The 144,179-nt window shown below is 39.2% G+C and overlaps 2 protein-coding genes across 2 annotated transcripts; one reads left to right on the forward strand and one right to left on the reverse strand.

The window, feature by feature from the left end:
* Positions 1–12,297: 12,297 nt before the first annotated feature.
* LOC124274606 (dynein axonemal assembly factor 9-like) lies at positions 12,298–115,575 on the reverse strand. Its single transcript, XM_046709972.1, has 17 exons — positions 115,504–115,575; positions 47,206–47,245; positions 28,855–28,939; positions 26,598–26,680; positions 25,835–25,879; positions 23,581–23,735; positions 22,204–22,274; positions 21,727–21,871; positions 19,090–19,193; positions 18,748–18,894; positions 16,944–17,023; positions 16,551–16,655; positions 16,121–16,233; positions 15,853–15,941; positions 13,079–13,227; positions 12,745–12,821; positions 12,298–12,346 (listed from the first exon to the last, which is right to left on the reverse strand). Exons 3-13 carry the CDS (start codon positions 28,930–28,932, stop codon positions 16,176–16,178), a joined length of 1,071 nt encoding a protein of 356 aa, XP_046565928.1. The 5' UTR covers positions 28,933–28,939; positions 47,206–47,245; positions 115,504–115,575; the 3' UTR covers positions 12,298–12,346; positions 12,745–12,821; positions 13,079–13,227; positions 15,853–15,941; positions 16,121–16,175.
* LOC124274607 lies at positions 78,081–79,828 on the forward strand. The gene has a single exon (XM_046709973.1). It carries the CDS (start codon positions 78,081–78,083, stop codon positions 79,146–79,148), a length of 1,068 nt encoding a protein of 355 aa, XP_046565929.1. The 3' UTR covers positions 79,149–79,828.
* Positions 115,576–144,179: the final 28,604 nt, after the last annotated feature.

Consider the following 144,179-nt stretch of genomic DNA (forward strand, 5'->3'; position numbering starts at 1 on the left):
ATGTTTGGGTACAATACATCATTGTGAACTAAGGCTGTGATGTTTGGGTACGATACATCATTGTGAACTAAGGCTGTGATGTTTAGGTGCGATACACCATTGTGAACTAAGGCTGTGATGTTTGGGTGCGATACAGCATTGTGAACTAAGGCTGTGATGTTTGGGTGCAATACATCAGTGTGAACTAAGGCTGTGATGTTTGGATACAATACATCATTGTGAACTAAGGCTGTGATGTTTGGGTACAATACATCATTGTGAACTAAGGCTGTGATGTTTGGCTGTAATACATCAGTGTGAACTAAGGCTGTGATGTTTGGCTGTAATACATCATTGTGAACTAAGGCTGTGATGTTTGGGTACAATACATCATTGTGAACTAAGGCTGTGATGTTTGGGTGAGATACATCATTGTGAACTAAGGCTGTGATGTTTGGGTGCGAAACAACATTGTGAACTAAATAAGGATGTAGTGTTTGGGTGCGAAACAACATTGTGAACTAAGGCTGTGATGTTTGGGTGAGATACATCATTGTGAACTAAGGCTGTGATGTTTGGTTGCGATACATCATTGTGAACTAAGGCTGTGATGTTTGGGTGCGATACATCATTGTAAACTAAGGCTGTGATGTTTAAAGTGCGATACATCATTGTGAACTAAGGCTGTGATGTTTGGGTACAATACATCATTGTCAACTAAGGCTGTGATGTTTGGGTGAGATACATCATTGTGAACCAAGGCTGTGATGTTTGGCTGTATTACATCATTGTGAACTAAGGCTGTGATGTTTGGGTACAATACATCATTGTGAACTAAGGCTGTGATGTTTGGGTGCGATACATCATTGTGAACTAAGGCTGTGATGTTTGGGTGCGATACATCATTGTGAACTAAGGCTGTGATGTTTGGGTGCTGTACATCATTGTGAACCAAGGCTGTGATGATTGGGTGCGATACATCATTGTGAACCAAGGCTGTGATGTTTGGGTGCTGTACATCATTGTGAACTAAGGCTGTGATGTTTGGGTGCGATACATCATTGTGAACTAAGGCTGTGATGTTTGGGTGCGATACATCATTGTGAACTAAGGCTGTGATGTTTGGGTGTGATACATCATTGTGAACTAAGGCTGTGATGTTTGGGTGCGATACATCATTGTGAACTAAGGCTGTGATGTTTGGGTGCGATACATCATTGTGAACTAAGGCTGTGATGTTTGGGTGCTACTATACATCATTGTGAACTAAGGCTGTGATGTTTGGTTGCATACATCATTGTGAACTAAGGCTGTGATGTTTGGATGCCATACATCATTGTGAACTAAGGCTGTGATGTTTGGCTGTAATACATCATTGTGAACTAAGGCTGTGATGTTTGGGTGAGATGCATCATTGTGAACTAAGGCTGTGATGTTTGGGTACAATACATCATTGTGAACTAAGGCTGTGATGTTTGGGTACGATACATCATTGTGAACTAAGGCTGTGATGTTTGGGTGCGATACATCATTGTGAACTAAGGCTGTGATGTTTGGGTGTGATACATCATTGTGAACTAAGGCTGTGATGTTTGGGTACAATACATCATTGTGAACTAAGGCTGTGATGTTTGGGTACAATACATCATTGTGAACTAAGGCTGTGATGTTTGGGTACGATACATCATTGTGAACTAAGGCTGTGGTGTTTGGGTACAATACATCATTGTGAACTAAGGCTGTGATGTTTGGGTACGATACATCATTGTGAACTAAGGCTGTGATGTTTGGGTCCGATACATCATTGTGAACTAAGGCTGTGATGTTTGGGTGAGATACATTATTGTGAACTAAGGCTGTGATGTTTGGGTGCGATACATCATTGTGAACTAAGGCTGTGATGTTTGGGTGAGATACATCATTGTGAACTAAGGCTGTGATGTTTAGGTGCGATACACCATTGTGAACTAAGGCTGTGATGTTTGGGTGCGATACAGCATTGTGAACTAAGGCTGTGATGTTTGGGTGCGATACATCATTGTGAACTAAGGCTGTGATGTTTTGCTGCGGTACATCATTGTGAACTAAGGCTGTGATGTTTGGCTGTAATACATCATTGTGAACTAAGGCTGTGATGTTTGGTGTGCGATACATCATTGTGAACTAAGGCTGTGATGTTTGGGTGTGATACATCATTATGAACTAAGGCTGTGATGTTTGGATGCAATACATCATTGTGAACTAAGGCTGTGATGTTTGGGTGCGATACATCATTGTGAACTAAGGCTGTGATGTTTGGCTGTAATACATCATTGTGAACTAAGGCTGTGATGTTTGGGTGAGATGCATCATTGTGAAATAAGGCTGTGATGTTTGGGTACAATACATCATTGTGAACTAAGGCTGTGATGTTTGGGTGCGATACATCATTGTGAACTAAGGCTGTGATGTTTGGGTGAGATACATCATTGTGAACTAAGGCTGTGATGTTTGGGTGCTGTACATCATTGTGAACTAAGGCTGTGATGTTTGGGTGCGATACATCATTGTGAACTATGGCTGTGATGTTTGGGTGAGATACATCATTGTGAACTAAGGCTGTGATGTTTGGGTGCGATACATCATTGTGAACTAAGGCTGTGATGTTTGGGTGCGATACATCATTGTGAACTAAGGCTGTGATGTTTGGGTGCGATACATCATTGTGAACTAAATAAGGATGTGATGTTTGGGTGTGATACATCATTGTGAACTAAGGATGTGGTGTTTGGGTGAGATACATTGTGAAATAAGGATGTAATATTTGGGTGCAATACAAAATCTTTATAACGAAATAAAGATACAAACGCCAGTTTCACACAGTCTTTTATTTCAAACAAGCAATCGTTGCTCAACACAAATATAATTCATCAAGGCAACATACATAACAATTCAACATTTGCATAACATATTTCAAACAAATTCATAATTCTGAAAATGTAAATCAACAAATCTCTCAGTGGAATGCTCTATCAGTAACAAATTTTAATACTTTGGCTGGACGGAATGTGTTACTGAAAAATGATCCAGTTTATTTTGATGGAATCATAATGGATGGATGGATGGATTGAGTTACTACATCACTACAGATTACATGCAATCAGCAACAGTTATGTATGATTTAAACACACAATTCACATCATTATCCAGTGTATCGATCTCCATTTTGTGATAAGATATACCCTGAGTACCCCCACTACCATGGCTTTGTTTGTGAAGTGCTGTCACTACTTTAATCTCTTTTACCATAAACTAAGCAGCTTTGTCTCTTAATTGTAATCTGATTGGATAGCTATTGGATGTGCCGTGTCAGCAGAATCAAGCTCCAGATGGAGGTGGCACATAGATTATTTCAGGGGAAATATGTAGCGACTAAATGTGGCTCAACACCGTATTATGTTTTCTACTGCAGGGAATTATCTACACATGCTGAACGAAGATATTCCACCTCAAGTCTGCAGCAAATGTCAGCAAGTATTCACAAACTGAAATTAGATATTTCCCAATTTGTGGTTTTATGGATGTAATCAATGGACTAAATGCAGTGCCAAGATAAATCTGATTTCAGGAAAATAAGAACATATTTCGAACAACATTTTTCGCCATTTGCCTTTAAAGGGCACAAAATAAATCACTGTACCTTGATAACAGAAACATACATATTTCCTGACAGCAGATAATATATAAGAGACCAGCGTGATAACAAAAATATAGCCGAGAGGATAAAGTCAAACCCTCCAAGACAATGTATCAAGTTTGGGAAGTTTAATGAGGTCTCAAAGAAAACCAGCAACACAAACCAACTACAGTAGAACACGGATATAACGAACTCCAAGGGACCAAGAAATTTAGTTCGCTATATCCGTTGTTCGTTATTCACATTTGACCGCCATCTTGGATTGTAGAGATGTAGAGAAATGTATATGCTGAGGCTACAAATCTTTATTCTTGTACATGTACATTGACATAACACTTAGTGTTCGGTGGAAGGAAGACCAGTTTGACGTGTGTCCGGTGTTTCACAACAGGATGGGCAGGACAGGACTGGCAAACGCGCACATTTTTGAAGCATCTAAGCTTTGCTGACTTCCCTGTGACTAACAACTTAAGTGTTCACTTCCGGACGTGTTTGCCGCTTGATGTATACCGCTAAGTGGCTGAGCTGACACTGAGCTGACACTGAGTGAGTTCGCTAGTCACGTTGTTAATTGGGTCTTGGGGGTAGTAAATCAATTCGCTATAGCCGTGAATTCGCTACTCACGAGTTCGTTATTCGCGTATGATTTTAATGATATTATAAAGGACTATTGACGGGACTTTTAAATTTGTTCGCTATATCCGTTTATACGCTATATCCGTGTTCGCTATATCCATGTTTTACTGTATAAAAGAACTGCAACATTTCAGTCTGTCATTTACCAGGATCTGGTTCAGCTGGCTGGCTATATGAGTTTCCCTGCATGTTATATACACTGTATCACATTATATACACTGTATCATCTGAGCAGTCTGCTTTTATATCAACATTTGTGAGCACCATCAAACAAAATCTCACACACAGGATTCATTTGTAACTACTCCTGTCATTCCGGCAAGCTGGACGGCGACTCATACCCCTCTCGTGGCCATGTTTATGACTGGGCCCTGTCTAAGCGCAAACGGGCATGGAGATGAAAATAGTCTAGTACTATTACCAAGGAAGGATAACTCTGAAGTTCCAAACATGGCTCCTAGAATATCCCGTGGGCAAAACAGCAATACAGTCATTCCCTTTGTAAATATATTTCAGTGTTTAAAGCGTCTGATCCTTTAGCTCAAAGTTTATGTTTAAATTGTAATTTGCATAGTTTAGCGAAGTTTAAAAGTTCAACGGCACCGCCATTTTCATGCTTCGAAATGTGTTTTACTAATCGCGATTTGATTGGTTTGCCATGATTCTTGGCAATAATGGCGTACGATAGGGGTACGAGTCTTCTTGTAGGTCACGGAAAGAGGCGAGTAATTACGAATGACACAGGATTAAGATTCTGTAAACAAACAACAGCATAGAAGCAGTGGTGAAGAAAGTGAGCAAGTGGTGAACATTTGGCACAACATCTACAGTCAGTCTGAACATCAGTACAGTCAGTCAACATAACATACATGGGGGGGTTCAGTCTTTGAAAATATAATTCAGATACATACATGACAGACCTGTTATTTTCAATCTTGTGGAATATATAGGCTGATAACTCATAAAGATTATTTCTAGTTGGTTTATATATTATTATTAAAGGCAAAACTTGAGTTACTATCCCTTACTGTGAGTGAGTGAGTATGGTTTTACGTTGCCTTTATCTCTTTGTGTCATCTTTATATAATTCTCATGAATGATTGCAGAAGTGATTAATTCTGAAAAGAATCATGTTTTGATGTCAAAGTCATCTAGAAAAAAACACTAATCCAAAAGTTTCTTTAGCTGACAGTAACAAAAATATTTTTCAAAACGACATTTTAAAAATATTTTTCTGCAATTTTCTCAGTATTTTGGGTTGAAAAGAATGAAAAAATACCGTCCCTAAGAAATACATAATACTGAAAAATCCATTGAATATAATAAGATACGAGTATGTTCAATGTCATACATTGAAGTGTAATGTTTGAGATGGGTAAACTGCAGGCAAGAGGCCAAAAGAATTCCAGAACATTATGAGACCCTTGTTATATTTCAAGCTTAAAGAAATAGTGACCTTTCTGAGAGACATTGGTGACCTCTTGCTTATGAAATCTATAACATTCTGAGAGACACTGGTTGTCTCAAGCTTACTGCAATACAGAATGTTATGGTAGAAACTGGTTGACTTGACCTTGAAAGAATTTAATTTTCAGAGAATCTGTTGATTTCAAGTCTACAGAAACAGTCTATAACAAACATTTAAAGCCTTATGTCCTTGACAAAATTGGTTCCTACCAGAGATAGATGGAGACAGTAGATAACTGTCAGCTTCTTGTCTAAGGAAAACATTTCCTTGTTTGATTGGTTAGTATAAAGGTATTGCATCACCATGGAAGTGCATCCTGAACTAATGGAGTGATACTTGTCAGAGCCTGTTATGATGAAGCATTTCAACCTGGTTACAACAGGTGAGTGATGGAGGGTAGTGACTGCTATGTCTGTCTTCCATCAGTCAAACAGATCTGTGAAAGCTTCAGCCTCTATCTGCGTGTTGTAGGTAGAGATTTCATTATTCTTGGACTTGACCCAGTTGGTGACGAATTCTTCCAGATCTTTTAAGGTTAAGGAAAATTATATTGTGTTTATCATCCAAAAATATTCTGGCCACTCATTATAAAAATGTGATAATCTGAATATTATACCCGTTAAGATATTCCCTTCAATGTCCATGTGTGTACTGTCAGGAACCGAAATGAAACATTTTAAACCTGAAATCTAAACAACTGATAAAGTAAGGAGACATGTTGCCTGTTTCCTTCCTACTGACAGACACAAGGATACTAGGATGTGTGTTGGACTTGTCCCCACCCATGCTGATGAACTGATTGCCGTTGTAGAACCAGCCGGGGGGCAGGGGCTCAAGATGGTACTGCTTCTGTTGACAGCAATTTCATGATATGAAGTCACATAAATGATTAAATACAACTTTCCTGACTCCAGGCATGTCATGTAGACATTGTCGCCATGACAGATTCCAATGTGACATCTATGCTACATCTACATCATCTACAGGCTTACTTGACAGTAGGATTGTGAGGTCAGGGACCCGTTTCACAAAGCTATCGTAGCTACGACTGTCGTAAGTCTAAGTTACAGTATAGGAGGTATGACAGTCGTAGCCCTACGATAGTTTTGTGAAATGGGGCCCAGGTCAGGTAATCTGGGTTTAAAGTTACACAGCATTTAGCCACACAATATTTGTGCGGACCAGTATCTTTTTTTGCACCTGGCTTAAAACTTTGCCTTTGTGCTCTGCATTAAGCGGAGAAAACCATCTTTTAACATAATATGATGCTGTCAGATATCCTACCACTGGCCTTCATATATATCAGCAGGCAGTAGACCAAACCAAAAGGGACATGCACAAAAATCGAAACACAGTAAGAATATTATGATTACCTGATAACAAATCCATTTATCTGGCAGACTTGTGATCGTCTTGTACAAACACATCCTAACCATGCCCTGCTGTCTGACTCATATTGAAGTGTCTACACTTGGAAAAATTTCCACATACAATTATTATCGTGAAGAAGGCCTTTCTCTTGGTGAAATTGGTATCCACCATGCACAAATACTGGTACAGGCAAGGGACATAACTCATATGGTGACCAGAGGACAGAAAGAGCTTGTACAACAACACCAAAACAGCTTACGTGTATCCTGGAGATTTCTTCCTTGGTGAGATCTCCTCTGGACACTGGCTTCTTCTTCTCCGGTTTCTGTAGAGGACAGTATATCAGTTAATACTCAATACAAAACAGCAGTTGTCGACAAACAAATCATTCACAGTTGTTTCATCATCATGAATAGATCTGTGACATATCTTATTTTCTAGGTAAAAGAGACATAACATGTGGGAATATATTTCTAATTGTACTTGTATTTCTGTTTGGACAGTGTACATTACGTGCATGAACAGATGTATTATGTTGTGAAACCCCTACCCTACCTGTTGAATAGATGTATCATGTTGTGAAACCCCTACCCTACCTGATGAACAGATGTATCATGTTGTGAAACCCTACCCTACCTGTTGAACAGATGTATCATGTTGTGAAACCCCTGCCCTACCTGTTGAACAGATGTATCATGTTGTGAAACCCCTGCCCTACCTGTTGAACAGATGTATCATGTTGTGAAACCCCTACCCTACCTGTTGAACAGATGTATCATGTTGTGAAACCCCTGCCCTACCTGTTGAACAGATGTATCATGTTGTGAAACCCCTACCCTACCTGTTGAACAGATGTATCATGTTGTGAAACCCCTGCCCTACCTGTTGAACAGATGTATCATGTTGTGAAACCCCTACCCTACCTGATGAACAGATGTATCATGTTGTGAAACCTACCTGTTGAACAGATGTATCATGTTGTGAAACCCCTACCCTACCTGTTGAACAGATGTATCATGTTGTGAAACTCTCGCCCTACCTGTTGAGCACAGAGACAGTAGCCAGTCCTTGAGCTTGCTCTCCTGCAGACCACACCCACTAAAGGTGAGGAAACAGTCATGAAGAGGCTGGCCATTCATCTGACGTGACGGAGGAATGGCCTGGTCATCTGATAGAGATGAGGTCAGGAAGCCACTCAGTGTCACGAACTGTAGATCCACTATCTGGCGGGAATCTGGGACCAAGTAGACGAATATTACATGAAACAGAACATGTAATAAGTGTATGTAACTCCCAGAAATAGTTGTTGAAACCCTGTCAACTAACACAGGGTATCCAGTCTATCAATAACAGCATCAATTTACTTCAAGTACCTGACTCTAGTACAGAAACTGATGTCAGTCAGTGAGAAGTGCAGCTTATGTCAGACAGGTTCACTGGCGTTATTTCTACACTGATTATTGTGTACTACTATTGATGCTGTCTGCCATCAATGTGGATGATGTTGCAACTTAACTGTGAGTCTTATTCTGTGTCAGTCTGGTAGATGTTGTTGTAACCTATCTGTAAGTCTGCAGTCAATGGCGTTGATGTTGTAACATATCTGTGAGTCTGCAGTCAATGGTGTTGATGTTGTAACATATCTGTGAGTCTGCAGTCAATGGTGTTGATGTTGTAACGTATCTGTGAGTCTGAAGTCAATGGTGTTGATGTTGTAACCTATCTGTAAGTCTGCAGTCAATGTTGTAGATATTGCAACCTATCTGTAAGTCTGCAGTCAATGTCATAGATATTGTAACCTATCTGTGAGTCTGCAGTCAATGGCATTGATGTTGTAACGTATCTGTGAGTCTTCAGTTAATGTTGTAGATATGGCAACCTATCTGTGAGTCTGCAGTCAGTGTAGTAGATACCATGACCAACCTGTAAATCTCAGTCTGCCCTCCACATGGTATATATTGTCCTCCAGCCTGTGTTTCTTCAGCTTCCCATGAAGACCTACAAGCACATACCACAGCATCATATAACATCTCCTCATAACAGATTGTGTATGATAACATTTTGGGTATAGTAATTGGACATGATGTTGGCCTGTCACATACAGTTGGAGATGAAAGAATGTTAAATAAGCATTTTGAAGGATTGTGCTTAGAATATGTTCCATCGACACCAGGTATCTACAATATATTTCAGTTCTATATATAACCTTGATAAATAACAAATGTATTTTAGACCAGGAAAGTATCTTTATGCAAGTAGTGAATTAAAGCTTGAAACATGTAGTGAAATGTAGAGGGGACTATTATGGTTGAGAAATAATGAAGGTACATGAAGAAAAATCATTTACATGATCAAGGTAAAAATAGTCATAGTAAAGGCCATTTTAAAGAGCGTGGTATCTCTGACCTCTGAGACTGCTGTGTAGTTTGTTCTTGTCCAGGGGTTTGGAGAAGTGGAGGACCACTTGGTTCATGAATGGCGAGGTCGCAGCTCGGAGGTAGATGCCCTGGCGCCTGTAGGTAAACACATAATCTCACCACTGCTACAGCGTCAGTAGGGAATCAGCCTCAATAAACTCATCAAATTCATGAACTAATAGGTATTGATGTCATTTCATCATATTATTTTTCTCAAAAGCAAGTTTTGGACACCAATTTTAGCAAAAAATGCATGACCCAAATAAATTACCCTAAACTGAGTAGTGAAAGAAAATGATTGAAAAATGAAAGAATTACTTTTAAAATTGGCTATGGCTATTACCATCACCCATTATTGCAACAGTTTATAAAAAGTCAACTGGGTAATTTGGGTTAAAAATATACTGGTTCCACGAAGACTGGGGTTCAAAATGAATTTGCATCCACATGACCTCTACCATAAATAATTGATTTTCAAAGATAAGATATCAAAGATATTCACCAGCAGTTGTGTACTGCATGAAAGTTAACTGAAGATTTTTTTAAAATATGAGAGAGTGTGTAATCAGAGCCAGTACAACATATTTTTTAGATATAATATGCTAACTTAATATGTTCTCATTTGAAAAAATCATACAATAAAATTTACTGATGTATGGTTCTTTTGGCTCCTCAGTTTAAAATGTCTTCAAGTATAAAAACAAATTTGAAACAAAATGAAGCACTAGTAAAATATCCCCTTCCCATGGGAGACTGCACACAATGAGTATAGTCATGTCAGACGTACCAGCCAGGGTTGAGACACTGTCGTGCAGCCACCATCTGGGGGAGGTGGAAGCTGGACTCCGACATGATCAGTTCCAGGTCAGGGCTCCTGCAATACAATAACTCATATATATGGGCTAGGTTCAGATATTACATCATTTTTCAAAGAAAACATACAGGTGGTCTACCTGAGGAAATCATATGATCTATAAAAGCACACACTTACCAGTCACAGAATTAGTCACTAGCAAACACAAATGTGTGGAGATATAAACTGTTACATAGTATTTGACAGACACACATATAGCCCACTATGTACGGAGAACTAAACACACCAGTTTGAAAGGAAGAAGCACATACCTCCTCACAACGCCCCTCTCTGCCAGTAGCAGAGCCACATCATTGTTGATACTCCGGATAAGATTCTGAACCTCCTCCAGCATCTCATTCTGTCACACAAGGGATGACAGAGAAGGAAGAATCAAAATAAGTTTCTACATTGTTTAAACCAGACACAGTACAAGAGAGTCACCATTGGCACCTTTTGATAATATGTAAAAAACAGTACGTAAAACATTGCAAATTATATGTGTGGAAGATTCATTCATAAATTGTTCATTCACTACACATGATTTACATTAATGATAAATACTGAATATCATACCCATAACATAACTTATGAATAGCAAATATTGTTGGAAATCTGTAGCATCTGAAACGACATCATGTAATGAAACACTGCAATGGGAATACTTCTATTTCAGCCATACATTTACAAGCCTTGTATAACAGAAGACACAATGTTGAAACACTGCTGGCTTGGTACATTGCCTACCTTGGTGGACTACCATGAAGATCCAGGTTAAAATTGATTTCCATAATCCATGAAACTAACAAGATTGGAAGATCAGGCACGCTGACTTGGTTGACACATGCTCATGATGCTAATCACTGGATTGCCTGGTTCACATTCAATTTTATACAGACTGCCGTCATACAGCTGGAATATTGCTGAGTGAGACATTAAACAAACAAACAAACAAACAAACAAACCAACCTTGGTGGATGTGAAGACAATGCAGTTAACCCAGCCCTGGCTGCAGTGGTTCAACAGAGTGGGAATCGTCAACCTGGTCAAGGAAGAGTTAATGTGAGCTTCAGTACCTCAGTGTGTCATCCTAACAATGAATAGATGACTGAAAGGTGACATAACTGTCAATTATTGTTCCTGTGTTCAAATCTGACAATGTGAGAAATTATTGGTGCAATCTTAAACACACAAAAAGAACAAGCATTGTCACTAAGGTGACATAATCCCCCACCGCAAATTATCAAATCAAACTTAAAAAGTAATGAAAGTGAAGGTCGTAATTTAAGATGAAGGTAAATGTCAACAAAAACATGACCAGTCAACCTCTCTTGATATCTTGCTCTGTAGTTGTTCAAACGCACAAATATTTTCAAGATTCACTTTGACCTTGACATGAATGTCTTAGAGTATGAAATATGCAAAAATAGTAATAAAGAAATTGTTTATTGAAAAACATTCAAGGGAAGTCTTGAAAGTCTATGAAGAAAATCCAGTGAACTGTTCCTGAGATGTCTCGCTGACAATCTTAACATGCAGTTTAACATGCTGAAATCTTCAAAGTGTCGCTGTGACCTTGAAAATTAGGTGAAGGTCACAAAAATCTGCGCCATCCCTAGATAAAGCTTGGTGTTGAATATGAAGAAAATCCAGTCAACGGTTCTTGAGATATCTTGCTGACAAGGGTAAAACGTTAAAGTCCCCTTGTGACCTTGATATGAAGGTCAAGGTCACCAGACCTGACTGGGACCTTTATTTTACTGTGATGAACCTAGGTACCAAATATGAAAAGAATCCAGTCAACGGTTCTTAAGATATGTTTAGCGCGAAGCGGGGGATAAAAAGTCTGGCTAGTTTGTAGTAATGGTTACTAATGTGAGATTTAGTAGTTTTGTACCTTTGTTCCATGAACGTGTTGAGTGGGTCCACACAGGCTGTCACTGCACCTGCAACAAGGTATAGGCAATGATGGATCACTATGGATCATCACAGAATACATGCAAGAGAATATACAACACAATATAAGTGATATACAACACGATATACAACACAATAAAAGTGATATACAAGTGATATACAACACAATATAAGTGAGATATACAACACAATATAAGTGATATACAACACATCAAAGGTAAATACTGACAGACACATCATCAGGAATCATCAAGCAACACAAAATGGGGAATATGTACCATATCAAAGGGAAGGAACAACACAACAGAGTCTATACAATACAACAGGGAGGAATTGAAAACACATTGCTTTCAAACACAACTCCCACAAGGCTCAATTTCTCCAAATCAATTTCCGATCTCCCCATGTACAACGGAAAAACTCTCACCTATCCTGACCTGTGAAGCTACCTCTGTGTTAGGGTGAGAGACTATGGCATGGACTACATCGATGATGTCAGTGTATCTGAAATAAATAAAACAATGTCATAAATCAAGAAACTATGTGTCCATATTATCAACACTGATTAAATATTCCATTCAAATATTCCATTCTGATGTAACTATGGAGACAAGTTACAACACTGTGATAACATGGTCAGAAAATCATCCAAACCAAAGTGACTCACTTCTGGCGGCTCATGAGGCCTCACCAACATGGGTTCCTGTACTATTTTAGGGTAGGGAAACATGCTACATATAACCCGCAGAGAATCTACCCACCCTGGCGTGAGGATGACCACCCTGGTTCTCTTGTAGTTGCCGGACGTATGACGGCGGCGGTTGGCAGAGTAGGCGGAGGTGAGGGAGTTCTGGAGACTCACGGGTCAAACACGGAACTGTTGTCATGGGGCTGACAGATTGTTGTCCATCTGTTCACACAGAGTTTAACAAATCAACATTTACATTACCAAGGGCTGCATGTTCCCAGTTTTCATTAATGCAAAACATCAGAAGCATGATTCTTGCACTCAAGTTGTAATAAAGCATAAATTAACATCAACAGTAATGACAATGCAACAGGCATTGCTTGGTTGCAGCCCATGGATATCAACTGTCCTTCCCTTATGTTACATAGGTCTGTGTACTGGATATCAGGCAAAGGAGGGGTCCCATTTTCACCCGAGTTTCAATGGTCATTTAAGCTTTCAGCACAGTGACACCCCTGAGGTCTTGATACCTAAATTCTGAGTACTGATATCAAATCCCAGTTTGTGTCCCAGTTTAGTGATTGACGTCTTGATACTAAATTCTGAGCTGATACAAACATTAATGTTTTATGGTGGACCATCATCACTCACCAACATCGCTTTGCAGAACATGGTCCCGATCCCAAATTCTGGTCAGAGGTATTGCCCACTGGTCCAAGGAATACAAAGGAGTCAAAGCTGAGGAGTTATTTGCTCTATGAAGAGACACTCTTACATATACCCAAGGCTTACTCAGGGAAAATAAACAACCTGGCTCTTCCCTGAGAAGACAAACCATCAAGTACCAAAGGCTTACTAAGATGAGGACAACTGTATGAAGACACAGCTCCTCTTGAGAAGACAAACCATCATCATGTACCCAAGACTTACTAAGATGAGGACAACTGTATGAAGACACAGCTCTTCTGTGAGACATGCCATCATCATGTAACCAAGGCTACCTAAGATGAGGACAACTGTATGAAGACACAGCTCCTCTCGAGAAGACAAACCGTCATCATGTACCAAAGGCTTACTAAGATGAGGACAACTGTATGAAGACACAGCTCCTCTCGAGAAGACAAACCGTCATCATGTACCCAAGACTTACTAAGATGAGGACAACTGTATGAAGACACAGCTCCTCTCGAGAAGACAAACCGTCATCATGTAGATGAGGACAACTGTATGAAGACACAGCTCTTCTGTAAGACAAACAACATCATCATGTAGACAAGCCATCATCATGACTTACCTAAGATGAGGACAACTGTATGAAGACACAGCTCTTGTGAGAGACAAACCATCATCATGTAACCAAGACTTACTAAGATGAGGACAACTGTATGAAGACACAGGTCCAAGCCATCATCATGAAACCAAGGCTACCTAAGATGAGGACAACTGTATGAAGACACAGCTCTGTGAGAAGACAAACCATCATCATGTACCCAAGACTTACTAAGATGAGGACAACTGTATGAAGACACAGCTCTTCTGTGAGACAAGCCATCATCATGTAACCAAGGCTACCTAAGATGAGGACAACTGTATGAAGACACAGCTCTTCTGTGAGACAAACCATCATCATGTAACCAAGGCTACCTAAGATGAGGACAACTGTATGAAGACACAGCTCTTCTGTGAGACAATGTAACCATCATCATGTATGAAGACACAGCTCTTCTGAGAGACAAGCCATACCAAGAGGACAACTGTATGAAGACACAGCTCTGAGAGAGAAGACAAGCCATCATCATGTACCCAAGACTTACTAAGATGAGGACAACTGTATGAAGACACAGCTCTTCTGTGAGACAAGCCATCATCATGTAACCAAGGCTACCTAAATGAGGACAACTGTATGAAGACACAGCTCTGTGAGAAGACAAACCATCATCATGTACCCAAGACTTACTAAGATGAGGACAACTGTATGAAGACACAGCTCTTCTGTGACAAGCCATCAAGATGAGGACAACTGTATGAAGACACAGCTCAGGTCATCATGTACCCAAGACTGAGTATGAGACAAGACAAGCCATCATCATGTAACCAAGGCTACCTAAGATGAGGACAACTGTATGAAGACACAGCTCTGTGAGAGACAATCATCATGTAACCATCATCATGTACACCAAGATCTTGTAACTAAGATGAGGACAACTGTATGAAGACACAGCTCCTCTGTGAGAAAACCACAATGCCATCATCATGTACCCAAGGCTACCTAAGATGAGGACAACTGTATGAAGACACAGCTCCTCTGTGAGAAGACAAACCATCATCATGTACCCAAGGCTACCTAAGATGAGGACAACTGTATGAAGACACAGCTCTTCTGAGAGGACAAGCTCATCTGTGGCTACCTGAGAGGACAAACCATCATCATGTACCCAAGGCTACCTAAGATGAGGACAACTGTATGAAGACACAGCTCTTCTGTGAGAAGACAAACCATCATCATGTACCCAAGACTTACTAAGATGAGGACAACTGTATGAAGACACAGCTCTTCTGTGAAGACAAACCATCATCATGTAACCAAGGCTACCTGAAGACTTACAGCTGTATGAGGACAACTGTAAGAAAACACAGCTCCTTACTGATGAGGACAACTGTATGAAGACAAAGACAAACCATCATCCATCATCAACTGTACCCAAGGCTACCTAAGATGAGGACAACTGTATGAAGACACAGCTCCTCTGTGAAGCAGATGCCCAAGACTCCAACTGTATGAAGACACAGCTCCTCTGTGGGCAGAGCCTCCAGCTTGCAACGCAAGGTTTCATTGTCCCCACTTACCGTGTGTTGTCCTTGTCAAAGCTGGTGATGGTTCTTGCCAGGTTCTCCTTGTGACAGCCTGGAACTCCAGTCAGGATAGTTACTGGAATCTGGGGGAGAATATGTACTCAAGTTGATACACTGGTGCAGAAAATGCTACTTCAGCTGACACTTTCACTATCCAACCATTACAGAACCTTTGATATGTTTGATGTTTAAAGTCATGCTTGATTTGGATGACTGTTCCCCAATTTGATAATAACACAACTGCATTCGAAGTAAAGCATACCCATTCTGTCTCTGCTGATGGAGGTGGGATGTCTTGCTTGAGAAGACAGTGGAGGTCATGTTGCTGGACTGGATGCCAGCCAACACTGCTGGCCACAAGTGAGAGGCAAGAACCTGCACCACACATCATACAAAACAATTACTGTATATACTACATTGTGGGAAACACCTTTATACATTGTACAAATATAGAATCAAGCTGATTTCATGACTGACAAATCTGAAGACATATATTTGTCGAAATTGAAAGATAAATCTCAGTTTTATTGTTAAACACTTATGTTTACCATATGTGTCTCTTGGTTAGGGTTATGAGGCAGAGATAATGATACAGACATGTCATGTGATACAATCTGTCTGGAAGCATTCATCCAGCACTTGATGACAACCTCTATTTGCAATTGTTGCAAAGGAACTGATGTCTGGTGTACCTGTTGATGTGTGGGAGGAAACTGGGGACCCGCTTGAAGGTGATGGTATTGATGGGGGCAATGATGTTCTCAGATGCTGTGTGCTGGATCTGCAGCAGCTTGTGGCTATGTTACCACAAAAAATATATGTAGTAACTACCTCATTCTAAGAGAGATGATAATATCATCATTTTCCCATATCACTGTAACTTAAGTGACAGGTGTTAAAAAGTGTACTTAATTCAGACAACAAACACATAATGTCTTTCAATTTAATCAAGGTGAGCAATACTGAATATCCATGTTTTAGAGATTAAGATGTCAAAATACTTTAAGTCAGAAGGTAAATAACCATGGAATCCTACCTATATGGAAGCTAGTGTAATGACTGAATCATGTATGATAGACACTCACAGTGGAGCGAGATCCTCAGGAAGTGTTTCCTGTCTCTTTACCTCCGGCATGTCACTGTCCCCCTTCCACACAGGCAGCACCTGCAACAGTCACACAATGATGGTAGATGCTGCAGTCAACTAGAGCAATACAGGTGCCCTGTAAATAGTGGATTGGGAATAGTGGAGTCTGTAGATAGTGGTGTGGGAATAGCGGAGTATGTCAATAGTGGAGTGGGAATAGTGGAGTCTGTAAATAGTGGTGTGGAAATAGTGGAGTCTGTAAATAGTGGAGTGGGAATAGTGGAGTCTGTAAATAGTGGAGTGGGAATAGTGGAATAGTGGGAATGTGGAGTCTGTAGATAGTGGAATTTGGAATAGTGGAGTCTGTAGATAGTGGAATGGGAATAGTGGAGTCTGTAAATAGTGGAGTGGGAATAGTGGAGTCTGTAAATAGTGGAATGGGAATAGTGGAGTCTGTAAATAGTGGAGTGGGAATAGTGGAGTCTGTAAATAGTGGAGTGGGAATAGTGGAGTCTGTAAATAGTGGAGTGGGAATAGTGGAGTCTGTAAATAGTGGAGTGGGAATAGTGGTGTCTGTAAATAGTGGAGTGGGAATAGTGGAGTCTGTAAATAGTGGAGTGGGAATAGTGGTGTCTGGAAATAGTGGAGCGGGAATAGTGGTGTCTGTAAATAGTGGAGTGGGAATAGTGGAGTCTGTAGATAGTGGAGCGGGAATGGTGGAGTCTGTAAATAGTGGAGTGGGAATAATGGAGTCTGTAGATAGTGGGGTGGGAATAGTGGAGTCTGTAGATAGTGGAGTGGGAATAGCGGAGTCTGTAGATAGTGGAGTGGGTATAGTGGAGTCTGTAGATAGTGGAGCGGGAATAGTGGTGTCTGTAAATAGTGGAATGGGAATAGTGGAGTCTGTAGATAGTGGAGTGGGAATAGCGGAGTCAGTAGATAGTGGAGTGGAAAAAGTGGAGTCTGTAGATAGTGGAGTGGGAATAGCGGAGTCAGTAGATAGTGGAGTGGAAAAAGTGGAGTCTGTAGATAGTGGAGTGGGAATAGTGGAGTCTGTAGATAGTGGAGTGGGAATAGTGGAGTCTGTAAATAGTGGAGTGGGAATAGTGGAGTCTGTAAATAGTGGAGTGGGAATAGTGGAGTCTGTAGATAGTGGAGTGGGAATAGTGGAGTCTGTAAATAGTGGAGTGGGAATAGTGGAGTCTGTAGATAGTGGAGTCTGTATATAGTGGAGTGGGAATAGTGGAGTCTGTAAATAGTGGAGTGGGAATAGTGGAGTCTGTAGATAGTGGAGTGGAATAGTGGAGTCTGTAGATAGTGGAGTGGGAATAGTGGAGTCTGTAAATAGTGGAGTGGGAATAGTGGAGTCTGTAAATAGTGGAGCGGGAATAGTGGAGTCTGTAAATAGTGGAGTGGGAATAGTGGAGTCTGTAGATAGTGGAGCGGGAATAGTGGAGTCTGTAAATAATGGAGTGGGAATAGTGGAGTCTGTAGATAGTGGAGTGGGAATAGTGGTGACTGTAAATGGTGGAGTGGGAATAGTGGAGTCTCTAAATAGTGGAATGGGAATAGTGGAGTCTGTAGATAGTGGAATGGAAAAAGTGGAGTCTGTAAATAGTGGAGTGGGAATAGTCGAGTCTGTAGATAGTGGAGTGGGAATAGTGGACATTGTAATTGTGATACTTATTACCTGCTGGAAGACAGCTGTCCTGGCATTTCTCCCCAGAGGAATTATAATGACTCATCTACCCAGACACTCACTCAAGTCATAATGGACACTGCAATTGTGACACCAATATTACCTGCTGGAAGAGAGCTTTCCTGGCTTTACTCCGGGGATGAATTACAAGGACCAGTCTGTTGCTGGAGCTGAGAAGATGAGGAGGAATTCGATCCCTGGAGGTCACATCAAGGTCAGCTATCAGGAACGCAACGTTAGATATGGAGTCCTGTCACACACATAAACATATTGTTTACCAGACGCTTCCCTCCAGGTGGTGCATTTATATCTAGCAGTTCTACTTACAGAAGGAATGAACCAGAACCACTCTCACACAGTGATTGCAAGTACTTATGATATCATTATCAATAGAATATCATGTCAATTAATGCAGTAAGTGTGAAATCAACTCCAGATAACCTACCCCATCATACAAGGAGAATCCCTTTATGTGTCTGGCCATGAGAGAGAATGCCCCATACTGCAAGGCCTGGATGATCATGCCATTCTCATACAAGTACAGACAGTCTGCAAACACATTCAACAATGAGACTGAAACCACTTGGTCCAAAGCTGAAGAATTACCATTAGTGTTAAATGTCAAAAGTTCTACCAACTAGTATCAACTTTATAAGTCTTGTCTGAAATATCTAATGCTTTCCAGTCAAGAAGAGACAAATATTTGTCATGATTTACACAAGAGAAATGAGTTAATGGGTTTGACACCCTTGACAGCACAATCACAGCTACATGATGGCGACTCTCTGAGTGTACTCATGCTGTAGATTGCCTGATGTCTGTCTACAAGGTCAAGCAACACCACGAGTTTGTGTTTATTGTTTAACATCATGATCAGCAATATTCCAGCTGTTTCATGGCAACCTGTATATAATCAAGTCTGGTCCAGACAATCCAGTAACTGATATCGTGGGCAATGATCCATGTTGTTGGGGCACAGTGACCCCAAATTTATCAAGTCCCTGATGCTGGCCAATAGATCTATAAGTCAGCTCATGCGATAAGCATATGTTGCTGGGGACCAGATTTAACCCATAACCCCACTGCATCATGAGTGTGGTATTACAAATGTCTCAGCAACCCCAGCCAGCAACAACAACAACCCTGTTTCAGTGTACATTTGTGTATTTCCAGTGTATTGGCTGATCCCCACAATGACATGGGTACAATGTGTAGAGCCCATTTCAGGCTAATCCGACAGTGATACGGGTACAATGTGTAGAGCCCATTTTGGCTGATCCCCACAACACAATGAATGTGTAGAGCCCATTCTGGCTGATCCCCACAATGATATGGGTACAATGTGTAGAGCCCATTCTGGCTGATCCCCACAATGATATGGGTACAATGTGTAGAGCCCATTCTGGCTGATCCCCACAATGATATGGGTACAATGTGTAGAGCCCATTCTGGCTGATCCCCACAATGATATGGGGCTGATCCCTACAATGATATGGGTACAATGAGTCCATTTTGGCTGATCCCCACAATGATATGGGTATGTGTAGAGCCCATTCTGGCTGATCCCCACAATGATATGGCCATTTATGGCAATCACATGTGTACAATGTGCATTTGATATGGGTACAATGTGTAGAGCCTCAATGGCTGATCCCCACAATGATATGGGTACAATGTGTAGAGCCCATTTTGGCTGATCCCCACAATGATATGGGTACAATGGGTAGAGCCCATTCTGGCTGATCCCCACAATGATATGGGTATTTGATGGCTGATCCCCACAATGATATGGGTACAATGTGTAGAGCCCATTTTGGCTGATCCCCACAATGATATGGGTACAATGTGTAGAGCCCATTCCGACAATGATATGGGTACAATGTGTAGAGCCCATTTTGGCTGATCCCCACAATGATATGGGTATGTGTGTAGAGCCCATTCTGGCTGATCCCCACAATGATATGGGTGCAATGTGTAGAGCCCATTCTGGCTGATCCCCACAATGACAATGATATGGCACAATGATGATATGGGTACAATGTGTAGAGCCCATTCTGGCTGATCCCCACAATGATATGGGTACAATGTGTAGAGCCCATTCTGGCTGATCCCCACAATGATATGGGTACAATGTGTAGAGCCCATTTTGGCTGATCCCCACAATGATATGGGTACAATGTGTAGAGCCCATTCTGGCTGATCCCCACAATGATATGGGTGATATGGGTTCTGGCAATGTGTAGAGCCCATTCTGGCTGATCCCCACAATGATATGGGTACAATGTGTAGAGCCCATTCTGGCTGATCCCCACAATGATATGGGTACAATGTGTAAAGCCCATTCTGGTTGATCCCCACAATGATATGGGTACAATGTGTAGAGCCCATTTTGGCTGATCCCCACAATGATATGGGTACAATGTGTAGAGCCCATTTTGGCTGATCCCCACAATGATATGGGGGCAATGTGTAGAGCCCATTCTGGCTGATCCCCAATGTGTAGGAATGACATGGGTATCCCCAATGTATGGGTACAATGTGTAGAGCCCATTTTGGCTGATCCCTAGAGCCCATTTAGCTGATCCCCACAATGATATGGGTGCAATGTGTAGAGCCCATTTTGGCTGATCCCCACAATGATATGGGTACAATGTGTAGAGTCCATTTTGGCTGATCCCCACAGTGATATGGGTACAATGTGTAGAGCCCATTCTGGCTGATCCCCACAATGATATGGGTACAATGTGTAGAGCCCATTTTGGCTGATCCCCACAATGATATGGGTACAATGTGTAGAGCCCATTTTGGCTGATCCCCACAATGATATGGGTACAATGTGTAGAGCCATTTCTGGCTGATCCCTGCAATGATATGGGTACAATGTGTAGAGCCCATTCTGGCTGATCCCCACAATGATATGGGTACAATGTGTAGAGCCCATTCTGGCTGATCCCCACAATGATATGGGTACAATGTGTAGAGCCCATTAGAGCTGATCCCCACAATGATATGGGTACAATGTGTAGAGCCCATTTGGGCTGATCCGACAGTGATGTGCCTGGAACCCCACTGACCAACTGACCTTGACAGGGTGTGGAGGTGAGCACATCGCCAGTTGTCAGCAGGACTGCTTCTCCATTCATCAACACATCACCGAAGCCTGGCAGCCTCTTACACTTGAGTCTCTCCTGGATATCTTTATTAGCCAATGTGTCTGCCTTGCCACTCTGGAACAACAAAATACCACACGGCGTACATTTTAGAAATTACCAAGGAAATGTGAGCAAAAGAATGATTATTAGTTCTGCTTATTAGATATCCTGTAAAACTTGTAGACATGAATTAATCACATAAGAGGTCTGGGATATACAATCTTGAGATTAATGGAAGATAAACAATATGCTTAATTCATTTTGTAACACAACAGAAGGCGGGAATGCATTTTGTTTCTAGTGGATTGACAGTTTATTGGGACAAAGCTTGAGTCTAGGACAGAGAGTTTCTGGACTACCGTGGACCAGACCGACACAGTTTCACTGCATGGAAATTGGCCACTTACTGCCCACATCTGGAACCTTGGCAGGTGACTGGTGAGAACGAGAACATCACTGCTGATTGTCTCTGGCTGGCCTGCAACACCACACATGAATAATGACGTTGCAGACAGGTTCAGAAAAACATTGACTTTGGCCAAAATAAATTCTGACTGCATTAGTTTGTGACCAATAGAAATGTTAATTAATTAAACTCTAATTAAATAATCAAATAATACTTCGACAAATATGTTAGAACAGTGAATAACAACGACTGAGTCCTATTCTAAATTTGCAGAAACTGGAGAAATTATATTTTTTTTAATCATGCTGGTAACCACACCTGAGTGACTCTAGTTGGAAAGAAGCCACCTCAGAGTTTCACATACAATGTCCATAGTCATGATACTCAAAGTCTCCTTCAGCTCATTTAACAGTACCTCAAGTGCACCAACCAGCTCTGGGACACTAACTGCAGCACTGCTTACACTGTGAAACCTTCCACCACTGGGTATCCCCGAGCACCAATTACTATCACTCAAGATAAGCCACTTTATGTCCACTTATTGTTAAGTATGTCACCAATCTGTTAATTGTCTTCTCTTCAAGATTAAATCTATCAGGTAATAGAAATTAAATATCCATTTTTCCTGAACAGTGAAAAAACGGAACATTCCCATTAGTGTTAAGAATGTTTTGATCCCAGGGGATATACTTCCCAGACTAATTCATTGGGCTAGAGGACTATTTGGCTACCAGGATAGTGGAATATTGAGTTATGGGGCTATCGGGCTATCAGGCTAGGTAACCACATCGCTTTTGGGCTGAAATCAAGTGAGCTGAGAGGCTATTGGCCCAGTGGGTCATTTGGACATCAGGTGATCAGACTAGCAGACCTATCAGCTATCAGGTTATCAGACAAGTGGACCATTTGGCTGTCAGGCTACTGGACCAGTCAGCTATCAGGTTATCAGACCAGTGGACCATTTGGCTGTCAGGCTACTGGACCAGTCAGCTATCAGGTTATCAGACTAGTGGACCATTTGGCTGTCAGGCTACGGGACTATTCAGCTATCAGACTAGTGGACCAATCAGCTATCAGGTTATCAGACTAGTTGACCATTTGGCTGTCAGGCTACTGGACCATTCAGCTATCAAGTTATCAGACTAGTAGACCTATCAGATGTCGGGTAATCAGGCTACTGGACCATTCAGCTATCAGGCTAGTGGACCATTCAGCTATCAGGCTAGTGGACCATTCAGCTGTCTGGTTATCAGACCAGTGGATCATTCAACGGGCTGGTTATCAGACTAGTAGACCATTTAGCTATCAAGTTGGTGGACCATTCGGCTATCAGACCCCTAGTTATTAGATACTATGTAACTGGATACGATAATCCCACCTGGCTCAGTGACTGGAATAGCAGAGTCAAGGAAGGATTCTGCAAACACCAAGGAGTTGAGATGGCCCTTGCCATGGCAACTAGGAATGTCATATAGGGTCATAGTGGCAACCTTCACCAGAAGACTGTGGCAGCCATCTCGCAGGGAACTGGGCCTAGTGGAATAAATTGGCTTTGATATGACAACCAAAATTTATTTCCCACACTTTTATTACCAAGATTTGGTTGAGTTATTGAATCATTGCAATAACGATGGGACATTAATGCATGAATGTAGAAATTAAATTGCAGCCATGTCGAGGTAGGTACACCCGGATGCTGTTTCTCTCTCTATCTCTCTCTCTCTCTCTCTCTCTCTCTCTCTCTCTCTCTCTCTCTCACACACACACACACACACACACACACACACACACACACACACAAAAGTTATATGAAATAGCAATGGAGCCAAATTATTGGAAGAATTGAAAATTATATGGTGGCATATTTTCACATTTCTGCTATTGATAATTTATCATCAACTTAATTGATCACATGTTCAAACCAGCTGGGCAATACAAAGTGCAGCCTCAATTAGAAGCTGGAAGATTAATAAAATGTGTAAACTGAACTTTGGAGCATGGACATTCTCTAGTTCAATAGGCATACAAACATTATGATACAAAATGTACGAGCAAGCATTGCTACTTTACAAAAACGTAAACTTGTATCTTTCAAACTTACTGAATCTACATTCTCAATCATACACACAGCTAAGCTGTTTCAAAAGTGATATTAACTCACTTTATGAATAGCTAACAAACCAATTACAGTACCTGACAAGTCTTGGCAACATATATTCACAAGTGACAGATAATCAATTCTGAATTATGAGTAGTTTATTCTGAATGTTACCCACAATCAAGAAATTGTGGAAGAATGTGGGTCAAACAGAGAGCAGGGAGCAGAGGACAGAACACTGGCATAAGGAAGTTTTTTCCACTGTATTTCAAGTTTTGATGACATTCTTCTATAGCTGAACCAAATTTGTATCTTAAGTATCTAAAGGACATTTTGGATAATAACGAGTCAGTGTCCCAGAAAATAAAACTGATCTGAAACCTGAAACCTGTCATAAGTCAGACCAGTTAATTGTCATCCTCAATAATCTCCAGGGTATCTCCACTACTACCCTGCAGCTCGGCCCGATAATTGTATTACCTCCCTTTGCTGACTTTTATCCAATCAGGTGTCTACGCTGGGAACTTGAGCGTACCAATCACAAAACTTCTATCATAACTCACTTCCGCTTCTTTTATCTAATGGATTAAACTTGGCAACACAGTTGTTGCAGAGGCATCCTGAAAGAGGTAGAAGGAGTTCTTGCATATATTTGTTGAAGGTTTCAGATCTGTCAGTTTGTCTGCATGATTTTTTCGCACAGCAAACCTCACGGCTGTGGCTGCCATCTTCGTTGATACTGGCAAGCTCGGTTGTAACAGCTTATCTGATTGGCTACTGTGAGAAGGCAAAGCCAGCAAAGGGAGGTAATACAGTTATCAGATCGAGTCGTAGATGCATCAACAGTACTAGTGGAGATTTATCGAAATGTATACCTAAGAGATTATCGAGGATGGTTAATAGTTGGAACAACATCTGTCCCAAACAAGCAACAAACAAGGCATATCAATGAAGGAACTAGTCAATCAGCATGAGGCAGCAGTTATATCACTTGGTGTACTGGATAGAAATCAAATAGGCGGATCCAGAGGGGCACCCCCAACCCCCACCCCCCCTTTGTCCTGAAAGTTTATCAAATGACCATTGAAACTTTAGTGAAATTGAAGTGTGCACCCCCACTTTCTCAAGAGTGTGCACCTCCCCCCTTCCTCAAAAAGCTGCATCCGCCCCTGCTCACGCCTTCCTTTGACAATGAGATTGTTGAAATCTGCCATTGATCTGATTACATGTACACTAGACAGATAGATGAGCATACCTCCTTGCCATAGTCAGCAGTGTTTGAAACTAAGGGGTCATGGGGTCTGTGCAGTTGACTGCAATAGTGTCTATAGCCAGGACCTTAAACTCTGAACAGTGGACAGCAATTACAAGGATGATGACATGGACCCTGTGACTTGAAGGATCAATCTTGACCACTCACTGGTAATCTAGTTTTGTAGTCTACAGTACATTCTTTATGTAGATTGATAGGAGTATGTTGTAAAACAAGAAGAGACCGAAGGTGATAATGTAACAAATGTGAATTCCCTCCCACCTGCCACAGTTGGCCACAGCCTCTATAGTAAACTTGACACTCGATCTGAAACACCAAGAGAACATAGATAAAATACATTCAAATCCTCAAGAATGCTCCTTTAAACAATTGTTTCAAATTTCATATAAAGCCAATGATGTCACTTCCTAAGAGTCCAAAGACACTGTTTCAGAACTTTTGAATTCCCGACTAGTGAAACAACAGCATTTATTTAGTGTAACTGCATCTAGCTAGGTTGCAGTGTGACAAAATCCTCTCTTCAATATTGAATGACTACAGGGATGATTTCAACAATCCATTCATTAACTTTCCCTTCATGTTGAGCAATATTATAATAGCTGCAGCCTTTGGTGGCTAATTTTCACAACCATTGAGATCCATCAAGTTTACTCTGTCTACAAAGATTTAAAACAGTCTCATATGACTCTTGCTTAAAAGGTTGTTTAATCACTGATGCAATGAGTTAATGTCATGACTTTCGATGATAACATGGCGTCAACATAGCGAGTATGGTTTTACAATGCCTTCAGAAAAACATAGTGATCTTGTAATATCACAGCAAGAGATACCAGAAAGGAACTTCTGTACCAAGTGGGGTTTTGAATTTGGGTGAGCATGCAAACTTATGCTGTAACAATTCAGTGCCAAACCATACCACAATCCCACAGTGGAAATGACATTGTATCGCATCTCTGGCATAACACCTCAATCCATGGAAATAGCCGCATTCTGCCCTGAGATTGATCTTAGTCCTTCTACATACCTATCAGACAGATAGTTGAGGAGGGTAGAAGTCTTCAGGTCACCACAGTCGTCATGGAGAGTCTGGACAGCCTTCAGCCTTGCCTGCAACAGCATTGCATCATCGCTAACATAAATATCGAGAAAGTGGCTATTTCATGAAGCATTGGATCTCCTTCACTATAGGAAACAAGTTACTCATACAATATGATGAGTGAGTTTGGTGTCCCAGTGTTGTCGGTATTATCACAAGTATTCCACAGTTGCCTAGATAGGCGAGGAGTGAGGGCTAGTGTTACTAGTTTCGGCAATGATCCAGGCTTCGGATGTAGGATAGGTCACAAATGAGACTATATCAATGGTAGCAGTAACCACAGCTGTATGGTAGTTGTCTGTAAATAATCGAGTCTGAACCAGAGAATCCAGAGATCCACAGCATGAGCATCAATCTATGCAACTGTGATACAATGACATGTGGTCAACCAAGTTAGTGAGTCTGACCATCCGAGAATACACTATGCACATATTTTTGTTTTATCTTCCAACAAGCAAGGTGACCTGGTGACCTTTTCTCCCAGGAATTCCCTGGGTGTATCTTGTCATGGCAACCCAAAGAGGAAAAGCATCTTATGTACATATAAACCTAAGCTATATTATTGTTGAAAAAAATATACATTGAAATTTACAATCAGATTGCTATCTATGCAAACCAAGACACTAAGTCTAGTTTGTCAAAATGTTGCTGGTTCTGTACCATGACACATACAACAATCACATTTTTGAAACCCAAAGTCACACTTTCAAACAAAGTCACACTTACAAACAAGGTCACACTTACAAACCCAAGGTCACACTTACAAACCCAAAATCACACTTACAAACAAGGTCACACTTACAAACCCAAAGTCACACTTACAAACAAGGTCACACTTACAAACCCAAAGTCACGCTTACAAACAAGGTCACACATGCAAACCTAAAGTCACGCTTACAAACAAGGTCACACTTACAAACCCAAAGTCACACTTACAAACAAGGTCACACTTACAAACCCAAAGTCATGCTTACAAACAAGGTCACACTTACAAACCAAGAGTCACACTTACAAACAAGGTCACACTTACAAACCCACAGTCACACTTACAAACAAGGTCACACTTACAAACCCAAAGTCACGCTTACAAACAAGGTCACACTTACAAACCCAAAGTCACACTTACAAACCCACAGTCAGGCTTACAAACCCAAAGTCACGCATACAAACAAGGTCACGCTTACAAACAAGGTCACGCTTACAAACAAGGTCACACTTACAAACCCAAAGTCACACTTACCAACAAGGTCACACTTACAAACCCAAAGTCATGCTTACAAACAAGGTCACACTTACAAACCCAAAGTCACGCTTACAAACAAGGTCCTACTTACAAACCCAAAGTCACGCTTACAAACAAGGTCCCACTTACAAACCCAAAGTCACACTTACAAACAAGGTCACACTTACAAACCCAAAGTCACGCTTACAAACAAGGTCACACTTACAAACCCAAAGTCACACTTACAAACAAGGTCACAATTACAAACCCAAAGTCCCACTTACAAACAAGGTCCAACTTACAAACCCAAAGTCACGCTTACAAACAAGGTCACAATTACAAACCCAAAGTCACACTTACAAACCCAAAGTCACACTTACAAACCCAAAGTCACACTTACAAAACCAAAGTGAGCACTTTCGAACCTATTCTTGCAAGAGACAACTTGGTTCAGTCAGACTTTATTAGGACATTTAGATAAGTAAGTACACTTTAGGAGACAACATTTAGATAAGTAAGTACACTTTAGGAGACAACATTTAGATAAGTAAGTACACTTTAGGAGACAACATTTAGATAAGTAAGTACACTTTAGGAGACACGCTAAACTAGGGGGCAATGAGTCTGCATTTCGCAAATGGATAAGTAAAACAGTGGCTACATGTGAAGAAAGGAATGACTTTTAAATTTCAACTTGTTTTATTCTTTCATTTTAAAGTTTTATTGCTGGTATGATTATGTTAATCAAGTGAACAACAATTTGGTAGGCTTCCCAATTCTTCATACATTTTCACAATTCTTTTTTTTTTAATCTGTGTTTTTATATTACCTCATCTATCCATATCAGATAAAGGTACCCATATTGAAACATTCAATAGAGAAAAGCAATGAAGTTGAAACTCAGCAAATCCTGCTTCCAGAGATACTATAGTCTCTACTTGACATAAATGATCTTGTTCTTACCTGAGTAACACTGAGAGTGTTGGCATATGTCTGGATTCCCTTCATGACTGCCTCCACCATAGCCTTGTAAACCAGCATGAGGTACCTGAAATACATTGATGCTGAGTACATGGATGTTCTACCTCTCTACAACATGGCTACCATTGACCAGAATGTTACAATTCAGTACATTACTGACACTCTTGGGATCAGTTGTACAATCTCATCTAGCACACTCCACATGAGCAAGATTGATATAAAGAATGGTGACATCAGAAGCTATCCTAAATGAATTTACCTGGGACTTCTGCCCAGATATCAACAGAATTCATGAATTTGTATATATTCAAACTGTTACTGAGGAAGAGACCTGGCTCCCTTACGTTGAATTAGAAACTAAAAGTTCGGGAGCACACACTTAAGTTAATGACATCAGTTGGCAAATTATATTTTGTTGTACAGTTAATTTTCTTTTATCAATAAATAGTCTTTATTTCTGTGTCCCTGTTGCAGAAACTGGACAGGCATAACCTTGAGCAGAAAATACATGTACAGGTGAACTCAGGCATCTGTGTATACATCAGTTGTGACAGAAACTGTAGCTACAGACTGTGGCTACTTCTCCATGACCCTCAGTCTCCTGACCTCACAACCTCACACTTTTATGTGTTCCCTAAACTCAAATAATTTCTACGTGTGGTTGAGATTTTTCCAGTAATGACAAGAATGATTGTCAGTGACACAAAACAGTTAGCCAGCCTAGACCAAACAAAGAGTGCCACAACACAGTTGAGGCAGTCAAAGTGATAGAAAGCAGGTCTACTCTAACTTTATATAAATGACTGACAAGTGTCACAATAGAAGAAAACAGACATCACTTATACCTAGTTGTTCCATACTCCCTGGGGTTGTATGATGTAAACATAATATCAGTGTTACCCTGTGACCAGGCAGAGGACGCCCCTCAGCACAAACTAACCAAGTAACCTATTGGACCTAACCCTGCCCTCCAATACAGGTAAGGCTGATACAAAGGAACAGCTGAAAATGTCTATAATTATAACATGGTGGGATGGTTTATAATAATTTTTTGACATAATTGACTCCAAGGTCCAACCCTATTGCCGATGCTGGAGTCTTGCATCCCACTGGAGTAGCAGGCTTCCGATTTGTAAAAAAGTCCCCAACAGCTGAAATGACATCATCATTTGCATACAGCCTGACAGTTCTCTTCCAAAGATAGATATGTCAGCCTGACATTGCCCATTCAGGTGAACACAGATTGTCCAATGAGTTCAAAGCCAGTCATGTACTGCAGCCGTGATGACAATATACTTGTCCACCGGCATACTGTCCAGTTGAACACCACACCTTTAGTGTTCCATGACATTTAACCTCAGTAGTTTAGCATAATCATGTCCAGTCATGGTCTAATCTTGGAGCATATAGGCCACCAGTAGAATCCAAGAAAACCAAAGCCACCTTGCCAGCTGACGGTTCAGACACATTCTCTTCTAAGAAAGAGATGTAAGATGTTTCCTCTTCTTTGACTGTTGTTTAGCCTTTGCCAGATTGTGGGGCAGGGGTGATAAGCCATCATCTTATATGGAGATCGTCACAAATCACTCATCAAAATCAGCTTGATATTCTTCTGAGGATATTAATTGTGTTTCTAATTAAGAGTCTAGGATGAGAAGTCAGAAAACTTGAAACCCAGCAAACAGAAACCTTGTCATACCACTTTATTCCCCAGAAGGTTCTCAACTCCCTCATGAAAGATGCCCACTGAACTGACTATGTGACTTGTGGTGAGGCATTGACGTACATAAATATATTTTATCAATATTTCCTTAGTAACTGAAGTCACAGGTATTATTTACAAATCTCCCTTCACAAGCAAAAGAACAGTATCACCATGACTGGCTGGAATAAGCCCTTTCACTTGAAGATTCTTGACTGACTGACTGACTGAGTTTAGTTTTACGCCACTTTTAGCAATATTCCAGCAATATCACGGCGGGGGACACCAGAAATGGGGATTGTGGGGATTCGAAAACCTGGGTCTTCGGCGTGAGAAGATTCTTGATGATCATGCAGTAGAATATCTGTCCTTTTACATCAACAGAGAATACCTTGGAACTTTGATGCATACAAAAATATGCCTCTGGATGTGTACATGGCATATATGCATCCTGTTAGCATTAAATGTATTTGTACTTCATACAATCAGACTTTCAAGCGGTCACTTATGGTGTTCCTTCTAGTTGGGCTCAGAACATTTCAGCCATCCCTTGTAAAAATTAAACTTTTCACATCCAATATTTGATATCATTTGACAAATATCCTAAGACATATGACTTTCTATTTAATTAATAATATTTGACAGGGGATAGAAAAACAGTGTTGTCATTATTAAATCAATTCCTGCACAAAACTAGCTTTGATCCTTTTGCCAGTATTAACATTATTCTGCAACAATAAATTATCATTTCCTCATGCAGTGGCTTGATTGATGACACAGAAATTTCTTCATCAAAGATTATTTTTCCTTCACTTAATCTCCAATATGAAACAGGTGACTTTCAGCGGGAGCCATTGAGCAGTGGGCGTATTGGGTTACTTTGCAGGATGTGAACAATACAATAACCATCAACTTGTGGAAGCCTGAAGCCCAAACTACAGGAGACCAAATTCAGAATGAGATGATTAGCGTTTACATGCAACAGACAGTATCAGAATCCTTGTTCCAATCGATTCAACAGAGAATCATTCACTTCACAGAGTAAAACATGTAAACTGCTGGGCAGACAACAGGTAATTGATTGAAATTTTTAGTTTCCTTGCATGAAGCAACCCTGAGCTAGTGACAGATAACTATAATGAAGTATTTAACTAAGACCTCTGATGAACTAAGATCATGTCTATACAGGTGGTCGTATATCAACATCAGCCCTGTCCAGGCCCTTGTTGCTCCTTGTACAGGAAGAGGGAAACAACCATTACTTAATGGAAAGTGGCTTGTCACTGAAACATTGATTGAATGGGTCATCTAAGTAATTTGAAAACTTTTTCCCTCTTTATGAGGAAAATTAAAGTACAAAGACATTTCTCAAAAAAAGGAAGGACAAAGTGTATGCGGTTCATACATAACCATAGTTATAATTAGCATATAAATGGAGGACACAAAAAGTTCAATAATGGAGGCCATTACTGGTTGGCTGTGTTCAGCTGTGGTTCTTCTCAGTGCCGCTATAGTTGGTGAAAAATGGCTTCAGTTAAAAAAGCCATAATGAAACGTAATCTTCACCAGAGTTCCAGCACGAATACCTCTTAAGATCTATGTTCAGTACATGCTATATTTGTCCCCAGCCCTTACATACAAAGTTTTGTCATGTTAACTTTTACCGAGTGAGTATACTGGCTGACAGACAACGAAACTGTTACCTAAGGGAAATAAAACTAATAAAACAAATAAAAATAAGAAAAATGTTTACCGCTAAAAGGGTTTTGATATTTTGTACTTATCCTGTATGATACAAAAAGGGTTTTGTAAAATGAGGGGTGTAATTTTGTTTACAACGGTCACATTATATTTCACAATATGTGTTCATCTACTACTTGCTACCATCTGGAGAAACATTGTGTTCTTTTCAGTAAGTTTTGGTCATATATTTGATGCTTATCAAACTCAGATCTGTGTTATTTTTAAGTATTTCCAATGATACTTGGAAGTATGGGAAAAGGTGACAATATCAACATCAAGGAGATTATATTAAAGTATGACAACAGTCAACTGGCATCCTCAAGTTATCTCCAGTCCAAGCCCCAGTAGATGGAAAGAAACCATCTGTTTTCATAAAAAGGGTCTTCATTGTAAAGTTACCTACCGAAACTGCTGATGCAACCTTAAATTTTTAACATTTTTCAAGTTGACAGATACTTTTAGTAAGAATGTGACTCTGAACAATGGACACTACTTATATCATCTATATTGTACAAGAAAGGACCTGTGAAGATCAAGGTTAGAATTGGTCTTCAGCAACCCATGTTATCGTAAGAGGCGACTAACGGGATCGGGTGGTCAGGCTCGCTGACTTGGTTGACACATGTCCTCGTATCCCAGTTGTGAATATTGATGCTCATGCTTTTGATCACTGGACTTTCTGGTCCAGACTCAATTATTTACAGTTAATGTGAGTGAGTGAGTTTACTTTTACGCTGCTTTGAGCAATAATCCAGCAATATCATAGCGGGGGGACACCAGAAATGAGCTTCCCACATTGTACCCAAAATTATTTACATACCGCTGCCATACGACAGGAATATTGCTGTGTGCTGCATTAAACACCAACCAACCACTCACAAGAAGAGGAATGATATGTTAAAAAAAAGTGAATGATTTGAACTGTGTCCGTTTTTCCCTCATATGAGAAGAACACTGATGAACTGCATTGCTAGCATGATTAATGAATCTAAAGAATCAGAAATGTGCTGTAAGCAAAATCCAACAGACAATATAATCACATGGTGTTTCACGGAGCTGTTTAATGAAGCTTTCACGGTGTGTCATGTTTTAGGGCGATGGTAAACAGCCCCTTGGGATTTTAGCTCTCCTTGCCTGGCATGTTTTAGGGCAATGGGAAGTCCTCATAGGATGCAATATGCTAAATCATTCAGAGATTACTATCCACACGGGAGAAAGTTGCGGCAGAAATTCTGCGACGAACAGATTAATTTTATTTCTTTTTGATGAAAAAGTTGATTAATCTCCAACATTTTTTACTGACTTCCATGATCAAGTCATGGCGGTGTAAACACTCACAGTTAGCAAGTTTCAAAATCCTAGGCTGCAGCCATGGTAACTGATGTAAGCATAAGTATGCTAGAGAGAAAAAGTCAGATCTATCACAAGAAACGAAAGTGAAGGAGGAATATTGAAGGTGACATACTCCAACGGACATTATCCCTAATGCAACTTTCACCATATTTGCCCATAAAGAAACGCAACAGCTTCTGTCAGGATACTAAATTTCCAGCCAAATGTAAGCAGGAGTGGTGTCTCCAGGAACCTACTCTGTAGCACTCAGCACATGGAAGCTGTTCATCTATCATGTGGCTTTCAGGATGGAGGTGTTACATCACCATTGATCCCTTTAACAGGCTGTATAGTGGAGGCCTCACCACAAGCTACTACGCCCTGCTCTACAAAGCGATCCTATAGCTAAATCTGTTGTCAGAAAATGTTACAGAATGGTAGAGATGATGGTCTTAGCGCCGTATCGCTTTGTGGAAAGGGTCTCGGACTGTTAGGCCCATAACCTGTCACAATGCTATCATCCATAATTCACTACTTGGTCATATTATCCTACATAAACACTGTATCTAGCTCAGTGTGTGGACGTCCAGGCTGTTTATTGGTAGTCAGCAGTTAACTTTGTCTACTGTGTGATGTATGCAGTTTGATTCACAAAGCAAATAGTGTACATCTTTTCTGTAACTCACTATGTGTGTGAGCCATGAGGGAATTCATATTGAAAATTGATGAATTCTGTCAGCTGTTTGTCTAGATCAAGAGACTGTTGGGAATTCTAATTATACAGATCATGTAATAAGATTGTTGGAATTCTCTTGTTTTCAATATTCTTCTCTCTAGAGATTTGTGAGGGATCTAACTCTGTTTATCATTATCAAACCTGAATACCAAATGTGAGAAATCACTTCATAATGCAATAAAACCTGAATCATTTCTGGAATATCACATAATTCTTAGCTTTTTTATTATATTTTTTTTGTCTGGTTTTCAATCACAAGAACACAGCACTCTTACAATATAACCTTTAACATCTACTTGTCTGGTGTCTGGCTTCCTACAAGAATAAAATCTGGAAATGACATTTTCAATAAAACACAGCGAATTGCCATCTTACTTCTTTTGAAAAGTGTGACTGAACAAGCTTATTATGAAAACAGTTATTTATTTTTCCCCACAGATCAGCATACAACCAAAACACTTTTTCTCAACACTAGGGCTGGGACGGGTAACCTGGATACCCGGGATGGGTGGGTAATGAGTTTGACCCGGTACCCATCTCAATACCCGGACCCATTATGATCATGTGACTTATAGATTAAACAATGTAATTATGTTATTCTTTCATGATTAACAGGTTGTATTGTCTTTGAAGACTTAGACATAATTGTGCCACGCTGAGTCACCTGTTTTGAATATAATACATGGTTAAGATATTGAAAAACTCAAAATTGTAGCCTTCGAGCTGAAGAATATATCATTTCTTACAAATTTGATGTCAGGAATTAACATAATGGGTATCCGGGTAGGGTAGGGTAATAGGGGGTGGGGTACCCAGGTAGAACATTTGGACTTGTCTTAGTCCTACTGAACACATTTCCTCACATCTGCAATATGTCTGTATGTGTATGTTTACAGGAGTGAGTTCACCAAATTCAGTCCTTGATAATGTGAACAATGATTCAGCCGTCAACAAACGGCAAACATGTCTGTATGTGTATGTTCACAGGATTGAGTTCACCAAATTCAGTCCTTGATAATGTGAACAATGATTCAGCCGTCAACAAACGACAAACATGTCTGTATGTGTATGTTCACAGGATTGAGATCACCAAATTCAGTCCTTGATAATGTGAACAATGATTCAGCCGTCAACAAACCACAAACATGTCTGTACGTGTATGTTTACAGGAGTGAGTTCACCAAATTCAGTCCTTGATAATGTGAACAATGATTCAGCCGTCAACAAACGACAAACATGTCTGTATGTGTATGTTCACAGGATTGAGTTCACCAAATTCAGTCCTTGATAATGTGAACAGCGATTCAGCCGTCAACAAACGGCAAACCTGTCTGTATGTGTATATTTACAGGATTGAGTTCACCAAATTCAGTCCTTGATAATGTGAACAGCGATTCAGCCGTCAACAAACGGCAAACATGTCTGTATGTGTATGTTTACAGGAGTGAGTTCACCAAATTCAGTCCCTGATAATGTGAACAATGATTCAGCCGTCAACAAACGACAAACATGTCTGTTTGTGTATGTTTACAGGAGTGAGTTCACCAAATTCAGTCCTTGATAATGTGAACAATGATTCAGACGTCAACAAACGACAAACATGTTGTCAACCAAATCATTTAGCCTGATCACCCAATCCATCAAGTCACTTACGACCAGTATAAATTGCTGGAGACTTAAATTTAACCTTGGTGACCGTAGCTGACAACATATCTACTACAGAATACAAGGACATTATAGATACAGACAGTGTCTTAAATATTATTTATGCAAACAGATTCGCTACAAAAACAAAGCAAGATTGCTTTCATTATTTCAGGTGCACAAATACGGCTTGTCTACAAGTCTGGAGTAGACATTATCAGACATATGTCAGTATGCACATAGCAAATGTCCCAATATGTTATCACTTTTTATTTCTGAATGTCCATAGAAATATGAATAATTTTCACTGAAATGTTTTTACAAAGGCAGTGTGTCTTGCTAAACAATAGAGATAATATTACTGAAACAATGTTAAACATTTGTTATGCAAATGTAAACTGAATTCTTTAGAATTTCTTTCACTTAAATATTCATTGATTATTTGATATGTAAAATGTAACATACTTCAAATCAAGAGTATTCATAGGAGAAGGTACATGGAGTGTAACTTGAGGTAGATGTGGACGTGGATGTGGATGTGGATGTGGATGTGGGATGTGGACGTGAATGTGGAAGTTTAAGATCTTGTGTGATCTATTCTAGTAAAATACTCAGCAGTTCAGTACAACAGATTAGTTAATTATCCCATAAAAGTTTAGGACTTCCATAGTTCTTTATTTAGATGAATTCACAGGCATTATTGTCTTATCATCAAAACTAAAAGCCAATTTCATTTTATTTGCTTGTACATCAATGCTTGGAAGTGATTTCCCCTGATTACTTGTCTTTGTGTTACTCATGACGTGTAAGATGGAGAAGTAATGAAAACTGACACAGAATGTAATTCAAAGTTTACGATAAGTTTGGTAACTGACATTGACATCGATTTTGTGAACATAAGTTTGTTGTAGACTGTTTAATCAAGTTCACTGTACCAGACACTGTACTATAGCTGCATGCAGTGGGGTAATAAACCTGAGCTGTCTCTCGGTACAGATCGTTGCTGCACAGTGCTACTATGTCAATCATCCTCCATTAGATTTTCATTAATGGCAGGGGGCAGGGTGTACAAATTGTCTGATGTTAAAAGGTTGCTCACTTCACAGTGATCAGTAGTTTCTCTTAACACAGACAGGATCTGCTGTTCATGTACAGCACAGATTATGATACTAGGTTTTGCAAGAAAATGACCAGGTTTCAGCAAAGCAGAAAACATCCATGCCACAAGTCCCTAGAGGTGATTCCTCAAAATTCAGCCAAGAGGCATAATAAGTTATAGACTATTGGTACTACTCAATTAAATTTGCTAATATTAAAGAATTAAAAAATAGTGCACAGTTTTCACTTGTATAGACCTATTTTCTAACTTCATAACCTATCATGAGGTTGAACTTAAACTGAGTGCAGGAAGGTGGTATGAAGGAAAAGGTAGAACCTACGCTGGGATTCAGAAGGTTGTAACAAGGATAACGTAGACCAAGGGTGTGTGGGTGTGCGGGTGTGTACATGTGTGTGCATGTATGAGTGAGGCCCTGCCTTTATTAGTTTGAAACTATGCTGTTTTCATACTTCCAGCCACACAACCCTATAAACACTGACTGACTGACTGAGTTTGGTTTGACGCCGCTTTTAGCAATATTCCAGCAACATCACGGCGGGGGACACCAGAAATGGGCTTCACACATAGTACCCATGTGGGGATTCGAACCCGGGTCTTCGGCGTGACGAGCCAACGCTTTAACCATTACGCTACCCCACCGCCCCACCCTATAAACAGTTTAACATGACACATTATAATGTCTCTGAGCAGGGCAGCCCTTGTGTTATGCAGGTTAACAGGAATGGCCGTCTTTTAAAGTCTTTTGGCATGACAAGTCAAGGGGACAAACCACCGACCTTCAGCTCTCCAGGCAAACGCTGTATTCAATGCACAAGCTGAGCACATGATGAGGGGAGTGTTTACAGGATAATGAAGACATCAAGTTCCTCCACAGATATTTGTTTCCAGAGGTTTAGTTACAACTCAAACAAAATACAAGCCTAAATCTAAAATCAATAATCTGTTATGGAATGTTGAGTTCTTTTTGATGAGATGATCAGCTAATCTGCTGTTAATATGAAATATCATTTTCTTCTCAATTGCAGTGTCAAAATCAGTGAATCTCAGACAAAAATCACCAAAAGAAATGAGTCAGCAATGATGAGGAAAAAGCATGATTGATCGTTGCTAAGTCGAGGTTTAAAGGCAAGTTCTCTAGAACTAGATATTTGCGGAAATGAACTATATGCCACATGATCCTGAACAGAACTAGATCTCAGATAACCTACATCTAATGCTGCAGAACCAGTTTCAGGCAATCTCTACAGCCTCCAAAATTCTAAAATGCTAAACTGAGACAAGTGAAAATCCAAATATGTTAGTCACTGACACAAGGATGATAATCCTGGGCCAATTCTTATTGCCTCAGTTTTGCTACAAATGGGAACTTGATGAAACACTGACAGAAAACAAACATCTGCATATATTTCTCCTGATTATGGCAGTATTTATTTGGCTATCATAATATACATGTCCTCAAATGGCTGTAGTGCTTTAACAGCTGTAACCATACACTAATCCAGAAGCATACATGTACCCAAAGCCTTAGTCATTGATCAGTTTTCAGGAATAGGTCATCGGACTAAAACCTTATTTCATTAGTCCACAGAGTTTGTCCTACTTTAAACAAAGTAAAAATGTTTTCTTGGGTAACATTTTTTGGTATTCTTAATCAGTATCGGTTTGCAGCTATTTTATTCCATGTTAAAGTGTGATAATAAAACCACACATACAGAATCATCTGCCATGGTGTTGAATTTCTAGCATTTTGTGTTTGTGTGTATAAAAGGGGCTGGCTATTGCCTCCCATCTCATGTTACATCTCAAGGGCCGAGTTGCAAGCTGGATTGCTGTGACTGAAAGGTGAATCTTACTATCACTGTCTTTATATCTTATGTTATATTACATTTAACTTTCTACTGCCGTTCTATTTTGTAATGTCTTAGTGATATCTGTGTATTGATTTGTATTGATTTGTGAATTACATCACATCTGTTTGTTGGTTTCACACCTAGTTGTTTTATGGACTGATTCCTGGTTAACTTATTAGTTTCAACTTGGGAAAAGTGTATGTGGTTCATACATAACCATAGTTATAATTAGCATATAAATGGAGGAAACAAAAAGTTCAATAATGGAGGCCATTACTGGTTGGCTGTGTTCAGCTGTGGTTCTTCTCAGTGCCGCTATAGTTGGTGAAAAATGGCTTCAGTTAAAAAAGCCATAATGAAACGTAATCTTCACCAGAGTTCCAGCACGAATACCTCTTAAGATCTATGTTCAGTACATGCTATATTTGTCCCCAGCCCTTACACACAAAGTTGTGTCATTTTAACTTTTACCGAGTGAGTATACTGGCTGACAGACAACTAAACTGTTACTTAAGGGAAATAAAACTAATAAAACAAATAGAAACAAGAAAAATGTTTTCCGCTTAAAAAGGGTTTTGTAAAATGAAGGGTGCAATTTTGTATGAGACAATTAGCTTTTAGTAATTGTGTAATTTTGTTTACAACGGTCACATTATATTTCACAATATGTGTACATCTACTACTTGCTACCATCTGGAGAAACATTGTGTTCTTTTCAGTAAGTTTTGGTCATATATTTGATGCTTATCAAACTCAGATCTGTGTTATTTTTAAGTATTTCCAATGATACTTGGAAGTATGGGAAAAGGTGACAATATCAACATCAAGGAGATTATATTAAAGTATGACAACGTACGGCATCCTCAAGTTATCTCCAGTCCAAGCCCCAGTAGATGGAAAGAAACCATCTGTTTTCATAAAAAGGGTCTTCATTGTAAAGTTACCTACCGTAACTGCTGATGCAACCTTAAATTCTAAACATTTTTAAAGTTGACAGATACTTTTAGTAAGAATGTGACTCTGAACAATGGACACTACTTTTATCATCTATATTGTACAAGAAAGGACCTGTGAAGATCAAGGTTAGAATTGGTCTTCAGCAACCCATGTTATCGTAAGAGGCGACTAACGGGATTGGGTGGTCAGGCTCTCTGACTTGATTGACACATGTCCTTGTATCCCAGTTGTGAAGATTGATGCTCATGCTTTTGATCACTGGACCTCCTGGTCCAGACTCAATTATTTACAGTTAATGTGAGTGAGTGAGTTTACTTTTACGCTGCTTTGAGCAATAATCCAGCAATATCATGGCGGGGGACACCAGAAATGAGCTTCCCACATTGTACCCAAAATTATTTACATACCGCTGCCATACGACAGGAATATTGCTGTGTGCTGCATTAAACACCAACCAACCACTCACAAGAAGAGGAATGATATGTTTAAAAAAAAGTGAATGATTTGAACTGTGTCCGTTTTTCCCTCATATGAGAAGAACACTGATGAACTGCATTGCTAGCATGATTAATGAATCTAAAGAATCAGAAATGTGCTGTAAGCAAAATCCAACAGACAATATAATCACATGGTGTTTCACGGAGCTGTTTAATGAAGCTTTCACGGTGTGTCATGTTTTAGGGCGATTGTAAACAGCCCCTTGGGATTTTAGCTCTCCTTGCCTGGCATGTTTTAGGGCAATGGGAAGTCCTCATAGGATGCAATATGCTAAATCATTCAGAGATTACTATCCACACGGGAGAAAGTTGCGGCAGAAATTCTGCGACGAACAGATTAATTTTATTTCTTTTTGATGAAAACGTTGATTAATCTCCAACATTTTTTACAGACTTCCATGATCAAATCATGGCGGTGTAAACACTCACAGTTAGCAAGTTTCAAAATCCTAGGCTGCAGCCATGGTAACTGATGTAAGCATAAGTATGCTAGAGAGAAAAAGTCAGATCTATCACAAGAAACGAAAGTGAAGGAGGAATATTGAAGGTGACATACTCCAATGGACATTATCCCTAATGCAACTTTCACCATATTCGCCCATAAAGAAAAGCAACAGCTTCTGTCAGGATACTAAATTTCCAGCCAAATGTAAGCAGGAGTGGTGTCTCCAGGACCCTACTCTGTAGCACTCAGCACATGGAAGCTGTTCATCTATCATGTGGCTTGCAGGATGGAGGTGTTACATCACCATTGATCCCTTTAACAGGCTGTATAGTGGAGGCCTCACCACAAGCTACTACGCCCTGCTCTACAAAGCGATCCTATAGCTAAATCTGTTGTCAGAAAATGTTACAGAATGGTAGAGATGATGGTCTTAGCGCCGTATCGCTTTGTGGAAAGGGTCTCGGACTGTTAGGCCCATAACCTGTCACAATGCTATCATCCATAATTCACTACTTGGTCATATTATCCTACATAAACACTGTATCTAAATAAGTGTGTGGATGTCCAGGCTGTTTATTGGTAGTCAGCAGTTAACTCTGTCTACTGTGTGATGTATGCAGTTTGATTCACAAAGCAAATAGTGTACATCTTTTCTGTAACTCACTATGTGTGTGAGCCATGAGGGAATTCATATTGAAAATTGATGAATTCTGTCAGCTGTTTGTCTAGATCAAGAGACTGTTGGGAATTCTAATTATACAGATCATGTAATAATATTGTTGGAATTCTCTTGTTTTCAATATTCTTCTCTCTAGAGATTTGTGAGGGATCTAACTCTGTTTATCATTTTCAAACCTGAATACCAAATGTGAGAAATCACTTCATAATGCAATAAAACCTGAATCATTTCTGGAATATCACATAATTCTTAGCTTTTTTATTATATTTTTTTTGTCTGGTTTTCAATCACAAGAACACAGCACTCTTACAATATAACCTTTAACATCTACTTGTCTGGTGTCTGGCTTCCTACAAGAATAAAATCTGGAAATGACATTTTCAATAAAACACAGCGAATTGCCATCTTACTTCTTTTGAAAAGTGTGACTGAACAAGCTTATTATGAAAACAGTTATTTATTTTTCTCCACAGATCAGCATACAACCAAAACACTTTTTCTCAACACTAGGGCTGGGACGGGTATCCTGGGTACCCGGGATGGGTGGGTAATGAGGTTTGACCCTGGTACCCGTCTCAATACCCGGACCCGTTATGATCATGTGACTTATAGATTAAACAATGTAATTATGTTATTCTTTCATGATTAACAGGTTGTATTGTCTTTGAAGACTTAGACATAATTGTGCAGTCCCCTTTTTTGAATATAATACATGGTTAAGATATTGAAAAACTCAAAATTGTAGCCTTCGAGCTGAAGAATATATCATTTCTTACAAATTTGATGTCAGGAATTAACATAATGGGTATCCGGGTAGGGTAGGGTAATAGGGGGTGGGGTACCCAGGTAGAACATTTGGACTTGTCTTAGTCCGACTGAACACATTTCCTCACATCTGCAATATGTCTGTATGTGTATGTCTACAGGAGTGAGTTCACCAAATTCAGTCCTTGATAATGTGAACAATGATTCAGCCCTTGATAATGTGAACAATGATTCAGCCGTCAACAAACCACAAACATGTCGTCAACCAAATCATTTAGCCTGATCACCCAATCCATCAAGTCACTTACGACCAGTATAAATTGCTGGAGACTTAATTTTAACCTTGGTGACCTTAGCTGACAACATATCTACTACAGAATACAAGGACATAATAGATACAGAGAGTGTCTTAAATATTATATATGCAAACAGATTTGCAAGATTGCTTTCATTATTTCCGGTGCACAGATACGGCTTGTATACAAGTCTGGAGTAGACATTATCAGACATATGTCAGTATGTACATAGCAAATGTCCCAATATGTTATCACTTTTTTATTTCTGAATGTCCATAGAAATATGAATAATTTTCACTGAAATGTTTTTACAAAGGCAGTGTGTCTTGCTACTGTAAACAATAGAGATAATATTACTGAAACAATGTTAAACATTTGTTATGCAAATGTAAACTGAATTCTTTAGAATTTCTTTCACTTAAATATTCATTGATTATTTGATATGTAAAATGTAACATACTTCAAATCAAGAGTATACATAGGAGAAGGTACATGGAGTGTAACTGGAGGTAGAGGTGGACGTGGATGTGGAAGTTTAAGATCTTGTGTGATCTATTCTAGTAAAATACTCAGCAGTTCAGTACAACAGATTAGTTAATTATCCCATAAAAGTTTAGGACTTCCATAGTTCTTTATTTAGATGAATTCACAGGCATTATTGTCTTATCATCAAAACTAAAAGCCAATTTCATTTTATTTGCTTGTACATCAATGCTTGGAAGTGATTTCCCCTGATTACTTGTCTTTGTGTTACTCATGACGTGTAAGATGGAGAAGTAATGAAAACTGACACAGAATGTAATTCAAAGTTTTCGATAAGTTTGGTAACTGACATTGACATCGATTTTGTGAACATAAGTTTGTTGTAGACTGTTTAATCAAGTTCACTGTACCAGACACTGTACTATAGCTGCATGCAGTGGGGTAATAAACCTGAGCTGTCTCTCGGTACAGATCGTTGCTGCACAGTGCTACTATGTCAATCATCCTCCATTAGATTTTCATTAATGGCAGGGGGCAGGGTGTACAAATTGTCTGATGTTAAAAGGTTGCTCACTTCACAGTGATCAGTAGTTTCTCTTAACACAGACAGGATCTGCTGTTCATGTACAGCACAGATTATGATACTAGGTTTTGCAAGAAAATGACCAGGTTTCAGCAAAGCAGAAAACATCCATGCCACAAGTCCCTAGAGGTGATTCCTCAAAATTCAGCCAAGAGGCATAATAAGTTATAGACTATTGGTACTACTCAATTAAATTTGCTGATATTAAAGAATTAGAAAATAGTGCACAGTTTTCACTTGTATAGACCTATTTTCTAACTTCATAACCTATCATGAGGTTGAACTTAAACTGAGTGCAGGAAGGTGGTATGAAGGAAAAGGTAGAACCCTCAGCTGGGATTCAGAAGGTTGTAACAAGGATAGCGTGAACCAAGGGTGTGTGGGTGTCTTGGTGTGTACATGTGTGTGCATGTATGAAGCGAGGCCCTGCTTTTATTAGTTTGAAACTATGCTGTTTCATACTTCCAGCCACACAACCCTATAAACACTGACTGACTGACTGAGTTTGGTTTGGCGCCACTTTTAGCAATATTCCAGCAACATCACGCGGGGACACCAGAAATGGGCTTCACACATAGTACCCATGTGGGGATTCGAACCGGTCTTGAGCCAACAGCGCTTTAACCATTACGCTACCCCACCGCCCCACCCTATAAACAGTTTAACATGACACATTATAATGTCTCTGAGCAGGGCAGCCCTTGTGTTATGCAGGTTAACAGGAATGGCCGTCTTTTAAAGTCTTTTGGCATGACAAGTCAAGGGGACAAACCACCGACCTTCAGCTCTCCAGGCAAACGCTGTATTCAATGCACAAGCTGAGCACATGATGAGGGGAGTGTTTACAGGATAATGAAGACATCAAGTTCCTCCACAGATATTTGTTTCCAGAGGTTTAGTTACAACTCAAACAAAATACAAGCCTAAATCTAAAATCAATAATCTGTTATGGAATGTTGAGTTCTTTTTGATGAGATGATCAGCTAATCTGCTGTTAATATGAAATATCATTTTCTTCTCAATTGCAGTGTCAAAATCAGTGAATCTCAGACAAAAATCACCAAAAGAAATGAGTCAGCAATGATGAGGAAAAAGCATGATTGATCGTTGCTAAGTCGAGGTTTAAAGGCAAGTTCTCTAGAACTAGATATTTGCGGAAATGAACTATATGCCACATGATCCTGAACAGAACTAGATCTGAGATAACCTACATCTAATGCTGCAGAACCAGTTTCAGGCAATCTCTACAGCCTCCAAAATTCTAAAATGCTAAACTGAGACAAGTGAAAATCCAAACATATTAGTCACTGACACAAGGATAATAATTCTGGGCCAATTCTCATTGCCTCAGTTTTGCTACAAATGGGAACTTGATGAAAAACTGACAGAAAAAGAACATCTGCATATATTTCTCCTGATTATGGCAGTATTTATTTGGCTATCATAATATACATGTCCTCAAATGGCTGTAGTGCTTTAACAGCTGTAACCATACACTACTCCAGAATCATACATGTACCCAAAGCCTTAGTCATTGATCAGTTTTCAGGAATAGGCCATTGGACTAAAACCTTATTTCATTAGTCCACAGAGTTTGTCCTACTTTAAACAAAGTAAACATGTTTTCTTGGGTAACATTTTTTGGTATTCTTAATCAGTATCGGTTTGCAGCTATTTTATTCCATGTTAAAGTGTGATAATAAAACCACATATACAGAATCATCTGCCATTGTGTTGAAATTCTAGCATTTTGTGTTTTTGTGTGTATAAAAGGGGCTGGCTATTGCCTCCCATCTCATGTTACATCTCAAGATAGAAGAAAACCTCCATTGTGTGTGATGATGCCCTGCCAGGCCGAGTTGCAAGCTGGATTGCTGTGACTGAAAGGTGAATCTTACTATCACTGTCTATATATCTTATGTTATATTACATTTAACTTTCTACTGCCATTCTCAGTGTTCACAAATTGTGTTTCAAAGTAACAGGACATTGGGTCCTGTAAGTTTCAGATGTCTGTCTGACCCATTGAAAATTCACAGGACCCATAGAATAAAATTAAACACACATTTCAGATTTAACATTTCTTATAATTGGCATTGAAATTATAAACAAACATAAGATTTATAAACAGCAAACAAGTGACACATGTCACATATAACAACTTCAGTCAAAATTCATTGTGATATAAACAGTCAGACACTGGGGCTGGCGGTTTGTAGACTACTGTCAGACCGTTCGCAAATCTGCCAGATTTGTCAGAGGGTCAGATGCTATTCGTGAACACTGATTCTATTTTGTACTGTCTTAGTGATATCTGTGTATTGATTTGTATTGATTTGTGAATTCAGTTAATTTTAGAAAACAGCTGTCAATTACATTACATCTGTTTGTTGGTTTCACACCTAGTTGTTTTATGGATTGATTCCTGGTTAACTTATTAGTTTCAACTTGGGAATCCCCATGTATCAAATAGTGATATAAATACTTATAAGAAATGACTTTCACTGTGTATTGCCTGACCCAACATTCAGTTTGACCCTTACTCTACGAAAGTTCATATTCCAGTCAACTCACAGAAAGTGAAGGTCAGTTGTTAAATGCAGATCATTTTGTATTGTATACATCATCATAGGCATAACGTTGTATACTGTAAATCATTAAACTAATGTGTCACCACAAAACAGTATAATACAGGCTTCCACCATAAATTTCAAAAAATGTTCCAATCCGGAAAATGTATACTGTAAATACACGTGAAATGCTTTTTCTGTTATATTTCACTAATTAAAAAAAAAAAAAAAAAAAAATAAAATGTGTCACCACAAATTTATTGTGTGCATCAACCCAAAGCCTGAGATATGTCATGAAATTAAAGCGAGTGGCCCTTTCTTAAAAGCTAAACATTAAATGATAGCATAAAAGACTGAAGACTGTCAAGGACTGAGCGATATCATTTTGATTCAATGATACCATTTGCTATCTTCATAGAAAAACTTAAGTCGCTTGACATGTCATTTAAACTCCATGAAATCAAAAGCAGGAAATTAAAAAATTCATGAAAATGGTACCTTACTTCTCATTAACACTAAACAAATTAATACTAATAAGGCCACGTGTATGACACTGAACTCTACGCCCCACGGACATGCTCTAAGTGCACACAACATAATGGCCATTGTTACCCTGGTTAACCCAAGCAGCCGGTGCAAAAAGGTTATTAGTCATATGACTTATCCCACCAGGTACCCATTCACTGCTGGGTGAACAGAAGCAATTTTGAACAAACTGACTTGCCAAAGGTGAGACCACATGTATATATCCATCATGTGTAGGTACACACATCCAGTCTAGGCCTAGATTTTCGAAGCTCTCTTAGATAGTCGTAAGGTAATGTTAAAGTATGGCACTTACGGCTATCTTAGCACTAAGAGGGCTTCGAAATTCTAGGCCCTGGTTGTTATCACTGTGTATGTAGCAGGTGATTTAAAAAACACTTCTTACCTAACATCAGTGTTTTTCAGATCTGTTGATGCGTCCTCATCTGGAAAAACAAAGAAAATGCTTTACTTTAAACTGCATTAGACAATATTACAGCTGTATAGTGTATCTAATTTATCTTATGTCTTCCTTTGTATTTGCATAACCAAACTGATGAATTCTATGTGAAAAATTGACTCCAAATGTGCATTTGCCAAGATTCCAGTGCCCTGCATGATATCTGATGCTCACATGGCCGGAGCAGTGGTTTTCAGACAGATTAAAATCTCACAAACAGACTATTTTTGTCTCCAGCTCCACATCACACAGCTATCTAATGACATGGACTTCTCGGTCAGGCACCATCCAGATCCTATCCCAAGATTACCCATGTTTGGTGAAGGACCTCACTTTCAAGTTAGATACTTCCCGCCTTAGGTGAGCGTAATCTACATAGTCCCTGACCAATTCACGATTGGCTATTTCAGATCACGGTCTTGGACCCCATCAAAAGCTATCAGTGATCGTAATCATGTTTGACACTGACAAAGACATCTGTCACGTGTAAATATTTAAGGGAGGATGATGTGGGGAGGGGAATCTCCAGAGTGGAGGTCTGATAATGAGTTGTGCCAACCATGGAACACCCTGCAGCAGTCACAGGGGGTGTGAGTTATTGATCCTCACTAACCACATCTCATGTACGACCACTGTGAGACATGAAGGTTATTCCTCATTATCAACTTTGAAATACTGATGGTTGATGTTCCTTTTACATTTTTTCCATCTTGATATGCTTGTACCATTTTTTGCACCTATGATTTGTGTTTGATTGCCATGTCTGTTCATCTTGTTTGAGCTACAAGTGTGCATGGCTACATCTTGTATATATATCATCTTCAAAGTGATGGGAAGCCATCATGAAATTTCCCATGTGTAGAAGCTGTCATTAGCTGTTAACTATTCTGGTCATCAAGATAATAAGCAATCCCAAATTTTTAATTTTTTTTAAAGATATGAATATTTCAAACATTGCATGTCAGTTGTTTGAGACATCATTTCAAAGAAAACATTTAGTATATATTTCTGAAACTTACTGGTATTTCCAATAGAAGCGACAAAATGCTTTCCACATTCATAAGAAATCTCTGAAAAAGCAGAGTCGATTGTACAATTGTGACTATATCAAGAGCAGATATTTGTTTCTGCAGTATATGTACAGCTGTATGATGTTGTTTGTAAACAAATCGGGTCTAAGCCGGACAATTCAGTGATTGTCATCATGTGATACGATGACAGAGCATGTGTTTATGAATCACTATGAAGTAGTGATCAAACCAGGTGTTCCTGAAGAGGTGAGGGTGTCCTGCCTCACCGGTGGCATCCGTCATAAACATAATAATTATGCTAAGTCTAGCACCTTTTTGGGCTGCAAAATTGCTGATTCAGAAACAAGTACAACTGCCCGATATTATGTTGAAATTGTTTTTGTGTATCTGACATCAAGTCAACCATGACCCATGTTACCAAGATCTTGTATTCAGGCATAATTGTCAAAGAATATATTAAAATCTTGCAAAGACTAAAAAGAAATTATTGAAAGAGGTTAAATGTTAGGACTTTGTCATCAATATCTCTGAATAGCATGTAAATATTGAACAGTAACCAGGGTGCCGTTCCACTAACCGATCTTTTTTACAATCATCTTAGCTAAAAGTTATACTCGTTCCACTAACCGATCTTAGGCCGATCGTAGCCGGTCCCGATCTTACGATCCGATCCAAGCTTAGGTCGAAACTCGTGCGAGAGATAGAGGAATGCGAGGCACGAGTTATCTCCCTTTGCATAGTCTAGCAAATGATGGAAGTAGTTTACGAACCAACTGAGTGAGTGAGTGAGTGTAGATTTACGCCGCACTCAACAATAGTCAAGCTATATCGCAGCAGTCTGTAAATAATCTAGCTAAGATGCATAGCGTTCACTAACATGAGCGTTCATGTTAGTGAACACTATGTATCTTAGCTATAAATAATCGAGTCTGGACCAGACAATTCAGTGATCAACAGCATGAGCATCGATCTGCGCAGTTGGGAACCGATGACATGTGTCAACCAAGTCAGCAAGCCTGACCACCCGAATCCCGTTGGTGGCCTCTTACGACAAGCATGGGTTATTGAAGTTCAATATTCTAATCCGGGCCTTCATGGGTATTTTTCCAACCAAGTGTAAACGTGGAGAAAAAACCTAGAGCAAAATATTAGGGTAGTGAGCACCTTGGTTTCAGGTGCAAGTGTGTGTGAACGCTGGGTATCAGGCATAATATAATAATAATAAATGCATATTTATAGTGCGCCTATTCCACATCCTGGGGCATGCTCAAAGCTCTATGTACAGATAATTTACACGAGAGTATTTACAGCCGAGATTATAAGTTATATACTGAGAACAGGTTTTAAGTCTGGACTTAAAAAATGACAATTGTGTCAGAGCTTTTAATATGTGCCTGAACCTTGTCAATCAGAATAAACAAGGCGTGAGGAGGCATCCTCTATAACGTATGTAGAATCTGTCAGTGGTCTTGAATAACGCGCGGCCTGCCTTTAGAATCCCCCACCAAATAAGCCCACCTGAAATCAAACATATTTGTATCTTTTTGTTTCAGAACATGGTTCACTTCACATCTGTCCCTATTCTTAACCATGATGTTGCAATATTGTTGTACAAATGTGTTACACAGACTCACTCGGTTGTGTTCCCATGACGACAGTGGTCAGACTGGCCTGACATTTGTAAGGCTTCAGTGCACTGTTTGTTTACATCACAGAAATATACAAATTCATTTGATGGGGGATTTTAGGGGACGCTCACGGTGAAATGCTCGCTCTTATTTTTCAAATAGAATAGGAAAGCCACCATTTTGGTTTTTTCTACGATTGATTTTAGCTATCCTAAGTTGGTCATGAGCAACTTAGACTTTGAATCTTAACTTTACGATTGACTTGGGTAAGATTGGTTAGTGGAACGGTATGCCGATCGTAACGTCACGTTAAGATTGGGATTTTAGGGGTTTACGATTGACGTAGGGCTAAGATCGGTTAGTGGAACGGCACCCAGAACTTTATTTCCATTTATAACATAAGACAGAGTGAGTGAGATAAGAATGCACATCATTTCCATGACTTCTTAAGTTGAAAATACCAGAGTGAACAAGTTGTGAACATTTCAAGTACTATTTCAAAACTTTCAGACTGGTACCAATCAAATCAAGTGTATAACAGGAAACACTGGACCTGGAACATTCCCCAAGACTGCTTTAAACACAATTTCACAAGTAACCAAAAGGCCATTTAAGGGTGAAGTGGTTAAAAATTCATCGCCACATGAAAAGACGATTTGGGGGTATTCTGTAGGAAACCTGTTACATTCTCCAGCATTAGTCACCTGTGACTACAAAGTCCCTTCCCTTTGTAGAACTTTGATGTCAGTGATCTCATCCTGCCAGTAATCTCGTCACACATACAATAAAGGCATTGATGGTACTTAGGACGGTTCTCAGTCAGCACTGTACAAGATAATGAGACAAAGACTATGAATAAATACATAGCTAGACAAGACTTGTACCAGGGCCATGTTTGTCCACCTCTCCACAATGATGAAGGAATGGAACCGATGGAGCTTCGGTGAAGACATATGCAGATTGCTTTGGTGGGCTCACTGCGATAGTGACGAACCCTTTTATGTACATCTCTTTGTTATTCCAAGGACCAGTTTTAGGAAGTAATGAAATACAGGGGGACCTTAAGTGGCCAATTACAGTGTGACTCAGACATGTAAACTGGATAACCTCCCTATCAATTAGGTGTTACTGGAGGTCATAGCATCAAGCATTATCTAATTAAGCATCGCCAAAATGACTGCAATGTCTGTTTCTATTCAATTAGTACAACAGGCTAGTTCATAACATTCTGTCTAAAGTCGAATTCAGCTAAACCAATTCACATCATTTGAAAGATGTTGTCTTGTGAAGTTATAAAAACGCTGGCTGAAACTTCATTTCAACACCTAATGCGACTGAGCTCCCCAAAATACTTGTCTCCAGAGAGAAAATCAAGAAAAATGGCTTGATGACTGGAGGGTGTTTTTGAAAGGATACCATTGCTGAACACTGTTGATGGGGAATGGAGTCTTTCTATCATGAACCTTTCAAGGGTACTGAGTGACTAATGACTAATGATACTGATTTGAAGAAAACTACATGCCACTTTTAACCCATTAACTCCTATTCTGAAATAAATTGGAAACATTGAGTTGGAATAAAATGCTAATATGGAATTAGGAGTTTCATAGCACTAAGAAGAATTCTTATTAGGCTTTTGTGAAATGATATCCAATAAAGACACAAACACATTAATTTCCATAGATTTCTTCTACAGATTAATCTCATTGTAGCAAGATAGCCAACTGCCTTGATCTGAACAGCATGGGCCACTGAGCAATATTGTAATATGGCTGTCGGTGGCTGGCTCATTGGGACACAAGGTGTGCTCTGACATGGCACACAATCAGCCTTTAATCATCCTGCTTGGACGGATCAGCAGCTACCGTGATGTTCTGGGGCTAATTCACACATGTTGAACAAGCGTCAGATTTGTATTTTTTTTTCATTTCTTTAAATTGCTAACTGGAAGGACTAAAAGAACGAGTGCATATAGATTTAATTGACTTTTAGCAACATTTCATCAGTATCATGGCAGGGGACACCCAAAACGGGCTTTACACATTGTAGGACCAAAGTGAAATATCAGTGAGTGAAGAAACTATAAACATGATGTTGGATTAATCAAGATTAAAAACTTTTGACAGTGAGTGAAAGTTTCTTAAAACACTTCAGTCAGCTATATATTAACTATAACATGGTAACCTTAGGATAATTGAAGTCATTTAAAGCATGAACAATGTTACATGTTATGTGGGTATAGTGACACAGCCAAGTCACAGAATGTTACCGTCCGAGCCTATGTTAGTCCAAGAGACAAACGGTAGTGATTTTAGAACTAACATCTATGCTAAGATAGGCTGAGGAGGTGGCTGGAATGTTTTGAGCTAACTATGACTGACTGTGTTGATGGAGTTGATTTAAAAATATTTTTCAAAATATTAAACTGTGTGGTCCTCACACTTCTGAAATCTGGTTCGATGCTACTTTCGTGCATTACATTACATGGTGACAAGAGGTGACAAGAGACTTGTGCATGGTGGTGATGGTGCATTGGTTGTGATGGTGGTGATGGTTGTGATGGTGGTGATGGTAGATGGTGATGGTTTGTGATGGTTGTGATGTGGTGATGGTGTGTGGTTCTGGTGATGGTGAACCTTGGTGGTCTGGTGGTGGTGGTGGTGATGGTCGTGATGGTGGTGATGGTGGTGATGAGGTGGCGATGGTGGTAATGATTGGGTGGTGGTGATGGTGGTGATGATGATGGTGATGGTGGTGGGGTGGTGGTGATGGTGGTGGTGCCATCATCCGGTGATGGTGGTGGTGGTGGTGATGGTGGTGATGCTGGTGGTGGTGGGGTGATGGTGGTGGTGGTGATGTGTGTGGTGATGATGGTGATGGTGGTGATGGTGGTGGTGATGGTGGTGGTGATGGTGATGGTGGTGATGGTGGTGGTGATGGTGGTGGTGGTGATGGTGGTGGTGGTGATGGTTGTGATGATTGGTGGTGGTGGGTGGTGATGGTGGTGATGGTTGTGATGGTGGTGTGATGGATGGTGATGGTGGTGATGGTGGTGATGGTTGTGATGGTGGTGATGGTGGTGGGTGATGGTGGTAGGTGGTGGTGGTGGATGGTGGTGATGGTGATGGTGATGGTGGTGATGGTGGTGATGGTGGTGATGATGTGGTGATGGTGGTGATGATGGTGATGGTTGTGGTGGTGGTGATGGTGGTGATGGTTGTGATGGTTGTGATGGTGGTGATGGTGGTGATGGTTGTGATGGTTGTGATGGTGGTGATGGTGGTGATGGTTGTGATGGTGGTGATGGTGGTGATGATGGTGATGGTGGTGATGGTTGTGATGGTGATGGTGGTGATGGTGATGGTGGTGATGGTGGTGATGGTGGTGATGGTTGTGATGGTGGTGATGGTGGTGATGGTGGTGATATAGGTTATCTACTCTGAAACTTTGCTTCTCACAAGAGTTGATGAACCTGGAGCATTTCTGATCATCAGTCAGAAGCCTTGGAACTCAGTGTGCTGAAATCTTTTCCATGCCCACTTCATTCCTCAGATTGCCTTTAACTTTGTCAATAGAGATCCCTACTGTGTTGGTTCCATGATTTGTAGCCAGTTGTGCTTCATCCATAATCATATGTATTCTGTCAATATTTTCATTCACAACATGTTTGCAATTAAAGGTCTTCTTGATCTTGGATCAACCTCAAGACTCTCTCTTCCCATCTTGAACTTCACTACCCATTTCTCAACAGGGACAAAGGAAGGAGTATCACCTTCCTAAAGTTGACACCACCAGTGTTTGCTCTTGGCATAACATTTTTAGGAATCATCATGACTCCCTGGTGTCATGAGAGGGAGTCATGGACATGGTTTTGTGAGTCAACTTCAGTTTGGAACTGTGATTGTTTAATAACGACAAAAAACAAGGTAAGGCAGGTCAGGTATTACATCAGCACTGAGCGGTTAACTGGCAAACATTTAGTTTTAGAAGTTTAGATTTTCTGAACTAAGGGCCCAACAGCATTGCGTCAACAATGACACAAGCTTCTAAATTCACTGCGTATTTGAGATAATTTCTGCGTCATGCATTTCTGCATCATGGCAAACACTGCACCACCGATGGCTGTTAGGAGTTACCTGTTACAGCTGGAGATAAGTATGACAGTGAGGCAGCCAAGATTGAACGAAAAACAGGCAAATTGTAATTACTGTCAAATATTTCAGCGATCCCTTTTAAAAAGTACAATCACTAATTCATTATCATTGTGTTGCTCTGGAGATATGACAGACACTGAAATTAGTTACATTACAAACTGTCTGTTTATGTTCTTCATATTCTTGATATGTTCCATGCAGCATGTAGTACCGACACCCCATTAGTGTTCTGGGTCAGAACTTGTGCCTAGGGACCTGTGCTGATCTTGAGAGGGGACTTACAATATGGTTGTGTGATTGCATGTCTTAAAACCCAGAAGATGTGGACTGTTGTTCACACTATCAAGTCCTAGATTTGCTGGCCCAGACCAGCTTATTTACAAGTGGCTGCCATCATATACAAGGAATATTGGAGAATGGTGTTAAATAATGACAAACTAGCAGAACCATTACAATCTGTCCAGCTTTCAGTTCATTACAAGTACACTTGGCCAATTATAAAAACACACTGGTAAACATACATTGAATACACAGAATCATTTACAAACACACAACGGACAATAACAAATATACACAGGTCAATTACATATACACAAAAGTCTGCTAACATCACACTGCAGTCTATTTAAAATCTGCATGAGTCCATTACAAATACTAACAGGCCCATTATACATACACTGTCCATTTCAAATGATGCATTAGCTAATTAGACATTCACATTTTTCAAATAGATACTTTCAATACTTCAAAGCATCTGAATCAATAGCTACCAGATGACAGAAAAACAACAGCACAGCCATTGCACTTGATATTCTTCAGCTAGAATTCACAAGAGAACAAATAATGTCTGCATCTTCAAATATCACATGGTCTTTTTCTTTACCCTGGAAATATTCGGAAATCGTACCATTGTGATGAAATTTTAACTCTCAAATTCCTTCGACAAAAAGATGATGTTAAGATTAGTGTGTATTGTTGCAGTGGCTGTGCTCGGCATACAAACTGCGGGTTTTTTGTTTCTGTGATGGGGTTCATCCCTGTGATCAGGCTGATGAGCGGCCCCATCATGCAGGACGTTGACAGCTTCCATCACAGAGTAATGTGACTGTTTTAAAAACCTCTTCATTTTGCCATCATCTGGATATTTCACACACCCTAGAACTCATTACTCTTGGCAAAGCCTCTTCAGAAAGAAGAAATCATTATAAATTTTATCAGAAAATTATGTAAATTTGAACTGACAGGTTGCTTCAAATTCCTATCTGGAATCAACAAAATGCTTGTCAGAATACTTTTGGAAGAGATCAATGAAATGATAAACATTAACCTTAAACTGATTTTCTTTTTCAGTCACAAAAGAAAGTAATGAACTTTGAAATTAAAGTGAAATTTTCTGGTAAATTCAAAAGAAGCTCACTTTGTCATAAATCTTAATTTTTTTATCAAAATGTTTCTACCATGGATACAAAGCAACAGCAAGGGTGTCTATAAAGCCAATTATATATGTCAAATCCATCATGATATGTACAAATACACCAACTCCTTCACAACACCTGGGGTCCTGATTATAGTGAGAGAGTTAAGCCACGATGATGTAAAGCAAAAACTACCTAAAATAAACTGAGATGATAACTGTTCTTATATGTCTACCAAACTGTACCGCAAATGATCACAGTGAATATAAATGGCAAACAATACTACAAGCTGATAGGGCTACTATGACACGTAGTGTTTATGGACTAGTTGCTTTGTTATGTGATGTGTAGTACAAGTACCATGGACTCCAATACAGAGACTATATTGATCTCCCCTGGAAAATAGGAAGTCTAAGTGACAAACTTGTAGGGAGGACAGGGTCATTGCAGGGGTGTGTGTCTGGTGTTGCAAGTTAAGAGGAAGGTGTCCCTGAAGCGAGTATATATACATCCTTCAAGAACCAAGGATGTGTCAGTGGTCACTGAATGAGTATATATACATCCTTCTGGAACCAAGGATGAGTGCAGTGGTTAAGAGGAAGGTGTCCCTGAAGCTAGTATATATACATCCTTCTGGAACCAAGGATGTGTCAGGGGTCACTTAAGCGAGTATATATACATCCTTCTGGAACCAAGGATGTGTCAGTGGTCACTGAATGAGTATATACATCCTTCTGGAACCAAGGATGTGTCAGTGGTCACTGAATGAGTATATACATCCTTCTGGAACCAAGGATGTGTCAGGTGCAGGAAGTTAAAAGGAAGGTGTCCCTGAAGCGAGTATATATACATCCTTTTGGAACCAAGGATGTGGTGCAGGGTTAAGAGGAAGGTCACTGAATGAGTTTATACACATCCTCTGGACCCAAGGATGTGTCAGGTGTACCAGTGTTAGAGGAAGGTCACTGAAGGAGTTTATATACATCCTTCTGGACCAAGGATGTGGCATGTGCACCATGTTAGAAGGAAGGTCACTGTAGGAGTTTATACACATCCTTCTGGACCCAAGGATGTGTCATGTGTACCATGTCAGGAGGGAGGTCACTGTAGGAGTTTATACACATCCTTCTGGACCCAAGGATGTGGCATGTGTACCATGTTAGGAGGAAGGTCACTGTAGGGAGTTTATACATCCTTCTGGACCCAAGGATGTGGCATGTGTACCATGTGAGGAGGAGTCACTGTAGGGAGTTTATACACATCCTCTGGACCCAAGGATATGGCATGTGTACCATGTCAGGAGGGAGGTCACTGTAGGGAGTTTATACACATCCTTCTGGACCCAAGGATATGGCATGTGTACCATGTCAGGAGGGAGGTCACTGTAGGGAGTTTATACACATCCTTCTGGACCCAAGGATATGGCATGTGTACCATGTCAGGAGGGAGGTCACTGTAGGGAGTTTATACACATCCCTCTGGACCCAAGGATATGGCATGTGTACCAGTCAGGAGGGAGGTCACTGTAAGGAGTTTATACACATCCCTCTGGACCCAAGGATATGGCATGTGTACCAGTCAGGAGGGAGGTCACTGTAGGGAGTTTATACACATCCCTCTGGACCCAAGGATATGGCATGTGTACCAGTCAGGAGGGAGGTCACTGTAGGGAGTTTATACACATCCCTCTGGACCCAAGGATATGGCATGTGTACCAGTCAGGAGGGAGGTCACTGCAAGGAGTTTATACACATCCCTCTGGAAGTGTCGGGGTGCAGCTAAAGACTATGTTCAGACAAAGAGGCGAGGACTGCAACATTAAAGGCAAGAAGATACTGTACATGAAACTGATCAATGGGAATAAATATGGTATCCCCATGAGCTGGAGGCCTCTGATCACCTACACTGCCCAGTGCATTAATGCAGCACCAAGCGACATCACAGCGCTAGATGGACCACTTTTTCTAAAAATGTACCCCCATAAGAAAGCCAGTCGAGCCTCTATAAAGAAAATTAGATTGCTTCAGTCCCAATAAAATGAAGCAAACACTTTTGATCTGGACAGACGGAACAACTAGACACAGACCCTCTTACACCCACTATCAGTTTAACGCCAAAGTTTGCAGCAAAAGCATTCTTTTTTTATGAAGGAAAGCTATAAAATTCTAAAAAAAACATCAGAGAGAATTGAAAGCAAAACCCGACACAGCTTCATTCATTGCATTTATAATCATTTCTCATGATAACAGTAGGTTTGATGCTTGTGATAAATGCCAGTCGTGAATCAAACATTACAGCTGATGCATGGTGCTTTGTGGGGAGACAGCTGCACTGGATCTCCATCAATGATAAACATGAGATTTGCTGTTTGTTCATTCCACCCAAATGGTATGTTCCTAAGGAGGATAGTATTCAACAGTATTAATACCATCAATAAATTAAATGCTAAGAAATGCAACAGAGATGATATCAATGTTTATAGTTCTTGTGTGAGTGAGTCATATCATGGCAGGAAATCCCTAAATGGTGCCATGGGCATCATGTTTTCCTACCAAATCCTACCAGTGTCAACTACTGGTCTACTGGTGTAAATTGCATCCTGAAACTAATGCTGGTAGCCTTACCTTTAACCTTGAAGGATTTAATCATCAAATGATAACCCAAAGACTGTAGCCTTAGAATATATTCCATGACATAGTATGATTTTGTTGCAGTTCGACTGAATAATATCTTCGCAAACTTCAACTGCTTGCCATGTGATTTAACTTCCATGAAATCAAAGGCAGGAAATTCAAAGTGAGATATTAATTACCAGATCAGTTGGGGAGAGTTCAAACACTTTATACCCAATCCTGGCAGCTGTTACTGGACATGTTCACTATGTGGATGAGCTGGGGTTTGCTTGCAATTAGAAGACCATGTGATAGGGTACCAAGATCGAAGAACTGCTTGATCAACTTGTGTCAACAAATTGTCCACACATGACACAGAGTGTGTGAGTGAATGAGTTTAGTTTTATGCCGCTTTTAGCAATATTCCAGCAATATCATAGCGGGGGACACCAGAAATGGGCTTCACACATTGTGCCCATGTGGGGAATAGAACCCAGGACTTCAGCATGATGAGCCAACACTTTAACCTCTAGACTATCCCACCACCCCTGCTGGGGACGAATATTGTTACCAGGATCTCCAAGAGTTCCAACTATATCACTTAACCACTGTTTAAATTTAGCCCTCAAGTGCATTGTTTATGGCTCTTTGTTCTGTATGCCAATGTTTCCACCCATATGCAGAGAACCTGATATGACAGAAACATCCAATATGTCAAGATAACAATGTGTCACTTTACTCATAATTTTCATTTTATTCTCACATCAGTTTCTTGATTTACATTGTTATTGAACAGCACTGATGATTTGAAATAGCAGAAATTATCTGAGCTCCATCTGAACATAAATCATATTAATGAAGTCATTAAACTTCTCAGGTGATCGCAGGTGGCCTTGTCACCACAGGTGCTACAATTCGCTGTGTAGAGTTGCATGTTTTGTACTCAACAGAACTTTGATCGTGGACTTGCATCCTAGTCACCCCAATTATGTTTCTAGGTTTGTCCATATCATACCTGGAGGGCCTAGCGGTAACTGTCTGAGACCTGCATCACCTCAGACTTTCCTGACACTAAGCTGATAGACTGTGATATAACTGGAATACTGTTATAAACACCAACTCAATCACAGGTACTTAAGTCGCTTACTGTGGAGCTACCCAGAACATGATGGACAAAGAGTACCCTTGAGGGAAGCAGAGCCCACCTGGACACCAAGGTGCAGCTGCTGCACCCACTAGTCAAGTTCAAGACAATGGTATATTGAAAATCCTTCTGATAAATGTCACTTGTTCTGGCAAATGAAGTTTGGCACAGACAAGAATGAAGCTGATATTTGATTCAGAAGAGTTGGTTCATCCATGATAAATTAATATCTATGGAAACCAAGATCTTAGTAATGTAATATCCTGACTGCACAAGTGACATCTTTGAATATGACTCCTCAGACTTGCTGGACTGAGTGTAATTGATGGTTGATGCCTGAACACATGCAATTGTCTAAGCTAAATGGTCAATATATAATTCTTAAATGTCTTTTCACTGAAACATAACAGAAAATGACACCATCTGTTTTTCAGTAATTACAGAAAACATAAAATAAAAACACAAAAATCATTGTCCTACACTGTCTATTTTAATATGCTTGTTAATTTGCACAGCACTAAGCAATATTCCAGCCCAATTAAGTTGGCCTGAAAATAAAAAACCAGAGAATTCCATGATCGACATTATCAGCAATGTCTTCTAATGACAGGCAGTGATGTTCCACAATCAACCAGGTCACCAAGGCTAAACACTGAAAGCAGCAAAGGCGAAGACTTGTCACTTCACTTGTCTCCAGGATGCATGCTATCAGTCTCTTACCTGCTATAATCAAATTCATCTTACACCACAACTACTGTATTGTTTAAGGTATTGCAATGATTTGGGTATGTTTTTTCCATAAATTGAAGCTATCCTGCCCAGTTTGGGTTGAAAACGAAAAGCCACAAACTTGGAAAAACGCTTGGGGTTCTATCTCACTCAAGGTTTCCCATTTTGAAAACAATCTCAAAGTCATGTTTTAACAGAGCTGGGAATCCCCACAAGGTTATATGATATAATTATGAGGCATGATTTGAATAGGAAGTTACATCAAGACATACAAGGAGTGACAGCAAGGCACAAAGTTTTGAGCATTTCTCTGCTCATGCTCATAATAGATATCAAAAGACGCTTAGATGGGAATGACATCTCATAGTGATGTTTTATCTGCAACTACACCCAAAGATTAAATATATGAAGCACAATACTTCACACATTTAGGCTGCAAATACAAAACTGGCTACCTTGCTGTCATCGAGTATGAATATTTAGTATCAACTAAAACCTCTATATCCAACAGCCATCCATACAGACATGGTGTCAAGTGGAAGGGACAATGCTCCTCCCTTTGTCTCTACTAAAAGGTTCAAGATGGGTAGCAAGAGCCTTGAGGATGATCCAAGGTGATTAACTATAACTGCCACCACAAAGAAAAAACAAAACAAACACAAGTGGGATCTAGGCACTTCAGCATCATTGGAAGATGTGTGCTGACCTCAGAGAGTGAGTGAGTGAGTTAAAATTTAACGTCACCCCGGCAATATTTCAGCCATATAGTGACGAGACCTCAGAGAGCATCATACTGACAAATAAGTAGCATCCACAACCACAACCTGCACTCTCAGAGAGAGGCATCTAGTCACCAGCACACAAAGTCAGAGATCTATTCCACTCCATCCTAAAAATGGAAGAGGAACAACTGGTAGAGTCAATCACATACTTGTATACCCTTCTGATAAATGTTCATTGGCAAGGCTCCAAGCCATCACATGTATCAAATGTTATATTTGAGATAATGTTTTCCCAGTAAAGTAAACATCACATGCTGTCAATTAGCTGTCTCATGCTGAAGGTATGGCTTCTAAACCACACTTCAGTTTGTAACATGCCACCATATAGCTGGAATATTGCTGAGTGCAGCGTAAAACTAAACTCACTCGATTTGTAACATTTGTTACTTTTGACCACTTTTTAAAAGTGATTGGGTATCAGGTTTATGAGTTATACTCTGGAAATATATACAGTTTCCACAAAGAAATACTGAACTGTTTTTAAGTTCTGCACCAGAAACCAAACGCCAGGTGCAGTTTTGAAACATGAAATTTAAAAGATTAGAAGTGAGCATGAGAAAGACTTCACATACAACTGTAAGTGACAAGAACTGATAAAATATCGATGTTTTTTAATTTGTGCAATTCCCCTGACTCTGGTCATCTTATAGCTTCAATAGTTACAACTGTAACTAAAGCACTGCTACAAACACAGAAAATCACTTAACTCAACCAATATTAAACATCACTTTGGAAATAAATACAATACATTTACAACTGCATTCTTATTACTTCCATGAAAGGAAAGTTTGATGAATAGTAAGATTTCTTGAAAGAGAGGCACCAGGTCAGTGCTTACTTATACCAGTACAAAGCACGTCTGAATCAGCCTGCCCGTCTGCCCGTCTAGGCCTGTATAGCTCAACCCATTTTCCACAGTACAGTTGGCTCCATAAGCAGACTAATTTCCTAATTACACTCTGGAGAGACAATGACAGGAAGGAGGCAGGAAGTATTTGTCTGCCAAATGCTAACATTAATCCTGATATCAGGTAATCAAACATCAGCACGCATTCCATCACAAGCAGCCATTCCACATGCCTACATTCACTAAAACCCCCTACATTTAATTCTGTCTTACAAAGACCTGATGCACCGTGCTTTTATTCTGATTTTCAAAAGACAAAGGCTTTGAAATTTCATCTGAAGTCATCCCTTAGGTAATAAATGATCCCATTCTTGGTGTTTAATGAGAAGAGGGAACAAATAATGGCTGATCGCTGCCAAACTGTATTGATCCTCCACAGAATTATTTAATATAAAGGATGTGCCTTGCAGTAACTATAGTAGTGGGAGTGATGAATTCTTGTTACACATAGGACATATGAGCATTGTAATGTAGTAAGCAACAAGGGACGTGGTGAATATCATCAGCCCATTACAAAGAGTAACCATCATCACCAGGTTCTCATTGGCTGCGGGGGAGCAATATCACCAAATTGAAGGTAATGACAAATACTAAAGATCAAACCCATTTTCATTTGATCGATGGAGTATGGGAGAGAAGCGAGAGAAGAGTTCACACAGAAACAGACGCCGACTGTGGTGTGTTCACGTACAAACCCGTAGGACATTTGCTGATATTTCTCACTTCACTGTACACTGAATGATTCCCAATTGATGCAGCTTTCAGAATGTGCCCAATTGCTCCTCTCTTTCATCTGTACCATTAGATGAACTGCAACAGTAGCTGAAATCGTTTTTAATGTGGACCTTCAGCCTGGTTAATACCTCCATCTACTAGCTATAGAGAGTAAGAGATGAGTTTTGTCAGTGTCGTGGATGTTCTGCCATGCATGGGTATTGATCCGATCCGTCACTTGGGGTGATACAACTTGAAAGGGACATCAGTAGGAGAGGTGACCTCAGGCTGCTGGTGACCCCTCACTCCTGGCAATCAGAACTGCTCAGAGCGCTTCACTGCATGGCTGGCAATAGGCAAGGCGGGAAATCTGGTGTCAGCTAACGACAAACAGAGGACGTCTGCCAACCTTTACTCACTTGACTGAGGCTGTCATTCACACAACGGGAAACCAACACCTTTGATCGCAATTAATGACTTCATATTGTGTGAGTTGAGTTTCCAGCACCGTGACGTGTATGTAACCCACGCTTGTGGAACTGTGTCCTGGCAACAGATTACTCCTCATGTGATGTAACAACTCTTGAGATAACCAAGCGGCTCAAAGGGTCATGGACTAAAACATCAGACAGAATCTGGAAAGCAGTTTCCTCAGAAGAACTCTTCAAAATTAAACATTTCCTTGATGAAAGAGACAAAAGAAAGGCGTCAGACATTTTTGACACATAAACCTGTGGAGGCCCATTAATGCAAGGTACTTGCTGAAGAACCCTAAACTGCACTTCAACATTCTGGCAAGTTCTGAAGTTGACAAATTAGGATAGTAATTGCGACACTTTATTCAAAAACCTTGGAAGCAGGATTCTGAGTCATATTCCGACTGTGACAAGTGGACCTAATCTGACCTCCTCTATTGCCCTGCACACTGAGATTGGGGGAATTAAGGACTGGTATTGATTGTCTGACCACTGTCCAACATGATTTGAGCCAGTGCTGAAACATGAAATAGTGAGGAATCTTCTTGCTATAAAACGTGTCTGAATGCGATGCTATGACAGATTTACAGCCTGCCTACAAAGCACCTTCACAGGTAAGAATTATGACAAAAAGCTCTCTGGGAAATTTCAAGTACTCAATTACATCAACTTTATCTAATTGTAGCACTATTTCTAATTGCCACTGCCACATCAATTATTCAGCCATATGTCATTAACCTTATATGCACTGATTATCCCAGCACATGGGATACGGAGATGGGATAAGTGGTCTAAGATGTCCACCATGTTTGAGAACAAGACATATGAGAACATGTAAAATGATCATCTATAAAGTTGTCTTCAAGGTAAGATGAGGCTGACATTACAACTAACATACTAGTGGTCCACCACAATCATAGATAAACTTTATACATGTCAAATATTAATATAGATCATTATATACCTCAGACTACTATTTTAAAAATAGTATTAAATATTAGAAAAGTATCCATATTTTTAACTTTCCTGAGAAATTCTTGAAACTAAATGTAGATAGTTATAACAGATTTAACATAATGATAATAAAATGATGCTATTAAATCATGTCTAATTTGCTATAAGGTTTGAATAAAAAAAAAGAGATTATACCTTAAAACAGTATAAACCTCATATTCACAGTTTTGTTCAACTTGTAGACATATGTCAAGCAGAGTGACAATAGCATTAAACTTTCCTGCTGAATTCCAAGAACTATGTCCATCTTTAAAATATACATTAGTTGCAGGCTGGAGTCGTTTCAATTATTGATTGCTTCCATGAAAGCAAGGAAAAAATACCACCAAACCTCCATTAATCAGTGATGATTTAGCTGGCTCTATCCAATTACCACAGTCGTACACATGCCATGCCTCTCTCCGTCTCAACTTGTCATCTGACAGACACAGTCTACATAGTTAGTGTTGAACAAGCATTGTTCACAGCTGTTTCGTAATGGAGGAATCACTAGATTCAAAAACAACACGCAAAATCTTGTCACCAGTCTATTTGATTAAGTATTCCATAGTGCAACTTTTTCATTGGATTGCACGACACACTCACTTAAACTTCATATGGCTTGAACTGTTACATAGTGGAGGCAAGAGACTATCTTCACCAGAGCTGACATTCTCCATCACTGACAGCTGTATCAGATGTATGGAGGGCAAGGCTAACTGAGACACTTGCAACAACTTCTTACCACTTCATCCAGTATTATAATGCTATATATAACATATACCAAATCCTGGCAAGCATGTTTCTAGGTTTGCAGACACTATTTTACATTAGCTTGGGTTGTTTGGAATAAGATTTTTAAGGCATTTGCAAAGCTTATTATTTTGTATTTTATTTGCCATGAACTTGATTAGATTGGCCAGATGAGGTAAAAATAATTGCCAATACTGTATAATTTGCAGGAAGTAAAATATTTTGATGGTAAAATGGACACAAGTACTGGTGGTGTCCTTGTGTTCAGCATGAGAGGCTGCTCCTTCTATCAAGTAGTACCCATGAAGATCCAGGTTACAATTGGGGACTAACGGGGTCAGGTGGTCAGGCTTGCTGATGGGGTTGACATGCCATCATATCCTAACTAGATCGATGCTCATGATGTTAATCACTGGATTGTCTGGTCCCTACTCAATTATTTACAGACCAAAACCATATAGCTGGAATATTGCTGTGTGCAACAAACATAAACCATTCTTAGCTTCATTTGTCTCATTCGTGTAGTTGCATTAATTTAATCCCAATTAGAGTGATGTGGCCAACAATAATGTAATTAAATTTATCAAATGTTAACATGGCTGAGACTTCTAGCTCCTGTTTCTTGAATTCATTAACTGAAAAATACACCGTTTCATCGTACTTACATACCAATGTCTTATGATAACGTGTACGTAATCATGTGACATTTCTAATCAGTGTTTGAAGTTGAGGATGAAGTCAAAAGGTTCTAGTCATAGCCCAAATGTTAGGGGTCCCAACACTAATTGTGACAACACAAAGTCTTAATCAGAATCTTCATACCCCTTAATTTTCTAACACAGCTAATAATATTAGATGTCTAACGAGACTGGTCTGTGTGTAATTTCAGACTGGCTTGACTTAGACTATTATTGACTATGGCATCAAATAAAGATACTAGATTGCATAGTCTTTAGCATCACAGCCAGACTTATCATATATCAGGAAGCCATACACTATCATCATGAACTCAATCTACGGCCAAAAATGAAATAATGCCCAACTTTTTACAACAAATATAGAACTTTTGGGGGCAGAAGTAAATCTTCATAAGGCGGCAAATCTTGATTCAGATGGAAATGCGTATTTACCTTTCCCCTGTTTACAGACATCAATCCTGTCAATGGTATGACTGTAACAGACTCACCATTAGTATGAGTGAGTGAGTGAGTTTAGTTTTACGCCACACTCAGCAATATTCCAGCTATATGGCAGCGGTCTGTAAATAATCGAGTCTGGACCAGACAATACACTGATCAACAGCATGAGCATTGATCTGCGCAATCGGGAACCGATGACATGTGTCAACCAAGTCAGCGAGCCAGCGATCCCGTTAGTCGCCTGTTACGAGAAGCATGGGTTACTGAAGGCTCATTCTAACCCGGACCTTCACCGGTCCACCATTAGTATGATTTAAACACATACCATTTGTTAATACCATAAGTATGTCTATGTTTTCAGTTTGACCTGTATATCACATCCTTTTAGAGAATGTTTCCAAAAGAAATTGTTGGCTATTAACATGAAAATATTTCAAAACCATCTTTCCTATGTCTTGTGAGGAGCAGCGGTGTAGCCTAGTGGTTAAAGCGTTCGCTCGTCACGCTGAAGACCCAGGTTTGATCCCTCACATGGGTACAATGTGTGAAGCCCATTTCTGGTGTCCCCCGCCATGATATTGCTGGAATGTTGCTAAAAGCAGTGTAAAACCATATTCATTCACTCACTCGCTCGCTCACTCCTAAGTCTTGTAACTGTCACTGAAACATCTAAAGTCATCACGGTTCAGACACAATTAACAGAGAATCTGACAAACTCTAGTCATATTATGGTATAAGGATGAAGTTACTGATGACCCATCTACATCTCTGAATACCACACACACATGTATCACTGACTGACTGAGTTTGGTTTTACGCAGCTTTTAGCAATATTCCAGCAACATCACGGCGGGGGTCACCAGAAATGGGCTTCACACATTGTACCCATGTGGGGATTCGAACCCGGGTCTTCAGCGTGATGAGCCAACGCTTTGACCACTAGGCTACCCCACCGCCCCCCTCACATATATCAGATCTGTCATAATGCCACATGGACCTGAATGACAAAGAATTACTGATTGATAAAGAATTTCTAGTTTATATTGTGGACTGGACAACACTGTCCCACCCACTGAAGGTGGACAGTCGACAAATGGGGACCACCATTTCAAAATATAGTTCAAAAGCACTTACTGCTGCTTTAGCTCACCTGGATAACAGAACACAATTGTTAGCTACTAGTTTGGTACTAGTACTGATCCAAAGAAGTTTCTGCTTTCAGTGTGTTTGAACCTCAAAGGTCAAATCAAGTTTCAAATTTCAAATACAGAAATATTGCCAAAGTGGACATATATCAATGTTCAGCCCAACAACTAACTACACATGTACAAAATTATACATTTGGTGAATATATTGCCCTAAATGCACACTTACAGTTGTTGCAATATGGCTGCCATGGCGGCCATACTTTAATTGTGCTCAAAATTAGGGTGTCATCATTGGTTGGAACAAGTATGTGATCTTGTTTTCTGAGGAGAAGACTCTCTTTCAGGCATGTGAACTAAGGAAATCTTGATCTGCCTCTGCACAGGTAAATAATTACAAAGTGTGTGTGTTATCCTAATTGACTAACATGGAATCAAAATTGAATGCTACTTTTCAAAGGTGGTGTTTCCCTGTTGACCTTTACCTTGGTCAGAGTATGTTTATAATTAAATAGTGTCTAAAAATGGAACTTTGTATGGGATCACCTTGCCAATACTGTTGATATTTATCACATATCGTACATCTATTTTGGCTACTTTTTCAACACATTTCACTGACTAATGCATAAAATAAACTATTTTGGGGATAACACATTTGTGTTTCTTGGATTATTTCCCATTTACAAAAGTCAAAATTCTACTAGGCTGAATCAGACATACTGAAATCCTTATTGCACAAAATGTGGTTCTGCTTGGCTGTTCATTTTGTAAGCAGGGACTGTGAATTTTGCTATCAACTGCGTTTAATTTTGTTCAGTTGAAGCCGGGTAGGAATATGCACACTTAACCTGTGATAAACACCAAAAAAACCCAAAGATATATAGTAAGGCTGTAACGATTCACTTGCATATTCGTTGAATCGAACCGTAGCCCTTCATGAATTCAATTCGTTATTCGTGGTAACCAGAACCGAATATTAACAAATATTTACGATTTTTTATAAGGGAACACGTGTTACTTGAACCCTTGTGTACTTTTGGAAAGTGAGATATGCAAGAATGGAATATGTACTAGCCTTGCAGTAGCGCAAGTCATGTGAGTTTGCCAAGGCCGCACATGGTACTGTTGATTAACTATTACATACCAAATTTTTAGTGTCAGGAGATCACTGGTTATTGCTGTGACAAATTAACACTGTCAACATGGGCGTCCATATTGTGCATAAATAACTTAACTACAATATTGTATTCGTGAATAATTATTCGTATTCATTACCCAATATTCATGATATGTATCATATTCGCCACATGGTGTATTCATTGCAGCCCTAATATATAGGGTGGCTAATATGACTGTATCAAAAAAAAGAATGTATGCCACAGTAGGAAAACATTGTTTGGCTGAATCGATTAAAATTGCTGCAATATCAATATCCTGATTTAAATACATTTTTAAGCAGGCCAAGAAAATACATCTCAGGTGATGTCTGGTACACATGTCCATCAACAAACACATGTTCTTGATTCTATGAAAGTCAGGGTGCAGTATTTCCTACTACTAGATTTATACTGTTATCCTGCAAAATATGCACAAAAAATGTAAAACAATCCTTACATGATACTTATTCATTGCAAGTGAAGAGATTTTCACAGGCTATTTACAGTTGTTGCAAGAATACAACTTACTTCATTACAAAAAATAATATATATGTATATTTTTTGTGAACATACATGAATAATAAATGTAAGGCATTCTGAAAAGTGGATGAAATTGGAAGCTGCTAGTGAGTTACCATAGTAACGTGATCTGAGAGAGTGAGGGTTATTACTAAAGGGGAGACCTTGGGCAAGCACTTGATGGTTAGATGCACTGCTAGGGAGACAGTCCCAATCACATTAATCACTTGACCATCAGATCAAATATTCAAGCACGCATACGGTCTAGATCACAAGTTATGTGTACATAGTACAATGTAAGATTGCATTAGAAGATGAGACGAGGTAGACATTGTTTCTGTTTAGTTTTTGGATTGTTGGACACCTTCTTGTTCCATTTGACAAGATACTTGAGATCAATTTCAAAGAAAAAGCCTGAATAAACTATGAATATGAAAATTCAAAACTGTTGACATCAAGACTTCATTTTTTCTTCCACTCAAATCCTCTTCAATAAAAGACATTAAATTTTTCATCAACAAGTAAAAGTTAATTTGTAAAATAAAATCTTTTTGCATTTTTTTGTTGCTACTGAAGACAGCCTCATCCTAACAACTGCAAACACAACCAGGTCCAGTATAAGTAATAGTAATGACAGAACTCCAGGGGCCCTTTAAAGGATTAGTCTTCAGCAACCTATGCCCTCTGACTTGGTTGATGATGTTAATCAAAAGTTGATTGTGTTGAGACATACGTACAACTCATACAGCTAGGATACAGAGTGTTATACAACAAACAAACAGCACCAGAAAGTTTTCTAAGCGACTGTGACTTTATCACACCACTGATCTATAATCATTCACATTGGTGTGTGATAGTTTTCTCTGGGTATTCAATATATTTTTACCCCCTTGGGTCCAGTCTAGTGGCTATTTTTAAATCAATTTGTTGATGCTTTAAACATATTTCTGCTTGAAATGCTGCATAAAGTATCACAAAATCAATACACATCTCTGTTATAATAGCAGCATGTAGCCTTTTCGTGCACGATTTGCTGCAGTGGAGTTTGTACGTGATGCCTGCACTTGATCAGTATAGAAAGATATGTAAAGATGTTCAGGTACTGTTTGAAAAGGATACAATGAGTAATATGAAAACAGAGTTGCTTAGCTATTGTTTCATGTATATTTCATGGGTATTTGTAAGTAAATGACTCAAAACTATAAGCTTCTGCTTCTTCTTTTTCTGTCTAGAGCTCTGTAAATGCTGAAGTACAGTTACATACAAAAAGTGAGTCAGGAGATAATAAAGACTGAGCCAATTACACATCGTTAGCGCCTCTGTCATGGTTGGATCTAATGATTGACAGTATCATGTCAGCCATTGAAAATATCCTGGAGATGTGACAAAAAAGAGAGATATATGATACATGATTCTGTCAGTGAACAAAAAAATGAAATGTACACTGAGCTGCCCAGTATACTTGCTGAGTCTGTTATGAGACAATCCTATTAAAATCGGATCTTAGTATATGCTGCAGCTATACTAAGACCTCAGTACATTTCAAGGAAATGAAATACCTTATTATATACCAGTACTTAAGTGTGAAAGACTCCGGCAAAGTGAAAATTTCACCACAGTGACAGAAATTTGATATGTCCACTGAAGTGAAAATATCACTTTTCCGGCACTACTTCAAAGCTCAAAACAGTTTTCTTTCAAGTATCTTGTCACACGGAAAAAGGCATTGTAAGCATCAGCAAGCCTGAGCATCATCAGATGATCAGCCTCCAGTGAAGTCATTTCAGTGCAATGGCACTCAGCGAGTGAGACAGAGTGACTGTCCCTCACTGTGTTGCATCGAGTCCATGCCTTGCTTCATGCGAGTTGACCTTTCTCCAGCATTCAAAACTGACATTGACTTTATGTCACTTGATTGGAAACAGTCATTATGTGTATTTATGATCATTGACACTGTTGACTTTTTTCTCATTCATGTTCTTCCCCCACTCTCGTCATGCCATGTTTGTTTGAGGTCCTTATGCATATGTGCACCAACATTTAGTTTTACAGTAGCGTTAAGACCAAAAGGATTGTTAGATGGATATTATTGTAAGTGCTGATCTTATTCATACAAGGACAATAGGATAAAAACAGCAACTTATATAGTTTTGTGTTATTCCGATTTTTATTTTCGAATATGGAACTATGTCTTATCTATTTGCCTGAACAAAGAAGTGAAGAATTTTTGATTTCATTAAACATATTTTTTCAGATCAATACTGTATAAATTTTATTAAACAAAAATTGGAAGTATAAAATAAATAGAATATTTCATGTGTCCAGTGAGATATGATGCATCCGTCATCAAGTGAAATGAAAAAGGTTTATTAGGTATGTGTGTGAAAATAACAGTTTTTTCAGATACATAATATTTCACTAGACCCATGAAATACCCTCTATATATGTGTTTTCTTACCTTGAAACTCAAATAGGCTTAAGCATTGGGCAAAAATAAAATCATTATCTATTTCTTCAATGAGATTAACATTTGAAATGGAAGACGCTTTTCAAAGTCCTCCAGTACTGCCATGCATTCTCGGCCAACAATTTCATTCCTCCATTCCAGCATTTTCTTTTGTCCAGATTTAAAATTTTGAATTGAGAGCTGTGTCAAATTGATTTTCCCCATAGTCTGGAATGGATGTCCCTATGTCTAAATAGTGCTGTAAGGCACCCATGTGTGAAAAGTTGTTTTGACATGACCTATAATAGGATGTTTGTGTAGGAAAACTACAACAGTTCAACAACAAAATACATACAATGCTTTTAAAAACATAATTTAAATCATCCCAAATTTCACTTAGCAAATGACAGATGAAGAAAATCAATATATATTTCAGTAATTATACACTGTAACATCGAAGCACTCCACCACAGCTGCTGATACAGCCAGGATGATACTGAAAGCTATCATCCTCGTCTCACTAAGCATCAGCAACTTCCTGAACTGCACTCTGTGACACAGGAATCATTACAAATAACAGACAAGCTGCAACAGCAGCAAATACCCCATATTCCTGCATGATAATAGGAGTCATATATAATTCTGATAAATAATCTGGAAAGTCTGTCAACTTTCAATCAATAGAAACACTTTATAGCCCATTAGTATATGATCAATATCACCCCATTACATAGTTTACCCATCACTAGTTATAATATTTATAGGACACACTTATTGACAAGGGACTATGCAGTAAAGGTGATGGAATGGCAATAAATCATTATTCCACTTCTTGCACCAGAACATTCAAACATGGAGAGTATTTATAGAAAGTAATCCAACCAAAACTGGACAGACATTCGAGCTGAGCTTGCAACACCAAAGGCCATCCACGGTCATTTCAAGTGGCCATTTTTCCATCTGATTGGTGATTATCTGCACATCATCTTGTAATGAGATCTTCCCTTGAATTAGCTACCATTAGTCTGACGCCATTCGTTCTTTATCACCCCACAAATGTTTCTTCCAACATCAGATGAAGAAATTACTGTGTAATTCTGATTGGTTGGCCCTGACAGATTCATTGAATACATTGAGATGTAGAAAGATTGGTGCTTCCAAAAGATAACAGTGTTATCAATGCTGGCCTGTCTTGGGAGCATCTCTATGTCAGGGCAGCTTACCAAGTAACAAAGTCTCACAACAACCGGCTTACTGCAAGCCAACTGATAGCAGAAATACAATTACATCATATTAAAGGATAAAGGGTCTTCCCAATACAATTATGTAACTTCAAGGGATCTGATCAGACCATTGATGAAAAGGAGAATCCTCTTGTAATCTGTCTGTCAATAGTATTTGCAGTCCAGCCAGACACCGCTGAGAACCAGGTCACCGACATGTACAAATGTCTCCCGGTGTAACCACATGTTCAATTATCACATTCACACAACAATAACAGCCAGTAACACGAAAAATACACATTTTGAAATTAAACCTAGCGTGTGACTTAATTTGGTATCTGCAAGTTTTTTTCAGTGTCTCAATTCTTTATTTGTAATACGCTAAAAATGGATCCTGACATTTGGGGAAGTCACTGAACATTGCAATGTTCATGTATCGATAAATTGTTGACATCAGTATTGTAATGAAGTAAATTCATGAATATCCAAAACTAACCTAATAATCTACTGTGACAGAACCATTTACATTTCTTAAAATAACCATGGTTACGCTGCACAGAAAACTAATTTTTAAACATTTAATGGGTCAACTTAGTGAACATTTAGCACAAAGTTGATTACTTGGCAGGTCTAGATAGAAAGTTTTCTATTCATGCATACAGAATAACTTACTTTGTTTTAAATCGACATATTGTTGATCTAACACTATTATACAATCAATGACATCCAAGCTGTAATTGCCATAAAGAAGGTACCAGGGGTTTAACCTAGTCAGCATGTGTTATATGGGCATCATTGAGGTGAACTGTAGGATCAGGGGCAAAGTTGATAATGGCTTAGGAAACAGGTGCTTGCACTGTTAACCTCTACATCATTCCAGGCCAACTCATATACTGGACTTTACATCCATAACCACTTCAACAACACACCTCTGAACATCTTGTATGATGATGTTACAAGGGCAAGACATACCTCTTTGCAAACACCTGGTGTCAATACCAGTGACCAGTACTGTTGAACATCATGTGCCATAAATTTAGTAATGAGTGAGTGAGTATGGTTTTACACTGCTTTTAGCAATATTCCAGCAATATCATGGCGGGGGACACCAGAAATAGGCTCCACACATTGTACCCATGTGGGGAATCGAACCCGGGTCCTCAGTGTGATATGTGGACACTTTAGCCATTAGGCTACCCCACAGCCCCCATAACTTTAGTAAGTGTAGAAATCAGTGTAGGAATAACTGTAAGCTTAGCTGTGACAAGTCAGTACAGATGACCACCTGGTGTCATGTAACCTTACTCTGACCAGAGAGTTGGTGTCACTGTAACAGTACACTGGCCATGCAGTAGGTGTGGGGGACACCTGGTGTTATATCTGTAACCTTACAGTGACCAGTGAATGCAGGAGACTATATGGTATAACCACCTTATTCTGACCAAAGAGATACATAACTTTACAGGGACTAGTGAGACGATCACCTGGTATCATGTAACCTTACTCTGACCAGAGAGTTGGTGTCATGTAACCTTACTCTGACCAGTGAGTGCAGGAGACTATATGGTATAACCACCTTTACCAAAGACAGTATCATGTAACCTTACTGGCCATGCAGTAGGTGTGGGGGACACCTGGTGTTATATCTGTAACCTTACAGTGACCAGTGAATGCAGGAGACTATATGGTATAACCACCTTATTCTGACCAAAGAGATACGTAACTTTACAGGGACTATAGTACTGTTGGAAATAGAAAAAAACTGTATTTTCTCATTTATCACTACAATTCATGTAGTTGATATGTGCAAGTGTGAAATATCTGTTAAACTAAGTTTGGACTAACTGCAGTCTTAGTGGTAGGGACACAGGAAATGTAGAAAAAGGACTTTACTGAGGGGAGATTAGTGCAGAAATCAGCAATGCAGGATTTTTCTAAGTCCAAAACGATTTATTTGGAACAGACCATGGCTTTATGCAAATTAGTGTGCGACGATATTGTATTACAAAGGATACTTTTTAAATGCCCAATTTGGAATTGGACGTAGGTTCATTATCAATGATAGCTGGCGTAAAAAATAATAACTTTCATGCTGAAACCATTAAGGATGTAGCTACCATGGAGTCTCACTGACACTATAAAAAGAAACAGATATGAGGGTTCGTCTCAAAAGCAAAACCTGGACGGGTGTCGCAGACGATCGTTGGGGTCGGGCTGGGGGATAGAGATATTAGCTAAGATGAGATAATCCTTTACGGCAATTATACTGGGGAAGTACACGGCATCTCATAGCAATTTACAAATATGCAGTCCTGTCGATATTCGTGATCGGGTGGTCATGCCATCTATATATTGAGACATTTATTGAGACATTTTATACGATGCGTTTCTATGGTTATCAGGTATCATACTCTTTTACATATCTCAACATAAACTTTATGAAAGAAAGACACGTAAGATGTCAATCAATAGATGAGGCGTAGTCAACACACATGAAAAAGCACAAAATATCTTTGAGATGACCCCTTGTGCCTGTAGGCAGCACATGCACTACTGTCCGTTGTCATACCTGGCTGAGCGACCTAATTGCCATCTATAGTCTGATCTATTGTTTTCAGCAGCTAATCGTACTTTTTCTAAGTTTTGCCCGATTTTACGAGTAAACATGCTTTTCTGGATATCCTATTACGCATCCCACTGAATGCCATGTTAGGCTGAAGTGGGTTATTTTGACATATGCCATTTGCATTTGTGTAAATTTTAGGGGTACAGAGTAACAGCCTAAAAACAGTTTTTTTCTATTTCCGACAGTACTATAGTGAAACGATCACCTGGTATCATGTAACCTTACTCTGACCAGGAGTTGGTGTCACTGTAACAGTACACTGGCCATGCAGTAGGTGTGGGGGACACCTGGTGTTATGTGTGTAACCTTACAGTGACCAGTGAATGCAGGAGACTATATGGTATAACCACCTTATTCTGACCAAAGAGAAAGATAACTTTACAGGGACTAGTGAGACGAAGGGACGATCACCTGGTATCAAGTAACCTTACTCTGACCAGAGAGTTGGTGTCATGTAACCTTATTCTGACCAAAGAGATACATAACTGTATAGGGACTAGTGAGACGATCACCTGGTATCATGTAACCTTACTCTGACCAAAGAGATAGATAACTTTACAGGGACTAGTGAGACACTCACCTGGTATCAAGTAACCTTACTCTGACCAGAGAGTTGGTGTCATGTAACCTTATTCTTACCAAAGAGATACATAACTGTATAGGGACTAGTGAGACGATCACCTTATTCTGACCAAAGAGATATAACTTTACAGGGACTAGTGAGACGATCACCTGGTATCATGTAACCTTACTCTGACCAGAGAGTTGGTGTCATGTAACCTATTCTCTGATAACTGTGAGTAGGGACAGGGAGACGATCACCTGGTATCATGTAACCTTACTCTGACCAAAGAGATAGATAACTTTACAGGGACTAGTGAGACGATCACCTGGTATCATGACCATGAGGTCACTTTAAGATGACAGTGACATCATTATGGAATACACTCAGGGTATTCACTTGTTAATCTTATAAATCAGACACTACCTGAGAAACTGAAGCAAGCTGAATGGACATCATGACAAGGTTTCTTCTTACAGTTATCAGACTAAAGATGTTAATTACAAACATTACTGAAGGCAAGAATTTTATGGATGTCAACTTCTTTATTGTGATGGACCTGACGTTTTGGAGTATATTCCTACTCTTTGATCAGGTGAATGAAGGAGTAAGAATATATCCGAAACTTCGTGTCCATCACAATAGAGAAGTTAACATCCATAAAATTCTTGCTTTTATGTGTACCACTTCTAAATGCCATTCAAAGACTCAACATTTCAGAACATCTACACATTTGAAATATTATATATGCTTGTGACTGAATTTTCCTAACAATATTTATCCTAAGAAAATGTGCTTGATTGCTCTTCCACAAATGTACCAGTCTAATTTCAAATAAGTAGGGATAGAACAAAAAAACCAGTCTGATTTCAGATTCAAAGATGAATAAACTGAATAAAATATATAAAAAATAACACTTTTTTAGCTAGCTGTGGTATGATGTTGTATGGTAGATAGTATATCTCATGGTAGTGCAGTAGATCATTACCCAGAAGAATCATTACTCTTGGTGGAAAGCCATTTGCTACAAGTAAAACCCATCCTTTCCCAAACATGACAGGCCCAACCATTACAATGAGGAGTGGAGTACACACTGCAGCAGGAATGAACCTGTTTGACTACTTGGCTGTGACAGAATGAAAGTTATTGGAATGGTAGAAAAACACTTGCAATCATCACATTTATCATCCGCAATCCACAGATCATTTTGCCCTTGCCAAATGTTTTTCAACCCGACAGCTTAGGGTTTGATGAAATAGGTTTTGTAACAATCGATATAGACGGAGTGAATAAGCACCACAACTGGGACTCAAGAGACCACTTTTTGAAACAATATTTTCAAATAATACTGTTCGTGCATGTCATTCTCAATCTTACAACCAGTCAACACTGACTTTACAACTTAGTTTTAAGCCTGATTTTCGAAACATGTTCTTGTCAACGGGGTAATATTTCTATCTAAAAAGAGATGTGTTTTTGTTGCATGCTTCACTCTATGCCATGCATTGCTGCATCATGTGTCAAGATGAGGAACAAAATAGCAGATCAAAGTTAGGTTCATTCGCATATGACTGTCACATAACTATGGTAAAAAAGTTCATAAAAAGTTTGAAAGCTCATAAAAGTTTGAACAGCTCTCGAGGATTTACTCCTCTCATTGCAAATATGTTAACTTTTTTGCTCCTGTTAACCTAATCTATTGACACTTTCCAAAGTTCGATCAAAATGGAAATGTTGCTGGAGTTGGTGGAAATAAAAACAAGAGTAAAAGCACTCACGCTAGGAATTCCCCATCACCATTAGATAACTATCAGGTGATTGACTTGTCCCCATGTAAATTATCCATTTCTTCTGCCATGATTAATTCATGAACCGATAACACTATCATTAGCAGCACCAAAGCAGAAAACTAGCAAATTCCGACACTGAAAGCAGTGGCAGTGTTCCTTGTACCTGATTTAAGCTTATATCTTCATGCTTGTGTGAAGCAAGTGAAATCGGGGGCACAACTCTGTGCCAAATTGGATTCATTTCTCTTAATTTTCTTTGCAGTATACACGCACGATGCTGGGAATCTATTAGCCCTACAGGTTTTCCTGAACTGATGCTGAACGAGACACACATTGACACAATTGGACTCACACATGTGACAACTTAAGGAGAGCTACATCCCAATCAGATTCCCTGAAAATCAATATTCTTCAGAAAAATTCCCCGTTGTATGATTGCCATTGGAAAAGATAGAGACCACTGCTTCCATTCTTCATTCAGGAACACAGTGAGAGACACTGAAGAAAGTTTAAACCTGGACGAGGGTTCCGTGCTCCACGGGGAAGAAGAAGGTGCCAACCAATCAGTGAGCCTGTCCAACTACTTGTGTGTCATAATTCTGTGATGGACTACTAACTTGGAGACTTTTATCAGGATTGGATTCCATAACTACTTATTCAGGTTTGTTCACATAAATCAAACATCTCAGCAATAACATTTAATAATAACTGAATTCCTGACATACAATTGGAATATATACTTGTATTCATTTGTTGGAGAGTCTGAAAAAGTCATCTGTTGACAGATTTGAAGTAACTTTATGCTCTACTTGTGATTTTATCAAACTACAACAATATTTCAAATTGACAGTCATATGTGAAGAAAGACACATCCATATGACAATGAAGATGCCCTATTTCGTTTTGTACCCGAAGAATGACTTTCCATTCCTGATTCCACCACTCAAGCATTGCCTGACCACCCATGCATTGTGTACAAATGGCCTCCAGCCAGCCAACACCACGCTGTACTGGATGGAGATTAGTGACTATTTCTGCTTCCTGGCGCTGCCGGTCATCATCTCCTTCGCCTTCGTCACTGAGATCATCAGCATCATCGTCTTGTCCAAGCAGATCAGGATGTCCCTTGACACGTACCTGCTGGGCCTGTCTATAGCAACAATACTCCTCATCTGTTGTACAGTGGTTTTAGTGCTGCAACACTACATAGGCTACCATCCAGTGCTTACCTACATTCAGGGCTACGCCATCAGCTGCCGGGACTGGTTTTGGTACACTACGATATGGCTTATTGTGATGATGAGCTTCGAGCGGGCTCTCACTGTGTCTGCAACCCGCTCAAACACCCTGTGTACTTCTGCTCAAGCAGGTGTTGTGGTTGTGATGGTGTTTTGTGTAGGTCTTGTAAGCGCCTTACCAAGATTCTGGGAATATGCAGCTACAGGTGTTTTTGATTCCTCACGTAATGTCACAGTTCTCATTTCAGAAAAGACGGAGTCAACAACAACGCCAGAGTACAACACAATGTATTTCTGGTATGTTAAAACTATAACGCTATTTCTCCCTTACTTCATGATGCTTTCAATATCAGTAACCCTCAGTTGTAGGACCAGACGTTCCACCATGACGCGGCGCTACATGTCCGTCAAACACTCCAGCGGACTAACCCTAAACCGTAAGATTAAGGAGGAAATAGCTTTGTCGAAACTTTTAATTCTGATAATCAGTGTGTATGTGATATTCACCACACCATTCTGTCTGTTGGACCTGCTAGCGTATGCCCTACCGGGCTGGATTAGTTCAGACAGTCGTATGTTTGCCAGTCTGTACAACCTGTTTAGTGTCAGCTTCTTCCTCCACTATGCCCTCCATCTCATTCTTTACTTCTGCTACAACAAACAGTTCCGTCTGACGCTCCTGGCCCTATGCTGCTGCTGTTGTTGATGATGCAGCAGCAAGGGTCAGACAGTCAAGCGAGGGCATGAACAGACCATCCCATACACCTCAATACCAAGACACAAACAAGTTAGAGAAGTAAAAACAAAGAATTTGCTTCAAGGCAAACTTCTCATTGTCCTGAACTTATTAATTACATTAGACAAGCACTCGCTTTTCTAACATGCCAAATTAATAGCTTGGCATGGTTACATGAAAGATATTTATTTGACCAATTTGTTTGGAAGCGATAAAAGTGAAATAAAATTGAAAATTTGACACATTAAAATCTGAAGAACTTAAACTTTGTGACTTTCTTTTCGTTTAACTGAGAAATGTGTCATTTTCTAATATAACCATTGCCATAAATACTTTCCTTTGTGTGACTTTGTTTGAAAGAGCCTAGTACAGCCTAGCTAGCAGAGTATGAATGGGGTCGATACACAAAAACAAAGCAATTGTTTTGATACTGCAATGGTTTAGATTTGTGTAGTTTAGAGATTTAGATTAATGCTTTTAAATTGTTTTGTTACAGCTGCCCTGATCACAAGCAATGGCTACAAATGCTGACACATACTCCAAAATGTTTTTGATATATTTTTTAAATTCTTCATGCCTTTTGTTTTAGACAATCATATTTTTTCCAAAGATTGTTACGACAAGTTTCACTTCATGTCTTTATAATGTACAATAAACAATTGAACTATATACAACCTGTGTCTCCTAACTGATTACTCTCAAGCTTAGCTCTCTCTTGCATCCTGAGTTCTTGAGAACCTTGAGTTCACTCAATGTAATTCAATTAAACCTAACATTTGGGAAGCTAGTGCCAAAGATCAATCTCTGATGTTCTGTAGTATTACCTCCAGTGATGGAAACTTGAACCATCCATCAGTTTAAAATTAGTTACATTTGAACAGATTTAGTCAAATGTTTTTAAAATCAAGCTTTTCCCAAGCAGTTATCAAATGTTTTCGTACTGTCTGGCTTTAAATTCAAATAAGTTTCCAATTTTCCTATCTCAACATAACAAGGACAGCAATCATCAAAACCGTTTATCATGTCTGTGGCTTGTCTGTATGTTGACACACATCATGTCAATTGCCTCTAAAATCATGAGCTTCCAGTACAGGAAGGGTGAACACAAATAACAGCAATTATTTATAAATAAATGACCAAGATAAGAAAAAATATGTCACAGCACACAGACACAGAGTGACGGTGACTTGGTCAGAGCAACATTGAGTGAGACTGACATTGCCTGTTGCTGCCTCCCTCAAGGGACCATTACCAGAGCGTAGCAGGGCAGCTGACAGTACTTAATCAACATCAGTGCTGTCACACACACTGTTCATGTCACTTGGCTTCACCGGCTGCTGTGTGGAGCTTTCACTGCCTCACTAACACACTGATGTATTACTCCATACACATCACCTAGTTGGGGGAAGTAGAGATTGACAAAACTGCAGGAACTTTCATGAAAAAGTTTGAAATTCAATTGAGAGATGGAAAAGAACTAAAGCTCCAATGCTAAAAGACTTGGATGACGCATCTAATGCATTCGTTGGTGTTTTTCTTCCTGTAAATGATTGCATCTAAAAGTGGTCGGCAATGAGCAAAACTTGAGCGAGTAAAAGTAGACCTAGGGTAGACAGTCAAAAGTGCAACAAAGGAAATCTTCCTGTGATGCCAGAAAAAGATGCTGATATTTTTTGTTTCCAACATTTAACGATTTTAATACAATTAAATTGCAGCAGAGATCAAACAGTAAGATGATGGTAATGCCAAGAGGTTATGTGATAGTATCAATTCTAAGCCTATCAGTGGAATAAACCACGCACAAATAACATAGATACTGAGCTGTTTCCTGTGATATATCCTACCATATTAAATATCAGGCTGAAACTTCAAACGATTGTACAGCTTCTTAAAATAAGCATGAAAGTCTACAGATCCTCACCACAACCCTAGTTTAATAGTTATTTAATTTTTCAAGCACTTCACTATCTTACTATGTGGTTTTGGACTGAAATTCAATATAGGTGGTTAAAAATAAGATTACTGGTATAAAAAATTTCAACTTCCAGCTTAGAACTGCTAATAATGAATCTAACACAAACAAGTTGTAACATGGCAATATACCAAAAGATAAAAAACTATCTTGATGGAAATAAAGATTTTTACATGTTCTCTTCATCATTCTTCTGAAAATCCTGTGTTTTTTTATTTCACCTACATGCAAAAAAATCACCCAAATTATTTAGGTTTAAGGTTATTTTAGTCTTTTTCAGATTTTATTTGATTTTTTTCTCTTGTTCTCCCAACCTATAAAGGAATATGTCTAAATTCAAATATTACAGAAACATGTGAAACCCTTTAATTTCAAACATTGCTGAGAGTTATAACTTTATAATAACAGCAGGTTTCCTTATGTGATGTTCAGTTGCCATAATACAGTATCATACTGTTTGTAAAGTACAACTCGAGGATACATGATGACCTTAGTTAAACTGCCTTTGTATGGACAAGATTCCATTAATACACAAATCGTGGAACTATAGACTTTCTTACATGAGTGGAATTGGCCCCTGATGAATAAACGATGTAAGGTCCAATACCATGACTCTCTGTACCTCCATCAGTCTTTCACTTGTGACACTGACAAGCTGTAATTCTTCCTCTTTGACATTCTCTATATAATTCCCTACATTCACAAGCTCATAACTGGGTTTTGAGAACAATTCAAATAGAACCAATGAGCTCTGAGCAATTTGGTATCTGTCCCAAGTGAATGATGATATAAGTCCCAGGCCAAAATTAAATTGTCGAGAAACGTCCAACTTTCATTCAAAAGTGACAGATAACCCATAAGTGTGTAATTTGAGAAGGTTAGTCCATATATTTCTCATAATCATATCAAAAAACAAAATTGTAAAAACAAATGAAATGTCTAGGCTAAAGAAATGACGCTGAACGAAGGTTGACAAGATTTTGCATTTGTCAGACCACATTTACTGAATAATCACTATTAAGAATCACTAAAATGATCACATGAAAAGTTATTACACTCTATGGTTAAAGTTACAGCATTTGAATGACAACAAATAGTTTCTCCTCATGTTTCAAAGGACATGATGGACTTCAGTTTCACGTTTGTACAACAATATTGCTTATTATCAACCAGAGTAAGACACTACCGGCATTGTATCCATGGGAGACGTCTGCTCTCCCAGGTGACCACGGGTCTGCTGTCTGGCGACAGACTACAGTCCTTGATACTGCTGCGTAAGAACTAGGCTGCTATACACCAAGATATCACACAGAAAGGTCAATACAGTTAATATAGGTTGGATATGTTCCAGGAATGGTTAGTGTCATCCAGCAGAATGCCAGTAAAATTATCCCACTTCATCTAGCTCCCAGCAACATATGTAATGCTGATGTAAATCCTGTAACTGACCAATTTATCAGAGTTCTTACAGCACATTGTTACAAACTTTTGTAATAAACAACATCCCCAACATGATGAATATTCTCTCCCTTACAAGTTGGAATCAAGTAACGTGATGTTATCAATCATATTTTGTGTAAGCCTCATCAATATTCATTGCACTTACAGTATATTGATTCGACTTATAGAGCATCCTCCCCTCCAGAAGCTGAGATAGGAGTGAGAGAGTACGCACTATGGTCTACCTACTCAGTGGTAATACACAGGCTCAGACTTCCTGGCTTACAGGCACCCAACAAGGAGAAGGAAATTAACAAACAAAACTTGAACCCTGAACAGATCAATATTTTTGGTTATGATAAGAACATTTGCTTAACTTAATCCTCAGAACTTGGATAATCACATGCAAATATAGAAATCAGAAATTAGAAATCAAAACACATGTTGAAATTGATACTGAAATAATATACTTGTTATGCTGTAAAAACATAAAACTAAATCTTAGCCTAGATTTCCTACAGTTCTGACTATATATATTCATAACTTTGAAGTCATACAGATTGGGGATAGAATTAAAATAGTATTAGCAAAGTCAAGTCTCAGTTTCGCCAGCTCTGGATCAGTGCTGAAAATACATGAACGCTGTAAAGATCATCTGCTGATAAATATCAGTTTACACTTTTTCATGATCATCATAATGACATTTATTACTTCTGGGGCATGACAGCCAAATGTCATGATGTCCACACCCTGTAATAGCCCAATCACAATATCACACCTCCTATTGGCCAGTTTGTATGATGAATAAGACACATGGATTGATCCCAAACACTCTGTTCTGGAAATATCCCCTACACAGTTATAATATCATAATGCTTCCGCCAGAAATAGGTCAAGCTGTCTGGATCTAGCTCAATGGACCAACTGAAGTTAACATGTCTTCCTTTACTGCACAGCAATCCACTAGGAACTGAACAGTGACATCAGCAGCAGAGATTCATGTACATCTCCAGCCAACATCAGGACAATTGGGTTTGTTCCAACACACCATCCTCGTTTTGACTACCCTAAGTCTGTGGTAAGCAGCAGAGTAAAGGCTAAGAACACTTGTGTAAAACAGGCCTTAGGTTGCCATGAATCACAAAGCTGTAGTTATTGAAAGCATTACGATGTAATATCTACCACATTATCATCTTACATGTGTGCAGTGAATGATGGATCCTTGTGGGACGTCATGATGATCAAGTAAACTTGGAGAAGGAATCATAGATAAAGAGTCTATGAAACTCTTCAAGTCCAGTCAAAGGTAACTGCCAACTGGTGGTGTTCTATAGACACTATGTATGGGAGTGTTTCAACTTCATAATATAAGTCAGTTAATGAAGCTGAGAATCACAGGCAAAAAGTAAAATCTTCAAAGATACTGCATCAAACAAAAAGAGGTTTAATTCCCATTTTACAACATATTGCATATTGCTTTCGGCGAAGACAGATGAGAGCAGTGTCACAAGGATCCTTGAACTCTGACATCGCTGCAATCTCATCTTTCAGTGGAAAGAAAATTGATGGAAGTTCATAAATATTCATAAAGTTTTGACTGACCTCAAAAATAACTGGCACACATTCATATACATTTTGTTTTCTTATGGACAAATATTGTTGAAGGACATTTTGAGTAAAATTAATAAACATGATTACAATTGCCTCCCTAGTATAGTTCAATTTGGAACAAGTGTAAATAGAGAAATAAAATGCACACTAACAACATAACTTTTTGACAATTAGATTAATTACTTTGTTTCAACGTAATAAAGACCAGCAGACAGACTTTAAACATACTGTTCCAGTGTTGGGCCAGACTCCCTTGTGTCTGTAACAGTCGGAGAGTGGTCAGGGCTGTATACATTACAATCAAGGACATCTCTCAGTCTAGCGTTCAGCACGATATTGTCGACATGGCATTGATTACCAAATGTACATAGGCCAGCTCTGTTTGGAGTGAAGATGTCTGTTTATTTACAGAGTATTATGCCATCCCCACAGAAGTCACTCCTAAGTGAAAGCTTCATCGATACTATCAATAACACCGTTCTTTGTCCTACGGAGATGAAACATGTGGCCTAATCTTTTAATCACACAATAATGTATTTTCAGTTACTTAAACAAATATCTGATATCTGCTTGTTGAAATGTTTCCATATTGTATTTATTTTTATTTGTATCACTTGAATAATTAAACAGCAACGTTTCAGTTAACTGTGATAGAAAGAGGTAATTACACTTCTCTGTTCAAACGATACGAGATGACTCACAAACAGGCCCTGTGATGAATGATACAATAGTCTTGCTTTTAATGTTATAATGGGAAAAAACCTAGTCAACCCGTTTGGGTATGCTCTTTGAGCCAGCTGCTGTTAGTCTGATTGGCTGAGTGAACTATTCACTATTAGGCTGAGTGTACTTTCCACTTTTCACAGTGGACATATGACCATGTCACTGTTGGGCTCACTGAACTTGTCACCATTCACTATCAGACTGTGTGAGTCAGTCACCAATAGATTCAGTGAACCATTTACAATTAGACTGCGTGAACCATTCACTGATATTAGCTGTGAGTCAGTCACCAATAGGATTCAGTAGCCATTCACTATTAGACTGTATGGTCAGTCACCAATAGGTTCAGTAAATAGACTGTGTGAGCCATTCACCATATTAGACTGTGTGAGTCAGTCACCAATAGATTCAGTGAACCATTCACTATTAGACTGTGTGAGTCAGTCACCAATATGTTCAGTGAATCAGTGAGCCATTCACAATTAGACTGTGTGAGTCAGTCACCAATATGTTCAGTGAATCAGTGAGCCATTCACTATTAGATTGTGTGAGTCAGTCACCAATATGTTCAGTCAATCAGTGAGCCATTCACTATTAGATTGTGTGAGTCAGTCACCAATAGGTTCAGTGAATCAGTGAGCCATTCACTATTAGACTGTGTGTGTCAGTCACCAATAGGTTCAGTGAACCATTCACTATTAGACTGTGTGAGTCAGTCACCAATAGATTCAGTGAATCAGTGAGCCATTCACTATTAGACTGTGTGAGTCAGTCACCAATAGGTTCAGTGAATCAGTGAGCCATTCACTATTAGACTGTGTGAGTCAGTCACCAATAGATTCAGTGAACCATTCACTATTAGACTGTGTGAGTCAGTCACCAATAGGTTCAGTGAATCAGTGAGCCATTCACTATTAGACTGTGTGAGTCAGTCACCAATAGATTCAGTGAGCCATTCACTATTAGACTGTGTGAGTCAGTCACCAATCAGGTTCAGTGAATCAGTGAGTCAGTCACCATTCACTATTAGACTGTGTGAGTCAGTCACCAATAGATTCAGTGAATCAGTGAGCCATTCACTATTAGACTGTGTGAGTCAGTCACCAATAGATTCAGTGAATCACCAATAGATTCATTCAACCATTCACACTTAGACTGTGTGAGTCAGTCACCAATAGATTCAGTGAATCAGTGAACCATTCACTATTAGACTGTGTGAGTCAGTCACCAATAGGTTCAGTGAATCAGTGAGCCATTCACTATTAGACTGTGTGAGTCAGTCACCAATAGATTCAGTGAACCATTCACTATTAGACTGTGTGAGTCAGTCACCAATAGATTCAGTGAATCAGTGAGCCATTCACTATTAGATTGTGTGAGTCAGTCACCAATAGGTTCAGTGAATCAGTGAGCCATTCACTATTAGACTGTGTGAGTCAGTCACCAATAGGTTCAGTGAATCAGTGAGCCATTCACTATTAGACTGTGTGAGTCAGTCACCAATAGGTTCAGTGAATCAGTGAGCCATTCACTATTAGACTGTGTGAGTCAGTCACCAATAGATTCAGTGAACCATTCACTATGAGACTGTGTGAGTCAGTCACCAATAGATTCAGTGAGCCATTCACTATTAGACTGTATGAGTCAGTCACCAATAGATTCAGTGAACCATTCACTATTAGACTGTGTGAGTCAGTCACCAATAGATTCAGTGAACCATTCACTATTAGACTGTGTGAGTCAGTCACCAATAGGTTCAGTGAATCAGTGAGCCATTCACTATTAGACTGTGTGAGTCAGTCACCAATAGATTCAGTGAACCATTCACTATCAGACTGTGTGAGTCAGTCACCAATAGGTTCAGTGAACTAGTCATTGTTAGGCTCAAAAGACCAGTTCCTATCAGGTGCAGCGAACCAGTTTGGGTTGGTTTAAACTGTGTCTATTCATTGATGTGTTCCTAGTTGTTGGTATTTGGAAAATCATTCCAAGAATGTGACCATTTCTTTCTTTTTATAAGACCAGAAGGGCATTTTAAATGCGACTGAAGGAGAAACGGGAATGCTATGTAACTGAACTATGTGTAGATATTCAGAGTGTGAACAGCAGATTACATCTATACATCACATTACAGCACATGGATCTCCCGAACAAATACTATCAGAACACAAGGCTGGCAAGTGTTAAAACCTTTACCACCTCACTCAGTCCTTCAAAGTCTATACCAATCACATACAAGATCAGTGAATGTGGAATGTTTGGTCAACGTCAGCTCCATGTTCGATGCCAAGAGTGACCTTGACTAGTATTTTCCTATACCTCAGGTCAGACCAAACCTGTTTCAATAGTGTCAGTTTCCTCCTGAACTACTGGACACATGAGATGAATGTAATCTCACCGTGACCAAGTAAATGTGGACCAGGTTTTGGGGATGGGAGATCCATACTGCTTAGAATGAGGGTTATTTGTTTTCAGAGGTCAATAGCATCTATCCCTTGGCAGTTCTAGACACTGCTTGTACTTGATCACCTCGCCAGACTCTCTGTCTTCATTCCCTTGCCGGTAGGAGCCATCTTCCTGTCCCCTAACTCTCATTATAATCTGAATGGTTAAAACATCTATCATTTCCTGTCCCATCTATAACATTCTATTCCCAAGCTGTATCTATCAATCTTCAGCCCATTATTGCTGCAACTATGTATATATTTCTGACAGTGAATGATCCCGACATACTACCCTTCCTAAACACTGCTTTACCCTTATTGTAACATGCTTGTAAATATATTCCTCCTTCTCCACGTGTACTGGTTTCCTCCGCCATCTCATCCTGCCAAGGGAGCATATAGTACACATTATGTGTATGTTCAGCACATCTACTCCCACTGTCCTTTATGTTTTTGAGAAGGGATACACCTACTACAACTTCACATAAACGGTCTATCATCCTGTCCTGTCATAACCTTAAAAATTATATGGTCTCTTAAAATGACTAAAGAGGCACTAAAATGTTCCTTAAGATAAAAATGTGGTAGCATCCCATCTAAGTTGTTTGCCACTTTAATGTCTAACAATATCCATATTATGACCAACAAATGAACCCAATCATCAGTAAATATGATGACACTGGCCATGATCCATGCTCTGTGAGTGTTGCTGGTTACGACACTTGTTGTCACATGTCCTGAAGGAAGTCATCAGCTGCAGTGACATGACAAGACAACATCAACCTGCCCTCCAAAGCCAGCTGTCTATATTTATCTATGCCTATGTTCTGGGATGTGACACCAGACACCAGGTGTTTCAAGAGCAATCTGCACTCTTAGGCCATGAAGTACTTGCCCTTCTATTCCCACCCAGCTCCAACTGTGTGTCCTGGGACACGGCACCAGACAGCAGGTGTTTAATGATCAATCTGCCCTCTTCAGGCAGCCACTCAGCACCTTCTGACAAGCTTCTGTTTATTCCTCCCTGGATCTCCCTGATCTCCACCTAATCTGCCGCTGACCCTGTCCCACCCCTGCACCATTAGCCGATCCTGAGACTGGCCCCAGAGACTGACTCCTCCACTCCCTATCCAGGAATCCAACCCACTCTGGCCGATATGTGTTACAAGAAGAGTCTACAAGACAGTAAGAGGCCTTGTTATCACCAAGTTGGTATTGATTTCTGGAGTTTGAAAGCTCTTCAGATCTACTTCTTTCACTACTGCTCACATTAAAAATAAATTGAATACTGTCATACATCAGCCTCACTGGATGGAAGTTCTGGTTCTCTGAGAGCCAACAATGAAACTATCAGACAGCCACTGTGAGACAATGTCATGAGTTTAGGGTCTATGTTAATAGACCTGACTAAAGTGGGCGAGGTCAAGAGGGTCAACTGTCTAACAGAGATGTCCTCAGTGAAACATTTTCATGTCTAGAACGCCTGATAAATCAGCCATTTTGTTTCAGGACATAATCAGAAGGTCTACAATATGTAACTATGAACAATATGCTAAGGCAGGGTAGTCACTGATGTGCAACATGATAACTGAGGTCATCCTGCCAGACATCTGTAATCCACTATTTTCCCCATAATCTTCTTACAAAGTTCAACCACAAATGAAACTAATTAGACAAAAAAGATCCCAACACAAAAAACTGACATCCAACTGCACAAATTTGTGAACATGTGAAGTTTGCAAAAAATCTAACAGAATTTACAATTTTCATGTCAATCAAAATGGGATTCACAGACTTGAGAGTTAAGAATGTATTCCTTTAATTAATCATCGCATTCTTCTTCAACCAATAATTAGTTATAAATGTTTAAACATTTCCACACTTTTTATAGGCAGCAGATCCTACTGATTGTTGATAGTAGCTTCATGTTTTTAAGGCATAAACTGGCTATGGTCTAATGGAGTGAGTGAGTTTAGTTTTACACCGGTTTTAGCACTGACCCAGCAATATCATGGAGCTGGACACCAGAAATAGGCTTGACACATTGTGTATATGTGGAGAGTTGAACCCAAGTCTTTGGCCTGATGAGCGAACACTTCATCCACTAGGATATCCAACCGCCCCTGAACTGGCTAGTAAATACACAAATCTCAAATACTTTATGTGAAATATGTTTAGGGACATTCTACAGCAAAGCCAGGGAAAAACAGCTGGTTTTGACTTGCCCAAGCAATGATAACATGCAGGAATTGTATGAAAATTAGACATACCCTATCTCACAATTGATCTCCTGAAAATAGGCTTGATTTTCTCTGGCGAGTGACTGATATTTTCACTGAATCACATAAAAAGTAAACTGATTCCCATTCAATGATACAGGTTCTTCAAAAGAACCACTGAGATAGACACAGGGGAAAGAGTTTTCACACCAATAAACATTATCCAGCGTGTAATGCCAATGTACTAGATCCCGAAACAGCTCCTGGTGCAGTGAGGCCCTGGAGTGAACAACTCACTGATAGATATACACTGCCGCTTTATCTCAGGAACAACTTAAGATAGAAGGCAATTCTATTTCAAACAAACTACCTAGATAATAAACTAAATATGTGGAACCATAATAACAGATTATCTCCAAGTTATAGTCAACAAACTAAGCTAGTCATTATGAAAAGCTTACACCGCTGATGGTAGTTTCGACAAACGGTGAATGGCACAGACAGTTTATTAGTCTTCATGGACCCAGTGTACTACTTCAATAGAAGGGCCTGAAATTGGCTTCGAATAAAGCAGATGCAATTCAGATTGAGGGAGATGAACGTAATAGAAGTATCTCTCTGTTTCCCCATCAGTGGGAGGCAGTACTGTGTAGAGTCTAAGCAGGATGCCTCCTATCACAATCCCATCAGTGTGAGCATATCAAATCATAATACAGATCCAGGCTTGGATTGAAAGCAGTGGGAAACATCATTATAAGGCAGAGATATTGTTATGAATAAAAGATTGAGTCATAAACTTCAGGCCATTACCACTGTAGTATGAGAGTCTGAATGTCGACATTGAAATAACTGCATAAGGGATTGTTAAACACACCCTTGCTGATATTCTAGAAACAGTTTTAATCAATTACTTCATGCATACTGCACTGATACATAAGTTTAATTTGCATCATGGCTTACTACTGAAGTAGACTGGAGAACCTGTTTTGGAATCCCGTTTTTGGAGTGGGTTAAGTGGGGCATAAAATAAATCTTCATCCCTTCACATTTGCAACATACCCAGCCAACCCTGAAACATAACTGTAGAAATGATGACACCTTCAAAGAGATTCCTTTGTCAAGCAAATCCTACTTCCACAGACTTGTCAATGCTTCATAAATCTTGTAATGTGGTAGAAACGTGGAATGTCAAGTTGACAGTATTTTCCCTCAGATTGTCTCAGAAATGTTGAGTGAGTGAGTACAGATATGACAATTACAGCTGTTATTTATTGACTGAAAATGAAATCCCCTGAAAAGCTGATTTGCTCATATGGAAAATTGCAGACCTGTTAACCCTCTCCCTGAACTCTAACTTTAAGGAATTACAATTGTTATCCAACTTAAAACTTCTGATGTGCTGCTGAGCTGACATCAGTGTTAAAGGAAAGCCTTGGTAACTCAGGCTGTAGACATTTACCAAGGAACAAAGTATGTTGCTGACAGGCCAAGGATAACACTCAAGGTGAATCAAATCAAAAGCGATTAGCTACAATCAAGGTGGAATTGGAATCAAAGATCAGCTGATCCTGACAAGACCAAAAGGGGGTAATTTTGTCCTGGGACACTCACACTCCAGGATAATTACTGACACAGAGCTTGTCGCTTGAGAGCTTGGTGTCATTGGGGAGTTTCTTCAGTATTCATTTCAGCAGTTGGTAAATTCTGAGATAAACTGTTGGTTGCAGTTTTTTTGTAAAACAAATAAAAAAATAATAACAATCCATTAGCAGTATTTGAAATAAAGGTAATTTTAGCTTACTTGAATCCAGGGACCCCCTACAATCTTGACCTTTTAATCATCCAACTTATGACAAGGATACTTTGACCTTTACTCGAGTGAGTGAGTGAGTGAGTGAGTGAGTGAGTGAGTGAGTGAGTGAGTGAGTGAGTGAGTGAGGAGTGAGTGAGTGAGTGAGTGAGTGAGTGAGTGAGTGAGTGAGTGAGTGAGTGAGTGAGTGAGTGAGTAGAGTGAGTAGGAGTGAGTGAGTGAGTGAGTGTGAGTGAGTGAGTGAGTGAGTGATGAGTGAGTGAGTGAGTGAGTGAGTGAGTGAGTGAGTGAGTGAGTGAGTTTTACAGCACTTTTAGCAATATTCCAGCAATATCACAGTGGTCTTAATTTAAAACTGTACAGATGCAAATAACAATAATAACATGAATATTTAATATTAAACCTTTTTATATCCTAATTCAGCAAACCATTTACAAAACCCAACCACAGATGAAGACATGAAACAATGTCACCTGAATGTCTTGTATCCACCACAAAGAAGGGCAAGTGTCCAACAGCTGGAGGACATATATCATGATATATGGTTGGGAATGTGATGGGTATTCATTGAAATAACATGTGTATAGAGACATGAGACTAGCAATGTGGCAACTACTTGAGTGCATAGCCTCATATGGCTGTCTGACAGAGACAAGTCAAGTAAACATCACAATCTCTCTTCACTACACTCAAGACTCTAGGGGTAAAGGCCTGCACAGGATTTAATACAAAATAACCGAATTATCAAAGGCTGCTTTTATCCCCCTGACATTTATCAATATACAAACATTCATCTAACTTGCCTCTCTGCTTCTGTTAAAGCTACATGAGCTCGGACTGTGCGACACTTGCCAGAATTTGCATGTATCTTACTCTTAAAATCCTTCATTTTAGTGGCAGTGCACAATCAGAGATGTCGGATTGGCGCCATGCATGAAAAGGCCATCTATCAGACATGTTGGGAGAGACACCCACTAAGGCAGGCAGAAAATCCTACACCATTCACCACTTGGTCTTGAAAGGCGGCATAAGACAGCATTGCTTTACAGTCTTTCACAGGAAGATCTTTTGCTCTATTTGATGAAAATATAGGCTGAAATCTGTGGGGTCTGCCATGAATTATTCCTTTCGCATCAAGTGCGATTCACAAAATCAATTGGAAATTTTGATGGTCTCACATTTAATGTAGAATAGAACCATTAGCAAGGTTTATTACCCCTTTTTGTTTGAATTTATCACGACATAAAATGAGAATTTTCATGAAAAAGGCTGATGACCGGTCAGGTAATCATGCATGAGTAATGTGAAAGGTGATGTGTACTGACACTTGCCAATTATTGTGTTTGTGACAGGAAAGCAGTCTCCAGCTGCAACATCCCGTACACCACTTGGTACTTAATCTCTTCAACTCAGAATATCAAATCAAACATCCTGCTTGGGATGATCGAGTAGACACTCTTAAAAAATTGCAATTAAATTCAGTTCACAGGTCAATTTGATACTAAATGTAGTCGACATATTAGGAGAATCATTCAACACAGTTAAGAAAATGTTATTTCTGTGTGTTTACATTATAAGTTGACAAGAGAACATGACCAGAAAACAGCGGATCTGACACATGTCCCGGTGGTGTTGACACGGTAACTATGGCGTCGAGATGTGACCCCAAGATGTGTCTTTGAACAGCTTTTTGTAATATTTCAACCATATTATGATGAAGGTGCCTAACTGAATTTCATATACAGCATTTGGAGTCTGATCTCAGAATGTTTGGAGTGCAGACGTGTAGTACAAAAACTACAACAACATTTGGTACTTAAATTGCAGGGCCTCGATTTTCGAAGCTCTCTTAGTGCTAAGATAGTCGTATGTTAATGTATGGCACTTATGACTCTCTTAGCTTTAAGAGAGCTTCGAAAATCTAGATCCAGGTTCATTAAGAAGTATTTTAAGCATATCTTTACACAAAACAATAACACTATCATAAGTGCGTCTTATTTTCAATGAAATTAATGTTATCAGTGTTCAAAATCAAGGGTGTCCTGGGGTTTGTTTTTATTGAATACTTCCCATGCATCTGATCCTCAGGTCCAGTGTTCTACACGACCAGCACATCTTCAAACCTTGGGAGACAATTGATGAACTACGAGTAAAATGTATTGTAGAAATATAACATAATGTTCATATTAAAATACAGTCCTGACTTACATAATAAAGAAATCTATCTTTCCTGCTCTGAGTCATTTTCCACCTATGACAAAAACATGAGTGCAGCCTGTAAGTCATCAAGTCCACACAAGACAATGCATGTGGCATGGGCCACGGATAACAACCCATATATTAACAACTATATTCCTTGTAGCTTCCTTGTACTGGGAAGATCCCACATAACCTGATAGTTTTCACCATTTAAGGAGGTCATGGCAACATTGTTAACACAGTATTCACACACAGTACCCATCGACAATATGTATATCATTGTCTGTCAAAATCAGAATTGACATCATTTTCTCTTAGCAAATATATTTACTACTTTGTTTCTGAACGAAGGAGTGATCATGGACAGAAACCTCTCAATATTTTCAGTCTACTCTGCAATAAAATCAAATCATGACTGATGAATCACCTGCTGAGATGAATCTTTTCACTTGCAATTTTCTTATTTTTACTTGGGAAAGATTTCTTGCCTTTAAATATTAAGAACAATTCTACCAGATCAGAGAGTTAAACACTTGATTGGCATTTTAGAAGATGCTATTTGATGAACATAAAGAATTTTCTGGATTTCATCTAAATATAAAGAAGATGAAATCCAGAAAATTCTTTAGGTTCAGAGAGTTAAACAGTTATTTTGATCCAATCCACCACAATTCAGGGTTACAGGGTTACAACCTTAAAATGATTGTAGTCACAGATTTGAACCCGAATTCAAATCTGCTAAAACCATGCATGTGGTTTCCTGATGTCCATATCCTGCATTCACAATTAGCTCATTAATGGTCAGGAAAATAAATCTTTCATTTCCACTTCCGCATACTCAAATTCTGTTAGCCAGACTTCCTCCCCAGATTACTTACAATGTGTCCTGTACACTACACAGCGTGATTGTCCTCACTTACAGGAACTCTGTTTCATGGAATAACAAACAGCTGTGATGACTTCATGTTGAATCTCAGAGACTTCACAACACCACTTTAAGTATAACACACACGCAAACCAAAAAACATTGGGAATAGATTAGCTGTAATGTTGCATTTAAAGAACAATTTGAATTTAAAACACTGTTAATGATTTATCTGTTCTCTTCCTGAGAATCAGTGCAGTTCTGTGGTGTATAGATCGTATTACAGTTCTTCTCAATAAGAAAACCTCATAAACTCCTTCTGACGTACCAACATAACTGTCATTTCTGCTGCCTGAACGTTGCTCTGGAATTAAGCCAATTCTGCATATAGCCATGAGATCCTTCGTTGCTATTTAGGGCCTTTTCTAGTCACAGAGATCTGACGCAGAGGAAATATTAAAACTCATGCAAATAAGAAGACAGACCCCTTTTATCTACTAATTTACCAAAATGGAGTTTTGTTTGTAGTTGGTCTCAAATGTGACTTGGAATGAAGCCAATGGAAATAAGATAACCTAGAAAAGATATCATTTCCTCAAACTAGTCTAATAAATATCTGCGTTATCTAAATCAATTCTGAGATCAATTCTGATATATCTCATATGACTGCTCCACAGCGTGTGCCTGGCTGCCTTGGTGACACTCACAATTCACCTCACACAGCACAATCAAGAAGTGCGATCACAGGACCCCAGCACGCCAACCCAGCCTCATCAAAGATACTAAGTAAATCTCAAACTGTTAATGGCGATCCATCAGCCTCAAGTTGTGGCCAAAATGGTTTGCAGCTTAAATAATCACACTCTGATTTTCCAGACAAGTGACGGGGAAGGTTCCTGACTCTAACTGTGTCGCCTGCTCGGACTCTGCAAGTGCTGCGATCAACTGAAGGCTCTCTAAACTTTGTACCTCAAACTTGAGCAAGTTGGTGCATGAGTGAGTGAGTGAGTGAGTGAGTGAGTGAGTGAGTGAGTGAGTGAGTGAGTGAGTGAGTGAGTGAGTGAGTGAGTGAGTGAGTGAAGAGTGAGTGAGTGAGTGAGTGAGTGAGTGAGTTTAGATTTACACCACACTCTATATTCCAGCTATATGGCAGCAGTCTGTAAATAATCGAGCGTGGACCAGACAATCCAGTGATCAACAGCATGAGCATCGATCTAGGGAATTGGGAACCAATGATATGTGTCAATCAAGTCAGCGATCCTGACCACCCGATCCCATTAGTTGCCTCTTACTACAAGCATGGGATACTGAAGATCAATTCTAACCCAGAGAGTTGGTGCATGAGCAATCAAACCAAATGTTTTGACCTTGTGAGCAACAATTATACAGCATTTAAGGGGTTAACAGAATGAAACTATACTGAACCGCAAAAGAAACGCAAGTTGATTTAGAAATGTCAATATTTCTGAATCTGTGGAACAAACAATCTTAACACTACGAAAAAACAACAGACAAGTGATTGTTGAAGAAATGAGTCGTGATCTCTGGTGAAAACAACTCTCAAGTTTACTGTAAAAGCATATGTTATCACTCCACCCTCACACACCAAAAATGTCACGAAACAGTGTGTCAATCAGTAGCGCGTGTGACCACCATTGGCTGCAATGCAGGCAGCACAACGACGTTTCATCGAGTCAGTAAGTGTCTGAAAGAAGGCTTGGGGAATTTGATTACATTCCCTGACCAATCTGGCTTCCAAATCTCTAAGGTTTTGAGGTTGAGCAGCTGTCTGTATCCGTCTACCAATTCCATCCCACACATGCTCGATTGGTGCCATATCCGGGGACAGAGAGGGCCAGGGCAAGACAGCAATGTTGTTCCCTCTGAGGAAGTCCATAGAGACCCGTGCAGTGTGAGGACGAGCATTGTCCTGTTGGAACGTCTGAGCTGAGGTTGGGCCTGGAATAGCGTACAGCGTGGTGTTGAAGGACCTGGTCTCTGTAGACTACAGCAGTCACACGTTAATGAGAAACGATGTAAACGTATTCTGTGGTGGTAGCTGAAGTCACCCCATACCATGAGACTTCCACCTCCCCAGCAGACAGCTTCCACAACACAACAGTTGGCGTAACGTTCATTACGTTGTCTCCATACACGTAATCGCCATCGGTGTGGGACAAGTCGAATCTGGACTCATCAGAAAACAACACTTGTTGCCATTGTTGACGTCGCCAACGCTGGTGTTGTCGCTTCCCACTGTAAACGATTTTGGTGGTGACGTTAATGTCAAAATCGGTCCGACGTGAGGATGGCGACATCTGATCCGTGCTGCCTCTCAGACGACCACGAAACAGTGTCTGCAGAGATGTGACGTTGTGGCCCTTGAATGGTTGCAGCTGTGTCTGTGTTGCTTCGTTGCTGTCGGTTACGCAGATGAGTAACCCGGATGTGACGATCTTGCGCTGGCGTTGTTACTCTGTGACGCCCTGAACGTGGTCGGTCTCAAACATTACCGGGTTTGACGATACCTTGGCGGATAGTCTTGTGATTGTTGTCACGTGACTCTGAAGTGCCTGGCCACTGCAGTTGGTGTAGATCCGGTCAGCAACATTCCAACGGCGATTCCTCGTTGTTGTTCAGTTAGACGTGGCATGTTTTCTCCGCGTTGTCACAGTCAATTTTGTGTTCTATGGTATTTTTTTAAGGACCTGCCTTATAAAGCTTCAAATTGGAGTGAAATGCACGCATTTTTGTGTGAAACACAAAAAATTCATTCAAAAAACACGAAAAACATGAAAATGGTTGCGTTTGGGCCATATGGTCAAGAATAAGCGGCAACAACGGCAAAACCATCTTTGAATGCTTGGTTCTATAATGGTATGCTTTGTTGTCCTAAAAGGAATGCATTTGGAACATATGTTTTGAAAATAGTAACTTGCGTTTCTTTTGCGGTTTAGTATACTTTTCTTACAGTCATAGATGTGTGAACTGTTTAATGAACACTGAGTGTGTTAACTACAGTTGAAAGTTTATTTGTTCTTTGTATCAATGCAAATGACATTATCAAGCAGCTCAAGCTGCACAGACACATTGCTGCTTGATAGCTGCAGAAAGGTCTGTGATATTGCACATTAGCAGCTTCAGTTCCAGCAGGCAGATCGTCAATGATAGGAAAACTAAGCACTGCATTTGAAAGATATCAGTTTGAGAAAAGTAATTATGGATTATTAGCTGCCCTGAGAGAATCAGTGTTGTCAGCTCTGAGCTTATAGCTGCAGTGGGACTTATATCATTATTCCCAAGGGATGTATAATGAGTAATTCAGAAGGATAACACAATATCCCAGATCTCTAATCAGTGTTTTTAGACAAGGCTGTAAAGTGGTATGGGATGACAAGCTGAGTATAGCACTTTATCTCCACCCATCTAATCAAGGCACTGACATGCATACTGTCAACTATACTCATTGTAAATATGTCAGTTAGTCTCTGTGTGTCCCATATTAGTTCCTGAGGGAATCTAACCAGTGTCATTCTCTGTGTGTCCCATATTAGTTCCCCTGAGGGAATCTAACCAGTGTCAGTCTCTGTGTGTCCCATATTAGTTCCCCTGAGGGAATCTAACCAGTGTTAGTCTCTGTGTGTCCCATATTAGTTCCCCTGAGGGAATCTAACCAGTGTTAGTCTCTGTGTGTCCCATATTAGTTCCCCCTGGGGAATCTAACCAGTGTTAGTCTCTGTGTGTCCCATATTAGTTCCCCTAGGGAATCTAACCAGTGTCATTCTCCCCATGTTCCCCTGGGGAATCTAAGTGTTAGTCTCTGTGTGTCCCAGTGTCTAACCAGTGTCATTCTCTGTGTGTCCCATATTAGTTCCCCTGAGTTCCAGTGTTAGTCTCTGTGTGTCCCATATTAGTTCCCTGGGGAATCTAACCAGTGTCAGTCTCTGTGTGTCCCATATTAGTTCCCCTGGGGAATCTAACCAGTGTCAGTCCTCTGTGTGTCCCATATTAGTTCCCCTGGGGGAATCTAACCAGTGTCAGTCTCTGTGTGTCCCATATTAGTTCCCCTGAGGGAATCTAACCAGTGTTAGTCTCTCTGTGTGTCCCATATTAGTTCCCTGGGGAATCTAACCAGTGTCAGTCTCTCTATTAGTTCCCCTGAGGGAATCTAACCAGTGTCAGTCTCTGTGTGTCCCATATTAGTTCCCTGGGGAATCTAACCAGTGTCAGTCTCTGTGTGTCCCATATTAGTTCCCCTGGGGGAATCTAACCAGTGTCAGTCTCTGTGTGTCCCATATTAGTTCCCCTGAGGGAATCTAACCAGTGTCAGTCTCTGTGTGTCCCATATTAGTTCCCCTGGGGAATCTAACCAGTGTCAGTCTCTGTGTGTCCCATATTAGTTCCCCTGAGGGAATCTAACCAGTGTTAGTCTCTGTGTGCATCACACAATACATCATTCAGTAGGGGCAGAGGGGTAGCCTAGTGGTTAAAGCATTCGCTCATCATGCCGAAGACCCGGGTTCGATTCCCCACATGGGTACAATGTGTGAAGCCCATTTCTGGTGTCCCCCGTAGTGATATTGCTGGAACATTGTTAAAAGCAGCGTAAAACCATACTCACTCACATCATGCAGTTACAAACCTTCTATGTACTGGTGTATACTAAACAAAACACAACACAAACTCTAATGCATACATGTATATGTTTCCATCAAACACAACTTAAAATGGACTGTGTGTTGACTTAATATCCCAAAAATGCTCCTATTATATTAAAACAGTTTCATCTGTGCTTGCAAAAATGATGTTTAATAGGATAATGTGAGCCTTGCTGTTGTAAGTGTCCCTGGTGCAGTTTCCTGTAATAAGGTATGGCAAGCAGTAACTCACAAATCAGGGCTGTAGACAATGATCAATGTATCACTCACATTTGAGAGACAGATATAATCATGTAATCATCTCAATGCAACACCAGAAGTAATGAAATCAGCAGGGTGACTGAGACTGCTTCACATTGGTATTGCACAACACAGTGATACCCACCATGAAGCTGGAGATGCCCTGGGTGCCCAACATGTTGATACAGGGTAAACTCCCATCACATAACATTTCAAAGATAATGAGGCAGACAGACAGTGAAAGGGAGCGTGGTATGGAACAATGCCATAGACAGACCCCATGACAGGGATCAATCTGACTGGACATAGGCACAAAGTCATTGTTTCCTGAAAAAATACTTCTCTACCTTGAAGCTATTGTCTTTTTCCAACCACTCAGTCAATGCCATTTGTAAACGTGTACAGATAATGCTATATATTGTGTTGTCTGCACAGTCTTTACTTACAGGTTACATATCCTACACAGAGCTGCACACAACAGAAGACTCTTTATAGCTGAAAGGAACTTTCAACAGCACTAACTAGTTTAACCCTTTTAACGCTGGTCACCATGCAAATACCTTCTAACAGTACAAACAACTTTTAGCAGCACTAACTAGTTTAAGCCTTTTAACGCTGGTCACCATGCAAATACCTTTTAAAAGTACAAACAACTTTTAGCAGCACTAACTAGTTTAACCCTTTTAATGCTGGTCACCATGCAAATACCTTTTAACAGTACAAACAACTTTCAACAGCACTAACTAGTTTAACCCTTTTAATGCTGGTCACCATGCAAATACCTTTTAACAGTACAAACAACTTTCAGCAGCACTAACTAGGTTAAGCCTTTTAATGCTGGTCACCATGCAAATACCTTTTAACAGTACAAACAACTTTCAACAGCACTAACTAGTTTAACCCTTTCAATGCTGGTCACCATGCAAATACCTTTTAACAGTACAAACAACTTTCAACAGCACTAACTAGGTTAACCCTTTTAATGCTGGTCACCATGCAAATACCTTTTAACAGTACAAACAACTTTCAACAGCACTAACTAGGTTAAGCCTTTTAAATGCTGGTCACCATGCAAATACCTTTTAACAGTACAAACAACTTTCAACAGCACTAACTAGTTTAACCCTTTCAATGTTGGTCACCATGCAAATACCTTTTAACAGTACAAACAACTTTCAACAGCACTAACTAGGTTAAGCCTTTTAACGCTGGTCACCATGCAAATACCTTTTAACAGTACAAACAACTTTCAACAGCACTAACTAGTTTAACCCTTTCAATGCTGGTCACCATGCAAATACCTTTTAACAGTACAAACAACTTTCAACAGCACTAACTAGTTTAACCCTTTCAATGCTGGTCACCATGCAAAGACCTTTTAACCAGTAACTTACACACTACTATCTTGGTTAAACCTGTTTATGCTAGTCTCCATTCAAAGAACTTTTAACAGTACAACTACTATCTGATATTAACCCTTTTGATGCTGGGCAGCATTCAAGAATAGACAACTGACATTGCTGTTTGTTGTTTCTCAGCTCTAACATCAATGCTGTGTCACGCAAGTTTCAACATCAAAGGGGCAACATGCAGACTACACAACCAAAGAGTACAAAGGGGCACATGCAGATGCCAGCTTTTACTCTACACAACCAAAGTAGAATGGAAATTGCTCTCCTGTCTACACAAGTTGGAAACTCTCCTGTCTCACCAGTTTTCTATGGAAATGAGTCCAATAAATGGCAATAATCTGTCCTCTAGGTGATATAGGAGGTGTTAGTGAATCGCAAAAGAAATAACTATTTCTGCATGGAAAAGCATCGGCAAATTGTGATTAGTTGAAAATATGTGAGTCAGTATGCAACATGAAGTAATATACCAGCAATATCAACACACCAACACTTGCTTCTGCACATTTTACCTTTGTGGGAAATCCAACTATTGTGTCTGGCAAATAGACAAAAGGAGAGCCGTGCCGCAGTCTCAAACTTATGGGGGAGCTGATGAATCGTCTAAGTGATTCAGGGTTTGAAACATTCCACCTCATCACAGTCTCTTCCAGCCATCAGAGAGCAGGAAACAAATGTACCACCTCTTCCATGTTTGGTGAAAAAACACAACAAAAACAGAAACTGAAGCATTTGTTATTCTATGTTTATGTATTTATATGCAAAACTTGTTGTAAGGTGTTTTTCAAACATTTTGAGTTCAGGTTTGACACTTTAACTTATTGGATTACAAGAATAATTTAAGACAATTGGGAATTCCACATTTCTGGTTTTTCGTAACATTTATACAGTAAGAGTCGGCTGGGAGTGTGAGTCAGACACAAGTGGGATTTGACATCCTAGTTCCATACAACTGTACCTCACCATTGTCCCTCACAGAAACATGATAAATCTACTGTGTTTTCTATTGGCAACTAGATGCTGACGTCATGCTGATGTGTGTGGATTCAAATATAACGTTGACACTTACAGACATGTACGGACACTTACAGTTAACTTTCTAATCCAAACAATGGCCACCATAACTTTGGTTTTGCATATTTGGGAATGTTTATCACAGTAAATACAGCATCTAGACATGTCTGACTCTGAATATACAATAATATCATGTCCACATATCTATAGCTATGTATGATACGGGCAAGGTCAATGTCAAAGCAAACAGTTAGATCTTGATGGAAACAGACATTTCGGTCTAAGTTTCTTCATGTAAGCAGTACCCACTTGATGTATATTAGATGTAATGCTTTCCAAACAGAATATCTAATTCCATTTAGTCTACGCGGAATGATTAATGACAAAGCATCAGTGGCGCTGCTCTTGTCTGGCCAGTAGACAATTATTGGTAGAATGAGGAGGCAGTGATTTCTAATGGGAGGTGGCAGACAGTTTATCAATGGAAAAAGAGGAACATAGCCAGCATAAATCTCTGTGAGAATGACATAAACTGGCACCATTAGAATTGATTATTTTATTATTGGACTTTCTACTTATCTACTTTAAAAGATATAGAAGTTGGAACTTTCGAGTTTACTGACGGTGGTATAAAGAAAGACCAAAACAGATCCAAAGCAGGTCTAATTGCAAGTTCAAAGACTTTGAAACAATTTGCCAGGAACCGTAAGACTATAAGTTTCAGTCTCATATAATAAAATTTCTGATTAAATCACATACACACAGTTGCATAGAGTCTATATTGAAGACCGATATATTTTATAGTTCTCTTTGAAAAACTCTAAATTCAGAGAAATTGATTGCAGTATGAAGTCAATACTTAGATGGAGAATGAACATCTCTTAAGCCAGATGCTGAGTGGCCTCCTGCCAACTGGGAAACCATTTTATTCTCCATTACTGCAAAATATCAAAATGGTTCATTTTTTTATCTCCTTATATAAAATGTGTGGTTGTGAGTTGAGTTTTTTTTAGAAAGCCTGAAATGTCAGGTCCAGTAACAGAGTGCTCAGGGACCATTACTGCAGAGAAATGTTTGAATAATACTATATGACATATGCTACCTTTGAATAAAACATTTTGAATGAGAAATGCTGAGAGTTCATTACACATTTCATGCAAACAAGAGACACTTGAATTTAATGTTTTATGTATTGAGCTCTATGGACTCCGGAGAAACAGTGTTTCTTTTTTCAGGCCAAAGGGTTAAAGGCACGGAACACCAAGTGTACAAAAGCTATGGATTATTACTGAAACAGTTTAAAGCAGGTTTCCATAGAAAAAATATATATCATAAGTACATTAGCAAGAGAAAGTTTTGATAATGTTGAAGGTATCCTAAGGGCTGGTGGAGTTTTGAACATATTGGGAATGTTTCTATATGGCATCAATATTCAGGCCATACTTTCTCTCCCTGCACTGCACCATCACAGAAACTCAGAGCTAGCGGGTATGAGAGCTAAATGTTGAGGGAGATTGTGTGCAAGGTGGACGATACATACATGTTAATCTGTTGGAAGAATGCCTCGTGATTCACTCGATGATAGATACTGATATGATCTCCATCAGGTCCGGGATCCAAATCTAAGCCACAGCTTATTTAATTATGTTTGAAAACACATTGCATGTAGGACTCATCTGCTGCCAGAGTGAGTGAGGGAGTTGTATTAAAAGCTGTGTTAACAGTGTTATAGTTATATTAACAAGGAAATACATGATCAACAGATACGCAGATGAGGAACATATCTCTGCTCAGCAAAATGAAGAACCTTAAACAACTTGGATTTCCATGCATTTAGAATAAAGACCTGTATTGGCATTCTTGGAGCCTTGACGTGAGCTCACTCAGGTTTACTGAAAAGACTGGGCACTTTGGACCAGGCACACTGTGCATGTAGCCTCTCCATAACTTGCAGCTGTGTCACAGCATGTCCATGCTGACTGTGATTAATACACTGTAGTTTAAGTGTTAACCTGGCGGTAATGACTTTCTTCCACAGAAGCTATTTTCTCCCGACAAAACTCACTATATGGCGCCGTCTTGGACATGACAAATACCATAACATTCCCTCAGGTGCATTGGTGGAGAAAGACAGTAGCACTACTGTTGTCAACTATAGTTGTATAAATGCAACATTTAGAAAATAATGATGCCCCAAACAGTAGGTATGTGATGGCTAGCCTGACAATGTGCAAGGTCATGGACAGACATTGTAGAAATTCATCACATTCATCAATATTACCATGAAGTGCTATGTTTGCGTGGACAGAAAACTAAACAAGCATCGATGAAAGTCTTTGCACAAAACATAAGTATCCAGGCAGAATTTCTGCAGGAAATGAAACACAACGTTTACACTTAAGGAACCATGTGACACACTAAAACTTGGCAATTGTGTCACTTTTGCAAATGGAACACCATATTTCTTATTATCAGGGTTACTGGCTAATAATTACTGCTTTATGTGAAACTGATCTTCAGTCTTTAACTTTTTCAGCTTTTTGTATATTAGAATCAAAGAAAATCCATGAAACAAAATATTAAATTAGCCTGGCCTAAACTAGAGCTGAGTACCATATTCAAACTGGTAAGATCCATCAGTTACATGTTATAACAAAATCCATCAGTTACATGTTATAACAAGACTACACAACATGAAGCAGAGGAGTATATGCACAATAATAACAATCCGTGCTCAGGCCTCTGGATAATGTGCTGAGTCGATCACAGTGCACACACACACAGAACGGTTCTTTTTCTACCACAAAATCAGGACATTGAACACATGTCTTGTACAATACAACCATAATTCTAAAATCAGCTGGCTCTCCGGGTTTAAGAATCTAGTAACTATGGCAACCTCTCTCATACAGGACTCATGTAACTGTAAAATTAGGTTTTACATTTTTTTTCAGGCCTAAAAAGTTTCTTGAACTTTTTGATCATTTAGATTTCAGTCAGGAAAAGAATAAAAGAGGTTATTTGTGCATCACCATTACCATTTTTACAATGTAACATTGTGGTGAATGTCTTGCTGCTGCTGCTGCTGAGTCAGGGGAACCAGTGTCGTCATCCATGTGTCTGTTCTCACTGGAGGATTACACAGGGATACTCAGTGCATTTCACATTACGCATCTAACAAACTTTCTGATGACATCAAGTCCTATTGAAAACCTCAACACATTGTTGCCTTCTTGACAGAAGGACACTAAATCTCAGCAGCAAATGTACTTCCAGGCTGATCAATGTTATCATAAAAGACTTGCATAAGTTCATGCATTGTTGTGAAAAGGAGTCAACATCACAAACTAATTACACAAGCAAAAATCATCACGTCAATTTCTCCTGGAATGTCACATTAAAGATTAGGACTGTGACCTTTAAGGCTGGACTGGTATCATGTAAGCCTCTAAGGAAATCTGATTTGGTGTCTAACAGAATGGGGGGGCTAGGTGAGAGAGGTGTTTGGCAGCAGTGGGAATCCAATTAGTCAGCACATCTCCTGGAGAATAAGTGAGATGGGACTTGTGACTCCTGCTTCAAACCTTCAGCCTTCTCAACCTGTTTCCATACTGTTAATTAGCCAGGTCTTTGATAAGAAAATGTTATTAGTCTGAAAGATAATACGTTTGTCTTTTCACATGGATTTCAGAACAACACCATGCAAGGACCTTAGGATGAAAAAAAAGACATTTCTCTGAAAATCTCAGGCAGAAGTGAAGATGTCAGTAAATATAACCAACAATAATCTGGCTACAGTTTGGTGGGTCACAGAGTGAGAGTGGTTTAGGGGTTATAAGAGGCTATTTCAGTCCTGTATTTGATTGGAAGATTTAAGAGGCAGCAATATGCAGACATCAACCAGCAGTCACATTCCAAGGAAATTAAATGTGGATGACAGATATTCCTACATGTCTCTTCACAGATTGCCTTTTCACAATAAACGAAAGTTTTTATTTACATAAGATTGACCTGATCCCTTGGAAGGAGAATAATAACTTTTTTTCTTGGTCCCAAATTGGTAGCAATGCCTGCAGGATCAATTGGACAGATACATGCTTTGCTCTTGGTCCTGGAATTGAATTTACTCAAAACTGAAAATTGCATCGTTCTCGTAAAGTTTACTTTCCCTATGAGCATGTGAAAGGACAGCAGCTATAATGGATCAGAGCTCTCATTACGCCAGTAACCAGGAGAATGAACATGGTGCCAGGCTGGTGTGAATACTGAAAGTCTTCATAAACCACACAGGGAATATTGGGAGCTCTTTTGTCAATATTCATTACAATCAGGATAGAAAAGAACTCTTCACAGCAAATTCTCCATTTGGCAGATAATCTTTAATCTGCTGCCCCTTGGAAAAACAGTCTGTGAATGGAATTCAGGGATACAGGAAATTAAAGAGAAATGTGATATAACTTCGTTAGGGTGATAAAGAGGAGGCCATCATTTCGATTTTAATTGAAATTGGTGCAGAATAGACAGTGATTCACAGAGTGGCTAGGGCAGTGGATACAGTTTAATTTCATATGATCAATCCATCAGGAAAAGCATGTAGCCAGTTACCATGGGTTACATGTTATTACAAGACTTTTTGCACTTCTTTTTCCAGCAAATAGGTTCCAACAGTGAACATTCTGTCGGAAGACATTGATTCCATGTTAATAGTCTCCTCGTCCTGTTTTTCTCCATTCCTTCTGACAAAGAGGTGCCAAGTCAACTAAGTCAACAAAACATGCCATTGATCATTTAGTGGAGGGAAATACGACAAAACCCTCCACTCCACATCCACTCAAAACTTGATGGACGGGTTATGGAACTTGAAGATGTGCTGGCAAAAAAACTTTTCAGATGATTTTTCATGTGAATTATGTATAACATTATATAACAAGACATGGCAGAAATTATTGGTGTTTCTCAGCTTTTTTCTGCCAGGTAATTGGTAGGGAACTGATAACATTTCCTGTGTGATTACAACATAAATTTGACTACACGGTAATCAGCTAGCTGGTGCTCTTGAGGAAATGACAGTTGTGTATTTCTGGAGAACACGAAGACAACTCATTATGGGAAAGCACTACTTTTTCTTTCACAGCATCAATAGCTTTAGAAACTTTCTTTCAACAGACTATAAAACAGTTGGCAGGGATAACTTAAAAACTACCCCATTGACAGACAGTAATTTCCTCCTAGCCATTTGATACACCTGAAAAATCTATCTCCTAATTTTCATACTGACATTTCATGCTCAAGATAATTTGCTGAAAAAAGAATTGATTCAATAATTCATAGTGAATATCCTTTGACGTTCCTTTCACAAATTTCCTAGTCAATCACTTTCTCCTGACAGCTAAACTGTTGTACATGTTTAGCATGCTTTGTCCATACTGAAGAAATTCAGAAATTCAAACTGGCAGATTTCACACTTCTGGTAACATATTTTCTATGTATCTGATCGAGCTAGTTTTCTTCACATGCAACCAGCAATGAAATATTCAGCTAATTTGAACCCATGAGAGCTCACTGGGAGATATGGGTAATTTGCTCCAGCGTTTCCTTCATAGAAATGCATGAAACAAGCACAGGAGGTGACCTTCAAGAAATTGGGGGCATGGCTGGGTGATTTCATGTCAGTATCTCTCAGTTTCCCCTCTAAATCAATAGCACTTGAGACGGCTAGCTGCGATTTCTCACTCCTCTGTACTTAAGTCCACACGTACATCACTAGAAGACTTTAGCAGAAAATAAGATAATAACTTCCGTTAGTAGTTGACAGCCGGTGAGGATTTACTCAGACAGCTTCCTATGGAATCATCTTGCATTTCTCAGTGGTTATCTCTTTTAATATGATAAATCTCACTCTTCTGATACTGCAAATGGACGCAGTCCACAATCAACATTTCCTGCCGTGATTAGCTCCATTTATTTCTCAACTTTACAATTCAGATTGCCTTCTCAACAGTTCTCTGCTTTACATGATTGCAAACAAATGAATACTAATACATGGCAGGTCAGGTGTCGCTTCCTATTATTTCTAGCAGTTCCTTGCACTGCCTTGTAATGACCAGCCTCATTCTGATCAATGTGTTTACTCATGTTCAACAATCTCTTCTCTCCCGCTCAGTGTCTTTGGCTCCTCACTGATCTGAGCTAAAACTTCAGGATGGTTTTCAAGCACTATCAGGAAAAAGCAGGAAAAGTTCTCCATTTGTGTGCAGCATGATGGAAGAAATCAAACACTTCATATCACCCAATAACACAAAAATATCCATGCTTTGTCAATGATTTCTTTCTCATTATCCACAAGCAATATAATGTATCGAAAGGAACTGTTAAATGTGGAAGATATCAATAAATCAAATTCAGTTCTATTAGCAATTTGTTGCAAATTATCTTCCCTTCACTAACATGCTAGGAGCACTCAACCAGCTGTTCGAACCTGCTGTGCATGTGGTTTGGAACATACATGTAGTTACTCTGACACATGAGATGTTCTCAAACACAAATACACCCTTATCGATCACATTTACACTGGTGAATTGACTCTTTTGCCATAACAATGACGTATATACTGTCATACATGTTTTCTTTTCAACTGACAAATTTAAGAGAATAAATTCTTATTCATTTTCAGTTTGCATCATGATGATTGTTTCAGCAGCATGCCTCAAATGATTTCTGAATTTTCTGAAATCACAGTGTCCAATTTGTTTAACATGGCTCTACATTGTTATCTTCATTTGAGTCAGTTTGTGTTTCAGTTGAATACTGAGTATTTGTTGTTTTTCTAAATAAAAATTACTAAGAAAGATGCTTGTTTTAAAAAATCACTATGGTGTTTGTTTTGTGTTACGATCACTGTAAATAATCAAGTCTGCACCAGACAATGTCATATAATATCATGCATCCACCAAGCCTGTGAGATTGACCACCCGATCCCATAAGTCACCATTCACTATCATTATTGAAAGAAGGTGCAACTTATAGTACGCCTCCATCTCAACATGACCCAAGTTTTCACAGCAAACGTTGTGTCAGCAGACTGACAGCAATAGTTGGAACATGCCCTTATATCATATCAAAAGGAGAGTTATGGCCCTTTGTGACAAAAAGATTGCCAGCTGGATATGGGAACCACATACCTTAAGAAAATACCCTTTGGCAACAACGCTGTGTGTAAATGACATGGAGTTTCAACATATTGTTCAGACATGAGAAACTATCGTGACAAGAGTCTCTTCACATCAAACAGAGGATGCAACTCAAACACAACCAGAAACAAGTACATGTAAAAGGTTTTTCATTGTAGAGCGAGACTTTCAATGACAATGTTCAAACTGGAAGCAAATGTGTCTGAAAGGAGCTGGCGCTTGTGTACACACAAACCACTACATGATGTTTAACCCAAACTCTTGTTAATACATGAGGAAGTCTATATGTAGCATTCAAAATAACCTGCTGTTGTCCACAAGTTTAAAATATCTCAGAAACAAAACGACAAATATAGGACAATAAAAAGGAAATGGTTATAGAACCTTCAATAGCTCGGTCTCCTGATTCATTCTTTGTGAGGGCCTGAACCAGCGGAGCGGCAAGTACAACCAATGATATAGTAGCATCTTCCTCACTGAACACGGTATGACATTAGTTTAACGTTTCACACCATTACAGAGTTATTGACAGGCTTGTGTGACCATGAGACGTCCATCTCCCAGGATGTGTATGATTATGAGACGTTCACTTTCCAGGTTGTGTATAACAATGAACATTCAACTCTCAAGCTATGTAAGACTATGAGATATTAACTTTGCATTCAATATATGAATGCTACAATATGCATTTTAAAGTCTCTTGATCTGTTACCAGTCAAATACAAGGCACATCTAAAATACATACTATTACCTGCAACTATATATGCTGCAAGGTTATGATGCTCACCTAAATCAGTTACACATATCTTATTGGGGTTATATTTGAGCTACTTTGGTAACCCATATGAAGTGGCCAGTATGTAAAGAGGCAATAAAGAAAACATGAGACATAGAAACATCTTCAACACAGAAATGATAGCTTCAAAGCTATCCATATTCATGTCTAAAAAACCAAGACAAATTAAAAAACCATCATTTGAAACATAACTGAAAACCTATTTGGTTCATTATTCTAGAAAGATATGATTGATAAAATCCCCAAAACCTTGCAAGCTGACATCTGTGGGGAACATGTTTCAACAGAGAGCAATGTAAGCTAAACAGATTCAACATACAAATTTCAAGAGGGTTAAAGAATCTTCATATTGCCAGGAGCAGCATTTCAAACTTCCACAAGCAGACCAGGAGAAGTCAACTATTAATCCAGAACAGAATCACTGCACAACAGAGAGGTCTTAGGTAAAATATTCAGAACATGTTGTTCAGATTTTGTTTAGGTAAGCTATGCACGGTGAGTGAATGCAGCCAGACCTACAAATGTGATCCCATATTCGAGGAAGTATCAGTGCTCTCTCCTCATCTCATTACTTAAACGGACACTTTATTCCTAGCACGAAACCTTTTATTTGTACAAACTAAATCAATTTAAAAGGTGTCTGCTAATGACGAAGGAACAACACAGTATTAGTTTACACTATGCACGGATAACTGCATCAGCCAGGAAGGAGAACAGCAGTGGAAGGGTCACTGTGAGGAGAAGTGGTTGTGTTATGTAACAAAACAAAAGGTTAGTGGCCATCATGAAGTCATGTTGAGTTTGTATGTGCAGCACTAGCCTGAAACAAACCCAACATTCTCCTCCGTCAGACAGATAAAGCATGCACGCTCACACAACCATTGCTGCCTCAGCTCATAGCAAACAAAAAACACACAAAATCAATCTGAAAGGGAAGTATGTGATTCCACTCCTAAGCAGGCTGTCTGCCACACTAACATTTATCTACCGGCTACAAAAAATTCAAACGTTGTTTAGATACCTTGAATTTAAATGATCTTACTTTCAAATTATCAGAACTTTAAAAACAAACTTTTCTGAATGCTGCAGATGTTGCTGGAGCAAATATATATTCCAATGCTATAAATAGATTTAAAAACCTACATTGGATGTTTTATAACCTGTAACAGCCTCTACTGTCAAAAACATTGTGATTTGAACGTATTGATCTTTCTGTTTGAAAGGATGCCATTGGTGACCAAGACTCTGGATAGCCAGGAAACCATGACAGTTGGATGGAATACCACCCCTAGATCTTCATCACGGACACACTGATGGAAACTGAATACAGTTCAAAGCAGTGTTAAAACCAACTCACTCACTCTAGGTGAAGGTCCATTATCACTCTTTAAAACTTTTCTTTCATTGAAAATCAATTTGTCTAAGTTTTACAGTAAAAGTTAACAAGAAGTAAATGAACTTTAAAATATCCACAGTTTTGATCATATGAGATTAACTGCACAAGCAGTACTAATTTAAGCAAAATCAATTCAGATGTTCAAATACTGGTAGACATTTTTTCATCTTTTTGTCTTACAAAGAGTGTTTGAAAGTGATTAATTCCAGACAAGGCAAGCACTACATAACATGAAGGAAGGCTAAGTGTGTCTAAGAGGTTCATGACACGATGCCTGGCAGACTAATTGCAACAGAGGCCATTAGTTCTTTATCTGTTCGGGATGACATATTCTTTGGATTAAACAAAATTACAAATATGCTGACAAGTGTAAATTTGGATTTTTTATGGTAACTTTAAAACATTAACATTAAAGAAATGGTCCCTGATGATAGAATTAGCACAATAATGGCTTCCCTTCCACTACACATCCTGAGACTGTGGTTATGTATCATGGTGTATGCAGCTCCTACTGACACACAGCGAGCTCCACTGGATTACATAATCAACTCTACTACCATACATGGCATGGAAAAAACAGTTATGTTGGTGAAATCAATCAGGCTTTTAGAGTTCCCAGCTGTGAAATTCTCTGAGTAAAAGAAAAGCTTTCATTAACCTATCTATGTGAAACCTGGGGTGATATCGGCTGGCACAACATGGCTTCTGCCACAGGACTCAACACTAGCTTGCATTAGTTTCAGTCACAGAAATACACACTTAGAACCTTGCTGACAACCAAGATAATTTTTTTAATAGAAACTACACATCAAGTCACCTCTTGTCTAGGAAAACCTCTTCTAATGTGCACTCCAGTCTTTGTGACACAAAAAAGCTTCCACTTTCACCACACAATGGGTATCATCGAAAGAAAAACATCTGTAAGGACTAAAAAACTCATTCTGGGTTCTCAAACCTTTCAACATGAGTGAACCCCCTTGTATGAAAGCATCTAATTTCTGCTTTCAGACTGAAAAATGAAAAACATCTTGAAAGTACACTTAAACTCACGAAAACTCCATTTCTTAAAGTCATTGTCTGAAGGAAAGTGCAATGTTTTTCTGTTTTTAGGCCTCCTTATTCTCTATCATTAACGTCGTTCTAAAAGTACTCTGGTTGAAAACCGACTTCCATGTATTCAGTTGGCCATATATAAATGAGCAATTATCACGTGTTCAATCTACATGCATTTGAAAGTATGATGGTGTTTTTACATTCAAGCGAAATAGATACCCAGTGAATACTGCTATGATGCCCTGTGGTACACAAAACTATCTGACAAAATATTGTGGGAAGCTAGCTATTACACACTGGTCAGTCACATCTGTGCATCAGGTGCTATTGCTAACATGAGTACAATATGGAGAGACCAATACCGGTATTTGATAATTCCTGCCATGGCTGGCATATTGCTTCAAGCAAGCTAAACCTCACATGTTTAATTCAGTTCAATGGATTTCAGAAAAATGTTTATCAATGATGTAACTAGAAAGGTGTCTGCATTACTTGCAAAAACAGAAGAAACCCAATTCCACCATTTCCAGAATGCCCACAAATTTACCCATTTACCTAAGCATGTCTCATGAACCATTATGACTTTCCCACATCAATCAGCAATCAACTTCAAACATGCCTAAGTACAAGTTTGAAAATGAAAGACTATGCCTGTGGCTGCCTTATGAGTTTTGAGCACCTGTTTAATAACATCATTTACTGCTTGGGTAAACACACGGCAATTGCTCTCAAACTTTCAAACAGAATGTACCACTGCCTCCAGCTACCTCTAGTATAATAACATCACTTCCAGTTTAGCACAACACCTGCCTCATGCAGTGGGGCTTTGAAACAGAAAGTTGTGTGCTTTTATTACTTTATACCAAAATTATCAGAACTTCTGGTATAATAACCTTGACCTTTAACCACTGCCAGGATCTGCCTTGAGATCATGAAAATAAAGTTTCACTAAATTCCAATCATATATGTGCAATACAGCATGACATCGGCCTGATATTAATATCTTATTAACATGTGCTCCACTTGACTATGACAAATTCCTTAGATGATGATTGTAAAACAAATGGGATTATGCATTGCAAATGGATTGCAAATTGAATTCAAAACAATTTCTGAGAAAAAATTATATGTGGTATGGCCAAGTTTATTCATTGTGTATTGAATTTGGCTATTAATGAGAACAAGTTCACTCTTGTTTGTTTACTTTGTTCAGCTAAATAAGCTGTTCAGAAGCACATTTATAACAAGCCTTTTGGGTATTATGTCCAGATGTGTTTGTAAGAATTTGGCAATTATAATATAGATATTTGTTAGGTGCTTTCAGTAGTGTTATTGGCTACTTAATGGTTGGACAGTTTACATTTGGAATCTCCACCTCACTTTGCTGGTTAGAAGTGAAATTTCTTGGCACTGAATACATGGGCATGGTGGGCAAGCTGGCTAAGGTGCCAGGCTAGTGATCCAGCAAGCATGAGGTGCCGGAATCAAGCCCACCTGTGACCGGGTGTAAAACAACCTTGGAGTCAACTTTGTGTGCAGACTCTTTCAGTGCTGTCACAACCCCTAGTGTACAGTACACGTACAACCCTGTGCACTTAAAAGAACCCATGAATCCGTTGGTATATGACCAGATGGTGGCCACATGAATACATGCAAACACCTAGTTGCGGGTACAGCAACGTGCAGTAAACTTGGACAAAGTACTGTGACCATGTGTCCCAGCTGTGGGTACCTCGCACGGATGGGAAAGCCGCAATAACTCGGTGCGCCTAGTGGCTGCAAGAGTTGAATGATCCCCAGGGAGTTGAGATTGATAATAAGATGTGCCGTTGAGATTGACATCCAATGATCGAGGGAAAAACTACCAGCGCCTTGAGCATGCACCAGTGTGTGGATATATGCGGTATATAGATATCCAATAATAATAATAATAATAATAACACCAAAACATGTACAAATCTCAACACTTATACTGTTCATCATCCATTCTAGTTTGAAAACAAATCAATAACAGATTTAATTACTAACACCTGTGACTGAAAATGAAATTATCCAATCAATAAAACTGTGTAACAAGGCAATGAATATTCATTTTCAAGATAATAATTGCTTCCCAATCTATTTTTTAATGATCTGCTCATCCAGAAGATCAATACAACTGAGTCAACTGACATTTAGGATCAGATCATAATTTTAAATCATGTATTGTTAGTGTCTTCAAATGACGTCTGACACTTGAACTATTATATTGCATATCAGCTTTTGTTATTGTAAGGCATTCACAGTATCTGAAATATAATTATCCCTCATATTATATTATTTTCTCACATAAATATCATCATATGTATCATCAGTAATACATAGCAACTCTCCTCATTCATATGCAATTTGAGGATGAGATCAGCTAGATCACAATCTGTTCCCAGTTGGCCTGATATTCAGTTCCACCTATGAAGCTTGAAGTTAAATGCCAGACTGGAAATGCTGTGTCTGAGAAGACAGAGCCACCTGTGTCTCCTCCGGGACATACTAGTAATAAAGAAGTTGTCATCCATGAATATTCACTTCTTCCTGTTCAAATTCTCATATCAATCAAAGGCTTCATGGGCACAGATGCAGTATTTATCACAACAACCCTGCTGGTTGTGTAACGCTTAACTGGAAGAATTGAAATAGGATTGGAAGCATTAAAGATAAAAAAAGTGACCTCAATTTTTCATGTGTAAATGCAAACAAACTGCCCCCTTCACAATGGAACAAAATCAATCCTATTAATTTTGATGGTTGATTGATTCTGAAGCAGAGATTATTGATTTTTAGTGGCAAGCAATTTGCAACATCTTGGCAGTGTGGCTTTCAGCATATTTCTTGTAATGAATGTGTGGGTGAGTGAATGTTGTAACATTTCAGACTCATCGACATCCCATGCAGTTTGTATATAATCAAGTCTGGATCACACAAACACTGGGTAATATTCCTTAATAGGATGGCGATTAGGTGCCTCACTTCGAGAGTGTGGATTCGAACCCCAGGTGTGACTCAGTCCCCAAACAGGACTAGAATCTGTACTTTACTGAGAAAGTGTTATCCCACATATAACACATGTTACAGTGAGCAATAGCATGATATATGGCATAGCTAACCTAATAAACTATATATTACATAACATGAGAATCAACCAATGACGGCAGAAAACAATCCAACATTATGACCACCCAATCCACATTTACATCTCCCGCCACAAGCCTGGGAACCAGTCCTGCAACACAAAATATATGCCACTCACCTGAGAATGGGTCATACACTGGGGTGTAGAAGTAGGTCCGAGCACAGGTTAACGGACCTTTTTGGATCCACTGCCTGACACAGCTGTAACACACAAAGGTCATAAGAACATAGAGCGTCATTAGCATATGACAAAATCGGGATAATCTTGTCGAAACTAATCCAAATATATGACATACAGCTCAGTCATGTTAATTCTGATGGTAGTGTTGATAAAAAGAAAATTGAAATAATTATCTGCATTTGACATATATAGTGCCCATAGCAAGATAACACCACTGAACAAAATTTACAGTTTCCCCTAAAGTGTCTTTTTCAGTATTAAGTTTAAAAGATTCATATGCATGAAAACTGTAATGTCCTGTGTATACCATTTAGGGACTGGTCATTTATAATGATGGGAGATTGGTTTTAGGAGTGACATACCGGATGCCCACTGTAACATGTTTCCATGGCCTTCCCTCTACAGATACATTCATGCCCTTTAACAAAACTGTGATACATTTTAGCGACCCTACCTCTTTTTCTGTGTCAATTTTCATGACCCCAATTAATTTCCCCTCAACCCCCTCTGACTACCTGGGTGGAGACAATGGTTTGTAGGGATTACACCATGCATCATGGGAGATGATATTATACTGCCATATTTCTGCCAGGGAATAGTATCAAACTGTATGACAAGTTCCTAAAAATCACTTCACTGATAATAATTGGTGAGGAGGCGCTGTCTTGATTGAATGTTACCAAGGAAATATTAAGTCACTTGGGTGGTAATTTGAACAGCGTCAAGAGATCAGCCTATTATGACATAACTCAAATTGCACTTTATTACAAGATGAAGAACTGTCTGCGCCTTTGATCATTCAGCAAAGTACATTATATACAGACATTTATTCCCAGGAGACTCCACACACTTGGGCATGTGGAGATTATGTCTTTTATAAGAAATGTTGGTTTTTGCTGAATCTAATGTCATCCCATTATACAACACAAGTTTTTATGTCATATGTGATTAATCTCATGTATTTTCCTTTTGATACAAGGTAATTTGATACACAGCGTAAAGAAAATACGAGAAAACACAAAATTGAGGTGAGTCACATGAGCAGGTTTTGAAAAACTTCATCTAACACTAAAATACAGAAACATTTTTAAAACAAAGTGTGGTAATAAGATATGGCGAATCCACGAGAACACTGAGTCGTCTGGAAGACAACGGAACTAATCCAAAGAACAAGTGAAAGGATTTTGTCCAATATCTGCACTGCGTGTCACAAGCAGCTGATGACTTATACACTCTATTACATCCTTCAGCATGACAAAAAATTATTTCGTTAGCCATTTTCACATGATTTTCAGTGTTAGAGTAATAAATAGGCCTTAAAGGTCTGTGAAAAAGTTCTGTATTATTATTGTACATTTGCAATAAGATCTATAACAATGTTTAAAAACATGATCTATGAAGTTTTGTCAGTCAAGAATACATGATCACACATATTTATGTATACACATGTATTTAAATATTAGGGTACCGTGGTAACAGCGGAGTGCATACAAACTTCAGATACAGTAATAAGTAGCTGCACATAAGTGAGTGAATGAATGTTGTTTTATGCCTCTATCAATACTATTTCAGCTATATCCCTGCATCCTGTAAAGAACTGAGTCAGCTCAAGGCAAACCAGGGGTAGATAGCATGAGCAGCAATCCACTAAATCAGGGAGCAAGTTGTACTTGGGATATTATTTCTTAACAAATATTAGGGCTCGGACGGGTCCAAACTTCCTGGCCGGGTACCCGACCCCTTATTACCTGACTCGACTCGACGACCGGGTGCCTTTATAGCACTAATTGCGAGTTATTATCTTTCAATAAAATCAGTCATTAAGGTTAAGAGCGACATCTGGAAATATTTTGAATCCGTCGCATCAGGCACAAAGACAAAATGTATTTTGTGCTCGGTGTAGCTAAGTCACAAAGGATGGGGGTAGGTCATCAATGTGGAAACATCTGAACAACAAACATCCATCGTAACAAACAAGGAGCTACAAACAACTGCCGTTCCCACAACCTCGCTGATTGGATAGCAGGTCGGTGATGCATGCAAATTTCCCTGTTGACCATTTACATCAAGCAATACATCAAAGGTTTTCAGGTCGATCATAAATTATTTTGCTTACCTCATTACGGCAACCAATCACAATCAAGGTTACATTTAGGGGAAGGGGAGGGAGAGAGACTCTGGCCTAGCTAGACCACTTCTTCCCCACCCTTGCTCTTATATCAAAAGGGGGAGATTCTGGCCTAGCTAGGCCACTTCTTCCCCACCCTTGCTCTTATATCAAAGGGAGATTCTGGCCTAGCTAGACCACTTCTTCCCCACCCTTGCTCTTATATCAAAGGGAGATTCTGGCCTAGCTAGACCACTTCTTCCCCACCACTTCTTCCTCTTATATCCCCTCTCTTATATCAAAAGGGGATATCAAGGGAGATTCTGGCCTAGCTAGGCCACTTCCCCACCCTTGCTCTTATATCAAAAGGGAGAGATTCTGGCCTAGCTAGGCCACTTCTTCCCCACCCTTGCTCTTATATCAAAAGGGAGAGATTCTGGCCTAGCTAGGCCACTTCTTCCCCACCCTTGCTCTTATATCAAAAGGGAGAGATTCTGGCCTAGCTAGGCCACTTCTTCCCCACCCTTGCTCTTATATCAAAGGGGAGAGATTCTGGCCTAGCTAGGCCATTTCTTCCCCACCTTTGTTCTGATATCAAAAGGGAGAGATTCTGGCCTAGCTAGGCCATTTCTTCCCCACCCTTGTTCTGATATCAAAAGGGGGAGAACAAGTTATTACAAACATCAAACCGGCAAGATATCCCAGGAATTTTGAAACTCTAGACAGTAAAGCCTCAAGGTTTGCCCTATTCCTATCACATTACAATAACACACATTTCAATGTTAGGTCAAGGTGTGATTTGACTGTGAAATCATTGTGCCTGTGTAAAATATTTTGACAGTTGCATTGTTTTATTTTCATCTCCTGGACATGTATCATTTCCATCAAGCTTGTCTTAGGCCAAAGTTTCCCTGGGGAAGGTTTGGCCAGGGGTAAAGTTTGGCCTGTAACACCGGGTATACAGGTTACCCGTCCCAGCCCCAACAAATATGATGTTAATCCAGGAGAATGTCAGGGATCATATTCAGTGAATTTTGTGGCTTTATTAAATGGCTTTCAAATTCATTGATAACATATTTTACATGATTTATCTGAACAAGAACAGTCCTACATCAAACGTACAATGCACTTACAATAGTGTGAGTTGTCTCCCCTTTCATGGAACTCTTCTTGGATTTGTAGCCATCCATGTCTTGTGCTTGAAGCAGTTCAGTCTTACTAGCATTGTTCCCAAACAATACAAAGGGTAACTTTCTGCTCCTGAAATGATACACCCGACAATGAGATAAGCGATGCACCGATTCATGGCAATAGTGTATGAATAGTATGGTGTCTGGTGTCACATTCATTCTTATTGTTGGCTGTATTCATCCATATGCTCATTCATAACCATGTTGAATACAAACAATAATGGTAATGGGGAAATGTCTCTTCATAAATATGATGACATTCCAAACAAGAGCTTTCCAAACAGGTTCCAAACACAGATGGTTTCCAGACTAACATGGCTTTGTATCCAACTGAAGACTAATGGGGCTTTGTTTTAATGCAGCTGCAGACTAATGTGGCTTTGCATTAGTCTATAGCTGCATTAGTACATATCAGTGTACAGCTGTATTAGTGCAAAGACACATAAGTTTACAGCTGCATTAGTACAAAACAGCATAAGCCTTCAGTTGGATTACTACTGTTTTGTATTTATGCGGCTGCAGACTAATGTGGCTTTGTACTAATGCAGCTAGATACTGTGGCTTTGTATCAATACAGCCATAGACTACTGTGGCTTTGTATCAATACAGTTGCAGACTAATGTGGCTTTGTACTAATGCAACTATAGACTAATGTGGTTTTGTATTAATACAACTGTAGACTAATGTTGCTTTGTATTAATACAGCTATAGACTAATGTGTTTTTGTATTAATACAGCTGAAGACTAATGTGATTTTGTATTAATACAGCTGTACTAATGCAGCTATAAACTAATGTGGCTTTGTACTAATGCAGCTATAGACTAATGTGGTTTTGTATTAATACAGCTGTAGATTCATGTGGCTTTGTATTAATACAGCTGAAGACTAATGTGGTTTTGTATTAATACAGCTATAGACTAATGTGGTTTTGTATTAATACAGCTGTAGATTCATGTGGCTTTGTATTAATACAGCTGATGACTAATGTGGTTTTGTACTAATGCAGCTATAGACTAATGTGGCTTTGTACTAATGCAGCTATAGACTAATGTGGTTTTGTATTAATACAGCTGTAGACTAATGTGGCTTTGTATTAATGCAGCAATCGACTAATGTGGTTTTGTATTAATACAGCTATAGAGTCTAATGTGGCTTTGTACTAATGCAGCAATAGACTAATGTGGTTTTGTATTAATACAGCTATAGAATAAAATGGTTTTGTACTAATGCAGCTATAGACTAATGTGGTTTTGTACTAGTGCAGCTATCGACTAATGTGGCTTTGTATTAATGCAGTTATAGACTAATGTGGTTTTGTACTAATGCAGCTATCGACTAATGTGGCTTTGTATTAATGCAGCTATCGACTAAAGTGGTTTTGTACTAATGCAGTTATAGACTAATGTGGCTTTGTACTAATCCAGCAATAGACTAATGTGGTTTTGTATTAATACAGCTGTAGACTAAAGTGGTTTTGTACTAATGCAGCAATAGACTAATGTGGTTTTGTATTAATACAGCTATAGACTAAAGTGGTTTTGTACTAATGTAGCTATAGACTAATGTGGCTTTGTACTAATGCAGCTATAGACTAATGTGGCTTTGTACTAATGCAGCTATAGGCTAATGTGGCTTTGTACTGGTGCAGCTATAGGCTAATGTGGCTTTGTACTGGTGCAGCTATAGATAAATGTGGCTTTGCACTAATCCAATTGAAGACTAATGTGGCTTTGCACTAATCCAACTGAAGACTAATGTGGCTTTGCACTAATCCAATTGAAGACTAATGTGGCTTTGCACTAATCCAATTGAAGACTAATGTGGCTTTGCACTAATCCAACTGAAGACTAATGTGTCTTTGTATTAATGCAGCTATAGAGTAATGTGGTTTTGCACTAATCAAGCTGAAGAATGATGCTGTTTTGTACTAATGCAGCTGTAAAGTAATGTGGCTTTGCACTATGCAGGTATAACAGGTATGTGGCTTTGAATGAATGGGGTACAGACTGCTGGGGTTAGCACTAATGTAGCTGAAGAACAATGTGGCCTTGTACTAATGTCGCTTTATACTAATGGTACTTAAAGAACAAATAATCTTTGTGTTTTTTGTACTCTTTTAACCTTTACATATGAAAGATTTTGGTTAGTCTTATGCGGAACACCAAATTCATTCTTAAAAAACTTGTGGTTGATTAATACCGAGCGATTAAAAGTGGCCAAAAAGTCGCCTGCTTCACTCTCGCCCGCCAACGAAACCACAGACAGGTTATGTAACTCTGTCGCCAGAGCACTGCAGTGACGTCATATGAGGAAGGATTTTCAGTTAGTTGTATAGAAAGTGTGTAGCAAGCTCGTCATTTTGATGATTTCTTGACATCAACGAAGACATGCCCAATTCTTTGCGTTGTTGTCAATTGCTCCTAGGTGTCGGACGATGGTGTCACCATGAACAGATTTCCACAGGACCCCGCATTTTGTGCTAAATGGGTTATGTTTGTAAGTGCGAAGCGAACGTTGTGGAAGCCTGAAACGATATCTTACTTGTCTTCAGATCGCTTCACGGAAGTTAAAGAATCCAAACTACTTACTAGTTGTAGTAAAATATGTATATGATTGATGGCCATAAAGATTTTCCATGACACAACTTGTAACATAACGATTTCTTCCACGAGAGAAATTGTTATGTAATAAGCTATGTCATGCAAAATCCTATTGGCCATCAATCAAATACATATTTTACTACCAGTAGAAAGTAGTTTTGATTTTGTAACTCGGTGAAAACAAACCTAAATAGCATTCATCCTCAGACTGGCGGATGTTCGCGACAGGGCGCCGCCATTTTTGAAAATCGTAAAGTCACGGGCTAAAGTCGGTTAGAATTAATGAGATTATGGTTTGTTTTCATCAAGTTAGAAAATCAAAACTACTTTCTACTTGTAGTTAAATATGTATTTGAATCATGACCAAAAGGATTTTGCATGACACAACTTATAACATAACGATTTCTTCCACGGAAGCAAGGTGGGGGTTGAAGTCACAATTCTGCTCGATAAATTTCTTGCTACATTCACGTGGCTAACGTCCACACACCAGTATGTAGATACTAGTCAATGTACATCTTTATATTTGGTCTTATAATCCTAATTAGTTTATTATCATACTTGTATGCATTTTGAAACTAAATAAAAAGCAGGCGATCTGCTGATACTTGTAGTGAATTTATAACAGGACTGTAATATCTAGACATTTCATAGTTTGCCAATGTGAATCATAATTCGCACACACGCCCTAGTGTATGTTGTCTGTCTCATTACACTTCACGGCGAAAACAATGATTCTGTTGAATGCTACGACAAATGAATAAAAACAAAATGCAAAAATTAAAATTAAAACAGATTAAAGTTATGGGAACAATGTCAGGCTATTACTTTGTTCGAGGAATGTATCCATCAATATCCACAAAAACGAGTGATATGCCATTCATCTGCAGCTGTTCCAAGTGATGTGTCTTTTAACAGTCTAATTATACGAAAAGGTGACATATCGTTTCACTTATTTTCACATTGGTGTATAGTCTCATTGGTCACCCAAGATAGCACACCTGGCAACTAATTGCATAATGTCCGCCTTTCTATTAAAAAAGTAATTTAGTTAGCCAGTAATGATCAATCAATCAATGTATTGGCAGTTAATCCTTTGAAAGAAGGATGTTGTTTTTTCGCAGACACATACACGACAGAGTGTATTCAGAATAGATTAGGAAATCTACACACATAAACACTACCTATTGACAAATCCACTGTGCAAGATAAAAGTAATTAATCAATCAGCGTGTTATCGGTTAATCCTTTGATCGCAAACAGAACTTCATTGTTGCATAAGAAATACATATAAGCATTTTCTGTGTGCTAAAAGTGTATGTACCTATTTACCTAAGTAAATTTTCAGATTCTTCTAGCAATGGCAAAGTAGGGTTGTTTAGTTTACCGATTCAAATAAATCAATGTCAATTTTTAATATCATACGTAATAGACGTCATATTTTTACATGACATGATTAAATATTGAGGTAAAAAAACACAGAAATGGGATCAATTTGGATCAGTCATTATACCATCCAGGCATTAGAAAACCTGAAAAAGCCCACACTGCTTTGATACTTTATTACAATCAGACAAGAACTACCAGAGATATTTTCAAATAACTGCATCTGATGGGCATCTACCCTTCTTAATGTCTCACTGTTTAGGTTGAAGAAATTAACCGTAACCGAGAGGAGCGAGGCTGATCATCGTTTTCACTATCACTAGCGTCTGGCTCGAACAAATAAGGCCTAGTGACACAAAGCGATTTTGACAGAATCGTCTATGAAAACAAGTTGTAACTCGGAAACTAGGCAAAGCAGGAGACAAAATCAAATGACAGTAGATTGTGAGAACATATAGCTTTCATTTTTCACAACAGTTGTCACGATTTCAGGTTTATGCAAACCAGTAAACAAGATAATTTACCCCCCTCATATGACGTCACAGAGATGCGCCGCTCTGATTGGTTGAAATTTCGTTCGCGGGTGAGAATTGTGCACTGTTGTCAAAAAGGTCGATTAAAGTGAATTAAAGATCGAAATGAGTAGTTTAAATGACGGGGTTTCATTTATAACGATGCCAATTAGTGACTTATGTATTTGTACCCCCCTAGAGTATATGTGATCTTTAAGTTTAATGGCACTCTGCACTAATGTGGATTTTGACTGATGGGGATTTATCCTGATGACATAGTGGACTAAAACAGCAGGGCCAGGAACTGTCTTGTGTCATCATTTCAATACTTTTCTGTACTGAAAAAAAATATCAGTCACGGTTTTCAGATGAAAATGTTTTTACAAGACTAGGCTTTGAGTTGTGATTGGCAAACCTTACCTACAATCTCCACTGGCTGCTCCTCGGCCATGTTGAAAGTAGCTTCTGAGAGGCTAAAACACAAACACCATTATTATCACTCTTAGTACAGGGACCTTTGAATAACCAGCAATATCTTGCCATTGATTCATATTTGTTGTTTAACACTGCACTCAGCAATATTCCAGTGTGTATATATACTAAGCAGCAAAAGAAACGTCAGTTAGGGAATTTTCCTTTGCAGAAATGGATAACTGTAAACGCATTTCATGTTTTGATTGTATATTTTTGACAACATCTCCAACTTTACGTGAGCAATGACATTCTTTCCCAAGGAAATAGTCTAAAAATCGCAACTTGATCTCGGAGATGGTACGGTGTTCTCCATGTTTTTCATGCAACTTATGCTGCACGTGCTGTTCACAAGGACCAGGGTTATAAAATGCACCCCCAAATTTGATTGAAACATTCACATTTACAACGTCAGCAGGATGCCGCGACTCACGACAGCTGAGAGGAACCAGGCGCTAGGAAGACTTGAAGCGGGCCACACTGCACAAGCCGTTGCCAATCACTTCCAGGTCAACGTTATGACCATCTACAGGCTGCATCATCGTTTCCGGGCCACCAACACCACAAATGATCACCCCCCGTACTGGCAGACCAAAAGGGTGACCACAAGACGACAAGACCGCCATGTTGTGCGACAGCATGTACAGAATCCCTTCATGCAGGCATCCGAAACAGCACCCCAGACAGTGGGAACACACGGAAGACCAATCAGCACTGATACAGTACGCTGACGTCTTAACAGTGTAGAGACGTAGTTGCCGAAGACCTTACCGTGGACCTATCCTAACCCCTCGTCATCGGCGTGAATGTAAACAGTTTGCCCCACAACACCAAAACTGGCGATACAGGCAATGGAGAACTGTTCTGTTCACAGATGAGAGTTTGTACTGCGTATCAACTGCGGATGGCAGAACAAGAATATGGCGACGACGTGGCCAGCTTTACTCAGACCAATGTGTTATGGAAAGAAACTCATGGGGAGGTGCAAGCATCATGGTATGGGTTGGAATATGCCTGAACCAGAGAGAGGGTCCTGTGGTGGAGGCATCACAGCAGTGCGCTACATCGACCAAGCTCTCAGACCCCACATCATACCACATTTCGCACGTCACTGGAACAACATTTTCCAGTATGATAATGCCCGGGCCCATACTGCCAGGGCTACACGGGACTTCCTACAGCAGAACGGTGTTAACATTATGCAGTGCCGAGCCCTTAGTTCTAATTTAAACCCAATTGAACATCTTTGGGATGAGGAGACTGAATAATGTCATACCAAGGCCGAACACAGCTGATTTATTGCGCCAGGCCTTTCTCAGAGTGTGGTTCCAGGTGCCAATGGCCTTCATCAATCGATTGGTTCACTCCATGCATAGACGCTGTGCTGCAGTTATTGCCGCTCGTGGTGGTCACACTAGATACTGAAGTCAAGAGTCTGAATGGACTGCAAACGTTCACGAAATGTCTTGAAATAGTGCGGAGTTATTCATTGATGTGTCAAGATATTGTACACAAAAAATGTTCTTGATTCGCATATTATGTCCATTTCTGTAATGATTTGATTACAGTGCCTATCTAATTTTGAATTCGTACTGACGTTATTTTTGCTGCTGAGTATATTTGCATCAGGATGAAATAAACTAGTTACTGATATCATGAGCATCAATCCACACAATTAGATTACCAAGTAAACAAGCATGTCCCCCAGATCAATAAAGTTGTCTCTTTAACAAAGATAAGTTGCTGGGTACAAGTGAATGAGTATGGTTTTATGCTGCTTTTAGCAATATTCCAGCAATATCACAGTGAGGGACACCAGAAATGGGCTTCACACATTGTACCCATGTGAGGAATCGAACCCGGGACTTTAGCGTGACAAGCGAATGCTTTAACCACTAGGCTACCCCGTGCTGGGGATGAATATTGTTACCTGGAGCCCTAAGGGTCCTAACTATATCAGATCAGAAAGAACAATGTCTACCAACTCCTAACATTTGGAAATCATTCTAGTTTGTTTCTATGTATAAATTTGAACCTCTACAATAACAGAATAACTAATTACATCAAACAATTTGTCATTCTTTGAAGAATATTATTCTGACATCTTATCACTATAATCATGCATTGTCAATACTTGATAGTCTTGTGTACACCACCTGCATCGAATGTAGACAATGAAGGAATGACAATGTATCAACTGACTGATGACAGGTATTTGTGTCACTGTACCAGGCTTCTGTATGGTGCACACTTTGTTCTTGCAAAACTGTGGGACAGTCACTGAGATGGCCATACCTCTAAGATTGTTACTGTTTTGAAATATAATTTCCAATGTTTAGAGTATACAAACTACAAGTGTGATTTAATGGCAAAACTTGAAATCTGAAGCAATGCTCAGTACATACCTCAAACAGCCGTTCCTCAGACAAGTCTCCAGTGTGCTGGGCTCTGAACATAAAAAGCAGAAAAAGTCACATGAAATAAGCATATCACTGTACATGTATTACAAAGTTGAAATATCTACCAGTCCTTCCCTGGTACGGCTTATAGTCTGCAGCAAAAACGTTAGCAATATAAACAACCAAGTCAAAACTAACAAAACTGGTTGACAAATACACCTACAGAGCAATGAAATGGAGTGAGTGAGTGAGTGAGTGAGTGAGTGAGTGCATGAGTGAGTGCATGAGTGAGTGCATGAGAGTGCATGAGTGAGTGAGTGAGTGAGTGAAAAAATATTATTTGAGTGAGTGAGTTTAGTTTTACACCGCATTCAGCAATATTCCAGCTATATGGCGGCAGTCTGTAAATAATCGAATCTGGACCAGACAATCCAGTGATCAACAACATGAGCATCGATCTACGCAAATGGGAACCTATGACATGTGTCAACCACGTCAGCGAGCCTGACCACCCGATCCCGTTAGTCACTTCTTACGACAAGCATTGGTTACTGAAGATCAATTCTTCACGAGTTATGTTGCAATGAGCACAGTATCAGTTTTCATGACTTGCCTTGGACAGGACTGTCATGCAGTGTATATGAAATGTTTGTGATGGACATATTAGTTTGCAGTTGACAGAAACAAGAAAATGGTGCTATTTTGCTTGAATTTGTTCCGCTCTTTTTTAATAATCTGAAAGCCTAATTACAAAATAAAATATCCTGGCTAAATGAAACAGTAAGCAATACTGCAGCTATAAAAGTGAGTTTCAGATATCAGATGTTCATATAAAGAAGCTTTGACATTTTAATATCAATATCACTATAAGTTTGAAATATCAATTCTTGACAGTCTTGTGTACATCAGAGACACGAACACTGTGTGCATCTTGAAGCTTTCAACTGATTTGTTATAAAAGAAAATTCAACTCAAAATCGCATTCTGTGTAGCCTGCTACAGGGGTATGATAGTAAGACAGTAAAACATTTATTTTGTTCTACATTTGATATGTTCTGAGTTGAGATGATATCTTCAAGCATTATACATACATCTATAATGAAGTCTAAAATTCAAATTGGAAACCATGTTTACAAAAACAGTGGATTTCCTCTGAAGTCTGATTCAGTGGCAGCAAGCTCAGATGCCCAAAAAGATTACATACGTTTCATATATTTGATGTTTTTCAATGTGAACAAATGTTACATTTTACTCACTAAGTAAATTATCAAAATACATATTTATGCGTTTGAATACATGTAAATATTAACAGACAAAAGCGTGACTTTTTGGAAAACCTGTTGTGCGTAAATAACGCAATGTTCAGACTTAGGCCTTGTTAATGATTCTAAGCATGAACATCAATAAACACAGTGTTCCTGCTTGTGCAAAAACATGACAGCATCAACAATTAACTGTGAACTGCTTCAACTAATGGTAATTTAGGCACGCACTTGTTTGTATCCAACAGAGCTGCGTGCTGAATCTCAGACCTACAGTTTGACAACACTCACCTCTGGCCTCCCCACTTAAGCAATCATGTAATTTGGTTTGGACTTTCGGTCAGCTGAGTTTTGACACGCAATTATTTTATATTGAATCAAACTGAAATTTGCATAGACCTCAGCCAGCCATGTCTAGCCTCACGACTGAGAAGAAAAGAGCCATCATTATTGTTCGTGAAATTAAGTTAGATTCCTAGCAATCAGTCAGTCAGCATCATTAATACTGCGGACTCAGTATAATATATGCTGAGGTATTTTGCTTATCTCACTCAGTCAATAATTAGTGGAACAGAAACTTTCATTCCTTATTCTGATTTAGGCTATTTATTTTTTGCTTCTTTGAACTTGTGTTTTACTAAGGACTTTCAAACAAGCAGATCTCAAGTTATTGATGACAATGTAATGCAAAACCCCACCCAAGAGGATGTCTATTTTTTGCATGTCTTTTTTCTAGTTTTACCATATTTACAATAAGAAATGAATTTTTAGCAGCATTGCATATTCATCTTATGTAAGGATTAAAATTGAGACAGATCTTACTAAAATTGCTAAATTTGAGACAGATCTTACTTTTACAAAAGTGTTTTTGAGTGTGATTAGTCAAGTAGACCATATTCCAAGGATGAAACAGAGGGTGCCACAGTCAACCAATGGAAACAAATAAATAACTAAATAACATATCTGTTCAATATATCATGAGCAATAAAATATCTCAAGACAATTGCCACAAAGTCATATCAAACCTTGCAGCAGTATTTCTTGAACAAGTAAACAGTATTTTATTCACTGTCTTGATGTAGGAATAAGACAAAATCCAAGCAAGTCTTTGCCAGGGATTTCAACTTTATTGGGAGTGGTGTTTGAAGTCAAGGTCAAGATTACTGCACTTGTGTAGTATGTTGTGTCTGTTTCACTTTTCTCACTCACTAATGACAATTTCAACTTGCCAACCCCTGACACCAAGCCAGAATTTAACATTGATACCACACGGCATACTAACTCCGAGCCAGCCAGTCCTTATTTTATCAAATGAATGCTCAGTGCCCCCAGGCAGGGTGACAACAAGTACCATCACTAGATGTGGTTGGGGATGGATCTATTGGCCGGTCATTTTATTTGGGGCGGTGGACTAGCCTTATGGTTAAAGCATTCACTCGTCACGCCAAGGGCCCAGGTTCCTTTCCCCACATGGGTACAATGTGTGAAGCCCATTTCTGGTGTTCCCAGCCGTGATATTGCTGGAATATTGTTTAAAGTCAACTCACTCACTCACTCATTTTATTCAATACACCACAGTCTAATGCATGTACCCAAACAGTGGCATCCATGAATTATAAATGAATTATGTTACACTAACATAACACTATACTCTAGTCAAGCTGAATCCACTGTATTTGCTCAGGCTTAATGTATTTCTTAAAACATCAGAAAGAAAGTATGATTTACACAAGAATGTCAACACAGAAGTGTTCCAGATATCCTTGTACATAATACAGTAGGTATTAATAACACAAATACATATAGCATGCTGTCACTGAATAGACACAACTATTCATCATTAAATATGCATGTAGATTTTATGAAAATATTTAATATGGCCCACTTGTAAACAATGTCTGTCAGTTACGTTTTCTCATTTGAAGTAACAATTGTTTGCCTTATCCAGGTTGGTGGCATTACTAGAGTGGATTCAGTATTGTCAATGTCCCTGTGATGTGTGATGTTTTTAATGTGACACTGGAGGTCAAGGCAGCAGTCTGTGTGGATGTTCAAGGATGTTTGAGGAGTATGGAAGCCTGTTTTAGCTGGTGTTGACACTTAGGCTTTACTGGTAGGGACAGGAAGGATTTAGGTCTGTGACTTCATTAGGTCTTGATAAGCCGAAGGAATAATGTACTTCTGATTTCTGCAGGGCCAAGTGTCAGGATCTGGATGGCTTCTGTCAATTTGTGTAATCTGTGGTCTTTGATGGTGCTTGACAAGGTGGTCCCAGTGGGTAGAGTGAGCTGGATGTGGTCAGAAATAGCTGGTTTATAGTCCGGTGTGCCAACTCATGACATACGTATTCCTCACTGGGAGTATTCTTCTGCTTTCACCTCTGTTCTTCATTCTACCTGGTAGATGGTGCCTTTGGGTTGAAATGGTTAGAAAGGATCTTGTTTTGCCAATGGATGTACAAGATCAGCCTGCCTGTTGGATGCCTTCTGATCATTAGTTGTTTTTTCATATTACATATGTCCATAGGTATCCATGAGTGAAATTTACTGCACATTCACGATTATGGGGAAACTATAGGGAAACATATTTTACCGAAATGGGATGTCTAAGTTTGGTTTTGGAATGACAAGCTAACACTTTAACCACTCAGGCACTTGGGTGGTGTTATCTTGATGGCAGAACACGTATATGCAGGCGAGAAGCATATTCCTGGAAAGCTATTATAGAAGATTGATTCTATGTGCTTAAAATGATCGAGGAGTAATTTGCGTCTCGCTTTATACTGAGATTTTGGTTTTTTTTCTTTTTTCATGGTGTACTTGTCAACAGTTTCTTCCTTGTGCTGTCACTGGCTTCTCTCTGGAGCTTGTTGAGCTTTCTCACTCCCTTCCTCCTGAGATCTGGCAAATTTGAGGCTTTTTTCAGGCCACACTTGAGTCTTCAATAAGGGTGTGAAAACTTGACAACCGTCAACTTGGTGAGATCGCCTGCCTTTAATGGGAGAGTTATATGTCCTAGGCTTCTTAATGACCAGTGTTGTCTGGTGATACAGCAGTTGTGCTGTGTTGAGATATTTGTGGGCAGCGTGGGAGCTGATGATCAGTTTGAGTACTTTACTCTATCCAGCATATGTACAGTAAGAAGAAACGCTTTAGCTTACAGAGTATATGTATACACTTGTTTCCATGTACAACACTGAACCCATGAAGCATGTACTTACAACTGTAAATATACATGTATTGCAGAGATCTAACAACCACAAAAACCAAATGTTATTAGAACCAGATGGCTGGTAGAAAGCAGTGGGCGTGTACACTACACACTGTCTGCCACATTCTGTCTGTCACATTCTGGAAAGGGCACACACTGACTGGGAAATATGCACTGATGCAGAGTCGGAGGTTAGATTATTTCTGGACAGACAGAATGCAATAAATGGATCGTTTTATAGACTGCACAAGTTAACATCTTTGTATTCTAGGCAGGGTTTCAGTAATTTCCAAATGCTGTAGTGCTTTATGATGCTTGGCTGTGTATTTGAACTGGTTAGCATTGTCAGTCATTTAACCAGTGTAAGGATAGTCTAAGTCACTATATGGCTTGAATAATGCCGATGTGACGTAAAGCCCAACTCAACTACACAGATACCACATACTCCAAAACTTGGTATCTTCGCATCTTATGTCATCAAATCTGTTGTAGTCATACTTCACTCACGATTGCTAAACCAATATTTTCTTCAATGTTATTTTCATTTAATTCAGCTGAAGCAAAATACATGAAGATGTAAATTAAATACGACTTATATCTCAAAGTAATCACTGATGAAGTGAAAAACGAACATTAAAGAGGGATACACAAAGTATCACTACCACTTGTCAGACTCCAGATTTGTCAGATTTGTTGATGCCGTAGGGGTTGAGTGTTTTTGATTGCATCTTTGTTCCTCTGTTGTTTAACACCGCAATGAGCAATTGTCCAGCAATATAACGACAGTTTGTAAATAATCAAGTCTTGACCAGACAATCCAGTGATTGACAGCATGAACATCAATCTACACAATTGGGAAATACAATGACAGACATCAACCAAGTCTTGGAGTCTGACCACCCGATACCGTTAGATGCCCCTCATGACCATCATGGGTTGCTGAAGACCAATTATACCTCAGATCACCATGGGTCTCAGTGGTTGAGAGGGTTAGATTCCTGACAAGTGTGCTTTTGAATAGGTGCCTCATGTTGAGAGTAGGTTTGAATCCAGAATGGGAATCCCCCAAAGTACAAGAATGTGTACTTTACTAAGAAAAACTTAATCCCTAAAATAACAGACGTAACATTAAATATATAAACTGCTTAGATTATGTACGAAACATACCATTCTGATACTGACTTTAAGGGTCAAGTTGGACCTTGGCTTATCTATGGTAATATACGTTATAACAGTTTGGACAGGCAGAAAACCAAACAATTATAGAAGTAAATATTAAGCTCTGGGTTTAAAGGATAATTTCATAAAGGTGTTCCTCTTCAACCAAGTCAACAACCAAGAAACCCTGAGTTGTCATTTTGGGATCTGTTTCCTAATGAGCCATTTAGGCAATAAACATACAGGGTTTTATTACACATCTAGGATACAAGTATATTTAATTGACTATAGTTAATTTGAAAACAAAAGAAGCCATCAGAGAAAATGTTTCAACCAAAGATAGTTATTGATATTTAAAACATCCAACTGACCATTCAGAAGAGAGTATTTTCCATATTCATGACATATATAATAGAGCCCAGATATCTGTGCTGGTCAGAACTCCTTTTTTTACATAAGATTTTTTGCCACACAAGGTATAACATATATGGTTGAGCTGTAAAAGATCCTAAAAGATCCTAAAATACCTAAATGAGTTCTGAAAAGCACAAATATCTGGACTCTATTTTCTCTATATCAAATGCTTCTGTACCTGGAGAAATCCATTGTTCATATAATATTGTGGTCAGGAACATAACCAGGATGAAATACAAAGCAAAACCCGCATAAGTTCAAATGGACAATGGCAAGGTAAGCTCACAATGAAGAAGAGACTGTGCGTGGGCCTTGACTAAAGTTAACGTAACATTCGAAACATTTATTCAGAATTTATGATCCAAATATCCAATAGCTGATGGCTGCCAAATACTTACATCTCAATGTCCATGGTGGCTGTCATATTCTTCCACTGTCTCTCCAGCAGAGGCAGATGCTGAAGCAGACAAATCAGAGAAATGTAAACCATCAGCAGCAACTGACCCCTAGGGGCCTAAAGTGTGAACCTGCTTCAACAGCTGTCAGCACCTGTCAGACATCAGTAGGAGTTACCTTAAATTACAATAACACAGGGGATATATGTGGTCTTATGTGTCCCATGTTGGGTTTTATACAAGCTGGAGGGAAGTGGTTTAAACTTGGTGCATAAAGCCACGTACACTTTGAGCGATACTTATAAAAAATATATCTTGCCAATATGAATTGAATAACATAAGATAGTAGGGCTAGGATCCTGTGGGGTCTAACCCGGGGTCCTCCGGGCAGGTGAACTATCTGACCTGTGACTAGACATTGATACATTGTTAGATGGCAATAAAACACATCAGTTTACACTACAAGTGAGTGAGTGAGTTTAGTTTTACGCCACACTCAGCAATATTACAGCTATATGGTGGCGGTCTGTAAATAATCGAGACTGGACCAGACAATCCAGGGATCAACAGCATAAGCATCGATCTGCGCAAGTGGGATGCGATCATATGTGTTAACCAAGTCAGCGAGTCTGACCACCCGATCCCATTAGTCGCCTCTTACGACAAGCATGAGTTACTGAAGATCAATTCTAACACGGACCTTCATGGGTGCTACACTACAAGACAGCTACAAACAATATGACTTCTCCATATTGGAAAGCAGAAAAACTGCAATAATAACATATTGTCTTTGATAGGCATGTAGTTGTTTGAAGAGCATGAATACATAAAATCATTTATAGATATCAAGTTCTTTATTCTTTCTAATAACTTGTGTTATGAATTCATGACACATACAATAGCAACTGGAACCTAAGATGACACATACTACTGGAATTGATCTATACTTGATTATCTAAACCAATCATTCTTCAAGCTTCTTCACATATTGTCAGTTGTCCCAAACCCTTATCTGTGATTCAGTAATAATTGTCCAGATCATGCCAAGAGATTTGTCGCTTTAACTAAGTAACTGGGAAAGGGAGTGGATTGTTTTACGTCATAATGCAATCTTCCAGCTATATCACAGCAGATTGTAAATATAGAAGTCTCAACCAGGTAGAGGCTGATTTTATGCCAGGGTTACGACGACACACAATAACCAAGTGACACACTGTAACCACACAATCCATGATACAGTTGGCTTTCCCCAGCATGAAGTATTTTGGTCAGTCTCTGGAGTCACTATCAGGGTAGTAGTCATTGGTGTCTGCCCCCTAACCTAACACTGGGGTCATCAAGGGGTTAAAGGTGTATTGTACTTGTCCAATGTTCATATTTCATTTTGAACGTAAACAGAATTAACAAAATCACCAGATTGTGTAACAGTCGATACTGAAGTGTCGTAAATATATGTGTATGCTGCATATATCAAAAGATAATGTCCCACTGTATTGGTATGTTTTAAGCAACAGAATAAATAAGTGCATAAGGTATCACTAATGGCAGTCCACATTTTTTGTACTGATTCTTTTTGGGAGCGTAATGCAATATTTTGACGTAACTGTATGTGACATTTAGGCTTCTTGCTGCTGGTACTGACCTCTGTGAGCTGCACCTCCAGCGCCACTGGGTCCATCTTACTGTACAGGTCATGTACTGCATCACTCACATCACACACCTGAAACACACAGCACACACACACTGTCAAACACCTGTACCATAAAGGAAGACATGTTCATATTACAGTCTTAAACCGTAGACAAAACAGGCGGTAAAGAACACAACAGACCGACAAAACAAATCTACACTTGATGATCACTCTATATTTACAGTGATCGGACATGGCATTTGTGCAAAAGGGTGAGCTTCCTGAAAAACTGAAAGCACCTGTCATGATGGTGCCGTCATAACATAGTTGGTCTCAGACACATGTCACTACACCTTCAGTTTGACTGTCTGAGTCAACTCAAAAGCAGGATGACAGCAGTATTAACAGTAGATGTATTCTAAAGACAGTCCATATATGCCACAACATCTTTTCCATGTCAGACACTTATCAAGTCAGTTGAAATGACAACTACTTAATAGACCATGTGCGAAATACATATTATGTCGGAAAGTGCATGTTAAATCTCCAAATCATCATCATCTAGACAGAGCAAATTTCAGTAACATCAAGAAAGCTTAGCAACTGCACATAATATATCAACAATGCAGGAAAAGTTCAGTTAATCCTGTGACTGATGCAAGCAGTCCCTATTCTAAATCATTCTATACACTGTGGCACTTAAGTGGTAGTTGATAACCAACATTATAATGCACATGCCAACATAAAACCTGATACTACATCAGTGTAAAAATGAAAAACTCTTTTCTAAAACAATCCTTCCCATAATACTATGACAATGCCAGCTGTCCTCCTGCATCTGGGTTCCTCTTACGTCAAAGTTAAAGTTCCCAAGCAAATTAAGATTTTGTCCCTGTAAAAGCGGTGACTGAGTGGGTTAGATGGCTGACTTTGTGTGCTGGCGATTAGGTGCCTGACTCTGAGGGTGTGTGTTCGAATCCCGGAAAAGAGTTCAACCAAGCAAAAGTACTGGAAAATGTACTTTGCTGAGAAAGTGTAATCCCAAATGTAACAAGTGTTACTATTGACCAGGTTCTTGAGAGGCATTTAGAAGTTGGTATTCAAGTAAAAGGCAAATATTATGGATGACAACTTCTTCTTTATTGTATGTCACAACGTTTCTGGGCTATTCTAAGTTATCAGTAATATACATGTAAAAAGACAAAATCTACATAGGGCACACCACAATGAATTATTTCAGGAGAACTGGGGCAATCTATACTTGCCAAGTAATTCTCAAATTGAGTTGGATTTGTTCTCAAATATATTCTCCAGGGTGTTGGAGAAAGAAAAGGGCCCTATCACAAACATAATTTCAAGATGGTGAGATAATGGGAATATGCAAGAGGCAGTAGGAACATAGGATGAAGAAAATTATAAAAGTTTTATATAACTGTATTTTGAAGACAAAATGAACCACATTTTATTGTGAGAAGAAGATAAGGACATGATAAAGTCACGTAAGAATTGTATTGAATGTTACCTCATGAATCATTGTGAAGAATCCTCCCCTGAAACAGAAAATTGAAATAAGTCCGATATTGGAAGCATCCATCAATCATATTCCTGAGATATAGCCTCAACTGGCAAATTGAATTACCCAATGACATCAGGACTAAAAGAGTTGTCTCCCTGAATAGTGTACATTGTCATATTGCGATATATTGCGATATATTGCGATGCAAAAGCATATATTGAGATATGCACTGCAATATATTGCAAGAAGTATTTTTAAACAAAAACTACTTATAATCGAACCACAAAATAAAAATGTAAATAATATGTGGCACAAAATGAACCAGCCACACATCACAGAGCAGAGACAGAGACAGAGACAGAGACAGAGAGAGAGAGAGAGAGAGAGAGAGAGAGAGAGAGAGAGAGAGAGAGAGGAGGAGAGAGAGAGAGAGAGAGAGAGAGAGAGAGGGAGAGGAGTGAGTGAGTGAGTGAGTTTAGTTTTAAGCCGCTTTTAGCAATATTCCAGCAATATCAAGGTGGGGGACACCAGAAATGGGCTTTACAGACTCTACCCATGTTGGGAATTGAACCCAGGTCTTCAGCATGATGAGTGAAGGCTTTAACCATTAGGCTACCCCACTTTCCTATAGTTAATGGACTTGTAGACAGTCATCTGCACTGACAATGGACACTACATCAGCAATATCTTCCTTTCAGACAAGTCATTTCTAATACAAATTATTAAAAAAAACAGAGGCATGTAATAATGATGAACCTTGAGTTAGATATATAGTTGAGAGTATCTGTATTTTCCTATCTCACAGCTACCATAAGGTATGCTGATTTCCCTGTTTATTTATTTAGATGTGATGTATTTACCCTCCAAGTCCTTCCAAGGCATATGCCTGAACAATGGGCCATTTCTCCACAGCAAACTTGTCAAATTGGTGCATATGCCCTGTAACATCAGAAACTCATGTCAGAATACTTTCTTTATCTGTTACACTCATCACAGAAATAGTATCAAGAGATGCCAATAAAATAGCTGAGAAACACTTAAATTCTTCAGAAAATATCAAAGAAACTTTAAATCTGCAAACAAACTATTTATAAATAATGTCTAATAATATATAAAGATGTACTGACAGGGTTAGGGTGACCCACCTGAGCTGCTGTAGGGTATCCCCACTCTAGGAGAGAGTCAAACAATGTTAGTGACCCACCTGAGCTACTGTAGGGTATCCCTACTCTAGGAGAGGGTCAAACAATGCTAGTGACCCACCTGAGCTGCTGTAGGGTATCCCCACTCTAGGAGAGTGTCAAACAATGCTAGTGACCCACCTGAGCTGCTGTAGGGTATCCCTACTCTAGGAGAGTATCAAACAATGTTGGTGACCCACCTGAGCTGCTGTAGGGTATCCCTACTCCCACCTAGGAGAGGTATCAAACAATGCTGGTGACCCACCTGAGCTGCTGTAGGGTATCCCTACTCTAGGAGAGTGTAAAACAATGCTAGTGACCCACCTGAGCTGCTGTAGGGTATCCCTACTCTAGGAGAGTATCAAACAATGCTAGTGACCCACCTGAGCTGCTGTAGGGTATCCCCACTCTAGGAGAGTATCAAACAATGTTGGTGACCCACCTGAGCTGCTGTAGGGTATCCCTACTCTAGGAGAGTATCAAACAATGTTGGTGACCCACCTGAGCTGCTGTAGGGTATCCCTACTCTAGGAGAGTATCAAACAATGCTAGTGACCCACCTGAGCTGCTGTAGGGTATCCCTACTCTAGGAGAGTATCAAACAATGCTAGTGACCCACCTGAGCTGCTGTAGGGTATCCCTACTCTAGGTATCAAACAATGAGTGACCCACCTGAGCTGCTGTAAATCCCTACTCTAGGAGAGTATCAAACAATGTTGGTGACCCACCTGAGCTGCTGTAGGGTATCCCTACTCTAGTGACCCACCTGAGCTGCTGTAGGGTATCCCTAACTAGGAATGTGCTGGTGACCCACCACCTGAGCTGCTGTAGGGTATCCCTACTCTAGGAGAGTATCAAACAATGTTGGTGACCCACCTGAGCTGCTGTAGGGTATCCCTACTCTAGGAGAGTATCAAACAATGCTGGTGACCCACCTGAGCTGCTGTAGGGTATCCCCTACTCTAGGAGAGTATCAAACAATGCTAGTGACCCACCTGAGCTGCTGTAGGGTATCCCTACTCTAGGAGAGTATCAAACAATGCTGGTGACCCACCTGAGCTGCTGTAGGGTATCCCTACTCTAGGAGAGTATCAAACACAATGAGCTGCTGTGACCCACCTGAGCTGCTGTAGGGTATCCCCACTCTAGGAGAGTATCAAACAATGCTAGTGACCCACCTGAGCTGCTGTAGGGTATCCCTCTACTGTAGGAGACCCACCTGAGCTGCTGTAGGGTATCCCTACTCTAGGAGAGTATCAAACAATGCTAGTGACCCACCTGAGCTGCTGTAGGGTATCCCTACTCTAGGAGAGTATCAAACAATGCTGGTGACCCACCTGAGCTGCTGTAGGGTATCCCTACTCTAGGAGAGTATCAAACAATGTTGGTGACCCACCTGAGCTGCTGTAGGGTATCCCCACTCTAGGAGAGTATCAAACAATGCTGGTGACCCACCTGAGCTGCTGTAGGGTATCCCTACTCTAGGAGAGTATCAAACAATGTTGGTGACCCACCTGAGCTGCTGTAGGGTATCCCTACTCTAGGAGAGTATCAAACAATGCTAGTGACCCACCTGAGCTGCTGTAGGGTATCCCTACTCTAGGAGAGTATCAAACAATGTTGCTGTGACCCACCTGAGCTGCTGTAGGGTATCCCCCACCTACTCTAGGAGAGTATCAAACAATGTTGGTGACCCACCTGAGCTGCTGTAGGGTATCCCTACTCTAGGAGAGTATCAAACAATGTTGGTGACCCACCTGAGCTGCTGTAGGGTATCCCTACTCTAGGAGAGTATCAAACAATGCTAGTGACCCACCTGAGCTGCTGTAGGGTATCCCTACTCTAGGAGAGTATCAAACAATGTTGGTGACCCACCTGAGCTGCTGTAGGGTATCCCTACTCTAGGAGAGTATCAAACAATGCTAGTGACCCACCTGAGCTGCTGTAGGGTATCCCTACTCTAGGAGAGTATCAAACAATGCTGGTGACCCACCTGAGCTGCTGTAGGGTATCCCTACTCTAGGAGAGATCAAACAATGTAGGTGACCCACCTGACCCACCTGAGCATGGGTATCCCTACTCTAGGAGAGTCTCGGACCATGTTTATGAAGGAATGGATCTTGAACTCTTCTGCTTCTTCTTCATCTTCATACTAGAATATACAATATATTCATGATGCCAATTACTGTAAGAATATAGATAATTGCAATTTAACCGGAACTTTCATCTAGCCAGTTACACTCTCTTCAACTTACACAACATAGATATTTATTAAAGATATTGATGTCCAACTAACCTCAGTGTCAGTCATGCAGTGGAAGCGGATGTTGTACCAGTGACTGATGTATGGCAGCAGGTAATGGTAGTTGATGGGATTACAGTAAACATCCACGCTGGACTTTTTCACCAGGATCACAATATCTGGATATACACAACTTGGAGCATTAGAAATAACGGAAGCTGAAAAGGTGCTAGGCTGAAAGAGTACATCAGAAGATAATTAAAAGACAATCAAAAGACTAATGTTGGATGACATTAGAATATTGTTTGAGTGACAAAATCTTTTACAGTTACCCAGTGTGACATCATTACTGTTTTGTGTGAAAGCTGAGAACAAATGAATAGTTTTCTGATGTGTGTAAAGTTGGAGTTAGACAGGACAGACCAGACAGCATTACAGAATTATGAGAGTCTGTGGGTGAAGGTTGTACAGCATGGTCAGTATAAAGCAATATAAAGATGGCATGTAAATCAAGTCTGGAACTGCCAAACCAGTGGGTGACAGCATGAACATCTCTCCACACTATCATGCTACAATACCACAGTCAGCCAGGTCAAACAGTCAGTACAAGTACATTTATATGGTTTTGATTTTGTTGTTAACTCTGAGACTGAACATCAACAATGGAGTATGACTATGATTTTAATAATGTTAGCCTTCAGTATATATACATATATATTAACAATGAACAACATAATCTTAAGAGCAACTATAGATGCATGAGATTCTTACCATCAATAACCTCCTCTTCAAAGCCAGACCTGAAAATAATATAGAAGTTATGTATATATAAAAACATATGAATAATTTAATAACTAGTGTTTAGTAGAAATGAGTACTGACATGACTTTCTTTTGTAACTTATTGCTATTATGATTCATGTACTGCAAAATACACCACAATATACTACATGTGTTCTGTCATCTGTTGATTATTTGGAACCTTAATATAAATGCTTTGAAACCCTGTGAATCTGTCATGGAAAATTTTAAACAACAAACATATTTTAAAATTATTCATAAAATCAATTTAAATCATGATAATGAACTAAAATGACTAAAAAATAATTTGCTACAGACTTCAAAAGCAACACCTTGGTTGGAAACCGGAACATACCAACTAACTGATGCTAACTTTACAGCACTATTCAACACAAAACTGCTGCAACTGTTGCATCCTTGATTATATAGTGTATCACATATCCTTTTGGTTATGATACACACCCATGACACACCCACCCCACACCATTCATCATCTTAGCTTTGGCTTGAGCTAGATTGGAAAAATAGATGAATAATCAAATTACAAAGTTCTTTCTAAATGCAAGCAGGCAGATGTATAAATACACCGAACGTCTTGTATCATGAGGACTTCCCTTTCCTTTTTTAAATACCCAGGAAACACATCCTTTCCAGCTAAAGCACCAAACGTAGAACAGTTTCCTGATTCATTTATCTGCATACACATTGTGGGCTATTGGGCATTAGGCCAGATTTTCAGTACATCTTTGCTGACCTTGTCTTCAAAGGAAGCAATTGATGGCTGTTAATGATAAAAGAGTATGAAGATTAGGAGTTCCATTCTAGTCTGGAGTTGTCATACACAATGATCCATGTCTATGACAAAAATGGAAATATATATTAGATATCGAGGATGTCATTCCTGGAGTTAATATCCCAGGATGTAAGTGCTATTTTTGTATCAGATTCTTGCATGGTATGGAACCACTTGTGGGAATCCTTTTCACTTCATACTTACTTTTCAAATTCTGCTTTTCTCACTTCAAAGAATCCAAAGAGCAAGTAGTTTATCAATTCTCTTGTTCCATCATTGTAGCGACTGTCAATCCCTGTGTTATAGAGAGTAATGTAGTGAGGATAATGCAGTGTTATAGAGAGTAATGTAGCGAGGATATTTCAGTAACATCAGCTGCATGTACTACATTCCATTAGTTATGAGTTCAGTGATGGAGTGAGTGCATGTTCTGTTCTTGCTTGACAATGGTGTAAGAATCTATACTGAAACCTTGCATCATAATAAAATAAAGAAGTTGTTATCCATAAAGTATCATTCCTTTCTTAAAGGTCACATGCAACGCAAAACACAACTTTGCAGATTCTGATACCCTTCGGTATGGACTTACAGTAACAAATTATCAAAAATGCAAATTCAACTTATAAAGTTGAAAAATAACGCAATGAAAAAACCCCCAAAATTGGAGTTCAAACGATTCACTAATTTCACCCCAGCTTAGGGGTGAAAAGTGGTTTTAACAGCTGTGCTGCCCCATATAGCACATGCGCAGTGATTAGGTTCACGTAGCTTGAACCGGGAAGGCGACTCGTAAAAACACAGCAAGTGATTATCGGATTATCGCTGTGGTCGAAGTTGGAGAACAAAAGATGTTTCTTGTGATTACAAGCATCTTTGGTCTGCAGTAATAAAAATACAATGGTCCCATACTTTTTCTTACATGTTTTCACATCTTGCTTTTTGGGGGTTGGCAGATTTGCAAACCAAGTTTTCAAGAAAGTGTAGCATTAGAAATACTAATTTCTTCGTTAAAAATATGCTTAGCTTGAAAACTGAAATGTTTTAATACATGTCTATGGAAACATAGAAAAATATGTTGATTGTGATAAGCAGTCTCTATCACAAACAAGACTCAATGTCTGTTTTATTGAAACCTATGTGTCTGCCTGCCTGTCTGCTAATGACAATATGCAATACACAACTTCAATTATTGACCAAATGCAATTTGAAGTTGAAACATATCAGGCTATACACCATAAACAAATACATTGATTTATGGCTCGTGCACCTGAGTTCTGTCTCTGTCACATTATGTAATTACACAGACAGGCAGGTGTGATACTTGTACACATGACATGTTATTATGTCTGTGGGTTGCAAACAAACTGCATCCATTTTTCTCGGATGACTGGATTGGACGGAAACCGGTGCAAACTCAGATTGTCAGTTTCAGGTCCTGCTTTGTACTTGAACGAACGACAGTTTCCAGCCACGCAGTAGTTCACCATGTCAGTATTTGTTGATTGGATAGAACGCAAATGCAAAAAAAATGAGCATGTATTTACAAAACCCAACATCCCTATATACACACACAATGAGCCCTCAGAATATCGGCAAATGAACCAGCCAATGAAAGGCTTCATTACACTTGAGTGCACACCCACCTGCTCTGACTGGGTTCGGTCTCCCGGGTGTTTCGTTTCGAGGGAAGTAAACCCAAGTACCAAATATTTCTCTTTTGATTTGTGATTGTACGCTTATAATTTGGTTTATTTGTTTTTCATAATCAGCAATGTATATTATATATCATGAATAAGTGATAATTGTGTTTTAATTATTATGTTTGTTTTTGGTTGCATGTGACCTTTAGTGCATGTTGCTCAATGCCAAAATCTGCACTATACTGTCTGATATTTTGGCAGCCTATACATATTCTGTTGTGGACAAGATAGTGATTGAAAGCATTGTCAAAGTTTAATATGTTGTTTAACATCCTTGTGATTACATACCCATGATAACAACTTGTACACATGAGTTTTATTAATGATAGTGAGGGCATGAATGAATGTTGTTTAATGTCATTGTTAGCTATGTCTGTTATATCACAATGGCCCATAAGTATTTGAGTTTGTACTATGTAAACAAGGGACTGAAGGTGTGAGGAATGTACCACAACACTGGGGTATCATAACTAGAGTTGTTTATTGGCAAACAATTTGAAATGCAATTTATTGCAATACAGGTTTTTGTACTGCGATACTTATTGGTAGCTGAAGTATTTGACAATTATTGACACTGAACTTATATTTTTAACCAAACACATCAAATATGTTGTAATATGTATGGTTTGAAAAGCATATTGTAGTATACCAGTACACACATTACTGAACACCTCTTCCACAGAGTTTCCAACGGAAACCAATTTGAGTAGAATTCATGTGTGTTGTTATGTTAAGATTGTGAGACATCTCTAAAAATGATGAAGACAAAGTACCTGCTATACACAATATAGCATCAGGAGCTGTTGATGAGTCACTGGGCCCTCTTAGTAAACTCTGAACTTGGCGCAATCGGCTTGCACTGAAAACATTAATCAAGTTAAGTATGTGTTGAGGCAAACAACCAATACATGAATGGGTACCTGGTGGCATAAGTCATATGACTGTTAACCTTCGAGCACCTCACAGGCAGCTTGGGTTATCTGGGGTAATAATGTGTGCACTTTATAAATGGCCATTATTTATTATATTATTCCATTTCTTGATTTCACAAGGCTCAATGAATTAGTCAGCTTGTGAGCACACTAAAAGGTTGTACTTAGTGATATCAAATACATTGTGGGGACACTGGATTGTTTGAGATATATTTCAACGATGAATGCACATACTTTTGATTAATAAGTAAACTGATGGTATGTAGTCTATCAAGTTTGTATCACTTTTCCAAAAATAAATCACTCAAAATTTTTGTTGATACATCATTCTCAGCTGAAAAATATCATGATATTTAAGAAATACAGTTCGCTCTACCACCATGTATAGTGTAATAAAGCACACTTTCACCCTGAACTATTATAGTTAAAGCACGAGGACACTTGCGTCCGAGTGATTTAACGTTATAATGAGGGGTGGGTATTGCAGAGAATTTTCATATTGCGATATATTGCGATATGTATTGCAATATATTGCAAGAAGGTTTTTTAACAATAAACTACTAAAGATCAAGTTAACGCTTTATTTATAAAGCAAAAACACAACAAAATCACTATGCTTCATTAAGCTTTAATAAAAACTTTTAATCATGACAAAATAAGAATATAGATAATATTTAAATGTAATTTTCACCACGATCATTCCCACCACCATTA

This window comes from Haliotis rubra, unplaced genomic scaffold, assembly GCF_003918875.1.
Source record: "Haliotis rubra isolate DU_JTF1 unplaced genomic scaffold, ASM391887v1 Scf192, whole genome shotgun sequence".
Classification (NCBI taxonomy): Eukaryota; Metazoa; Mollusca; class Gastropoda; order Lepetellida; family Haliotidae; genus Haliotis; species Haliotis rubra.

Excerpts from the sequence above, each read along its gene's own strand:
- LOC124274607 (XM_046709973.1), top strand. The coding sequence starts at position 78,081 with ATGACAATGAAGATGCCCTATTTCGTTTTGTACCCGAAGAATGACTTT.
- LOC124274606 (XM_046709972.1), bottom strand. The coding sequence starts at position 28,932 with ATGCTGGTTTACAAGGCTATGGTGGAGGCAGTCATGAAGGGAATCCAG. Across the intron at positions 25,880-26,597 it reads CTCAACTATCTGTCTGATAG|ATCGAGTGTCAAGTTTACTA; the intron begins GTATGTAGAAGG and ends TTGGTGTTTCAG. Across the intron at positions 17,024-18,747 it reads GGAAAGCTCTCTTCCAGCAG|GTGCTGCCTGTGTGGAAGGG; the intron begins GTAATATTGGTG and ends TGACTGTTGCAG.